Genomic DNA, 144,179 nt, shown 5'->3' with positions numbered 1-144,179 from the left:
TGTTGCCACGCAGGTGCCCGCCCAGCTGGTTGGGCTGGCAGCTGCATGTGAACGGCGGTGGGAGCTTGGTTGGTGTGGGCTTGGCGGTGGTCTTGCTGGCGTCTTTGGCGAGGGCCTTGCCGGGTGGCCTGGCAAGGGTCTCGCCATGGCGTGTTGTCGTCCCCGGCAAGGATCTTGCCGGGAGTCTGGTGGCCTTCCTTGGCAGGGATCTTGTCGAGGATCGTCATCTTTTAATCTGATCTTGAATATGTCTTCACAAAGATCCGTATGCCACCACAGGAGTGCCTTCTCGAGCCCTGGCCCTATGTTGATGATGGCACAGGGGGCCGTGGGCTCAAGGGTGGCTCGCTCTGTAGGCGTGGGGCGAGCTGTCCCGGCAAGAGTTTTGCTGGGGCCGCTGAGGCCACCCGACAACTGTCTTGCCGGGGGAACCTGCTTCGTCCCTCTGCTCTTTGTGGTCTTGGCCTTGGCGTTACTTTGATTGTCTTGGGCTTCGATCTTACCTTGGCTCACCTCCCTCGTTCTGCTTGGTGTGGCCGTGGGCGCGACTCTGACTGCCCGTGCACAGGGAAAGGGGTACAAACATGCGCCCCTATTTTTGTACACCGACAGGAGCCCCTGGACCTAGGCCACACATAAGCGCAACACGTTGTTGAGCCAGGCCCAAAACGGTGCGTGGGCAGGTGGGGCGGTTTTTACCGTGGTAAGTTTCTTCGCGCGCTTTGCCTCCCACGACCCGTGCGCGTGGCGCGGCGTGGGGGTGTGCGTGACGCGGGCGGCATGTGTGGGACGGTTTCCGCATGCATGTGTCACGCTGCAGTAAAGAGGCGGCTCGCGTCTTCCCCGTAAAAAGAAGGAGGCATGGAGGCGCGGCTCATTTACTGAGCGGGGTCGGGGCGCGGTCTTCAAGGCGTCCACTCCCCATGATCATGGGGAGTGGAGAGGTCGCCTCACCCGTCCCTTCAGTTCTGCACGTCTGCCACGCGTTCTTGTGGTGGCAAACGGTGGAGGTGAGAAATCGGGCCGCCGCTGGTTGGGCGGCGGGTCGGTCCTGATTCCCCGTGCCTCCGGTGTCTGGACCGAGCGGGGCGGCCGAGTGGGGCGGCCGAGCCTCAACCCTGTTCCTTTATAAAGAGGAGGAAGGGGGAAACGACACCCCGCATTCTTCCATCTTCCATCTCTTCTCTGCTTCTGCTCCTTCCTCTCACCTGCTATGGAGAAAGGGAATCCTGGCCCTTCGACGGTGGCGGCGAGGGTCGCCGCTCGACAGCGCGTCCCCCCCCCCTCCTGAACTCGTGGTGGCGGAACCGACCACGAGGGGAAGGAGGAGGGGGCGAGGCCATGGGCGAGGACGAGGCAGAGGCCGTAGCGCTCGGGGAAGAGGAGGACGGGGCGGCGCGCCAGCCCCGCCCCTGCCAATGATGCCCTTCCCGATGGAGGGCCACGTTGAAGACCAGCCTTTTGAGTTCTTCATCAGGCTCCGCCGGCCCCCGCGTCGTCGTCTTCGTCTCCCCACTCCGTTCGCTCTGGTGATGGAGCGTGCCCCGCCCAAACCATCAGGTTGCACATGAGGGGCTGCGGGAACGGGGGCACGTGGGTCGACGTCGACTTCCTGGCTCCTCGAGTCATGTATCTCCACCATGGATGGAAGACGTTCGCCCGCATCCACAGCCTGACGGCGGGGCTCGTCCTCTACTTCAAGTTAATGGAGGACGGCCTGCTCTCCGTCAAGGTCTTCGGAGATCTTGGAACTCGTCTGAAATGATGCGTGGAGAGCTCCTCTGATGGATATTCTGACGATGGGAGCTCGTCCTCGAGCGAGAGCGACGAGGAGGATAGCGGGGCGGACAGCGGGGACGAGTCCGACTAGGCGTCGGACGACCCGCGCCTGGGCGGGTGCGGCAGCAGCAGCATCTGCACCTGGCCGCTCCTCCGACAAAAGCTGGCCGGGGGCAGGGCCAGCTCCTTGAACCTTGCGGGGCTGTCTTGGACGGCTGGCGTCGGGAGGCTGCGGAAGAGGAAGAGGGCGGGCGGCAAGGCCGTCAACTCGGAGTACACGGGCACCGACGCCTTCGTCGCGTATTGCCGGTCCTGCCGCCTCGTCTTCTAGCTCCTTTCCCGACACCGTCATCACCGGCCCGCCCGTGGGTGGTCACCGAGATGTTCTCTTGGTGCTTTCTGCTGCTCGTAGCTCGCCTAGGCGCCCCTTTTGCCCTTTCGCCTCCTTGACCTGCCTCCTGAGGAGAGGGACAAGAAAGGGATTACGGGCATCTTTATCTTTTTTTAGTTTGTAAGCCTGCGGGCTTTGTTAATTTTGAAACTTGTAATCCCCTTGCTCATGTTTTTCATCTCGCATGGACTGTACCTGTATGGGATGTTTTAATGAAAAAGGGATGCTTGTCGGGTTTTTCGTTCGCGGGTAAATCCCGCGACAAGGAGCGATCCTTGTTATTGTTTTAAGATAAACATTTTCCGCCCGGCAACAGGCCTTGCCGTCCCCCACTCCACTCGACCGTTCTCGCGCTCTTGGCGGAGGCAGGGATGAAGTGGGCTTTAGGCTCCTCGTCCCACCTCCTTGCCGCCGTGGCTACAACCAAATCCGGACCCAGGAAATAATCCCTAGGTATAGGAAAAAGGGGAGCACGACAGCCTAGAGATAAAAGCGAGGTTTCACATGCCCCAGTCCGGTTCTGAATTGCATGACAGAGGATAAAAGACTCATCTGGACCCGCAGCCTTGGCAATCTCATCTTGCCGCGGTTGGATCCTTGTGCTTGCAGCCCCCGGCAACTCTGGCTTGCCGGGGTCGGGACGCCGGTCCGTTTCCTTCTTTTCGAGTAGCTCAACAGAAGTGCTCATGTGCCCTGCGAACCAAAGGAGGACAGAAAAGGAACAGACAGACGCGCACTTGACCTCTAGGCTAGGGGTTAGTCGCTGCTAAGCACTATCAACCCTAACCAAGGAAGAGACTCGACCTAGCATGCATGCTATAACTTAGGGCGCCAGCGCTTCATTTATTCTCGCTCAGGGTCTGCGCCTGGCTTTGTACAAAGGGTCACATGCCTCGTCGGCAAAGCTTGTACAAAAGGTGGCTTGCCGGGAGGCCTTGCAAGCCGCGCCTTATGGGTAAAACTTGCGAAGATGCTCGATGTTCTAGGAGTTGCTCACTGGGACGGCATCTTCGGTCTCCAGGCAGACTGTGCCAGGCCTGGTGACTCGTATTACCCGATAAGGGTCTTTCCACTTTGGCGTCAACTTGTTGGAATTCTTGGCCGACTGAAGGCGCCGAAGAACAAGGTCGCCTTCCTCAAGGCTTCGGGCATGAACCTTGCGGCTATGATAGCGGCACAAGGCTTGCTGGTAGCGTGCCACTCTCACAGCCGCCCGAAGACGATCTTCCTCAAGGAGTGTCGCGTCATCTTGGCGCAACGGCTCTTGCTCAAGCTCATCATAAGTGAGCACTCGAGGTGACCCATATATGAGTTCCGTGGGGAGAACTGCTTCTGCCCCGTATACCAGGGCAAAAGGTGTCTGGCCAGTGGCTCGATTTGGCGTCGTCCTGATCGACCAAAGAACCGTCAGCAACTCATCAATCTAGCGCCTTCCACTCTTGTGGAGCTTGTCAAAGGTCTTCATTCTCAAGCCTCGCAACACTTCAGCATTTGCCCTCTCCGCTTGGCCGTTGCTCCGTGGATGTACCACGGAAGCAAAACAGACCTTGCTGTCGAGGTCCTGGATGTACTGCATGAAGGTGTGGCTTGTGAACTGCGTGCCGTTGTCGGTGATGACTCTGTTTGGCACACCAAAATGGCAGACCAATCCTTTGAAGAACTTGACGACTGACTGAGCAGTCACCTTCCTCACTACGTCCACTTCCGGTCACTTTGTAAACTTGTCGATTGCAACATACAAGTACTCAAAGCCCCCGACACCGCAGGGGAAAGGGCCCAGTATATCGAGCCCCCAGACCGAGAATGGCCAGGAGAGAGGGATTGTTTGAAGGGCTTGAGCCGGCTGATGAAGCTTCTTTGAATGGACCTGGCACGCTTCACACTTGGTTACTAGTGCCGTCGCATCGTGAAGGGCAGTGGGCCAGAAGAAACCTTGCCGGAACGCCTTCCCGGCAAGGGCCCTTAACCCTATGTGGGAGCCACAGATGCCTCCATGTATCTCCGCCAACAGCTCCAGTCCTTCCTCCCTGGGAATGCACTTGAGTTTCACACCGTTTGGCCTCCTCCGGTACAGGGCGTCATCGACGAAATGGTACAGGGTGGACCGACAGGCTACTTTCTCTGCTGCTTCCTGCTCCTCAGGAAGCTCCCCTGTTTGGAGGAAGTGGACGGTAGGCTGCGCTCATGCTGGAGCCTGGGGCTCGATGGTAAGGACCAAAGGCATTTCTTCCGCCATGAGAGCAGCTGTCTCTACAGCAGGGCGTCCTGTCGGAGCCAGTCGCTCTTGGGCAGGCTCAGCGTCTGCGGCAGCACCCTTGTCGGCAGCCCCAGGGGGCTCGGTAGGAAAGTACTTGCCGGGACCTGATTTCCTCTGTGATGAACTCCTGCCTTTCCAGAGCCTACTTTCTGACCTTCTGCTTGATGGGCCGCGCGTGGGGACAAACAGCTAGGTAGTGCTCAATCACCTCCCTGGGAACACCGGGGATGTCAAACGCTTTCCATGCAAACACGTCGACACTTGCCCGCAGGAAGGTGATGAGTGTGCCTTCCTATTTGCTGTCGAGGGTGGAGCATATGATGAAGGCCCCTCCCGTGCCATCCTCCCCGACGGGCACCTTCTTGGTCTGTGGCGGCTCGGCTCTGGATCTCTTGCTCTTGTCGGTAGAGCTCTCTGGCACGTCCTCAACGGTAGTACAACACTCCGAGGAGGTGCGCTTGCCGGAGTGGGTGCGAGAGGTCTCGCCGGGCTCCTTTTTCCCTCCCGGGATGTCAGCGGCAGGAGCAGGTGCCTTGACGGCAGCTGCCGCAACTGCCTCTCGGTAGAGCTGGTCGGCGCAGATCAGCGCGTCCTTCTTGTCGGAGGGACAGAGATGATGGTCAACGGCCCGGACATCTTTAGCATGTTGTAGGCGTAGTGTGACGCCACCATGAACTTAGCCAATGTCGGGCGGCCGAGGATCCCGTTGTAGGGCAAGGGGATCTCGGCCACGTCGAAGACGATTTTCTCCGTCCTGTAGTTCATCTCTCCTCCAAATGTCACGGGCAGTGTGACCTTTCCCTTCGGCTGGCTCCTCCCCGGATTGACCCCTTGAAACGTGCCCGTTTCCTCGAGGTCTCCATCAGGGATTTCCAACCTTTTGATCACGACAGGCGAGATCAGGTTCAGGCCGGCCCTGCCGTCAACCAACATCTTGTTCACCCAATAGTCAAAAAAAACACCTTGTTCACCCTGAGGTTGCGTATTGTTGGGGAGACCAACAATGGCAAACAACCGACCGCGGTAATGTGGTCAGGGTGGTCCTCGGTGTCAAAGATGAGGGGCGTGCTGGACCACTTCAGTGGCTTCTGAGCGTCGAACGACGGCTCTGCTGCTGTAATCTCTCGCGCCCACTGCTTGAGCTGGCAGCGAGAGGTATGCAGCGAGGCGCCGCCATTGACGCACATGGCCTCCGTAGCCTTTTGGAACCCTTGCTCACCAGACTCGTCGTCCTCGTCGTGATCGTCGTCTTCTTGTTTCTTGTTGCCGCCCCGGGCGGGCTTCTCTTGCTGGTTGTCCTTGCCGGGGCGGCCTCCTTGGCCGCCATGCTTCTTGCCGAATCTCTCAGCACCGTCCTGGTCCTTCTCCTTGTCCCGCCTTTCGTACTCAGCCTTTTGCTTCTCAGTAAGCAGCTCAACTTGTCGGCAGCACTAGAGGTCATGGCCCTTGGTGCGGTGGATCTTGCAGTATTGCTTGTTCGGGAACGTAGCAGAATTTTAAAATTTTCTACGCATCACCAAGATCAATCTATGCAGTCATCTAACAACGAGGGAGAGAGGAGTGCATCTACATACCCTTGTAGATCGCGCACGGAAGCGTTCAAGAGAACGGGGTTGATGGAGTCGTACTCGTCATGATCCAAATCACCGATGACCAAGTGCCGAACGGACAACACCTCCGCGTTCAACACACGTACGGTTGGGAAGACATCTCCTCCTTCTTGATCCACTAAGGGGGAAGGAGAGGTTGATGAAGATCCAGCAGCACGACAGCGTGGTGGTGGATGCAGCAGGATCCCGGCAGGGCTTCGCCAAGCGCAAGCGGGGAGGAGAGGTCTTACGGAGGGAGAGGGAGGTGCCAAGAGCAAGGGTGCGGCTGCCCTCCATCCCCCCTCTTTATATAGGGGCCTTGGGGGGCGCCAGCCCTAGGAGATGCAATCTCCAAGGGGGCGGCGGCCAAGGGGTGGCTTCCCCCCCAAGCCAAGTGGGGGGCGCCCCCACCCCTAGGGTTTCTCAACCCTAGGCGCAGGGGAGGCCCAAGGGGGGGCGCACCAGCCCACCAGGGGCTGGTTCCCCCCCACTTCAGCCCATGGGGCCCTCCGGGATAGGTGGCCCACCCGGTGGACCCCCGGGACCCTTCCAGTGGTCCCGGTACAATACCGGCGACCCCCGAAACCTTCCCGATGGCCGAAACTGAACTTCCTATATATAAATCTTTACCTCCGGACCATTCCGGAACTCCTCGTGACGTCAGGGATCTCATCCGGGACTCCGAACAACTTTTGGGTTACTGCATACTAATATCTCTACAACCCTAGCGTCACCGAACCTTAAGTGTGAACACCCTACGGGTTCGGGAGACATGCAGACATGACCGAGACGCCTCTCCGGTCAATAACCAACAGCGGGATCTGGACACCCATGTTGGGTCCCACATGCTCCTCGATGATCTCATCGGATGAACCACGATGTCGAGGATTCAATCAATCCGTATACAATTCCCTTTGTCAATCGGTACGTTACTTGCCCGAGACTCGATCGTCGGTATCCCAATACCTCGTTCAATCTCGTTACCGGCAAGTCACTTTACTCGTACCGTAATGCATGATCCCGTGATCAACCACTTGGTCACATTGAGCTCATTATGATGATGCATTACCGAGTGGGCCCAGAGATACCTCTCCGTCATACGGAGTGACAAATCCAGTCTCGATTCGTGCCAACCCAACAGACACTTTCGGAGATACCTGTAGTGTACCTTTATAGTCACCCAATTATGTTGTGACGTTTGGCACACCCAAAGCACTCTTATGGTATCCGGGAGTTGCACAATCTCATGGTCTAAGGAAATGATACTTGACATTCGGAAAAGCTACAACAAACGAACTACACGATCTTTGAGCTATGCTTAGGATTGGGTCTTGTCCATCACATCATTCTCCTAATGATGTGATCCCGTTATCAATGACATCCAATGTCCATAGTCAGGGAACCATGACTATCTTTTGATCAACGAGCTAGTCAACTAGAGGCTCACTAGGGACGTGTTGTGGTCTATGTATTCACACATGTATTACGATTTCCGGATAACACAATTATAGCATGAACAATAGACAATTATCATGAACAAAGAAATATAATAATAACTATTTTATTATTGCCTCTAGGGCATATTTCCAACATTGCTTACCGGAGCTTCCTGGCTTGTCGGTAGCCGCCAGGGCATGGCAGGCGGCGCACCCGGCAATCTCCTTACCGGGGGCGTCTGCCTTGACCTTCTTGTCGGCATCGGTGTCGTCAGATCCCTCAACGGCAAGCACGGCCTTGCCTTTGTGTTTCCTGTTGCGACGTCGGCTCTTCTTCGTCGGAGTGGCGGCGTCTTCATCAGTAGAGTCGGTTTCCATGCCGGCGTCTTTGCCGGGGTACTTCCTTCCCTCTTCAGGCCGGGCGCACCTATCGGCCAGAACGTAGAGCTCGGCCACATCCTTAACCTTGGTCATCGCCAGCTCCTCGCGCATCTTGCGATTGCATACGTTCTGGTGGAACGCGCTAATCATAGCGGCGGGATGAACGTCGGGGATGTTGTATTGCACCCGGCTGAATCTCTGGATGTACTTGCGCAGGGTCTCCCCTTCCTTCTAGGGAATGATATGCATATCACTGGCCTGGCCATGAGCTTGGTGGCCCCATGTGAAGGTGCCAACAAAATCATGGCACAGATCTGACCAGGAAGAAATGGAATCCACCGGCAAGTGCATCAACCAAGACATCACATTGGGCTTGAGCGCCAGCGGGAAATAGTTGGCAAGCACCTTGTCGTCGCGAGCCCCAGCGGCCTGCATCGCGATGGTGTAGATGCTGAGGAACTCAGACGGATGGCTCTTGCCGGTGTACTTCTCACAGACGTCAGGCTTGAACGTGCGGTGGGACGGCCACTGGAACTGCCTCAGCTCACGGGTAAAAGCCGGGCAGCCCACCTCGTAAGGTAGGCCGCCGGGGCCCCCCGGTGCCGGGTTGTCCATAGCGGGTCCCGCCCGCTTGTTTGACTGGCGGCGCGTTTCACGCCAGCGGTCAACGGTGGCTCGAGCGTCTTCGTGAGCTCGCTCCCGAAGGACCTGGCGCTGGTCGCGGAGGGTCCGCGGGTCCGACAACGCTATGGAGATGTTATCACAAGCGTCGTCGCGACGGGCCGACGTCCGCGGGGGCTGGCGAGGAGGAGGAGAGTGCACGGTGGCCGCAGCTCCCCGGCCCTCCCAGCGCCAGCATGTGGTGGCTCGGTGGAGCGCCGGCCCGAGGGCCCCGTCGATCATGGTTTGTCTTTGTTTGCGACGGCGACAAGGCTCCAGATGGTGGCCCTCCACTCGTCGAGCTTCTCTTCAGCAGGAGGGAAGTCGAGGAGCAGCCGTGCGCGTGCCAAAGCTTCCGCTGGCATGGGCGGCGGTGACAGCTACGTGGATCGCGGTGCGCTTCGACTTCTAACTACGTTAGAAGGAGCTCTGTCATGACCCGGCGGCTGCGTGCCATTTTTGCCAGCGCTTTGGCGAGCGTGCTGACCCTCCTCATTTTGTCGGTGACGCACAGGGCTCTTCCCACGGCAGTGCCCAAGGTCACCTTTGTGGTGACGCTGTTCGGCGCGCACACCATGGGAAGAACGTGCGGTGGTCGCCGATGTAGGCATCCCGGAGGTCGCCGCACCGCCCGGAGTCGGCACAGCGACGCCCCTGGAGGGCCCCGCACCGCCTGCTGGGGCCCAGCTCCGTCCTTGGATCCGGCGATGTGTAGCCGGTCGTCTGGCGCGTGAACAATGACGCTCGCCAGGCTCCGACTGCCTGGGTGATGCTGGTGCTCGCGGGCCGCGGCCCGGGTCCTGTCTGCGACCGGTCCGTTGCTCGTCCGCACCGGCACAGGTCGCTCGGCTCCCAACGAATCGACCGACGTGACCGTCTTCTTCTTAGGGGCCATGGCAACGAAGAATTGCTAGGCTAACTACTAGACCAGATTCTCACAATTACGCCCCCTACCTGGCGCGCCAAAGATGTCGGTGTGAAACGACACCTATGGGATCACAAGAATCCCTACTACGGTTGCCGGGGCGCGGGGTTGCGAGGAGAGCAGGGCTAGTAGACAGTACGAGGATCGTTTACCCAGGTTCGGGCCGCAAGGATGCGTAAAACCCTAGTCCTGCTTTGGTGGGTGTATTTCCGAGAGTTCTTGAGCTCTCGAACTAGCTGTGATCAGCGTGTGGTTTCAAAGAGCCGAATCCCTCTCCTTGTCGCCTTGGGCCTCCTTTTATAGGAAAAAGGGGTTGCCACGGTGGCACACAGGAGGTGTAAAGGTCTACAGTGGCATGAGGTTATCCCTCGTATTACAGGACAAAGTGCATTTAATGCACCGCTTAGGTGTCCTCTTGCTTTATCGGGGACGGGGGTGAGGCCCGTCCCGTCTGTCGTCGCTTCTCCTCGCTTCGACACGCGCCTCGGCCAGGGATGCGTGCGGTGCCATGTAGGCAGGCAGGCAGCTGAGTTGGCGCGGTGGTGGATCCTTCACGAAGATCTGCATGCCACCACACAGCCACTTGAAGAGTTGGCCTGGGAGCAGCATGTTGCCACGCAGGTGCCCGCCCAGCTGGTTGGGCTGGCAGCTGCATGTGAACAGCGGTGGGAGCTTGGTTGACATGGGCTTGGCAGCGGTCTTGCCGGTGTCTTTGGCGAGGGCCTTGCCGGGTGGCCTGGCAAGGGTCTCACCATGGCGTTTTGTCGTCCCCGGCAAGGATCTTGCCGGGGGTCTGGTGGCCTTCCTTGGCAGGGATCTTGTCGAGGATCGTCGTCTTCTAATCTGATCTTGAATATGTCTTCACAAAGATCCGTATGCCACCACAGGGGTGCCTTCCCGAGCCCTGGCCCTATGCTGATGACGGCACTGGGGGCTGTGGGCTCAAGGGTGGCTCACTCTGTTGGCGTGGGGAGAGCTGTCCCGGCAAGAGTATTGCCGGGGCCGCTGAGGACACCCGGCAAGGGTCTTGCTGGGGGAACCTGCTTCGTCCCTCTGCTCTTTGTGGTCTTGGCCTTGGCGTTGCTTTGATTGTCTTGGGCTTCGATCTTACCTTGGCTCACCTCCCTCGTTCTGCTTGGTGTGGCCGTGGGCGCGGCTCTGACTGCCCGTGCACAGGGAAAGGGGTACAAAAATGCGCCCCTATTTTTGTACACCGACAATCTAGAACATAAAGAAAGCTTTCCCCTTATTTACCTATCAAAAAAAAAGGAAATTTAACCACTTAATTTGGGTGAAGCTATGGTGCAAATGAGGTGAGGAGGAGGAGGTAGCCGAGACCAAGCTTGGTAGAGGTGGAGAGAATGAAGTGGGAAAAGTGAGTGTGGTAGGTGGGTGTCAAAAATATCTAGCTGCTCTCAGGTTACCAATGGCGCACCTCCTAAGAATGCGCCATTGGTAACCAGGGTTACTAATGACGCACCTGGTGTGTGGTGCGACATTACTAGTTTTGAAAAAAAATTGTTAGTAGTGGTGCACCGTGGGTGTGGTGCGCCATTACTAGTTAAAACTAGAAATGGCGCACCAAACCACGGTGCGCCACTGGTAAGTCTGGGGAGGGGGGTGTGCCCAGGAGAAACTTAGCGGTGACGCACCATACACAAGGTGCGTCATTAGTAATATGGCCACTAATGGCGCACCTATATCTGGTGCACCACTGCTATATAGTAGTGGTGCACCACATACATGGTGCGCCATTAGTGTCCATATTAGCTATAGCCGTTTCTCTAGTAGTGATTCGAGCATACAATCTTCCATTGATGAAGCCAAATGCTTGCCCCCTAAAAACATAGATCGTTGCACACTGCCCATAAGCTCCAATTGGAAGCAATACAGGCCATGCCAATTAAAGATTTCTTATTATGTCTACACCATAAGTCTGATAAATCAGTTGTATTTTCAAGGGAAGTAAACTTGAATGTTTCGGCAACAATCTCCCACAAGTTTTGGGCAACAATGCAACCAAACAATAAGTGATCAATAGATTCCAGCTCATTGCAAAAGAGGCTAGTTATATCACCTAGATGTATTCTTTTGCTTAAGTTATCTCTTGTCAATATTTTATTGATAACTTCCAACCAAACAAAAAGTAGATATCTATGTGGATAGGATTTTCTAGAAACTGTCCCAAATAGGAGTAGACCCCCCCCCCCCCCCCCCCCGCGCCCTAACTTAATTTTAAAATAAAAGGATCCAGTGGGATAAACCCTGGAAGCTTGAACATTCCAAACAGGCTTATTAGCTGAATAAGTAGGGTAAAGCAATGAAGGACATTCAAAAGATCATTCCATTTATCCAAAAAGATAGGATCCACACATCTTCTAAAGGCAACTTTAAGAACTTGACCATCCCACACCAGGGCAACAGTATAGTTTTGTCGTTGACAAAGTTCAAACACATCCCAAAATTAGGTTTTGAAAGAGTTATCTCTTGCCTAGAAATCAGGCCAAAAGTATATATGTTTACCATTACCCAGAACCCACTTATAGAAAGGTCTAACACCAGTATTGGACCAAGTAACAGCTTTCCATAAAGGCGATCCATGTTCATTCTGGACCAAAGAATTTTAGGTTTATTTGTTTAAAAATTATAATCCACCAAGGATAAGCAATTTTTGTCCCCTCCAGCAAAGTATCTTTTAGCCCAAGTAGCTAGGAAGGACTTTGGAATACCCAGCCTACCCAAAGTTTTCTTTTCTGGGAGAGAAGTGCCCATGAATGATATTTATGTATATCACCCATATTACCCTAGAGAATATGAGCCATGTGGGAAGTAATAGCCTTCGATTTCCCCTTAGGAAATTTGATTATAGACATAAGGTACATTGGAATACTAGCATGCAAGTATACGAAATAAAAAAAAGCTTATCCTCATAACTAAGTAGTTTACCCCTCCAACCATATATCCTTTGAATAATTTTATCAATAGTAAGTTGGAGGTCACCTCTATGAAGTTCAACAAAATGCAAAGGAACCCCTAAGTATTTTAGAGGGAAATAATGTTTTTACAACAAAAAATTGGGCTAACAACATAGTAACCTCATTTTCCACATTGATAGTAAGCAAACCACATTTTATAAAAATGGTCCTCATACTAGGTAAGTTGTCAAAACAGGAAAGTAGGCATTTCACATTTGTAGCATTATCCAAGTTGGGATTAAGAAAGAGCAATGTAAAATTATCAATATATTGTAATATAATAATGCCATCGAGGACAATATTAGGAAGAACACCAAAAATAATGTTAGCAATATCAGCTTTAACAAGCATCGGAAAAAATCATCGACAACCAAGTTAAACAAAGATGGAGAAAGGGGATTGACACGCCCATTTCGCATCATGTTTTTATGTTGATATTTATTGCATTATGGACTGTTATTTCACTTTATGATACAATTCTTATGTCTTTTCTCTCTTATGATAAAGGGGGAGATTGCGGGCAGCTGGAATTTTAGACCAGAAAGGGCTATATCGAAGGCATTTTTCCAAATATTTCCAAATGAGCTGAAAATTGACACCGAATTATTTTGTAATATATTAAAATTATGGGCGAAATAAGCACCAGAGGGGGGCCCACCAGGCAGCCACAAACCTGGGAGGCGCGCCCCTGAGCTTCTGGTAGCCCTGGCAGGCCTCTCGGGCCCATCTTCACCTATATGATGCCATTTTCCCTAGAAAAAATCTGAAGAAATCTTTTGGGACAAAGCACCGCCGTCTCGACGCGGAACCTGTGCAAGAGCACTTTTGCTCCCCGGCGGAGCGATTCCACCAGGGAAACTTCCCTTCGGGAGGGGGAAATCGAAGCCATCGTCATCACCAACAATCTTCTCATCGTGGGAGGACCAATCTTCATCAACATCTTCACCAGAACCATCTCATCTCAAACCATAGTTTATCTTTTGTATTCAATCTTTGTCTCAAAACCTCAGATTGGTACATGTGGGTTAGTAGTAGTGTTGATTACTTCTTGTAGTTGATGCTTGTTGGATTATTTGGTGGAAGATCATATGTTCAGATACATTATGTTATTCAGTACCCCTCTGATCTTGAACATGAATATGTTTTGTGAGTAGTTACGTTTGTTCTTAAGGACATGAGAGAAGTCTTGTCATAAGTGGTCATGTGAATTTGGTACTCGTTCGATGTTTTATTGATATGTATGTTGTTGCTTCCCTTAGTGGTGTTATGTGAACGTCGACTACATGACACTTCACCATATTTGGGCCTAAGGTAAAGCATTGTGGAGTAGTTATTAGATAATGGTTTGCTAGAGTGAAAGAAGCTTAAACCCTAGTTTATGCACTATTTCGTAAGGGGCTGATTTCGATCCATATATGATACATCTCTGTCATATCTACTTTTCTAAACACTTTTGCTCTTGTTTTGGACTCTAATTTGCATGATTTGAATGAAACTAATCCGATCTGACACTGTTTTCAGCAGAACTACCATGGTGTTGTTTTGTGCAGAAATAGAAGTTCTCGGAATTGGAAAAAAAAATTGGAGAATTATTTTGGAATAAATAAAAATACTGGAGTGAAGACCCACTAGAGGGGAGGGGGCATGCTGTCCACTAGGCACCAGGGCACGCCGCGCCCCTCTGGCGTGCCCTGGTGGGTAGTGGGGCCCATGAGGCTCCACTGACCCTAATTCCAACTCTATAAATTCCTATTTTTGGAGAAAAAATAGGAGAGGAAGTTTCATCGCATTTTACGATACGGAGCCGCCACCATCTCCTGTTCTTCATCAGGAGGCCAGATCTAGAGTAGGTTCTGGGCTCCGGAGAGGGGGATTCATCATCATCGTCATCACCAACCATCCAACATCACCAATTTCATGATGCTCATCGCCGGGAGCGAGTAATCTCTTCGTAGGTTTCAGGACGGTGATGCGTTGGATGAGATTCATAATGTAATCGAGTTAGTTTTGTTAGGGCTTGATCCCTAGTATCCAATATGTTCTGAGATTGATATTGCTATGACTTTGCTATGCTTGATGCTTGTCACTAGGGCCCGAGTGCCATGATTTTAGATCTGAACCATTTATGTTTTCACCAATATACGTGTGTTCTAGATCCGATCTTGCAATTTATATGCACCTGTGTCATATCCCAAGGTGACAACAATTGGGATTCTTTCCGGTGATGACCGTAGTTTGAGGATTTCATGTATTCACTATGTGTTAATGCTTTGTTCTGGTTCTCTATGAAAAGGAGGCCTTAATATCCCTTAGTTTCTTTTGGACCCCACTGCCACGAGAGGGTAGGTCAAAAGATGTCATGCAAGTTCTTTTCCATAAGCACGTATGACTATTTACGGAATACATGCCTACATTATATTGACGAATTGGAGCTAGTTCTGTGTCGCCCTAGGTTATGATTGTTATATAATGAATATTATCCAATGTTATCACCGATCCAATGCCTACGAGCTTTTCACATATTGATCTTTGCTAAGTTTCTACTGTTGTTGTTATTATTACAACTGCTACAAATCACCGCTACTACTTTTACCGTTACTACTGCTGTTGCCACTATTGCTATTACTATCAAACTATCATATTACTGTGCTACTGATCACTTTACTGTAGATATTTAAGTCTCAAGGTGTGGTTGAATTAACAACTCAACTGGTAATATTTACAAATATTCTTTGGCTCCCCTTGTATCGAATCAATAAACTTAGTTTGAATACTCTATCCTCAAAAACTATTGCGATCCCCTATGCTTGTGGGTTGTCAATAATATGTTTCATGTTATGGTTAGATTTATCTTAATTCTTCTTTCGTAGATGCGGATGCTTGTGAGAGGGGGTAATCATTAGTGGGAGGCTTGTTCAAGTAAGAACATCACCCAAGCACCGGTCCACACTCACATATCAAATTATGAAAATAACGAACGCGAATCAAACAAAATTGATGAAAAGTGACTAGATGAAATTCCCGTGTGTCCTCAAGAACGCCTTGCTTATCATAAAAGACCGTCCCGGCCTATCCTTTGCTACAAAAAGGATTGGGCTACCTTATTGCACCTTTGTTACCGTTACTATTACTTGCCAATTACAAATTGCCTTGTTATAAAACTATCTGTTACCGACAATTTCAGTGCCTCTAGAAAATACTTTGTTGAAAACCGCTTTGTCATTTCCTTATGCTCCTTATTGGGTTCGACACTCTTACTTATCGACCTCTGGGTGGCCCATGTGCGGTCGGGAAACCGCCTATTTTTTTTATTCTTTTCCTTTTGTTTCTTTTCTCTTTTTCAATAATTCGGGATATTAAAAGGTTCCAATTTCAGGAAAAGTTGATAATTCTGAATAAAAGAATCATGATTTCAAAAAATATATTCTTGATTTCAAATGCTCGGGAATTCAAAAAATATTCACAAATTTGTAAAAAAATGTTCACAAATTAAAAAAAATATTCATGAAGTTTAAAAAATGTTTATGATTGAAAAAATGTTTGTGAATTCAAAAAATGTTCACAAATTTGTAAAGTTTTCATGATTTCATAAACTTGTCTTAAATTTGAAAAAAAATGATTCAAAAAATGTTCATGATTTCAAAAAATGTTTGTTTGTTCGAAAAATGTTTATAAATTTGTAAATAAAATTATTTTGAAAAGTTGTCTTGAATTTAAAATATGTTCATGAGTTCAATAAAATGTTCACAAATTTGAAAACATGTTCATGATTTAAGCGAATGCTCATAAATTTCTAAAAAATGTTCATGATTGAGAAAAAATGTTTTTGAGTTTCAAAAAAATGTTCACGGTTTCAAAAAATGTACACGATTTAAGAGAATGTTCATGAATTTGTAAATCAAAAACCATGATTTCCCAAAAATGTTCATCATTTGAAACATATTCACAATTTTTGAAAAAAGTTGCGAATATGTAAGATTTTCGCAAATTGAAAAACAAGAATAAAAATGAAAACAGAAAAATAGAACAAAAAACAAAAAACAAAAAGAAAACAGAAAAAGATCAAAAAGATAAAAATAAAAACAAAAAAATAAATAAATAAGAAAAAACCACTTTTGGGAAGAACCTTCCCAAAACCTGTTGGGGCTGAAACTCCGAAATGGGCCGGCCCATTGAAACAATAGCTATCGCGGGGGATATGCGCTGTGTCGCTTGCGAGTAACCTACGCGCTATATAGGAAGCGCCGAGAAGGAGGAGTCCTCCTCCTCCAACTCTCTTGCGCCCCATAGTTTGTCCAATAAGCTAAAAGGGGCCCACATCCCTACATGGGCCTTCAAGATCCATTAGCTCTTCATTAATAGGGTTTAAAAAAAAGGCTCTTCATTAATAGGTGAATTGATATTTCCCTTGGCCCATTGACACTAAATAAATTCTAGGGACCCCTACATCATTATCTAAGTTCTCTATTTTTTATATTAGTTCCCTGGAAACAATATTCTTGTATATATCATTTTTCTGGTATTACCCGGTACTCTCCGAAAGATTTTCGGTAACCTCGAAACACTTTCGGTTTCTCTCGAAACTATTTATTTTATTCCTGAAACTATTCTGAGGATATTTTCTCATATTCCTCACACCACTAATACAGATCTAAATTCCCTTAAGCGTGTGACCCTGCAGGTTCGGTAAGACATAGACATGAAGAAACCTCCTTTTTGTTTAATGATCAATACCGGAATCGTGGACATCCATATTAACCTTTATGATTAAATGAATGATATTCGAGTGAACCTTTCCTTATCATATGATATTCCCTTTGCTTCACTATATGTTACAAAACCCGAGGTGGGATATATCGGTATCCTCTTAAGTCATTCTCATGCTCATTATACCTGTCTCCTCGTTACCGGTTCTATTCTTCTTTCTCGTTGACATGTCTCGGCATCCCTGACCTAGTCACCTGTGTCTGGCCAGACGATTATGGATGCCATCACACCGAGAGGGCCTAAGAATATCTCTCAATCATCAGAGGAGCAAATCCCACTTTTGAGCTATCTAGCCCTTTTCACACTTTCTGATAAACATGTAAGTTGTTGTTATGGTCACCGTGTTACACATGACATTGGAGCAACCCCAAAGTGTATTGTCTAGTATGAAGGGACTATGATACTCTCATGGTCTAAGGGACCAATGTGTACATTAACTCTTTGTGTTATGACTTATAGACTTGTGACGATAGAATATCAAAGTATAACATACAAGTTGGGTCTATTCAATATGATTGTTCTACTAACATCATACTCTTCATATTGTTTGGCATCCTCATTACACTTAACCAAATGCTCATGATCAGGAAAACATGATCATCACACAACACTTGAGCTAGTCTTAGAGTCTAGACTAGGAATTAGGTGTTAACATTTATCATTCTACACGTGCTTATGAGTTTTCCCCTGAATCACATATTCAACTATCGTAGTAGTTATAGCATAGAATATAAACTCTTAATTAAATATGGAAATAAGCCTCTAGGATATATTTTCAACACCACTGTGCCGCCTTGGATGGACAGATCAACCACCACACCGTTGCGAATGGGAGGATCAACCACCGCGTCGCCTTGGATGGGGTGATTAGCCACCTTGCCACCACGGATGGGCAAATAAGCCACCACGCCGGCGCGGATGGGGGGATCAGCCATCTCACCGCCGTGGATGGGCGGTGCGCCGCCTTGGAAGGGTGGACATGCAACTAGGTCATTGGTGCTAGGGTTTGGCCGTAGAATGTGGAAGGGCAAGGGAAATTGGAAGGAAAATATAGTCCCAAGACTGCGCCCCCGTGGTACTGACCAGACCCAGATGGTTGCAACATACAAATCACATGGGATGATGAGAAATTAGAGGCGGTTACAAAATAGTATCCGCCTCTAATGTTTCCTACAGGTGGTTTTACTGTTCTGACTACCTTCGGAGCTGTCTATAGTAATATTAACCATGTGTGCTTGGTATATTACTGGTGGCTTTGATCAGTTTGATCACAACCGCCTCTGCTGGCTGCTCATAGTGTTCGCTTTTCTACTAGTGATCCTTATTGTTGCCTTTGAGTTCACCCAAATGATGCTTTCATGTTTGTCTTGTTGAACTTAAGCCTATCTGGACTATTATGCTACTGTTGTTGCTAAATTTGGAACTATGTGTTGTTGTAATTGTTGAGAATTAAGAACATGAAATTTTTACTATGCGTGGTTGTTGTCGTTGCAAAGAATTTGTGATGTATTGTCCTAAGGGAATTATTATTGTTAATCTGGTTGTTGTTGCGTGGACATTATTTTTTATGCATTTTTGGAATATTTGCAATTTTTATTGCAACATGCAATAATTTAATCACAGCCACACATTGTATAATTTTTTGTTTTGATGCACGAAGAGCAAAGTATTATCTTCATACCACGTTATTGTGAAAATTCAAAGTTTGGGATCCAAACTGGATTTGATATTGAAAACTCACTGGGATTCCATGAACCAATTCAGTAAAGCATCCAAACAGACCAGTTCGTATTCACGTACACTCTAGCTTTCTTATACAAACGGAATTTGGTATTCACAACCGATTCAACACGAAGCCTCCGAATACAGACGTTTGAACAGAGCCAAAATGATGGGATGCGAAGACCATTCCACGGGCTGCGTGGATCGATCGAGCGATGGCCGAATGACACACAGCTGTAAAAACACATGCACAGTACTAGTAATTACACTAAACCAGCACTGTGCGTACGGGGCTAGAGGCCACGTCCCTAGCCACTAGCGCCTAGGCCAGAGGAACCGAAAAAGAAGTCCGAAATTGGTGGGACGAAGGCAAGAAAACGGCCGCATAAAACAAGAACTCACAAAAGCAGCAGTAAACGTAAAAAGGCAGAGACGGTGCTGGTACCCTACTTGTACCGCGGTGGTGCCACGCGACCGACCGGCGTCGACGACGACCACGAGGCGACGGAGCCACTCTGCCACCGTGCTATTATTAATCTCGTCGTCTCCGGAGCGTCCCGTGGCTCAAATTGCATGCAAACCACGGCTGAAAAAGAGAGAGATCCATGGAGATTTTGACAGTAGTATGCGTTGGAGTTCCTTCATATAGGACGTACGGCGAGGGTGGGAAAGATCACATGCCGGATTGCCCGATGAGCACGGAGATTTAACTCCGGATCGAGGCCGGGGCCTTGTCCGCTATACCCGAGTTGGGCAGCGGGAGGTTCAGTCAGAGGAGAAACGGGAAACGGGGCGATTTCTCATTGAATCCGGCTGGTGCGCACGCAGCAGGTAGGCGGAGTTGATTGCTCCCTTTTCCTCGGAGAAGAAAGGCCAGCAGCACCATGCCACCATCAACTCTATCACCAGCATTTTTTTTTCTCATGCAGTGCATTTTGGAACCGAGATCAGGTTGCTGGCACTGTAGATGATGAGAGGGAAACCGTTATTGGCTGCAAAACAAGGTGTTCACATGGCCTGAGCTGACGCGGACATCATGCTAGGTTAATCATGCCCTATCCTGATCAGCAGTCCAGTCCGAGTAGTACTACGCCGAGTGGTAACAAACAAGCGCTTACGGCATCTCCAGCCGTTGGCCCTCCAGAACGCATAAAAATCGCTTCTTAAGGGCGAGCCGGCGATACAATCGGCGCTGGGGGCGGTTTTTCGTCCAGTCGTCGCTCCCAACTCGTCCTAGGCGTCGAAATTGGCCCACTTTGCAGCCCAATTTCGACGAATAAAGGGCCCATATGAGCGAGAATAGGTCCATATTCGGCGTGGTTTCGCCGTGTCTCGGCGTTCAATTATCAACACAATTATTTCTGATCACATATTTCATCACAGAAAAATCAAATACTTCAACAAAATAGTACAATAACAAATAGTTCAATACAAATTATATAGTTCAACAAATAAAAACTCGTATTTCATCACACGGCGTCTCCCTTGAGCCTCCATAGATGCTCAATCAGATCTTTCTGCAGTTGATGATGCACCTGTGGGTCTCGGATCTCCTGACGCATACTTAGATAGGCAGTCCAAGTTGCTGGTAGATGGTGATGAACTTCGGCTAGAGGACCCTGCCTGTAGTATGGTTCAGTGTCAAACACTGGGTCTTCTTGCTCGCTCTCGATGATCATGTGGTGCAAGATGACACAGCAAGTCATAATCTCCCACATTTGATCTTTGGACCAGGTCTGAGCGGGGTACCGAACAACAGCGAATCGAGATTGGAGCACACCAAATGCCCGCTCGACATCCTTCCTGCAATCCTCCTGAACTTTCGCAAACCAGGCGTTCTTGCCTCCTGCCGCAGGGTTTGAGATCGTCTTCACAAATGTCGACCATCTCGGATAGATGCCATCTGCTAGGTAGTACCCCTTGTTGTATTGGTGTCCATTGATCTCGAAGTTCACCGGAGGAGAATGGCCCTCAACGAGCTTGGCAAAAACAAGAGAGCACTGCAGCACGTTGATGTCATTGTGAGTTTCTGGCACCAAAGTAGGAGTGCCAAATCCAGAGGTCCTGTGTGGCTACCGCCTCAAGCACCACACTGCAACCGCCTTTGGCGCCTTTGTACATCCCCTGCCAACCAAATGGGCAATTCTTTCATTTCCAATGCATGCAGTCGATGCTTCCAAGCATCCCAGGAAATCCTCTTACTGCATTCTGGGCTAGGATCCGAGCAGTGTCTTCCGCATTAGGTATTCTCAAGTATTGTGGCCCAAACACTGCCACCACTACCCGACAGAACTTGTAGAAACACTCTATGCTGGTGGACTCGGCCATGCGCCCATAGTCGTCGAGTGAATCACTGGGAGCTCCATATGCAAGCATCCTCATCGCTGTCGTGCACTTCTGGATGGAGGTGAATCCAAGAGCGCCAGTGCAATCCATCCTGCACTTGAATTAGTTATCGAACTCCCGGATGGAATTCACAATCCTGAGGAAGAGCTTTCGGCTCATCCGATAACGGCGCCGAAATGTTTTCTCGCCGTGAAGTGGAGCATCGGCGAAGTAGTCGGAGTAGAGCATGCAGTAGCCTTCAAGACGAAGCTGGTTCTTTGCTTTCAACCGCCCCGGCGCCGAGCCACCTCGCCGCGGCTTTTCATGGCTCGCCAGCAGCTGGGCGAGGGTGGCGAGCACCACGAGATGCTCTTCTTCCTGGACGTCGGTCGCGGCTTCCTCCTCCAGCAGCGCGGCGAGCTCTTCCTCGTCATCCGAGCCCATCGCCGAGACAGGCAAAACGCCGAACACCTTGCGCTCAGTGGGCGTGTATCCACCACTAAACCGCGCCTCCGCGGCCGGAAACGGCGGCCGGAAACGCCCAGCTGCTGTGGGAGGGGCTGCCGCGGCGAAGCGCTGCTATTTTCCGGCGGGGAATGGCTATCTAGCGGAGTAGGGCGGCGGCCGTCGCCGGAATATAGCTAGTGGTGGCCGAGGGCGCGGGGGTGCGAGGCGAGTCGGGGGAAGAAAACTTGACTTTTCCCCTGTCGGTGTGAGCCAGGCGTGCTTTTCCCTAGCGCCAGAGCCCCAAACTGCTTCCCAGCGCGCCGGGTTCGGTCTGTGACCGGCGGGCGGAAAAAAGGTCCGAATCGATAATTTTCGGCATCCTGAGGACGTGACTGGGCCGTTTTTTGGGCGCCTGTTGAGAGCGAGGCTGGAGATGCTCTTAATTTGCAGGAACCACTCTACGTCCAGGTAGAGTCCGCGCCCTGGCTCCTCGGCATTACTCATGAGGCGATTTTTGCAGGAACACCCGGGGGTTTATGGGAGTTGCGGAGCAGTCCCCGACACTTGGACCGTGACGCCCAGCCAGGTGTTCCTTTGACCACCGTAGCCGTATGTCCCCTTGACGCCATTAGCCACCCACAAGAAGATGGTCTACTAGTCCAGCCCCTCCCACTCGGCCTCTCGCTATATATAGACACGGCGGCCATCCATCGACTGCTCACTCCAATTTAGAGAACATCACTCTCCTTCTCCCTCTCCCTGCGAGCACTACCAACATCTGTACATACATACGGGATACGGCTGAGCTCGATCTCCTCTCTGTCGAGAGAATTGCTGGGCGTGGCCGAGAGAGAGAGAGAGAGAGAGCTCAAGGAGGAGGGAATTGGGGGGCGGCGGAAGGGAAGGGAGGATGGGGATGCGGCCTGGGTGGGTGGGGGGCCTGGTGGAGGAGACCTTCTTCGTGGCGTGCTCGGCGCACGAGAGCCGCAAGAAGAACGAGAAGAACATCTTCTGCCTCGCCTGCCGCACCAGCATCTGCCCGCACTGCGCCCCCGCCCACCGCCACCACCCGCTCATCCAGGTGATTCTTCATCCCCTCCCCTCTCTCTCCCTCTCACCCGGCCTTCAAATCGAGACTTGCGCCGACAAATTCATCTACTAGTGGTTTGTCGTAATTCTTCGCCGGCGGCAGGAGCATATCACGTGCTGCATGCATGCCTGTGGTTTCGGGCTCTTGATTCGCCCATTTTGACCATAGTTGGCGTACTAGCGAATTCTCTCTGATTTTGGTCCCCGGCGTGCGTGTGCAAAGCGCGCGGCCGTGCGTTTGTTGCCATGGTTCCCTGCTTTGCTTAGATTCCGGTAGTATTAAGTGGCACCCACACAGAGATAGAGATAGGGAAGAGGAACTTCTCCTTTTTACTAGTACGTGTTTGGCCTAATTAATCGGATGGTTAGCCTTTCGGAGTAGAGCTGTTCTCTCTGGAGCAATTTAGGACGACTGGCTAAACACGGGGAGGTTCAACACCAGTATCTTAATTTGCCACTAGGAGTGTGCGGGAGAGAAGCTGTCCTTATCTACTCGACAGAGCTAGTACGTACTAGTAAACGAGCCACGAGCCCTTCTCGGGCATAGATGGGCCTTAATTAACTAGCATATGCCAATTAGTACGTGCACAGTAGAGGGAGATTTGGTGTGGTTGGGGCTTAATTGCGGCGTGTCCGAGTTCCCAAGTCGCGTAGCGTGCGCTCCCTTTTCGGAGCCCGCGCTCGTCTTTCGGCTTCTGCTTGTCGTTTCTCCAGGCCAAGCCCAAGGCCATGGTTCGTCGTGCTTTGTGCCCTGCCCCCTCCCCCTCCCCCTCCCCCTCGTTTAATTAACATTGTAAGTAGTAGTACTAAACCCCTCCCATGTTCCACCACAATTTTACCGCAGCTAGCCTGCTTGCCCAATTTCACCTCTCCTAGCTAATTCACCCTACTACGTAGGAGTAGATGTTCTTGCTCTTGCTCCATCAGGGAGTGTACTATAGTTATGTGGATAAAGGGTAAAAAGGTTTTACGATTGGGACAGAGGAAAAAAGAGGTCTAGTGGAAGAGAAAGAGAGAGATATGTGAGCAGTCCGTTTACTTTTCACCGCGGATTGGCTTGGCTTGGCGCCACCCCCGAAATAAGCATAGTCTTATAATTACTCTGCACGGTTGCAATTGCTGCATGCGAGCCGCGCACCCATTCCTGTCCCTGTGGCTGCCCCTCCCTCCGCCCACTCGCCAGCCACCTGCAAAAAGTTACTGCGACCCACCCTCCCATCTCTCCCACTCTCTATAGACTAGGCGCATCTTCTCGGACACCTTTCCCCTCCATTTCCCTCTCTCGCCAACACGGGCTGCATGTATAGTGCTAGTCGTGTACACACACAAAGCCTGAGAACCCTGGCCGGCCTGCATTTTAACGGTGGTAACAGTGGTTCCACTGTGGCGGTCTCGTCACTTCCGTTGCTCCCCCTTCGAGCCATGCGGCGCAGAGGTTGGTCTCACGTCTCATCCACCCAAACCCAAATCGCCCTACAAATGGGCTGGGTTATCCGGATTGTTTTGCCATGCATAGCAAAGCAAAACACCCTTTCCACCCGGTGATCTACCCTGCTGCTGCCTGCTGGTGAATAAATGGACGGCCGGCCGGCCGGCCGGCCGGCCGGCCGTCCAGTCCACTCTGCACCCGCCGTCTGTGCAGCGGTGGTGGTGCCTTGCAGGCAGCTGCTGCTGGAGTACATCATCTTGTTAAGCGTCGCAGCAGGGGTAGAAGAGCAGCGGGCACGGCGGAGGCAGTTTTACCATATGTGTGCATGGTAAAAGGGCCTGCCCTGTTGCCAAACTAGGCCCTTGACACTGTTGCCTCCTGCCTGCGCGCTACCGTCCAAACGCATGGTTCCGCCCTCGACGACGACGCTGTTCACTCGCTCAGGGACGCCACAGTGACGACGACGCCGGGCGGCCGCTTCGAACGGTGGCCGGCGATTCGCTTTTTACCGCTCCCCCGGAGTAGAGTAGCTTGGGGCAGGGGGTGGTATGGTCATTTCTTTGGTGTTGGTGTTTTTGGCCGCTGCATGCTGCACGATGGAACGCACGTACGTACGCCTGCCCTTGGTCTCCCACGATGGGGATGACGACGAGCCGCCGGTCAAACGCCCGGCAATTATTACCACTGGTGGCTGGCTCGCTCGCTCACCGGTCACCACTCACGAGCCTGCCTGCCTTTGGCATCCAGACGGAAGGCCATTATTACATCATCACATGGAGCAGTAAATTCACACTCACGCACCCGAACGACACTCTTTTCACTACTCAGCTTTTGGAAGATTCTCCACTAAGTTACTTTGCTCATGCTGCATTTTGTGTAACACGGGAGGTTTGAAATGTGTACAGGTGCGGAGGTACGTGTACAACGACGTGGTGCGCCTGGGCGATCTTGAGAAGCTCATCGACTGCTCCTTTGTTCAGGTGATTCCATCGATCACACGCCTTTTAATTAGAAGAAAAGCACACCTGGTTGTTCGTTTTAGAGAACAAACATCAACACATGAGCGCCTAGTGGAAGGTTGTGGCGTAATCTTCTACTTTCATGCTTTGCTCTGCATGCAGCCCTACACCATCAACAGTGCAAAAGTGATCTTTCTCAAGCCTAGGCCTCAGTCCAGGCCCTTCAAGGGCTCCGGCAACGTCTGCTTGACCTGCGACAGGATTCTTCAGGAGCCTTTCCACTTCTGCTGCCTCTCTTGCAAGGTACGTACTCTATCCATTCCCGACACGCTGCATGGCGCCTCACTTGCAAATGGACGCGAGGTTGCTAAGAACAAAATAATCTATCTGCTGAGTAGTGATGCATATCGGTGCATGCATGCAGGTGGATCATGTCATGATGCAGGGCGGCGACCTGTCCAACATCCTCTACATGTCGGGCGAGCCCGACGTGGCCTGCTTCCCAAGGTTCGAGAACCTCCGCGTCGGCAGCGGGTCGGCGGACCTCCTGGACGACGGGTGCGCCACCGGCGGGCAGATCACCCCGAACTCCATCCTCGAGGACCCGATGCACCACTACGGCGGCGGCAGCTTCAGCGGCGGCTCCAGCTACCGCAGCGGCGGCAGCAGCCGGAACGCGCGCGGCTTCGACGCGCCAGCCAGCGTCGACGTCGACGTCCCCGTCCCCGTCCAGAGGAAGAAGAAATCAGGGGGCTTCTTCCCCCAGATCGTCATGTCCCTCAACAACAGGAGGAAGGGGGCGCCCCACAGGTCTCCGTTCGCCTGATCAACGCATGCATGGATCGTGCGTGCGTGGATCGCTACCTAGTACAGTTCGAGCATCCCCCCTATATATGTGTGTTGATTACTATTAGCTAGTACTATTAGTAGTACGTTAATTGTAATCCTATGATTAGCCATGTAGAGAGAGAAACAGAGAGGTGTTGGTTGGTGGGTGGGTGAGAGAGGGAGAGGGAGATGGTCTTTGCTGCTAGGGCCATCATCTTAGGGCAGTGTTTTGAGGAGACTTGAGAGTGAGAGGAGAGAGAGAGAGAGAGAGAGAGAGAGAGAGAGAGAGAGAGAGCAGAGAGAAGAAGCTAATTAGCCTGCTTGCAACTCCCCCCTGTTACAGGACCAGGTGGGCACGCACACGGCCTGGTGGGGCGCCCGATTCAGGGTGTGCCAGAAGGTCTACGTGGCCACCAATTTTGTACTTGATGTAACGGGGTCACGGTTGCTCGCACACATGCAGGTGCAGCTTACACTTCCATGACCATATATATTTGTCCCCACATATATGTAACAATCAATAATAGTGCTGTGTTGTGAACTTGCGACGCGTTCATGTGGATAGTGATTGTGCTGCTTCCGTTGCGTGTCTATTATGAATCATTTCGAGTCGGTCTACACTGCATATCCATGCAATGCATGCATGCATGGGTTGGGTCGGTCTACACTGCATATCCATGCAAGCTTCCTGTTTGTGCGTGTCCTTTGGCCGGCCAGGGAGCCTCCCCGGGAAGTAGGGACTGAGATCCAGTGACTTGTCTTCAGCAAGTCACGTTGTAACTGGCCCCCAATCATCTGCCGTTGAAACCACATCCAAGGGATAGCAATGAAGGAAAGCAAAAAAGGCTCACACTTATGTCCAGGCACCCATCCAGCACGGGTTTGTGACGGGGAAAAGGAGGACAAGGACGGCTTTGGCACGAAGAGCCGGCTCGGAGCAGCCGAGCGCCGTCGCCGCGGAGGGTAGGCAGCGCCGCGCGGCCGTGAGGGCCAGGGAGGAGTGCCCCGACAGGTCGGGAAGCTGCTGCTGCAAGCGCCGCGCGGGCCGGGAAGGAGGAGCGTCGTAGATCGAGGAGGAGCGCCGCCGCAGATTGAGGAGGAGTGCCGCCCGCGCAGGCCAGGGAGGAGCGCCGCCGTAGACCAGCTGCGCCGGCCGACCTCCTCGCTCGGACCCGCCCGCCCCTCCCCGACGCCGGCCCTCTAGCTACCAGGTGAGTGAGGCGACCCTACCCCAATCCCATCTCCTCCCACCAGCAATTCCCCGACAGCGTGGTTCTTCTGGAGCGCCACCGATTGTGCAGATAGTGGATTTGAGTAGATTCCCTTAAATTGAACTGTACTAAGAATTTTTTTCATTGAAATTCAGTACTGTGCTTGTTATCTCTTAATATAAGATCTGAATAAAACTGTACAGTGAAAGCATGTAAATATTGTTTGATGCTTCTCTGCAATGACAAGTAGTTTTTGAATTATACTGATGGAAATTGACATGTACTGTGTATTGTTTTGAATTTCAATGACAAGTACCGTGAAAGCATGGAAATTGACATTGGCAAGTAGCATATCTAAATTATGTATTGATGGAAATTTACAAGTAGCAATGTGAAGTAGCTTTTAAATTTCTCCGATGAAAATTGACATGTATTCTGCATAACAACCAAATCCTGTATATGTACTGTGAATAACAACCATTTTTTTTGCACATGTGGTTGTCTTCTGCATTGTTTAGTCACCAGATCGGTCCGCCACTAATTGTACATGTATTCTTGAATTTTGGCAGAATTTGGTTTGTGCAATGACAGAAATTAGCAAAAGGACACCTCAAGTTGGTATGAGATTCAGAGATTCACATGAGGCTTGGGTGTTTTGGCTAGAATATGGGGGTCACATAGGTTTTGGTGTGAGGAAAAGATGCACCAACAAAAGCAAATTTGATGGAAAGGCGACTTCATGCAGATTTGTTTGTTCCAATGAGGGCATTAGACGGAAAGGGCAAACTGATCGTGAGCCAAAACGTTTCAGAGCTGAAACAAGAACTAACTGTAGAGTTCAGATGGTTATTAGATTGGATCGAGCTGCAGAAAATTATGAAGTTACCGACGTAGAGCTGGAACACAACCACTACCTTCAATTGCCACAAACCCGCCACTTGTTGGCATCACAAAGGAAGATTTCAGAACAACAAGCCTTCGAGATAGAAACAGCTGATGATTCTGGAATTATGCCAAAAGCTTCACATGAGTTTGCTTGTCGTAAAGTTGGTGGGCCGCTGAACCTTGGTTACACTTGCCGTGACCAAAAGAATCATTTGCGAAGCAAGCGGCAGAGAGAGTTGGCTTATGGGCAAGCCGGTAGTATGTTGAAGTTTTTCCATGACAAAATAGCCGAGAATCCATCATTCCAATATGCTTTGCAGTTGGATTGTGAGGAGAATATAGCCAACATATTCTGGGTTGATGCTAAAATGCTACTTGACTATGCACACTTTGGTGATGTTGTCACATTTGACACCACATTTGGCACAAACAAAGAGTATAGGCCATTTGGTATTTTTCTTAGGCTCAACCAGTTTAGAGAAACAACCATTTTTGGTGCTGCATTGATGTTTGATGAAACACGTGACTCATTTATATGGCTCTTCGAGACATTTCTAGCCGCGCACAATGGAAGGCAACCTAAGACTATTTATACAGATCAAGATATAGCAATGGGGAAAGCCATAGAGAGAGTCTTCACGGAATCATATCATGGATTGTGCACCTTCCACATAATGCAAAATGCTTGCAAACATTTATCTCGAGTGAAGGGCGAAGAGGAAGATGAAGTTGAAGAGAGAGATGAAGTGGAAGAAGAAGAAGAAGAGTCTCATATTCTCACTGATTTTAGTGCTTGTATGTATGGCTATGAGGACAAGGCAGCGTTTCAAGAAGCGTTTGACAATATGAGGCTAAAAGTGCATAAGCAAACTTGGTTGGATAGTATCTACAAGGTGAAAGAAAAATGGGCTGAATGTTATATGAGAGATGTATTTAGTTTGGGAGTGAGAAGTACACAATTAAGTGAGAGCTTCAACAATGCGTTGAAGAATCATTTGAAATCAGATTTTCATATTGTTCGATTCTTGATGCATTTTGAGAGGACAGTGGAAGTCGAAAGAACAAAGGAATTGGATTCGGAATTTGAGGCGAGGAAGAAGTTGCCAAGAATTAAGATGTGCACCCCTATGTTGGTGCAAGCAAGCAAAGTGTACACTCCAATTATTTTTGAAGCTTTCCAAGGTGAGTATGAAAGATCCATGGCTGCATGTTGTAGAGTATTGGATGGAAATAACAAATTTGCTGTTGCCATTGGGAGTTTGCACGGTGATTTAGAGTTTGAGGAGGAGCGCATAGTTGTAGGTGATCCTTTGACTCAAACGGTTTCTTGTAGTTGTGCAATGTTCAATAGGACAGTGATATTGTGTGGACATGGTCTAAAAGTTCTTGACTTGATGAATATAAAGACGTTGCCAAAGCATTATATTCTAAAGAGATGGACTAGAGAAGCGCGCAATGAAAGTATACAAGATAGGCAAGGAAGGAACGTGATAGAAAATCCAAAATTGGAAGCTCAACTTCGATACAAGGACCTGTCTTATAAGTTTCACAATATGGCACATAAATCAGCCAACTCTCCGGAATGTTGTATGCTACTGGAAAGTGCACTTGATGGTGTTGCTCCACACATAGAGGATTTACTCAATGCAGCCACTAGTGCTATGAGTGAACCATATAAAGACAAAGAAAATGTTGACCCAAAAGTGCAGAAAATACTTAGTTCTGCACGGCTGAAGAAAAAAGAGGTTCAATCATCAAACTTAAGGAGAAAACAAACTTGGCTCGATAAGTTACTCAAGAGGAAGCACAAATCAAGTAAAGCTACTGCACCAACAACAAAAGGAGCAAAGGTATGTTGCCAACGGTACATGCTATGTTGTGTTGTTCATTTGTAAACTAATTAGTATACTTTTCATTGGCAGCAACAAAAGAAAAAGGATGGTGTCCAACAAAAGAAAAAGGAAGGAGAAGCTCCAAATAAAAAGGATGGTGTGCAGCCTCAAGTACAAGTGAAGAGGTATGAAAACAACAAAGGAACAGATTTGGAGCTTCAAGAATGGAATGGCATCATCAGTTTCACCCAGCAGGTCTTGTCGGCTACACCTTGTGATGATGCTGATATGTTCTAGCATGCAAGTTCGTTAGATCGTATTTTGGACATGGTTAACTATATTATTTTGGGGCTAACCATAGTATTTTGTGGCCTAATTGTACAAGTGAAATGGCCAATTTCTACCCTTGGATCATTGTTTCAGTGGTACCACTTGGTTCCGAAATTGTACAAGATCTTATGAATTTCAATGACAAGTGGCTTGTTGTCTATTAAGACATCTGAAGAAAGGTGTGTTGTATGGAAGGATGGCAATATTGCTTACTATTGCTCTTCAATTTTCTGCAAAAAATGTAGCTTATCTATGCTAATTTCTGGACAGTAGTCACATATTGTTTATCTCTGCTAAGCTTCGTTAATTTCTGTACTATGTGAGAGTGAGAAGTACACTAGGTGAAAGAAAAACTGTAGGTTATCTTTGCTAATTTCTGTACTGTGTGGGAGTGAGAAGTACACAAGGTGAAAGCTGTAGCTTATCTCTTCTTATTTCTGTACTAACATATTCTCTCTTCTAAGTAGATTCATTCTCTGAAAAAAGCTGTAGTTTATTTCTACAAAAACTGTAGCTTATCTCTACTAACTTTCTGATTCATTCTCTGCAAAAAAGGAACTGTAGCTTATCTCTGAAAAAAAACTGTTATCTTATCTTTGCCATATTCTTTTATTCAGTACATATATAAGCTGTTAGTACTGTTACATTCGTATTGTTAGCTGAATGAAAACTGTTGATTGTATTATCTAATGACTGAATGACCAAGGCTGAAGCATTTTCTTTGTTTAGCTGTGTTGGATGGATGTCCAGGCCTCTTTTGCTTCGGGTCACTGCTGTCCGTTAGATGTTGTTTGAAGGGCTGATAAGAGGGAGCCAGTTACAACGTGACTTGCTAGATAAGAGGCAAGTCACTGGATCTCAGTCCCAGGAAGTAGTAGTCCCAATCGTGCTACGTACGTTGGAGAAAAGAGGCCCCCCCGCCCTGGAAGCGCCCGGGTCCTTGACGATGGAGACAAAGATATCACAGAGCGGGAGAGATGGACTTGTACTGTGTGGTTGATTTTATGTGTCCAGGATGCGTTGTGAGGTCGCATACGTTGAGCTGCTCGTAGCGTACAGTGGAGCACATGCTACATACATTGGGCAGCTCCTCCAAGGTTGCCAGCTGTTGTATCACCTTTCTGACTGGCCGAAAGCAGTGCTTCCTGGGGACTAGAGAAGTGTCGGTTTCCCAGATCCATCTCTCGCCTCTCATCCCTCCCCTCCGTACCATGCCTCTCCAGTGCAAACCCATGCCAACGAGCAGAAAACTTTCGCCGGGCTCAAACAGCTACTCTACTGCTACCGCCATCCTGGTTTCTTAATCCCCGTGAATTTTGGAGGTAATATTTTGACCATAATTTTAATTAATAAAGTATAAGTTGTATGTAAAAATAATAACATACTTGAACAGTACATTCAAATACGAATCCAACAATGTAATATTTGGTGACATGCACCAACATTTTGCATAAATATGAAATATGTGGCCAAACTTTGACCCAAAATACAATGAAGATTAATAAACACAGATGGAGGTACTAGTGCTCATTTTCTATTCCTGGGAAAACTCCATTGCCAACAACGATAATTGATGGCAGGCCCCAAGCTAATACCCTTCCGAGTAAATTCTAAAAAATCCAAGTAAAATATAGTGATCTTCAAATTTTGGTATCAAGGAAGCCCAAATTTTCTAGGTGCGTTTAAAATTTCATGGTGATAAGAGAACATCAGGGGAGTTCAGGACAAAAGGGAAAAAAACTTGAAGCTCCAAAATCTGAATTCCTAGCCTTTTTCAAAGCTCCGATATTTCATACCACCAACGAAGTCATATCACCACGAAATGGTAGAGTTGGAAACTGACAAAAAGAAGTTTGAGCTGATGGTCAATATATAGCAAAAAAAAGTAGAGGAATTAATTCAGAGAATTGAGCAAAGGGAAGTCAGAGATCCACTGAATTAGTAGATTCAGTGGATGAGGATATGGAAATGGACAATAGCCAAAATAAAGGTAAAGACAGTGATTCTTATGTGGAACATGTGGACTACAATGGACAATGGTAATCAGGCTCTTTTGGAACTAAAATGCTCAAAGTTGGAAGCAGTCAGGGTGGCGAAGTTTCATGAAAGGAAGTTGGAGGGCCTCCTAGAAGATGTCCAAGGCTTAAGGATGCGGATGATGTCAGAATTGAAGATTTGGCTAAAAAGAGAGCTGTTGATAAGAATGATAGTGCCAACCTTTCTAGTAACCCTCCTAATAATGATAAATCTTCTCTTTTACATATGTGTGATATGGTGGGTATTTGACCTTGGTTGTTCAACTGAAATGGTTGATTATAATCTGGAAATTATTGAGAAAATGGAGCTAGTCGGGAAAGATTTTTATATCCAAAATATAGTTAATGAGAAACATATTCAAGAACCCAACTCTCGTGCTCCCATTGACTCTGGAGATGCTGATATTTCTGAGCTATGTTCTGACAATTATCATTCAGATGCCGGAATTGAAGAAGATAACTACAAACATTCTAGAAAATCTAGTGAAAGTAAAAAAGGAGGGTAGCTCACTAGCCATTGGCTGTGTGAAGCACACTCTCCCCATTGGTGAAGTTAAAGAGAAAAAAGAGCTAATAATATTTTTAATATTGAAAATGGTAGGCGTGTTTTGGAATGTAAGGGGGATTGGGCAAGACATTATAAGACGGTTTGCCAGAGAGTTGATTTTGTAAAAAAGAGAGGATTTTATTGGTTTGCAGGAAACTAATAAACCTAATTATACTAATAATGAACTACATAATTTGTGAGGAGGTAGAAAAATTGTTTTGAATTGTTCTCCTCCGAGAGGCAAATCGGGAGGAATTCTAGTGGGGGTGAATGGCGACAACTTTATCGTGACTCAAGTTGAAATTGGTATGTATTTTGATGAGAAAAGTCCACATTACAACTTTGAGGTTGCCACTTGGTTTAAGAATCAACCCCAAGCTACAAAACCATTCGAAACACAACCCAAACTAACAATCGGCTCAGGAATCAATCCTGGACTCACTTTTGACCATCTAAGGCGGTTGTTACCGCCTCTATCTTGTTCCCCACATTTCTCTCGCACCACCGCACCCCCATCGCGGTGCCATAACATGATGCCACACACCACCAGAATGACCGATGGCGCGAAGCTGCACTCCTCCCACCACCGACCGTGAATCACGTGGCCACTCACCAGCCCAAATTGTGCGAATTCACATGTTCCCCACCTCTCCTGACTGAGGGAGACGTGTCGCCGACTGCCAGAAAGCCTAGCATCAACGGTGATCTTGCCGCTGCTGACATCTAGACCATCCCATAAACCTCCTCTCTCTCCCCCTCCCCCAGGTTGGTTCACTGTCTGAGCACACTAGGGAAGGCGATGCCTGTTCTGCAATGGCTCGCGTCCTGCAGGTCACCATCGCTACGCAATTTTTTCTACCCACCCTCGGCTCTGTGTCGTCCGCTTCTCCTTTTACCCCCTTCTCTGATAATCTGCACCCTTAATGAGCAGTTGCCACCCGCCCTGCTTCGTCTCCCAATTGCACATGGGGTTCGCCCCCAACCCTTACGTTGCATCAGCATGGGATCCATCCATCCCATTCCCACATGGCTCGACGGGGATGGATGGGGGAACTCGAGCCTACAGGATCCAGACTGGGATGAGGAGATGAGCTGCACTTGTAGACTAAGTAGTTCGCTGGAGTTGTGGGCTCATGGACAAGGAGAGCTCGGGTTGTGGCTGTGGTGGAAAGGGCTCGGGTTCGGGCATGGTAGGGATGCACCGCCGACGTTCATCAGTCATAGTTGGAGTTGGGAGCGGTGATTCCAGGGTTGATTCATGAGCTAGGTCATTAGTTTGTGGTGTGTTTCAACTAGGTTTGTACTTTGGGGTTGGTTCTTAAACCGAATGACAACTTCAGGGTTAAAGTGTGAACTTTTTTATTTTGATAAGGTTCTTATTTTGACGAGATTGCTAAATTTTATGGGAATCTAATTTCTCTTTATGCAGATGCTTACTTAGATGGTAAAGTTGCTTCCCTAGCAGGCTTATCAAGAATATACCAAGACAATCCCCTGCCATGTGTGGCGGGTCTTGATTCTAATATCATTAGAAAATGCTCTGAGAAAAACCAATGAAACCGATCATTGGAGTTTTATTTTTAGTTTATAATTGAACATCCTCGCTTGAAAGTATCTCTAAATGGTAGAAAATTCACTTGGCTAATAACCTCATTGATCCTACTTAGTTAGATGTAGTGTTGACTTGCCCTGAATTGGAAGGTTATTACCCATTGTCTTTCCTACAGGCTCCAGAGAGGGAGGTGGATGATTACACTCCCCAGATTTTATACACTGGATCTCATCGTATCTCTCATCCCATTTTTAGATTTGAGAACTCTTGGATTTTAAGGGATGTCTTTAAAGATCCTGGCACTAACATCTGGACTAATAATTAGGAAGGATATAATATAGAGAAGTGGTAACAAACGTTAATAGTTTTGAGAAGAAAAGTAAGAGGTTGGAACAAAAATGCAGATGTGTGGTACAAAAAAAATGAAATTCTTGCCAAGTAAGATGTTATTGATAAAAATGCAAAAATTAATGGCTTAACTACTCAAGATAGAACTGAGCAAAAAGATCTTAGAGATCAGTTTGGTATGATCCAGAACCAAGAAAAATTGAAGTGGCTGCAGAGATACAAGGAAGAGGAGATTAAAGAGGGAGATAATAACACTAGATCGATAGCATCATGCCAAAGTTAATGGCAGGAGAAGAAAAATAGAATTGTTTCTTTGGAACAAGAGGAAGGGGTGATTGAGGGTTAAAGTGATGTACTCAATTGCATTGCTAATTTTTACAAGAAGCTTTTTGGACGTGCCGGCGAGTCAAAATTTTCTTTAAATATTCAGGAAGCTAAGAAAATTTCCAATGGAGATGCTGATAAATAACTAGAACGTTTCACCGTGGAAGAATTGCAGACTGTGGTCTCCCAAATGGAAAAGAATAGGAGCCCAATACCTGATGGTTTACCTCTAGATTTCTATCAACATTTTGGGGATGTTATTAAATGGGATTTAAAGGGTCTGTTATATGATTTCCACAGAGGGGTTCTGGATATTTCAACTATGGTATAGTCACTTTTTTCCTAAGACCAAACATGTTAAGCAAACCCAGAAATTTTGACTAATATGTCTGCTTAATATGAGCTTTAAAATTACTACTAAAGTTCAGATGAACAAACTTAGTAAAGTGGTTCATCCCATCCTTTCCCAAACTCAAACTTCTTTCATTAAGGGTAGGGACATCATGGAGGGTGTTGTGGTCTTGCATGAAGACCTGGACTCTATCCATCATCAGAAACAAAGTGCCCTGCGTTTTAAAATAGATTTTCAGAAGGAATATGAAAAAAAACAAATGGAATTTTTGTAAGGGCATATTTATCCCTTAGTAGTTTTGGTGATTGATGACAATGCGTTTGTGGACTAATCATGTGCATTGAGCATTTTCAGATATATCATGTCTAGGCACAAGACGATTTGGTGCCCCTCGAAGACTATTGAAGACAGTGTTTCTCTACGTTTCTTTTTGGTGGATTTGAGTCGTAGGAAAGCCGTACTATTAAGAGGGGGTCCGCGTTGGAAAGGTTTAGGTGGAATCAACACGTACACGTCTATTCCTTTTGCACCACCTTTCCTTTGGCTCTTTGGAGCATCCTCCGTTTATCTGTATCTCTACAAAATGAAGGACTTCTAGTGTTGCTGAACTGGGCATGCGGTAGTACTGCTCCTCAGAGCGGTAGTCCCGCAGGCCCCTGCGGTAGTACCGGCCTTGGGCGCGGTAGTACCGTAGGTGCTCACGGTAGTACCGCTTCTTGGACGCGGTAGTACCGTGGCCTCAGACCAGGCTCAGCAGCATGAGCAGAAGTAGGGGCGGATGTAATTTTTTACATCCGCGCCCTACGCGATAGTACCGCTCCTGGCTTGCGGTAGTACCGTGTTGGATTTTTGCATAGATCGAAACTCAGCGGAAGTTTCCATGAATGTATTTTATATGTCCGTGCCTTCCCAATCTAGACCATCCCTGCCTTGCGGTAGTACCGCAAGGGGGAGCGGTAGTACCACGCCAGCGGTTCTACCGCCCTTTGCTTCAACGCATCAGGGCTGGTTGAGCTATTGTTGCGCCAGTGGTAGTACCGCAGTGCCTTGCGGTAGTACTGCGGACCCTGGTGGTAGTACCACGTCTCTGGTGCGGTAGTATCGTGCGTCGCAGGCTGAGTTGGTGGATAACGGTTGGATTTGTTCTTCAGCTATAAAAGGGGAGTCTTCTTCTCCGAGTTGACCACCTCTTTCACCCCCAAGCTCCATTGTTGCTCTAAGGTCCATTTTCGCCCGATCTCTCTCCCTAGACAATCAAACTTGTTGATTTCTTAGGGATTGGTTGAGAAGGACCCGATCTTCACATCCACCAAGAGAAATTTGATTCCCCCACTAATCCCTCACGAATCATGTTACTCTTGGGTGTTTGAGCACCCTAGACGGTTGAGGTCATCGCGGAGCCATACTCCATTGTGGTGAAGCTTCGTGGTGTTGTTGGGAGCCTCCAATTAAATTGTGGAGATTGCCCCAACCTTGTTTGTAAATCTTCGGTCGCCGCCTTCAAGGGCACCAATAGTGGAATCACGGCATCTCGCATTGTGTGAGGGCGTGAGGAGAATACGGCGGCCCTAGTGGCTTCTTGGGGAGCATTGTGCCTCCACACCGCTCCAACGAAGACGTACTTCCTCTCAAAGGGAAGGAACTTCGGTAACACATCCTCGTCTTCACCGGCTCCACTCTTGGTTATCTCATCCCTTTACTCATGCAAGCTTATCTTGTGTTACATCCCTTGCTTGCTTGTGTACTTATTGTTGTTGCATCATATAGGTTGCTCACCTAGTTGCATATCTAGACAACCTACTTTAAAGTTTAAATTGGTAAATAAATGCTAAAAATTGTTAGTTGCATATTCACCTTCCCCTCTAGTCAACTATATCGATCCTTTCAATTGGTATCAGAGCCTCGTCTCTTTATTAAGGACTTTGCCGTCCGAAGAGTATGATTGACACCGTAGACGGTGAGGAGGAGCACCCCGGTGTGATTCCATCCTCGTCTACGACCGATGGGGGAACCCCGGTCTCACATGAGGAGTTCAATGTGGCTTTGGACACATTGAAAACCTCCATGACGGCCGAGGTCAAAGGCATGCACAAGAACTTTCTTGATGGTCTCAAATTATCCACCACACCGTTGGAAGTGGTTGATCCCACTAACAAGGTGACGGATGCTAACTCCGACAAGGGGGAAGCTACTAGTGATAAAGTTCCTTCTTCTAGTCGTAGAATTGGTAGTGGCATCTTTGCCATGTGGAACCTCCACTTACCTATGGAGGACCGATTCCCTCCACTCATTTAAATCATGTCGGTTCTCCTCCTAAGATTGTGAAAAATGAGGATTTTGACGCTTGGGTCTATCGCTTTAAACGTCATTTAAATCATGTTAATACTAGCCTTTGGAGAATCATTGAGCAACGTTTCTATCCGCATGACTCAAGCAACTTCACCCCTAGAGAAGTCGGGATCATCAATTCAACGAGAATGCTCTCTTCATCATCCAAGATGAAATCCCTCCCGAAGATATTGCGCATCTCCGACCATTCACCGTGGCAAAGGAAGCATGGCACCATGTTGCTTCCCTTTACAAGGGAAGCGCAAGCATTCAAAGCTCCAACTATTAAGTGGTGCAAGATGAAACCGATGAATTTGCTATGAATGAAGGTGAAGAACCTCGTGAGATCTACCGGAGACTAACCACACTCGCGGTCTCACTCCGAGATCATGGGAGCAAGGATACCAATGACAATTGGATCGAGCGGAAGTTTCTCAAAGCCATGATGCCTTACCATAAGGCCATGTCCTCCGTCATCTGTCAAAGGCTGGACTTCCACACCTTGTCCTCAAGTGAAGTGTTGGATGAGTTTGTGGCAATTAGTATCTTGGACAAGACCACCGACAATGCGGAGCAAAGAACCCCAACCTTGCATTGAGAGCCAAGGCTAGTGTAGAAGAAGAGGAGGAAGAGGAAGAAGAGGAGAGCAACCCCGAGGATACAAAATATGATTATCATGAGCACATGGCTCTCTCTTCAAGACAATTTTGGAGCAAGAAGAACTCAAGGCCCAACTTGAACAAGAGCAACTCAAGTGACGCCAAGAGCAGGCAACGTGTGAGGACTTGCTATAATTGTGGCAATGTGAGCCACTTTGTTGCGGAGTGCCCCAATGAGAAGAGGGAATACAATGCTGGCAAGCTCATCCGGAAGGACGAGGCCAAGTCTTTCACCAACAAGAACAACTTCACCAAGAAGACTCCTCCCAAGGGATTGGTGGCACAAGAAGAGTACAATGAGGATGAAGACGGTGAGCCGGTTGCCATGGCCTCCGTGCCCATCGCGACAAATCCACGGGTGTCCCTCTTCGACTCACCCAATGAGAACATCACCGCCAAGTGCCTCATGGCTAAAGCCACCAACAAGGTAACCCCCAACATCAAAACTACCATCATTACTCATCCTTCTTTGACGGATTGCATTGATGAAAGTGCGGGGTCTAATGTCGAGGAGAATGAATTTGAGTCCTTTATGAGTAAGCTCAAGGGTAAATGCAAGAAGCACTTCATTGCTCTCTTGGAACTACTTGGTGAAGCCAATGACATGATCGAGGCTCACGAAGACACCATCTCTAAGATGGAGGGGCATAGTTGTGACTATGCCGATGAGATATTGGATCTCTCTGATGCTCTTGAGGAAGAGCGAGGTAGTCGTTTGGCTCTTGATGAGTCACACAACGATCACCATGCTAAATTGAAGAAAGATCTTGATCATGCTCTTGTTGTATCTCGTGTGCTAAATTCCGAGAAAGCCAAACTTGGGGTTGATCTTGCTAGACTCAAGGAGGAGTTTGATATACTTGACAAGGCTCACAAGGCCTTGAAGGGTACTCATGCTAGTATTAAAGAGTCTCATGATCAACTCCAAGTGAAGCTAACCAAGGAGAAAGCCACTTTTCCTCATATGCTCTTAATTGATAATGCAAATGCTACTAACCCTTGTTGTGAGCATGTGCATCTTATTGAGGAGAATGCAAAGTTGAAGGAGAAACTTGAGAAATGCCTTGTATCGTGCATACAAGGTGAGAAGAACCTCAACGACCTTTTGAGCAATCAAAAGGAAGTTGTGGCCAAGGAAGGGATTGGGTTCGCACACAAGTCCAAGAACAAGAAGAAGAATGACAAGGCCAAATGACCTCCTCCTCTCATGCAAACTTTTGTCAAAGAGGGAGAGGGTGCCTCTAAGGAGAAGAAGAACAATGTGAAGGATGGTGGTGTCAAGAGCAATGCCACCCCTTCCAACAAAGCCGGCGACTTTAACCCTTCCTATGTGCTATGCTGTGCTAGTGATGGGCATGTTTATGCTAAATTTGTTGGTTCTCCTTATGAGTACATTGAATGGTCTATTTGGGTTCCCAAGACCCTTATCACTAACATCAAAGGACCCATTACAAAATGGGTACCTAAAACCAAGCATTGATCTCTTGTAGGTGTTTGCTTCCGGTGGGGGATCATGGTTGCTCGATAGTGGAGCTACTAATCATATGACCGGAAGCAAGGACTTGGTGGTGGACGTGTACAAGAGTCCATCTATGCCCACCAATGTCGAGTGGGGTGATGCCTCATCCTCTAAGGTATTGGGACTTGGCAAGGTTGTCATTTCTCATGATCTCATGATCGAGAAGGTCATGCTTGTTAAGTCCCTTGCATACAATTTACTTTCCGTTCGTCAACTTGCAATCATGGGCTTTGCCACTTTCTTTGATATTGATACTGTGGCCCTCTTGTGGGGCAAGACTCTTAAAGTAGCCTTTGTTGGGCATGTCGAGAACGGTCGCTGTGTGATTAACTTTTCGGAGCGACCCACTAAGACCGTGACATGCCTAATGGCTAAAGTTGACATGGGATGGCTTTGGCATCACCGTTTAGCCCATGTCAATATGAGATCTTTGCAAAGTCTTCTCAATGGGGACCATGCCCGTGGACTAACAAATGTTAGTTTTGCCAAAGATCGTGCTTGCAGTGCTTGCATTGAAGGAAAGCTACATGAGAAGGCTCACCCTCCCACGACTATCATTTACTCAAAGAGGCCTTTGGAGCTCCTTCAATTGGATCTCTTTGGGCCTCCATCCTTTGATAGCCTTGGGGGTAGAAAGTATTGCTTGGTGATTGTGGATGAGTATTCAAGATACACTTGGGTGTACTTCTTCAAGAGGAAGAGTGAGACCCAACAAACGGTCATTGACCTTGCAAATGAAGCTCAAAGTCAACACAATGCAAAGATCTTGACAATAAGAAGTGACAACGACACCGAGTTCAAGAACTACACCTTGGATGAGTTTCTTAGTGATGAGGGGATCAAGCATCAATATTCCGCACCTTACACCCCTCAACAAAATGGTGTAGCGGAGAGGAAGAACCGGACGTTGATGGATGCGGCAAGGACCATGATGGCGGAGTTCAAGTCTCCATACAACTTTTGGGCTGAAGCCATCAACACTACGTGTCATGCATCCAATCGGCTCTTTCTCCGCAAAGGCTTGAACAAGACTCCATATGAGATACTCACCGGTAACAAGCCCAACCTCAAGTACTTCCAGGTGTTCGGGTGTAAGTGTTTCATTCTCAAGAAAGGTGTTCGCTTGTCTAAATTTGAGGCTAGAGCTTATGAGGGCATATTTGTTGGTTATGCTACAAACTCTCATGCTTACCGTGTCCTCAATAAGTCCACGGGACTTATTGAGGAGACGTGTAACATGGAGTTGGATGAGAATAACGGCTCCCAAAGGGAGCAAAGTGGCACTTGTGATGTAGGTGATGAAATTCCTCCCCAAGCCATAAGAAGAATGGGTGTTGGTTTTATCCTACCCATTGAGGAACCCCTTGTGGCCGAAGGAGAAGGACAATGTTCCACCCAAGTGGAACCATCAGCAACCCAAGGCCCACACGCTTCCGAAGAACAGAGTGAAGGCCCTCAACCTCATGAACAAGACCAAGGGCAAGATCAACCTCAAGATGGTGTTGAACCACCAAGTGATGCCTAAGGTCAAGTTCTTGAAGGAAATATGCCCTAGAGGCAATAATAATGTTATTATTTTATTTCCTTATATCATGATAAATGTTTATTATTCATGCTAGAATTGTATTATCCGGAAACATAATACTTGTGTGAATACATAGACAAACCAAACGTCACTAGTATGCCTCTACTTGACTAGCTTGTTAATCGAAGATGGTTTTGTTTCCTAACCATAGACATGTGTTGTCATTTGATTAATGGGATCACATCATTAGGAGAATGATGTGATTGACATGACACATTCCATTAGCTTAGCATCCGATCGTTTAGTATGTTGGTATTGCTTTCTTCATGACTTATACATGTTCCTATGACTATGAGATTATGCAACTCCCGTTTGCCGGAGGAACACTTTGTGTGCTACCAAACGTCACAACGTAACTGGGTGATTATAAAGGAGCTCTACAGGTGTCTCCAAAGGTACATGTTGGGTTGGCGAATTTCGAGATTAGGATTTGTCACTCCGATTGTCGGAGAGGTATCTCTGGGCCCTCTCGGTAATGCACATCACATAAGCCTTGCAAGCATTACAACTAATGAGTTAGTTGCAAGATGATGTATTACGAAACGAGTAAAGAGACTTGCCGGTAACGAGATTGAACTAGGTATTGAGATACCGATGATCGAATCTCGGGCAAGTAACATATCGATGACAAAGGGAACAACGTATGTTGTTATGCGGTCTGACCGATAAAGATCTTCGTAGAATATGTGGGAGCCAATATGAGCATCCAGGTTCCGCTATTGGTTATTGACCGGAGATGTGTCTCGGTCATGTCTACATTGTTCTTGAACCCGTAGGGTCCGCACGCTTAAGGTTTTGATGACAGTTATATTATGAGTTTATGCATTTTGATGTACCGAAGTTTGTTCGGAGTCCCGGATATGATCACGGACATGACGAGGAGTCTCGAAATGGTCGAGACATAAAGATTGATATATTGGACGCCTATATTTGGATATCAGAAGTGTTCCGGGTGAAATCGGGATTTTACCGGAGTACCGGGAGGTTACCGGAACCCCCCGGGAGGTATATGGGCCTTAGTGGGCTTTAGTTGAAGAGATGAGAGGTGGCCAGGGCTGGGCCACGCGCCCCTCCCCCCTAGTCCGAATAGGACAAGGAGAGGGGGGCGGCGCCCCCCTTCCTTCTCTCTCTCCTCTTTCCCCCTCCCGAATCCTATTCCAACTAGGAAAGGGGGGAATCCTACTCCCGGTGGGAGTACGACTCCTCCTGGCGCGCCCTCCTCCTGGCCGGCCGCACCTCCCCCTGCTCCTTTATATACGGGGGCAGGGGGCACCCCTAGACACACAAGTTGATCCACGTGATCATATTCTTAGCCGTGTGCGGTGCCCCCTTCCACCATAATCCTCGATAATATTGTAGCGATGCTTAGGCGAAGCCCTGCGACGGTAGTACATCAAGATCGTCACCACACCGTCGTGCTGACGGAACTCTACCCCGACACTTTGCTGGATCGGAGTCTGGGGATCGTCATCGAGCTGAACGTGTGCTAAAACTCGGAGGTGCCGTAGTTTCAGTGCTTGATCGGTCAGACCGTGAAGACGTACGACTACATCAACCGCGTTGTGCTAACGCTTCCGCTGTTGGTCTACAAGGGGACGTAGATCACACTTTTCTCTCGTTGCTATGCATCACCATGATCTTGCGTGTGCGTAGGAAATTTTTTGAAATTACTACGTTCCCCAATAGTGGCATCAGAGCCTAGGTTTTATGTGTTGATGTTATATGCACGAGTAGAACACAAGTGAGTTGTGGGAGATATAAGTCATACTGCTTACTAGCATGTCATACTTTGGTTCAGCGGTATTGTTGGACGAAGCGGCCCGGACCGACATTACGCGTACGCTTACGCGAGACCGGTTCTCCCGATGTGCTTTGCACAAAGGTGGCTAGCGGGTGACAGTTTCTCCAACTTTAGTTAAACCGAGTGTGGCTACGCCCGGTCCTTGCGAAGGTTAAAACAGCACCAACTTGACAAACTATCGTTGTGGTTTTGATGCGTAGGTAAGATTGGTTCTTGCTTAAGCCCGTAGCAGCCACGTAAAACTTGCAACAACAAAGTAGAGGACGTCTAACTTGTTTTTGCAGGGCATGTTGTGATGTGATATGGTCAAGACATGATGCTAAATTTTATTGTATGAGATGATCATGTTTTGTAACTGAGTTATCGGCAACTGGCAGGAGCCATATGGTTGTCGCTTTATTGTATGCAATGCAATCGCGCTGTAATGCTTTACTTTATCACTAAGCGGTAGCAATAGTCGTGGAAGCATAAGATTGGCGAGACGACAACGATGCTACGATGGAGATCAAGGTGTCGCGCCGGTGACGATGGTGATCACGATGGTGCTTCGAAGATGGAGATCACAAGCACAAGATGATGATGGCCATATCATATCACTTATATTGATTGCATGTGATGTTTATCTTTTATGCATCTTATCTTGCTTTGATTGACGGTAGCATTATAAGATGATCTCTCACTAATTATCAAGAAGTGTTCTTCCTAAGTATGCACCGTTGCGAAAGTTCTTCGTGCTGAGACACCACGTAATGATCGGGTGTGATAGGCTCTACGTTCAAATACAATGGGTGCAAAATAGTTGCACACGCGGAATACTCAGGTTATACTTGACGAGCCAAGCATATACAGATATGGCCTCGGAACACGGAGACTGAAAGGTCGAGCGTGAATCATATAGTAGATATGATCAACATAGTGATGTTCACCAATGAAACTACTCCATCTCACGTGATGATCGGGCATGGTTTAGTTGATTTGGATCACGTAATCACTTAGAGGATTAGAGGGATGTCTATCTAAGTGGGAGTTCTTTAAGTAATATGATTAATTGAACCTAAATTTATCATGAAACTTAGTACCTGATAGTATCTTGCTTGTTTATGTTTGATTGTAGATAGATGGCCCGTGCTGTTGTTCCGTTGAATTTTAATGCGTTCCTTGAGAAAGCAAAGTTGAAAGATGATGGTAGCAATTACACGGACTGGGTCCGTAACTTGAGGATTATCCTCATTGCTGCACAGAAGAATTACGTCCTGGAAGCACCGCTGGGTGCCAGGCCTGCTGCTGGAGCAACACCAGATGTTATGAACGTCTGGCAGAGCAAAGCTGATGACTACTTGATAGTTCAGTGTGCGATGCTTTACGGCTTAGAATCGGGACTTCAACGACGTTTTGAACGTCATGGAGCATATAAGATGTTCCAGGAGTTGAAGTTAATATTTCAAGCAAATGCCCGGATTGAGAGATATGAAGTCTCCAATAAGTTCTATAGTTGCAAGATGGAGGAGAACAGTTCTGTCAGTGAGCATATACTCAAAATGTCTGGGTATAATAATCACTTGATTCAATTGGGAGTTAATCTTCCATATGATTGCGTCATCGATAGAATTCTCCAATCACTGCCACCAAGCTACAAGAGCTTCGTGATGAACTATAATATGCAAGGGATGAATAAGACTATTCCCGAGCTCTTCGCAATGCTGAAAGCTGCGGAGGTAGAAATCAAGAAGGAGCATCAAGTGTTGATGGTCAACAAGACCACTAGTTTCAAGAAAAAGGGCAAAGGGAAGAAGAAGGGGAACTTCAAAAAGAACAGCAAGCAAGTTGCTACTCAAGAGAAGAAACCCAAACCTGGACCTAAGCCTGAAACTGAGTGCTTCTACTGCAAGCAGACTGGTCACTGGAAGCGGAACTGCCCCAAGTATTTGGCAGATAAGAAGGATGGCAAGGTGAACAATGGTATATGTGATATACATGTTATTGATGTGTACCTTACTAATGCTCGCAGTAGCCCCTGGGTATTTGATACTGGTTCTGTTGCTAATATTTGCAACTCGAAACAGGGACTACGGATTAAGCGAAGATTGGCTAAGGACGAGGTGACGATGCGCGTGGGAAATGGTTCCAAAGTCGATGTGATCGCGGTCGGCACGCTACCTCTACATCTACCTTCGGGATTAGTATTAGACCTAAATAATTGTTATTTGGTGCCAGCGTTAAGCATGAACATTATATCTGGATCTTGTTTGATGCGAGACGGTTATTCATTTAAATCGGAGAATAATGGTTGTTCTAATTACATGAGTAATATCTTTTATGGTCATGCACCCTTAAAGAGTGGTCTATTCTTATTAAATCTCGATAGTAGTGACACACATATTCATAGTGTTGAAGCCAAAAGATGCAGAGTTGATAATGATAGTGCAACTTATTTGTGGCACTGCCGTTTGGGTCATATCGGTATAAAGCGCATGAAGAAACTCCATACTGATGGGCTTTTGGAACCACTTTATTATGAATCACTTGGTACTTGCGAACCGTGCCTTATGGGTAAGATGACAAAAACACCGTTCTCCGGTACTATGGAGAGAGCAACAGATTTATTGGAAATCATACATACAGATGTATGTGGTCCGATGAATGTTGAGGCTCGTGGCGGATATCGTTATTTTCTCACCTTCACAGATGACTTAAGCAGATATGGGTATATCTACTTAATGAAACATAAGTCTGAAACATTTGAAAAGTTCAAAGAATTTCAGAGTGAAGTTGAAAATCATCGTAACAAGAAAATAAAATTCCTACGATCTGATCGTGGAGGAGAATATTTGAGTTACGAGTTTGGTGTACATTTAAAACAATGTGGAATAGTTTCGCAACTCACGCCACCTGGAACACCACAACGCAATGGTGTGTCCGAACGTCGTAATTGTACTTTACTAGATATGGTGCGATCTATGATGTCTCTTACTGATTTACCGTTGTCGTTTTGGGGATATGCTCTAGAGACGGCCGCATTCACGTTAAATAGGGCACCATCAAAATCCGTTGAGATGACACCATATGAACTGTGGTTTGGCAAGAAACCAAAGTTGTTGTTTCTGAAAGTTTGGGGCTGCGATGCTTATGTGAAAAAACTTCAACCTGATAAGCTCGAACCCAAATCGAAGAAATGTGTCTTCATAGGATATCCAAAGGAAACTATTGCATACACCTTCTATCACAGATCCGAAGGCAAGACTTTTGTTGCTAAATTCGGAAACTTCCTAGAGAAGGAGTTTCTCTCGAAAGAAGTGAGTGGGAGGAAAGTAGAACTTGACGAGGTAACTGTACCTGCTCCCTTATTGGAAAGTAGTACATCACAGAAACCAGTTTCTGTGACACCTACACCAATTAGTGAGGAAGCTAATGATAATGATCATGAAACTTCAGAACAAGATACAATTGAACCTCATAGATCAACCAGAGTAAGATCCGCGCCAGAGTGGTACGGTAATCCTGTTCTGGAATTCATGCTACTAGATCATGATGAACCTACGAACTATGAAGAAGCGATGGTGAGCCCAGATTCCGCAAAATGGCTTGAAGCCATGAAATCTGAGATGGGATCCATGTATGAGAACAAAGTATGGACTTTGGTTGACTTGCCCAATGATCGGCAAGCAATTGAGAATAAATGGATCTTCAAGAAGAAGACTGACGCTAACGGTAATATTACTGTCTACAAAGCTCGACTTGTTGCAAAAGGTTTTCGGCAAGTTCAAGGGATAGACTACGATGAGACCTTCTCACCCGTAGCGATGCTTAAGTCTGTCCGAATCATGTTAGCAATTGCCGCATTTTATGATTATGAAATTTGGCAAATGGATGTCAAAACAGCATTCCTGAATGGATTTCTGCAAGAAGAGTTGTATATGATGCAGCCGGAAGGTTTTGTCGATCCAAAGGGAGCTAACAAAGTGTGCAAGCTCCAGCGATCCATTTATGGACTGGTGCAAGCCTCTCGGAGTTGGAATAAACGCTTTGATAATGTGATCAAAGCATTTGGTTTTGTACAGACTTGTGGAGAAGCCTGTATTTACAAGAAAGTGAGTGGGAGCTCTGTAGCATTTCTGATATTATATGTAGATGACATATTGCTAATCGAAAATGATATAGAATTTCTGGATAGCATAAAAGGATACTTGAATAAGAGTTTTTCAATGAAAGACCTCGGTGAAGCTGCTTACATATTGGGCATTAAGATCTATAGAGATAGATCAAGACGCTTAATTGGACTTTCACAAAGCACATACCTTGACAAAGTTTTGAAGAAGTTCAAAATGGATCAAGCAAAGAAAGGATTCTTGCCTGTGTTACAAGGTGTGAAATTGAGTAAGACTCAATCCCCGACCAATGCAGAAGATAGAGAGAAAATGAAAGATGTTCCCTATGCTTCAGCCATAGGCTCTATCATGTATGCAATGCTGTGTACCAGACCTGATGTGTGTCTTGCTATAAGTCTAGCAGGGAGGTACCAAAGTAATCCAGGAGTAGATCACTGGACAACGGTCAAGAACATCCTGAAATACCTGAAAAGGACTAAGGATATGTTTCTCATATATGGAGGTGACAAAGAGCTCATCGTAAATGGTTACGTTGATGCAAGCTTTGACACTGATCCGGACGATTCTAAATCGCAAACCGGATACGTGTTTACATTAAACGGTGGAGCTGTCAGTTGGTGCAGTTCTAAACAAAGCGTTGTGGTGGGATCTACATGTGAAGCGGAGTACATAGCTGCTTCGGAAGCAACAAAGGAAGAAGTGTGGATGAAGGAGTTCATATCCGATCTAGGTGTCATACCTAGTGCATCGGGTCCAATGAAAATCTTTTGTGACAATACTGGTGCAATTGCCTTGGCAAAGGAATCCAGATTTCACAAGAGAACCAAGCACATCAAGAGACGCTTCAATTCCATCCGGGATCTAGTCCAGGTGGGAGACATAGAGATTTGCAAGATACATACGGATCTGAATATAGCAGACCCGTTGACTAAGCCTCTTCCACGAGCAAAACATGATCAGCACCAAAGCTCCATGGGTGTTAGAATCATTACTGTGTAATCTAGATTATTGACTCTAGTGCAAGTGGGAGAATGAAGGAAATATGCCCTAGAGGCAATAATAATGTTATTATTTTATTTCCTTATATCATGATAAATGTTTATTATTCATGCTAGAATTGTATTATCCGGAAACATAATACTTGTGTGAATACATAGACAAACCAAACGTCACTAGTATGCCTCTACTTGACTAGCTCGTTAATCGAAGATGGTTATGTTTCCTAACCATAGACATGTGTTGTCATTTGATTAATGGGATCACATCATTAGGAGAATGATGTGATTGACATGACCCATTCCATTAGCTTAGCACCCGATCGTTTAGTATGTTGCTATTGCTTTCTTCATGACTTATACATGTTCCTATGACTATGAGATTATGCAACTCCCGTTTGCCGGAGGAACACTTTGTGTGCTACCAAACGTCACAACGTAACTGGGTGATTATAAAGGAGCTCTACAGGTGTCTCCAAAGGTACATGTTGGGTTGGCGTATTTCGAGATTAGGATTTTTCACTCCGATTGTCGGAGAGGTATCTCTGGGCCCTCTCGGTAATGCACATCACATAAGCCTTGCAAGCATTACAACTAATGAGTTAGTTGGAAGATGATGTATTATGAAACGAGTAAAGAGACTTGCCGGTAACGAGATTGAACTAGGTATTGAGATACCGACGATCGAATCTCGGGCAAGTAACATACCGATGACAAAGGGAACAATGTATGTTGTTATGCGGTCTGACCGATAAAGATCTTCGTAGAATATGTGGGAGCCAATATGAGCATCCAGGTTCCGCTATTGGTTATTGACCGGAGATGTCTCTCGGTCATGTCTACATTGTTCTTGAACCCGTAGGGTCCGCACGCTTAAGGTTTTGATGACAGTTATATTATGAGTTTATGCATTTTGATGTACCGAAGTTTGTTCGGAGTCCCGGATGTGATCACGGACATGACGAGGAGTCTCGAAATGGTCGAGACATAAAGATTGATATATCGGAAGCCTATATTTGAATATCGGAAGTGTTCCGGGTGAAATCGGGATTTTACCGGAGTACCGGGAGGTTACCGGAACCCCCTGGGAGGTATATGGGCCTTAGTGGGCTTTAGTGGAAGAGAGGAGAGGTGGCCAGGGCTGGGCCGCGCGCCCCTCCCCCTAGTCTGAATAGGACAAGGAGAGGGGGGCGGCGCCCCCCCTTCCTTCTCTCTCTCCTCTTTCCCCCTCCCGAATCCTATTCCAACTAGGAAAGGGGGGGAATCCTATTCCCGGTGGGAGTAGGACTCCTCCTGGCCGGCCGCACCTCCCCCTGCTCCTTTATATACGGGGGCAGGGGGCACCCCTAGACACACAAGTTGATCCACGTGATCATATTCTTAGCCGTGTGCGGTGGCCCCTTCCACCATAATCCTCGATAATATTGTAGCGGTGCTTAGGCGAAGCCCTGCGACAGTAGTACATCAAGATCGTCACCACGCCGTCGTGCTGACGGAACTCTACCCCGACACTTTGCTGGATCGGAGTCCGGGGATCGTCATCGAGCTGAACGTGTGCTAAAACTCGGAGGTGTCGTAGTTTTGGTGCTTGATCGGTCGGACCGTGAAGACGTACGACTACATCAACCGCGTTGTGCTAACGCTTCTGCTGTCGGTCTACAAGGGTACGTAGATCACACTCTTCTCTCGTTGCTATGCATCACCATGATCTTGCGTGTGCGTAGGAATTTTTTTAAATTACTACGTTCCCCAACAGTTCTCTCCTCCGAGCAAGTTCAAGGTCAAGAGCAAGCTCAAGATCAAGAACAATCTCAAGACGACGCTCAAGATGATCAAGTAACCGCTCCTCAACTCACTCCTGAGGAGGAATTGGAGCATCGTGCCGCCAAGATCGCATCCAAGCTCTCCACCAAGGGTCATCTCATGAAAAATGTGCTTGGAAGCATTTGAAAGGGGGTAAGCTAAAAATTGGTAAAGAAAAGCTAAAAATTGTTAGTTGCCTATTCACCCCCCTCTAGTCAACTATATCGATCCTTTCACTTTTATTTATCAAATGCTGAAATTAAAAATAAACCTCACAGTTGGTGTTTACTAGATCATGCACATTATGGGGGCATGTTGGTGGGGGGGGGGGGTCAAAGTTAATGACCGAGTTGGGACATATTTCAAGAGACACGACGGACTTAGACAAAGGCCTTAGTTGATCTTGTATACATAGAAAAAACAAGAAGTGTTTTATGGAATATTAGGGGGTCTGGTGGGGATATTAAAAAAGTTCCTTAACTTTTAATGGATATGAAGGTGGATTTTTTGGTCTTGCAAGAAACTATGAGACGGTCTTTCTCTAGGAATGACTTGCAAAACATCTGCACTAGGAGAGATTTCCATTGGCACCATACCCCTGCTAGGGGAAAATCTTATGAGGATGGGGATTACGACACTTTTGATGTGATTTCGCAAGAGGATGGGGATTACTAAATTAAAATGGCTGTGTGGGATGTTAGAAACAAATTCATATGAGATTTGGTGCTGGTATGGGATCCTCGGCTTGAAGGAAAAGCTTACTTTCTAGCTGAACTTTCTAGGGTGTTGCAGGATACTATGAATCCCATCATAATTTTTTGGGGGGCGTGGACTTTAATATTATAAGGAAAGCTCTAGAAAAAAGCCAGGTACTCCTGGTCACTGGAGTTGCCTGAACAGGAAGGGTTGAGGGAGTTAGATTTACATGGGAGACAGTTCACCTAGGGGAAAAATTTGCCAAATCCCACTTATGAAAAATTGGATAGGATTCTTTGTTGTGTTGATTGGGTGGGAAATCATCCTCTTTCTACATTGAAGGCTAGACAGAAATCTGATCATACTCCTCTTGTTTTGAATACTAGTGATGTTTAGAAATCTGACCTATTTTCAGAGGTGAAAATTCATGGATTTTAAGGCAAGGCGCAGATAAAATTTCCACTAGTGTGTGGAATGACCCCAATATTAAGGGTTCTAATATTGAAAAATGGCAAATGGCAGAAGAGATTTAGGGTACTTAGATCTAAATTGAAAGGCTGGAGTAGAAATATGGATGCTTGGTACACACATATTAAAAAAAGAGATTTTGGGTAAGTTAGATGCACTAGATAAACATTGTGGGGTTTATGGGCATACTTCTGCAGATAGACATGATCAGTTTGATCTTAGGGCTCAACTTGATTGGCTTCTAAAACAGGAAGAGATCAAATGGAGGTAGAGGACAAAAACTGATGAGCTGTTAGAGGGAGATTGCAATGTTAGATATTTTCATGCCAAAGCAACTCACAAGAGAAGGAAAAACATAATTGCCCGCTTAGAGCAGGAAGATGGCAAGATTAAAGAGGATAAGAATGTTATTGATTATAGTACTAATTATTATAGAGGAGCAATTTTAATATTGTCCCTCTTACCTCCTTTTTTCACATGAGAGGTAAGAGTATAAAATAGATCCGAGCAGTTGATCTCATTAACTACTAGCCTGATTAACTCTTACCTTCTTACCTTACATGTAAAACAAGGGGGTAAGAGGGGGCATGTTAAAATTTTCCATTATAGCAATCTTTTTGGACATCCAGAAAGGTCATCTATATCCCTTTATATTGAAAATCCTAGGACTATACCTAGTGAAAGGGCATTTCCCATCTTAAGCGTTTTGGTCATGATGACAATGCAAATTGCGGACTAACCGTGTGACTAAGCTACCCAGGTATACTTTATATGGCACAAGAAAGTTGGGCACCTCTCCGGATGGAAAAGAGCAAAGACGGATTTTCCAATGCGTTTTCTTTCTTTGGTCATAGGAAATCCATACTATTAAGAGGAGGTCTGCATCGAATGGTATGGGTGGAATCAATCACATACACAAATACATATTGAACCCATGATATTGCCTTCGACATCGAGTAGAGAGCCCCTCATCTAATCCATGAAGGAAAACTTGCCTAGAGCGGTTGTACCGCAGGTGATCGCGGTTGTAAGGCTCCCTTCTGGAGTGGACAACACAGTTACTACCTCGGCGGTTGTACCACGGGCAATGGCTGTTGTACCACTCCTTATGGAAGCGGTACTACGAGCCCCTGCACCGACACAACTACCGCATGGGGGGTGATTCCCATGGGTTTGGCAGCAGTGCTCCATCGGTTGCCTCATGGTAGTTCCAGTTTATCTTGTATTAACTGGTACTACTAGGGTCCAAGGAAGTTGTACCGCCCCAGACATAATGGCAACAGGAGGATGCAATCTGGGCGGTTGGACCATGCCATGTACCTCTCAAACCATGACTGCAAGGGTGATTCCTTTCGAGTGATCAGTGGTACAAGGGTGGTTGTTAAACGGTTGTTTCGATAAATTCAAAATTTACCATTATTACCAAAGGCCTGACGGTTATACCGCTCCGGTGTTGCAAACGTGTAGATTGGCCTTGGCATTTGTACCGCCCATGTGCTTTTCTGCACATAACTATTGGATTTGGGAGAGCACTATATAGGGAAGCGGTTCTTCCATCTCCCACCTACCTATTGCCTCTCTCTCTCCTCCATTAATGTCTGAAGCTCTTTCTTGCCCGATCTCCTTTTCTGGCAAACCCAACTTGTTGATTTGCTAGGGATTGAGGGAAGAGACCTAGATCTACACTTCCACCAAAGGAATTTAATTCGCACATACATTTCTTGTGGATCTTGTTACTCTTGGGTGTTTGGGCATCCTAGATGGAAGAGGTCACCTCGGAGCCACATTCCATTATAGTGAAGCTCTGTGGTGGTGCCAGGATCCTCCAATTAAGTTGTGGAGAGAGCCCGAAGTTTGTTTAAAACGTTCCCGATTGCCGCCTTCAAGGGCACTAATAGTGGATTCACAACACCTTGCATTGTGTGAGGGCATGAGGAGAACATGGTGTGTCCTTGGGACGCTTGGAGTCCATCGTGCCGCCCCCCAATGGAGACGTACCTTCCCCGAATGAGGGATCTTCGGGGAACACTTCCTCGTCTCCATATACTCCACATGCGGTTATTTCGGTCCTTTACTTTGTGCAAATTTATATGTTGTGTTTAATTTTGCTTGTACTTGCTACTTAGGGCATCTCCAGCCGCGCCCCCAGGAAGGCCTCCCCAGGCGTTTTTTTGCGCCGGCGCTGAAAAATCGGCCCAGTCGCGCCCCCAGGAGCCTGATTTTCGCCGGCTTGGGCCGAAAACAGCGCCGGCGGACCCAGGCCAAACCCGGCGCGCTGGGGGGCATCCGGGGGCGCCGGGGCGAACTGTTTTGGCGCAAAACAGCCATGGGCCCGCCGCGTCAGCGACTCTACCCTCTTCTCGGCCCTTCGTCGTCCTCATCGCCTCGTTTCCCGTGGCGAATCAATGCCAAAGCTGCCGCGCCGGTCAGCCTGCGCCATTGATGCCTCACGGGCGGCGCAGTGAAGACCGGATGACGGGCGTCCCTCGCCCGCCAGGCGTACTCACGGTGGCTCACGCACGGGCGGCGCCTCGGCCTATATAAGACGCACCCCAGAGCACTCGGCGACTCGTACTCTCTCGCCGTCGTCGTTCCTCCCTCGCCTCTTTCTCACCGTCGTCGTTCCTCCTTCTCCTCTCTCTCGCCGTCTCCAGCACCCATGGCCGAGCGCTTCCTAGGCGACGGCGCGGCGGCGAACGGATTCGGCCGCCGCCATCTTCACGAGAGCGAGGCTCGCCTCCTTTTCGAGGCCGAGTACCCGGTCCCGCCGGACATGCGGGTACCCGGGGCGTGGAGGATCAGCGCCGGCGGCGTGCCGGTGCCCCCGATACCCACCGGCGCGGCGCGGCATGCGGAGATCGCACGCATCCGCTTGTCCCTGCCGCATGCGGCGAGGAAGGGGCCACGGTACGTCCCCGACAGCCCACTCTGGGAGCCCTACTTCCTCCGCCGTCACGCCGAGCAGCTCGAGGCCACCAACCGCGTCGAGCCCTCCGGCAGGCTCAACGCCGTCGGCCGGCGTCGGTGGTGGGGCTTGCCCGGGCGCACGTTGGAGGCCGTCCTCGAGTACATCAAGGGCGGCAACACGCCGCGCCTCGAGTACCCCCCCTTCCTTCTCACGCCGCCGGGGAAGCTCCTGGACCCCGAGGCGCATGGAGACCGGGGGGTCCTCCTCCTCGTCCGGTGGCTCGCCCTGCCTCCGCCCCGTCAAGCCGGAGCCCTAGGGCATGCCGGTCAGCGCGCGCACCCGCAGCTCCGGCGTCCGCATCGGTGCCAACGCCTCCCCACCCACCGGCCGCTTCGTCCTCGTCGAGCCCAAGCCGGAGCCCGGCCTCCCCGCGGAGTACGAGGAGATAGCCCGGCGCGGCTTCTCCGACGAGGACGCCCTGCAGTGGGCGCGGGACGACTACCTCCGCGACGAGATGGTCCGGCAGCGCCGGGCCTTGGAGGAGATCGCCGCCCGCAAGCGTGGGCGCAAGGACAAGCACGGCGTCGTGGTCCTCGACAGCGACGACGACGACGACGCCCCCGGACCGTCCAACCCGGCACGCCAACCGGGGGAGGGATGCAGCAGGGACGGTGGAGGCGTAGGCGGGGGCGGCGGCGACGACGACGACGACGGTGACTACACGCGGTTCTACAGCCTCCTCGGCATGTAGAACCGCGTGGGAGGGCGGCGAGCCAGGCGGCGAGGGAGACGGCGGGGGTAGCCCGCGGTAGTTTTTTCCTTTTTTGTAAAAATATGTTTAAGTTTGAACGAACTCGCCGATGTTTGCGTTAAATTTGAGTCGTTTCTGCGTCGTATTTGACTTTTTTGACTAACCGTGGGCGCCGCGACTGGGGGGCATCATGCCCCCAGTGCGCGGTTTAGCACCGGTGCACCCCCAGGGGGCGATTTTTTGCCCCTCCTGGGGGGCCAACGGCTGGAGATGCCCTTATGTTGCTTGTTATATAGCTTGTCCATCTAGTTGCATATTGATACGTCCATTTTGCATCATGCTTTTATATCAATATTTATTGCATTATGGGCTGCTATTACACATTATGTCACAATACTTATGCCTTTTCTATCTTAATTTACAAGGTTTACATGAAGAGGGAGAATGCCGACAGCTCGAATTCTAGGCTGGAAAAGGAGAAAATATTAGAGACCTATTCTGCACAACTCCAAAAGTCTTGAAACTCCAGGAAAGTCAGTTTTGGATTATATTAAAAATATTGGGCGAAGAAAGCACCAGAGGGGGCCACCCACCGTCCACGAGGGTGGGGCGCGCCCCCCTTGCATCATGGGCCACCTGGCAGGCCCCCGATGCCCATCTTCTGGTATAAGGTGTCTTTTGCCGTGGAAAAATCCGAAGGAAGCTTTCAGGACGAAGCACCACTGTCTCAAGGCGGAACCTTGGCGGAACCAATCTAGGTCTCCGGCGGAGCTGTTCTGCCGGGGAAACATCCCTCCGGGAGGGGGAAATCGTCACCATCGTCATCACCATCGATCCTCTCACCGGGAGGGGGTCAATCTCTATCAACATCTTCACCAGCACCATCCCCTCTTAGACCCTAGTTCATCTCTTGTATCCGATCTTTGTCTCAAAACCTCAGATTGGTACCTGTGGATTGCTAGTAGTGTTGATTACTCCTTGTAGTTGATGCTAGTTGGTTTATTCGGTGGAAGATCATATGTTCAGATTCTTTATGAATATTAATACCCCTCTGATTATGAACATGAATATGATTTGTGAGTAGTCACGTTTGTTCCTGAGGACATGCGGGAAGTCTTTCTATAAGTAGTCATGTGAATTTGGTATTCGTTTGATATTTTGATGAGATGTATGTTTTCTTTCCTCTAGTGGTGTTATGTGAATGTCGACTACATGACACTTCACCATTGTTTGGGCCTAGGGGAAGGCATTGGGAAGTAATAAGTAGATGATGGGTTGCTAGAGTGACAAAAGCTTAAACCCTAGTTTATGCGTTGCTTCGTAAGGGGCTGATTTGGATCCTTATGTTTCATGCTATGGTTAGCTTTACCTTAATTCTTCTTTCATAGTTGCGGATGCTTGCGAGGGTTGTTAATCATAAGTGGGATGCTTATCCATGGAAGGGAAATACCCAAGCACCGGTCCACCCACATATCAAATTATCAAAGTAACGAACGTGAATCATATGAGCGTGATGAAAACTAGCTTAACGATAATTTCCATGTGTCCTCGGGAGCGCTTTCCTTTACATAAGAGTTTGTAGAGGCTTGTACTTTGCTACAAAAAGGATTGGGCCACCTTGCTGCACCTTGTTTACTTTTGTTACTTGTTATTCGTTACGAATTAACTTATCACAACACTATCTGCTACCGATAATTTCAGTGCTGGCAGAGAATACCTTACTGAAAAACGCTTGTCATTTCCTTCTACTCCTCGTTGAATTCGACACTCTTACTTATCGAAAGGACTATGTTATATCCCATATACTTGTGGGTCATCAATACTTTTTTCTGGCGCCGCTGCCGGGGAGTGAAGCGCCTTTGGTAGGTGGAATTTGGTAAGGAAAAATTTATATAGTGTGCTGAAATTTACTGTCACTTGTTACTATGGAAAACAATCCTTTGAGGGGCTTGCTCGGGGTATCTTCACCCCAACCAGTAGAGCAAAGAGTTGCTCCTCAACCTACTGAACCTACTGAAAATGTTTACTTTAAAATTCCTTCGGGTATGATAGAGAAACTGCTAGCTAATCCTTTTACAGGAGATGGAACTTTACATTCCGATATGCACCTAATCTATGTGGATGAAGTTTGTGGATTATTTAAGCTTGCAGGTATGCCCGAGGATGTTTTCAAGAAGAAGGTGTTCCCTTTTTCTTTAAAGGGAAAGGCATTGACATGGTTTAGGCTATATGATGATATTGGATCATGGAACTACAACTGATTGAAATTGGAATTTCATCAGAAGTTTTATCCTATGCATCTGGTTCATCATGATGGTAATTATATATATAATTTTTGGCCTCGCGAAGGAGAAAGTATCTCTCAAGATTGGGGAAGGCTTAAGTCAATGTTATATTCATGCCCCAATCATGAGCTCTCAAGAGAAATTATTATTCAAAACTTTTATGCTCAGCTTTCTCTCAATAATCGCGCATGCTCGATACTTCTTCTGCTGGTTCTTTTATGATGAAGACTATCGAATTCAGATGGGATTCATTCGAAAGAATTAAACGCAACTATGAAGATTGGGAACTCGACGAAGGTAAGGAGTCAGGTATAACACCTAAGTTTGATTGTGTTAAATCTTTTATGGATACCGATGCTTTTCATGAATTTAGCACTAAATATGGACTTGACTCTGAGATAGTAGCTTCTTTCTGTGAATCATTTGCTACTCATGTTGATCTCCCTAAGGAGAAGTGGTTTAAATATCATCCTCCCATTGAAGTAAAAGTAGTTGGACCTATTAAAGTTGAAGAAAAGACTATCACTTATAATGTTGATCCTATTGTTCCTACCGCTTATATTGAGAAACCACCTTTCCCTGTTAGAATAAAGGATCATGTTAAAGCTTCAACTGTAGTTCGTAAGAGTAATGCTAGAACACCTACACCCCCTGAGAAAATTAAAGTTGAACCTAGTATTGCTATGGTTAAAGATCTCTTGGTCTATAATATTGATGGGCATGTTATTTACTTCTGTGATGAAACTGCTAGAATTGCTAGACCCTATACTAAAAATAAACATAGACCTATTGTAGGCGTGCCTATTGTTTCTGTTAAAATAGGAGATCATTGCTATCATGGCTTATGTGACATGGGTGCTAGTGCGAGTGCAATACCTAATTCCTTATACAATGAAATTATGCATGATATTGCATCTGCTGAGATAGAAGATATTGATGTTACTATTAAGCTTGCCAATAGAGATACTATTTCACCAGTTGGGATTGTTAGAGATGTTGAAGTCTTGTGTGGGAAAGTTAAATATCCTACTGATTTTCTTGTTCTTGGTTCCCCACAAGATGACTTTTGTCCCATCATATTTGGTAGACCCTTCTTGAGTACTGTAAATGCTAAGATAGACTGCAAAAAGGATATTGTTACTGTTTATTTAGGGGTTATGTCTGATGACTTTAATTTTACCAAATTTCGTAGACAACCCCATGTGATAAAGAATTGCCTATTAAAGATGAAATTATTGGTCTTGCTTCTATTTCCATGCCTCCTAATGATCCTTTAGAACAATATCTGCTAGACCATGAAAATGATATGTTTATGAATGAAAGAAGGGAAATAGATGAAGTATTGTTTAAACAGGGACCTATTTTGAAACACAACTTGCCTATTGAAATTCTAGGGGATCCTCCTCCACCCAAGGGTGATCCCGTGTTTGAGCTTAAAGAATTACCTGGTACTCTTAAATATGCTTAGCTTGATGAAAAGAAGATATATCCTGTTATTATTAGTGCTAACCTTTCATAGGAGGAAGAAGAGAAATTATTGAAAACTCTGAAGAAGCACCGTGCCGCTATTGGATATACTCTTGATGATCTTAAGGGCATTAGTCCCACTCTATGCCAGCACAACATAAAGCTGGAGAAAGACGCTAAACCAGTTGTTCATCACCAACGACGGTTAAATCCTAAGATGAAAGAAGTGGTAAGAAAAGAAATACTAATGCTTCTGGAGGCAGGTATGATTTATCCCGTTGCTGATAGTCAGTGGAGAAGTCCTGTCCATTGTGTCCCTAAGAAGGGAGATATTACTGTTGTTCCTAATGATAAAGATGAATTGATCCCACAAAGAATTGTTACACACTATAGAATGGTAATTGATTTCCGCAAATTGAATAAAGCTACTAAAAAGGATCATTAACTTTTACCATTTATTGATCAAATGCTAGAAAGATTATCCAAACATACACATTTTTGCTTTCTAGACGGGTATTCTGGTTTCTCTCAAATACCTATGTCGAAAGAGGATCAGGAGAAGACTACTTTTACTTGCCCTTTTGGTACCTTTTCTTATAAATGTATGCCTTTTGGTTTATGTAATGCACCTGCTACCTTTCAAAGATGCATGACTGCTATATTCTTTAACTTCTGTGAAAAGATTGTTGAAGTTTTCATGGATGATTTCTCCATGTATGGAACTTCTTTTGATGATTGTTTAAGCAACCTTGAACGAGTTTTGCAGAGATGTGAAGAAACTAATCTTGTCATGAATTGGGAGAAGTGCCACTTTATGGTTAATGAAGGTATTGTCTTCGGGCATAAAATTTCTGAAAGAGGTATTGAAGTTGATAAAGCTAAAGTTGATGCTATTGAAAAGATGCCGTGTCCTAAGGACATTACAGGTATAAGAAGTTTCCTTGGTCATGCCGGTTTTTATAGGAGGTTCACTAAAGACTTCTCAAAAATTTCTAGGCCTCTAACTAATCTCTTACAAATATGTTCCTTTTGTCTTTGATGATGATTGTGTAGAAGCATTTGAAATACTTAAGAAAGCCTTGATTTCTGCACCTATTGTTCAACCACCTGAATGGAATTTACCCTTTGAAATTATGCGTGATGCTAGTGATTATGCTGTAGGTGCTGTTTTAGGACAAAGAGTTGATAAGAAATTAAATGTTATCCAATATGCTGGTAAAACTCTAGACAGCGCCCAGAGAAATTATGCTACTAGTAGAAAAGAATTTTTTGCAGTTGTATTTGCTTGTGATAAGTTCAGACCTTATATTGTTGATTCTAAAGTAAATGTTCACACTCATCATGCTTCTACTAAATACCTTATGGAAAAGAAAGATGCTAAACCTAGGCTTATTAGATGGGTTCTCTTGCTACAAGAATTTGATTTGCATATTGTTGATAGAAAGGGAGCTAAGAACCCCGTTGCAGACAACTTGTCTAGGTTAGAGAATGTTCTTGATGACCCACTACCTATAGATGATAGCTTTCCTGATGAACAATTATCTATCATAAATGCTTCTCGTACTGCTCCATAGTATGCTGATTATGCTAATTACATTGTTGCTAAATTTATACCCTCTAGTTTCACATACCAGCAAAAGAAAAAGTTTTTCTATGATTTAAGACATTACTTCTGGGTTGACCCACACCTTTATAAAGAAGGAGTAGATGGTGTTATTAGACGTTGTGTACATGAGCATGAACAGGAACAGATCCTACGCAAGTGTCACTCCGAGGCTTATGGAGGAGACCACGCTGGAGATAGAATTGCACATAAGGTATTGCAATCTGGTTTTTATTTGCCTACTCCTTTCAAAGATGCCCGTAAGTTTGTCTTGTCTTGTGATTAATGTCAAAGAATTGGTAATATTAGTAGACGTCAAGAAATGTCTATGAACTATTCACTTGTTATTGAACCATTTGATGTTTGGGGCTTTGATTATATGGAACCGTTTCCTTCCTCTAATGGGTATACACATATTTTAGTTGCTGTTGATTTTGTTACTAAGTGGGTAGAAGCTATTCCAACTAGTAGTGCTAATCATAACACCTCTATTAAGATTCTTAAAGAAGTTATTTTTCCGAGGTTTGGAGTCCCTAGATATTTAATGACTGATGGTGGTTCACATTTTATTCATGGTGCTTTCCGTAAAATGCTTGCTAAGTATGATGTTAATCATAGAATTATGTCTCCATAGCACCCACAGTCTAGTGGTCAAGCAGAACTGAGTAATAGAGAGCTTAAATTAATTTTGCAGAAGACTGTTAATAGATCTAGAAATAATTGGTCCAAGAAACTTGATGATGCATTATGGGCCTATAGAACTGCATATAAAAATCCTATGGGTATGTTTCCGTATAAAATAGTTTATGGAAAAGCACGCCACTTACCTCTCGAACTAGAACATAAGGCATATTGGGCCATTAAAGAGCTCAATTATGATTTCAAACTTGCCGGTGAGAAGAGACTATTTGACATTAGCTCACTTGATGAGTGGAGAACCCAGGCCTATGAGAATGCCAAACTATTTAAAGAAAAGGTTAAAAGATGGCATGACAAAATGATGCAAAAGCGTGAGTTTAATGTAGGTGATTATGTTCTGTTATACAACTCTTGTTTAAGATTTTTTGCAGGAAAAACTCCTCTCTAAATGGGAAGGCCCTTACGTTATCGAGGAGGTCTATCGTTCTGGTGCCATAAAAATCAACAACTTCGAAGGCACAAATCCGAAGGTGGTGAACGGTCAAAGAATCAAACATTATATCTTAGGTAATCCCATAAATGTTGAAACTAATGTCATTGATACCGTAACCCCGGAGGAGTACATAAGAGACACTTTCCAGAATGTTTCAGACTCCGAAAAGGAATAGGTGTGTGGTATGGTAAGTAAACCGACTCCAAAACAGTTCTAATAGCAATTTTTCTCCGTTTTAGAAGAACTAAGAAAAATAGGAAAATAAGAAGTAGTCTGGAAAGTACACGAGGCATCCACAAGGGTGGAGGGCGCGCCCCCTGCCTCGTGGGCACCTCGTGTGCCCTCCGGACTCTGTTTTCTTGTACGATACATCTTTTGGTCGGTAAAAATTCATTATATAATCTCCCGAAGGTTTTGACCAACGTACCATGACACAATCCTCTGCTTTTGTTTTGAGCTGTCTTTTGCCAGAGTTTCCAAGGCCAGGCATCATGTCGTCCGCCTCCTCCAACAACGCGGGCGACGATGCTTGGCTAATGAAGATAGAGATGAAGAGAGAAGAACTTGGGGAGATAAACAAGGGTGATAAGATCAAGAAGGCCACGGAGGATCAAGCTCCGACAGCAGAAGAAGAAGACATCCTTCAAGCTTACTATAACCATCTTACCCCTACTGAAATAGAAGCTTTCAGGATGATTGAAATAGTTCGGGTGCAAAACAAGTATCTCACTCATGAAAATATTTTGTTGCAAGAATACATCACCACACTCAAGGGCATTATTCGCAAATTGGAGAATCTCCTACGCTCGATGTGTGACACGCTTCATGAACAACTCCATCATCACCACCTCCGAAGAAAGAGACATAAATACATGGATATGGGCACTCCCCTTGGCAACTTCCAAGCTTGGGGGAGGTGACCCGGTATCGTATCACCATCACACTTCTATCTTTATCGTTTTTCTTAGTTCGATCCTTTTGGTTATATCTTGATCTAGTAGAACAAAGTTTTGTATGATCTAGCGTTGAGTTTTGTGTTGACCCTTATCTATGTAATTGAGTTCGTGAGCTATATATCATAAAGATTAGTCTTGAGTCGAGGGCTTGGTTATCTTGCTATGATATTGAGGGAATAAAAGAAAAAATATAGGGAAAGAATAAAAATAAATAAAGACATCATATTGATCTTATGGAGAGTAATGACTTCACATATAAAGAGTATGATGGATAAAAGTTGTTGAGAGTTGACAAACATAGTTTTGGTCATCGTTGCAATTAATAGGAAGTAATAAAGAAAGAGAGGTTTTCACATATAAATATACTATATTGGACATCTTTTTATGATTGTGAGCACTCATTAAAACATGACATGCTAAAAAGTTGATATTGGACAAGGAAGACAACGTAATGGGTTATGCTTTCTTATATCCAAAACAAATTATATTGTCATGGATCATCCAACATGTTGAGCTTGCCTTTCCCCCTCATGCTAGCCAAATTCTTTGCACCAAGTAGAGATACTACTTGTGCTTCCAAATATCCTTAAACCCAGTTTTGCCATGAGAGTCCACCATATCTACCTATGGATTGAATAAGATCCTTCAAGTAAGTTGTCATTATTGCAAGCAATAAAAATTGCTCTCTCAATATGTATGATCTATTAGTGTGGAGAAAATAAGCTTTATACGAGCTTGTGATATGGAAGAAATAAAAGCGACAGACTGCATAATAAAGGTCCCTATCACAAGTGGTAATATAAAGTGACGTTCTTTTGCATTAAGATTTTGTGCATCCAACCATAAAAGCACATGACAACCTCTGCTTCCCTCTGCGAGGGCCTATCTTTTATTTTTGTCTTATACTTTATAAAAGAGTCATGGTGATCTTCACCTTTCCTTTTTACACTTTATCCTTTGGCAAGCACTATGTGTTGGAAAGATCCTGATATATATATATATATATATATAATTGGATGTGGGTTTTCATAAAGCATTATTGGTGACATTACCCTTGAGGTAAAAGGTTGGGAGGAAAAACTATACGCCCCTATCTTTCTCTGTGTCCGATTAAAACTTCATACCCATAAGTATTGCGTGAGTGTTAGCAATTGTGAAAGACTTTATGATAGTTGAGTATGTGGACTTGTTGAAAAGCTCTTATATTGACTCTTTTTGATGTTATGGTAAATTGCAATTGCTTCAATGACTGAGATTATAGTTTGCTAGTTTTCAATGAAGTTTCTGATTCATACTTTACATTGTGAATAGATTGTTACTTTAGCATAGGAAATCATATGACTGTATATATGTTGCTATTCTAAGAATGATCATGGTACCCTCATGTTCGTATTTTATTTAATCGACACCTCTATCTCTAAACATGTGGACATATTTTTCGATAACGGCTTCCGCTTGAGGACAAGCGAGGTCTAAGCTTGGGGGAGTTGATACGTCCATTTTGCATCATGCTTTTATATCGATATTTATTGCATTATGGGCTGTTATTACACATTATGTCACACTACTTATGCCTTTTCTCTCTTAATTTACAAGGTTTACATGAAGAGGGAGAATGCCGGCTGCTGGAATTCTGGGCTGGAAAAGGAGAAAATATTAGAGATCTATTCAGCACAACTTCAAAAGTCCTGAAACTCCACGAAAGTCAGTTTTGGATTATATTAAAAATATTAGGCGAAGAAAGCACCAGAGGGGGCCATCCATTGTACACGAGGGTGGGAGGCGCGCTCCCTGCCTCGTGGGCCACCTGGTATAAGGTGTCTTTTGCCCTGGAAAAAATCAGAAGGAAGCTTTCGGGATGAAGAGCCGCCATCTCGAGGCGGAACCTTGGCGGTACCAATCTAGGGCTTCGGCGGAGCTGTTCTGCTGGGGAAACATCCCTCCGGGAGGGGGAAATCGTCACCATCGTCATCACCATCGATCCTCTCACCGGGAGGGGGTAAATCTCCATCAACATCTTCATCAGCACCATCCCCTATCAAACCCTAGTTCATCTCTTGTATCCGATCTTTGTCTCAGAACCTCAGATTGGTATGTGGGTTGCTAGTAGTGTTGATTACTCCTTATAGTTGATGCTAGTTGGTTTATTCGATGGAATATCATATGTGCATATCCTTTCTGCATATTAATACCCCTCTGATTATGAACACTAATATGATTTGTGAGTATTCACTTTTGTTCCTGAGGACATGGGAGAAGTCTTGCTATAATTAGTCATGTGAATTTGGTATTCGTTCGATATTTTGATGAGATGTATGTTGTCTTTTCCTCTAGTGGTGTTATGTGAACGTCGACTACATGAAACTTCACCATTGTTTGGACCTAGGGGAAGGCATTGGGAAGTAATAAGTAGATGATGGGTTGCTAGAGTGACAGAAGCTTAAACCTTAGTTTATGCGTTACTTCGTAAGGGGCTGATTTGGATCCATATGTTTCATGCTATGGTTAGGTTTACCTTAATTCTTCTTTCATAGTTGCGGATGCTTGCAAGGGGGGTTAATCATAAGTGGGATGCTTGTCCAACTAAGGGCAGTAACCAAGCACCGGTCCACCCACATATCAAATTATCAAAGTAATGAACACGAATCATATGAGCATGATAAAAACTAGCTTGACGATAATTCCCATGTGTCCTCGGGAGCGCTTTCCTTTATATAAGAGTTTGTCGAGGCTTGTCCTTTGCTACAAAAAGGATTGGGCCACCTTGCTACACCTTGTTTACTTTTGTTACTTGTTACTCGTTACGAATTAACTTATCACAAAACTATCTGTTACCGATAATTTCAATGCTTGCAAAGAATACCTTACTGAAAACCACTTGTCATTTCTTTCTGCTCCTCGTTGGGTTCGACACACTTATTTATTAAAAGGACTACGATAGATCCCCTATACTTGTGGGTCATCACATATCTAGACAACCTACTATATTGTCAAGCCTAAAATTTGTGAAAGTGATTAAAATTTTGTTAGTCATCTAATGACCCCTCCCCTCTAGTCAACCATATCAATCCTTTCACCTAGGGATGCTGCTAATAAACTATCAAATGTTTTTTCTCCAGAGGAATTAAAATTGCAGTATTTGGGCTCATAACAAGTCACTATGTCCTGATGATTTTACTATCGAGTTGTACTAACATTTTTGGGATCTTGTGAAAGTGGACCTTAAAGCCCTATTTGATGATTTTCACAATGGGACTTTAGATATATCTACACTTAACGATGAAATTATTACTTTGGTCTGAAAAATTAAAGATGCAAATCAAATTCAGAAGTTCATGCCCATCTGTTTGCTGAACGTAAGTTTTTTTATCAAAGTTCTTATGAACAAGTTAGATGGGTTTGTTGGGGTGGTGATATCTCCAATACAAACTGGTTTTATAAAAGGCAGGTAAATTATGGAGGGGATTCTGATTTTACATGAAGCCATGAATGGTACACAACATAAAAAAGAGTGATACGCTCTTCAAAGTTGATTTTGAAAAAGCTTATGATCAATTCAAGTGGCCCTTTGTCCTGCAAATGTTTACAACAAAGGGATTTCCTGATAAAATGGGTTGATTTGGTTGTGCATACCATTAGAGGGGGTAATGTTTGTATTAAAGTCAAGGAGAAATTGGTACCTTTTTTCCTACTCATAAAGGGTTAATGCAATGGTATTCTCGATCTCCCATCATTTTTTATCTTGCACATGATGCTTTAGCCATGATGTTGGATAATGCAAGAAAAATGATTCAATTAAAGTAGTCCTAGGGGATAATGTAGGAAATGGAATTAATATGTTGCAATATGCAAATGACACAATCTTCCTATTGCGGGATAGTTATGATAGTGCATAATTTGAAGCTTGTGCTTTGTCTTTTTGAACAAATGTCTGGATTAATGATTATTTTTTACAAAAGTGGATTGTTTTGGGGGTGATGGTTAATTTTTACAAAATGTCTGGATTGGTTTTGAACAAATGTCTGGATTAATGGTTAATAAAGCAGAATTTTTTACTAAAATATTTACTTGCCCTGTGGGTTCTCTTCCTATGAGATATCTTGGATAGTCTGTAGATGGAAAAGAATTCGGAACAAAGGTTGGAAACCCCGTGAAGATAAGATGGAAAAAGTGTAGCAATTAGCAAGGCAGGTTGCTTGCGAGTGCTGGGACGATAACTCTTGTTTAAACATCTTTGACTGGCATCCCTTATTTTATGATGCCATTATTGGCCTTCCTGTTAAGGTGAACAGGAGGATATATTTAATAAGGGGATTCACAATTTTGGTATGAACCGGTTAAACATCAACAAAATTCCTGTCCTTGTGCAGCTTTGAGGTGGGGGGGGGGGGGGTCGAAAAATATGAGATTTTGGGAAGAATTGTCGGTTGGAAATAAATCTCTCAAGGAAAATTTTTCTAGGCTCTATAATATGTGTTTTGATAAGAAATTTGTCAGTGAGTTGCTTGGAGAAGGACTAGATTGTGTTCAGTTTAGAGGAACATTGTATGGGGATTCTTTGGACCTTTGGAATCATTTTAAGGATGTGTGTGGTGGGGTGGTGTTAACTGATCAGAAAGATATAGTTCGTTAGACTTTGACTACAAATGGAATTTATACTATAAAATGTACTATAGATATTTCATTGAAAATGGGATGAAATACCCGCATATATTTTTATGGAAAATCAAAATGCCTCACAGAGTTAAAGTGTTCCTTTGGCTGGTGCTGTGAAATAGCCTCCTCGCTAAATATAATCTGCTTAGAAGGGGATGTAATGGGGATAAAAGTTGTCAATTTTGTGGAAGAGATGAGAGTATAAACCATTTAATGTTTTAGATGCTCCGTGGCCAAAATGCTCTGGAACATTATGAAATGTGCTTTTGACCTACATAATATACCTGATAATGTTTAGGATATGTTTAGTGTGTGGACCAAAAACTTTAGTAAGGATGAAAGAAATATGGCAGTCACTGGTATTTCTGCTACCTTTTTGGTAATTTGGAAGTTGTGAAATGGTGTTATTTTCGAGAATAACAAGGTTATTGTTCCTTGTGTACGGTTAACCTGATTGTTAAAATGCTTCATGATTGGCTTATTTTGCAGACAAATCCAGAAAAACAAGGGGTGCTGAAGCGTGGCGTAAGAAAGGTTGAGACGACCGCTCAGAATTTTTCAGGGCCACTCTTGGATGGAGACCTTCGCTTCGGCTAACGGCAGGATGATGGAGACTCTCCTTTCCCTGATGGATCGTGTGTTAACTTCTTACAGTCTTTTGCAAACTTATTAGTAGGATGTATGGCTCCGAAGTTCTTTTATCTTGCTCCGTTAAAAATTATCATCCTGGAGATTCCGGCTTGTGGCTTCCCAGGATGATGATGTCTGTAAATCTGCTTGAAATTTCTCTATGTAATCAGCAAGTTTGCTGATTTAGCCTCCTTGTGGTTTGGATGGCCAGCTGGGGACCATCTTGATCATGCACCATTTAGTTTCCTTTTGTTTGTTTCGTGCCGCCACTAGTAATTTGTTTTAGAAAGACGATATGGTTCCCTATAATGGAAAAACTGACATGGAGTTATCATAAAAAAAGCGTACTTTTGTTGCCAATCTCTAAGAAGATAAAGATTTTCAACATTTTTGCAACTTTTGATTGGCTTATCAAATATTGACATCAAACCAATCTCGAAGAAAGTAGTTCACTAGTGTTTCGTTAAAGCAAATCGCATCGATCGTCCCAAATTCAAATTACAACCCAAAAAGAAGAGATCAGCGTGCCACTCCAGCTCGGGGCGTTCGGGGACCCGGGCCATGTCGGCTGGCGTGGGGGAAAGCCGAAACGGGCGCCGCCGCCAAGAAGATCGATGTATCTGGCCCTTCGGGTCGCTTGCGAGCTGTTCTCGACAGAGATGTGATGGCACCGACCTCGTTTGCAAATTACATCGCCGTCGATCATCTAGCTATATTAATTAGCTACTCCCCGGTTAAGACCCTAGCTCCCATGTGTTAATTTGTCACGCCGCTTAATCTGGCTTTCTTTAGGACGAAAGAGACGGGGAACGAACGAACGCCATGCGTTAGCACATGGCGGCACAATACACAAACTGATCGCCGGATTAACCAAATGATTTGACATAAAGTCCTGCCATTCGGATCTTTGTAGGGCGCCCGTAAGCTGTTCAGGGACAGCGCACTAACGTAACAACAGTAGGATGATCCAATGTTTCAGTAGGAGCATATAGGGGATTAGTTGGAGGCGCTCTTTTTGGGTGGGGGTCAACGGGACAAAAGCGTAACGGAGGAGCAGTCCTCTACTCCCTCCGTCCATGTGTGTTGGGCGCCTAAGGAAGGGCAGCGTAATCTAGGCGCGAGGGGAGTGGGCGAAGGGAAAATTTAAACCAGGAAAATAGCCAATTAGCGAGCAAGTTTAGCCCTTAATTCTCGCTCGTAAATCTCGCTAGACACGCCAATTTATTGCCTGACCTTTCCCTTCGTCAACTAGCTGCGCATGCATGCAACAATACTCGTGCTAGCTAATTGCCTTCCGATTTTTTCGCTCGGGCTGACCAAATCTCCGCCGGCGACGTACCACGGAGGCTACGGCAGTTTCCGACAAGTGCTCCAGAGCGGCCAGTAGCCGGCCGCCAACCACCCCTGCTGCATCAAGGTGATCATCACGGTCTCTTTGACACCACGACTGCAAGGTGTTCGACACTTTGCTCACAAAGGTATGGATAGTGGAGATGAATTTTTTTTCCACCACTTCATTTATTCATCGGACGATTCGTCGTCGGATGATGATGCTCTTGTGGTGGCTGCACTGGTCGTTCACGACCACATTGAACGACAGCTTCCTCGGTACTTGGGGTCACTCCCTGGCCGTGCTCCCAACCTGAACCGCAACAGGGAGAGAGGCCACGCGCTGCTCTATGCCGATTACTTTGCGAACACCCCGCTCTTCAAGCCGGATAAATTTCGTCGCCGTTTTCGTATGGCAAGGCATGTGTTCAATCATATCCGAGAGGGAGTGGTTGCTCATGACCCATACTTCGAGTGCAAGACGGATGCCCTTGTCAAGTTTGGATTCTCCTCTTACCAGAAGTGCACCGCGGCTATCCGCATGCTTGCATATGGAATTCCAGGCGATCTGGTGGATGAGTATGTGCGTATGAGTGAGTCCACATGTCTGCTGTCACTATACAAGTTCTGCAAGGCCGTGGTGGCAGCGTTTGGCCCTGAGTACTTGAGGCAGCCAACTGCCGCTGATACAGAGAGATTGTTGGCGACTAACACAACTAGGGGCTTTCCAGGCATGCTTGGCACCATCGATTGTATGCACTAGGAGTGGAAGAACTGTTCATTTACTTGGCAGGGCCAGTACAAGGGGCATGTCAAAGCGTGCACTGTCATATTAGAAGCGGTGGCTTCGCAGGATCTTTGGATATGGCATTCTTTCTTCTGCATGGCAGGTTCTCAAAATGATATCAACGTGTTGCAGCGTTCTCCAGTCTTCGCAAGGCTTGCAGAAGCCCACTCCCCACCTGTCAACTTTGAGATCAACGGCCACCAGTACAACAAGGTATACTATCTAGTTGATGGTATATATCCTCAGTGGTCAACTTTTGTGAAGACAATCTCGAACCCCCAAGGTGAGAAGAGAAAGAGATTTGCCCAAATGCAAAAGAGAGCTAGAAAGGATGTGGAACGTGCTTTTGTGTGCTTCAATTTCGATGGGGTATCGTTCGAAACCCTGCACTGACATGGGATGAAGGGAAGCTTTTGGGAGGTGATGACTGCTTGTGTGATCATGCACAACATGATCGTCGAGGACGAGCGTGATGACAGAATCTTCGACTAAGGATTTGATTATCAAGGTGAAAATGTTGAGCCCTTGCACCAAGAATTGGCCACGTTTGAATAGTTTGTCCAATTTCATCGTGAACTGGGTGATTGGCACACTCATTTGGATCTTCAAAATGACTTGGTTGAGCACGTGCGGAGTCACATTGGCAACCAATAGATGTATTGGTTCATCATGTTCATTCAAGACAATTTTGATTTGGTTGTAAAACTATTTTATTAGAGACAATTTCGATTGGGTTGTAAAACTATTTTTATTTTCAGACAAATAATATTTGGACGCGTAAACTTGTTTTGATATGCATATATGAGCATTTTTGGCCATGGCGGACAGGATGGGGCCAAAGCATGCGGCCGCGCGCTGGGCGCACGGCCACCGCTCCCAGGACAGGCCCGAACATGACCCCATTGCCCTACCAAAACGGACCGAATCCGGACAAAGCGGACGTCCGTTTGGGATCGTGCGGTAGAGTCGGCCTTATGTGTAGTGTAGCCCATGTGTCGTGTCATTGCTGGCCCGCCGGTATCTGTTTTTTTTCAGTTTTAGAAGAAAAATTAATGACGCAGAAGACAGTCATGGGATAATGAGGCCCTAGGGATGCTTTCTGTGCTAGAAAAAACAAGTTACCATGTCATCTATAGCCAATGTAATAGTCAACATGCATAATAATGGACTACAAAAAATTACAACTTTTTAAATCACGTGACCCATCATACACTCTCACATACCTTCTTAAAGCCCGTGCTACAGCCGACTGTAAATCTACAGTCCGCTTCTCTTCTCTCCCGGTCCATATGCTTCCGAGCGAACGACCCTACCCATCGGTGGACACGTGGAAGCGCGAACCTCCAAGCAAGCAACCCACTTCTTCTTCCCCACTCATCCATCATCGATTCCATGTGTTGCAGCCCCTTGTCATACTCGTAGCGGCTCTTCCCGCTCCTTGTTTCTGGTGTGAATCACCCTCACAGGTTGTCCTGACGATGACGAAAAGTTCACCGGCGACCTCGTGGAGTTGGTGAGAAACATGCTAACGGCATTAATTAAACAGAATTGCTCCTTGCGGGCGCTGCCGGATCTGAGCTAGGCGGACGGATTGCCAGCGGGAGCGCATTGGTCAATGGAGGGCTCCCCCTACTCCCGGCGCCGGCTCGACGGAGTAGCTGCTCCGTTGGCTCCATATCCTCATATGCCCCTTGTGATACCAGTTGTGTGACGGTCGTCCACCTACTAGCTCGCCGGACAGGGGCGCTGTCGGGTGGTAGGTGCGAAATATGCCAACGGGTGGCTTATCATTGTGGGAGCCAATAAGACGTCACCAGTGCCTGGAAGCGGGATGAGGCGAAGACATGCACGCCGGCGAATCTTACCCAGCTTCGGGGCTCTCCGTGGAGATAACACCCCTACTGCTGCTCTGCAGGGTCTCCGCATGATCACTAGATGAACAAGTAGCTACACGATGCTCCGTGAGCTGTTTGGCGAGAGGAGGAAGAAGGGCACTGCTCGCTCTCTTCTCCTCCCTATGTGGTGTCTAAAACTAGCAGGGATCAACCCTTTGCATGGGTGTCCCGGGGGGTTTATATAGGCCTACCCCCGGGGGTACAATGGTAATCCGGCTGGGCGTGGGGCCCAGCCGTCTGTGTCTACACTCGCCGACTTCTGCGCCGGCTGCTGGGGCCCGCCGGCTGGTGGGTCCCGCCGGCTGCCGGCTCCTTGGTTGACAGGCAGGCCCCATTGTCCAGGGCCTTGTCGGCGGCTGGTTACTGTTGCTCAATCCTGATGACAAGGGCTTTGCCGAGGTGGGCGTGGCTACAATGCCGCCGTCCGACAGGTGATCGCGGTAGCCTCACCGCGTCTTGTCTCCTTAATGGGGTGTCTCCTTCGAGGGAGGTGGCAAGCCGGTTGTGGGGAGCCGGCTCTGTCTTGGGCCGACTGGGGGAGGCCTGGCCGCCTTCGGGTGTCTCTCTGCCCGAAGGGGCCCACCGCCCGTGGGCCGCGCTGGCAGCCCGTCGTGGATGACATCAGGGTCAACGTGGCAACAGTGCCGCGCCGGACGGGTCATGGCCACCCGTACGGCGCACTGTGCCAGGCGTGCTCCGGGATTCGGGGGTGGCAGGCTTTACTGTAGCCACGCCCCGTCACATCGCCGTTATGTGGATGCAGACTTTGAGGGTACGATCTTGACCGCTTTGTGGGAGCCGGCTTCTTGGAGTCGGCCTTCTCGCTGCCGGCTTCTCAGAGCCGGCCCTCCCACGGCTTTCTTCATGAGGGCTAAAGTCGGGTTGCCTTCCGATAGCCGGCCTGGGAGACAACCGGCAAGGGGAAGGCGGCCCCATGTCTTGGATTCTTGAGGGCCGGATCGGCTCGTAATTTTTTCAGAAGGGCCAGGGGGAGCCGGCTAGGCTACCCATGGTTATTTACTCCGACAGTAGTCCCCGAAGCTGATCAAGCTTCGAGGCTGACAAAAGGACGAAAAGCTCGGTCAGCTTCCTATCCTGAGGGGCCGGCTATGCTTGTGCGCGTCGTCTTCGGGAAGCCCCGTTTCTCGTTGGCGGGAACGCGGGTCGGCCTGCGAGCTGACCGCACGCCATCCTGCGGGCCACGTGGCAAGGAGATCCTGACAGTGCACGCGCGCGATGGGACGCCGCCGCAGGCCCGGGCCCGCCACTCCTAGGCCTCGGCCCGAGCGCGGATCTTCTGCGGCCCACGCGGACCGCTTGCCTTCCCACAGCGGTTTTATTACGCCATCAGGGCGCAATAATCGCGGGACGTGGGGGAGTGGGCGCAGTTGATCCCCACGTTCCCCCACGCCACGCCTCCTCGGCTCCGCCGCGCGGGTCTATAAGTAGGGGGAGGAGGGGAACGGCAGAGGCTCGCACGCTCTCCCTCACTCCGCCACTTCTCGCCTTCCTTCTTCTTCTTTCCGCCGCCGCAGCAACCCTTTGCCGCGCCATTCCACCGTCGGACCTCTCGGGTCCTTTGGTCCCGCCGTAGCGGGGTCGTGCGCGCCTTCACCATCGCATCATCTCGCTCCTCGCCGTGTCGCTCCCATGGCGCTGTCGAGCTCGTGGGACGGCTCGAACGTCCACGAGGACCACGTCGAGTTCCTCCGCCGGACGCGGCGCCTGCCGGGCGAGAACTTTGTGCGGGTTCGTCAAGCGCCGGCGAGGGAGATTTTGCCGGCACCGGAGGAGGGCGAGCGGGTGATCTTCCGCTCGCACTGCCTGCGCGGCTTCGGCCTCCCGGCAAGCGAATTCCTTCGAGCCTTCCTTGAATTCTACCACCTCCAGCCGCATCACCTCACGCCCAACGCGGTGATGCTGCTGTCGGCTTTCGTCACCCTGTGCGAGGGCTTTCTTGGGGTTCTCCCCATGCTCGAGCTCTGGGGGGGATTCTTCCAGAGCAAGCTCGGCACCATCGTCGCGGGCCTGCCCGCCCCCTCCGGAGCCTTTATTGCCATGAGGCGGACGGGCGAGAACAATCCGTTCCCGCCCATCCCGCTGATCCAGTCGGTGAAGCTCTGGCAGAAGTCCTACTTTTACGTGAAGAACGTCACCCAGCAAGGCGACTACGTCAACCTGCCGGCTTACGTAGCCGGCCCGCCGGCTAGGAGGCAACCTTCGTGGAGCTACCGGGCCAGGTCGTTGTCCCAGGCCGGGAACGCAGCCGTCTCCCGGCTTCGGGTGATGATCCAGTCGGAGGGCCTGACCAGAGCCGACTTGGTGGCTGCCTTCGTGGAGCGCCGGGTACTTCCGCTCCAAGGCCGGCCTCACATGATTTGCCAGATGAGCGGCCGCTTCGACCCGTGCCGGCTAAGCACCAGGGAGATGCCTCATGCAGAGGTGTCTTACATGGTGAACTACATCTCCAACTGCAAGCTCGCCGAGGATTGGCGATACGGCAAGGAGCCGTATTCCCGCGCCAACCCTCCGCCTGCCGTAAGTTTTTTTTTCTTTTCTTCCTTTTTGTAGCCGGCCTCATGATAGCCGACCTTTGATCAGTTGGTTTGCCTTTAGAAGAACCCTCTTCTTCCGCCGACGGCCGGGGCCGCAGGGGTAGAGCGCCGACTCCTCCCCGACCGCACGGTGGACGACGCCAACGATCCAGACCTGGGAGCGGCCGCCATGGAAGAAGCCATCGTGGGGGAAGGCGACGAGGCCGGAGGCGCGGGGCTCGGGTCCGGCTTCGAAGACTGGCCGGACGACGACGAGGTCGAAGCCATCCCGCACCGCCAGCCGGCGCTTGATCATCAAGGCACGGGCGCGTCTGCCGCGTCGGCTGCCCGTGGCGACGTGCAGAAGCGCCGGGCCGCATCGACCTTCTTCGGCAGTCGGCCGAAGAAATCCAAGGCTTCTACAGCGGCGACCAAGCGGGATGAGGCGGCCGTGAAGGCGGCACGCTTTCGCAAGGCGGTGAAACAGCCGCAGGCGATCTCGGCGTAAGTCGTCGAATGTCTTGCATATATTTTTTTGTTTTCTTTTTCGACCGAACCTCTTCTAAACCTTTCTTTATTCGCCGGACAGGGCACCGCTTTCCCTTGAGCGGGGTCCTGGCGGCTCCGTAATCGGGCCGACTAGAGGGTCTTCAGGCTCCCGTCGCGTGGATCCCCGGGTCAACCTTAGGGAGTCCATGGAGCGGAACGCACGGGAGGCGCGGGAGGAGCGGGAGGCGGCGGAACGAAGGACCGCCCAGGCGACGAAGGAGCAGGCTGACGCGACGGCCAAGGCCCGGGCGGAGGCGGCAACCATGGAGACGGAGGCGGAGGCCTCGCACAACCAGCCTCTGTTGCTCGTCGTTCCCCTCTGCGCCATGGCCCCCGACATTCCCGTGCCCCCGTCGGAGGAGGTCGACCAAGGCCCGCCGGTGATGGAGAGGAGGGAGGACCACGTGATCTTCGTGGAGGGGGCGCCACAGACGGCGCCGACTGGAGCGGGCCAAAGCGGCCAATCAGCTGCGGCGCCAGAGCAGCCGTCCGGGGGCGAGCCGGAGGCAGGGGCCGGCCTCGAGGTGCAGCCGGCATTGCGCCGGCGCGCAGGGGGTGGCGCCTCCGCGCCGGAACCGCACCGAGCTGCGGGCGCTAGCCAGACGGCGGAGGCCCTGGAGGCGGCCAGCGCAAGCACGTCCGAGTGGACTCCCAGCGGGGGGACGGGCGAGCTGAACGCGGCGGCCCAGGAGGTCCGGAACCGGCTTCAAGCTCAGGTCGCCTCGCTGCAGCGATACACCCAAGAGTTCCTCGCAACGCGGGCCGTCATCCGGGTGAGTCTTCTGGCCTTGGTTATTTTGCTATTTTGATTTCTTCCGTGGGGGCGCTTCAGCGCACCCACTGGGTGTAGTCCCCGAGTTCCGAGTCGGCTGCTGTGCAGGCGGCTTGGAACTTACTAGGTCCTGACAACTTAACTTATCCTCGCCTCCTGTATAATCTTCCAGGAATATCGCGCAGCCGCCTTCAACTCCCAGGCTCAGGAGCTGGGCCGGAGAACCGAGGACCTGACCAGCAGCCGGAGTGTGTGCTTTGTCTCGTTCATCTCCTGTGGGGGCGCGTCAGCGCACCCACTGGGTGTAGTTCCCGAGATTCGGGCCGACTGCTGAGCAGCCGGTTCGGATCTTCCTTGATGACTTCTTCCTTATTAATTTTTCCTTTGTCTTCATGCTTGCAGGAGCCATTGCCGACTTGAGGGGGCAGCTCAGCGGGGCCCAGGCCGCCCTTCGCGCCAAGGAAGCCGAGTACAACGCCTTGGTCCTGGAGCGTGACCGCCTGGCCAAGAAGTTGGCCGACCAGGAGGAGAGCCACAAGGCGGCCCTGAAGAAGGCGCAGGACAGCGAGGACGCCCTGAAAGCCGAGTTCGAGACCGAAGCGGCGGGCTGGGCTGAAGTGAAGCAGGCACTGAGCGAGGGATTCAGTCGTATCGAGGATCTGATCGATGGTAAGCCGCCTTCTTCACTCCTTGCCTGCCCCTTGATCCCTGATTTGTGTTCTGACTTGTGCTGCTTCTTGTTCTCTGTGCAGACTACTTTCCCGGCTACTCCGTCTTCGCCACCCAAACCATCGAGGCCCATCGCGAGGCGCGCCGGCAGGCGGGGGCTGAAATCGCGCCGGACGTGAGCCGGACGCTTGAGGAGCAACTCTTGGCGGTCCAAGCCCAGCTGCAGCCGGCTCACCGTATGCTCCGCCGCCTCCAGCGCGCCAGGGCGCAGGTGTTGGCCGCCCTCTGGCCAAGCGAGACGATTCCCCGCACCCCGAGTCGGACTGCCGACTGGCTGGAGGTTGCGGTTGGCCGCTTCGAGGCCTGGAAGGCATCGGCAGCCCGGCTTGGAGCTGGGCGGGCGCTGGAGTTCGTCCGAGCCTGGTATCCGGGGCTGAACCTGCACCAGCTGCGCACCTGGCGGTTGGAGGCCGACGAAGAGAAGGAGGAGGTGCGGCCGGCTATCGCTCAGCGCGCTTTGACGATCGCCGAGTGTACTGACATCAGCGTCTTCGCTCCTGAAATTAATGATGACGGCGTTGCCCAGCCGGAGGAGTGGTTCGGGCTGGACCCGGCGGCGGGTGAAGACTCGGCAGAGGAGATCGCCTCCAGCAATGAAGGCGAAGACGACGAAGGAGAGGAAGGCGAAAACGTTGAGCCGACCGGTGAAGCGGCCAGCCAGCCTCAGCCTGATCGTGCCTCCAGCAACGAGGCGCGTGCTAGCGCGCCCTCTGCTGGAGGCGGTGATCATGCCGAGGTTCGCCAGCCGGCCACTCCTCCAGCCGGCACTGCCGTCTCCACCGACCTGCCCGACTCGCCAGTCGCTCCCTTGGCTTAACCTGCCGTCCTTGTTTTTTCCTGCTTGTTGCCTTTTGAACAATTTTATTAAACTTGCGCAGTTCCACCCACTGGGGGTGTATTCGAACTATGTTGAATGCTGGCCTTTTGAAGGTCTTTTATGTAAATATTATTGTGTGCGTGTTTGGTTTCCATTCGTGTATGCTTTTTATCCTTAGGTTGTTTCCTTTGCCGCCTTCCCCTTTTGGAAAGGCAAGTACTCGAGCTTTCTTAGATTGAAGCGAGGTGAATGGAAGCCGGCCGGCCGGCTACTCTGGTAGTCGGTCGGTGGTGGGAGAAAAACCGGCTTTTGTTATATTAGTTCATTAGTCCCTAGCCGTTTTTCGTGTGGGCGTCCTTTCCTGCCTTTAACTCTTGCCAGCCGGACAGCCGGTTCTTCGATCTGCGACTTTTGGCAAGAGAAGGCTTGGGAGCCGGCACACTACTTGTCTGACTGCGGGTAGGACTTCTAATATAACTCCAGGCGGCCAGTCCTCGGGCCGACTAGTCGAACCCGGTGCCGGACGGAAAAATGAATGTAATGACAAGGTCATAAGCATGATACTCTTCATCCATAGATAAAAGATGGAAGTCCCCGAGCTCTCCTCGGGGGGCCTATTGTCTCGTACTTAGTACAAAAGTTAGCGTGATACATACTGCATTTGAACTGTAAAATCTTCGGAGGAGGTTGGCGTTCCATGGTCGTTCCGACTCCTTGCCGGAGTCGTCTCTCTTTCGTGCCTTCGGCTTCTGCGCGTCGATCAGGTAGTAGGAGTCGTTGCCTAAAGCTCTGCTGACGACGAAGGGGCCCTCCCAAGGGGCCGAGAGCTTGTGCTGGCCGGCTGTTCGCTGGATCAGCCGGAGCACAAGATCGCCCTCTTGGAAGGATCTTGGCTTGACCTTCCGGCTGTGGTAGGGGCGCAGGCCCTGCTGATAGATGGCGGACCGGCTGAGGGCTAACAGCCGGCCTTCTTCCAGTAGGTCGACGCCGTCTTCCCATGCTTCCTTGGCCTCCGCTTCCGTGTACATGGTTACCCGAGGCGAGTCGAACTCGACGTCAGTTGGGATGGCCGCCTTGGCACCATACACGAGGAAGAAAGGAGTGAAGCCGGTTGACTTGTTTGGGGTAGTGCGCAGACTCCAGAGGACGGCCGGCAGCTCATCGAGCCAACAGCCGGCTGAACGCTCCAGTGGTATGACCAGTCGGGGCTTGATGCCAGAAAGGATGAGGCCGTTGGCTCGCTCGACCAGGCCGTTTGACTGCGGGTGGGCAACGGATGCTAAGTCCAACCAGATGCCTTGCGTCGCGCAGAAACGTGCCAAGGCTCCCTTGGCGAAATTCGTGCCATTGTCGGTGATGATGCTGTGTGGCACGCCGTACCGAGTTGTTATATCTGCGATAAATGTCACGGCAGTCGTCCCATTCAGCTTCTTGATCGGCTTTGCCTCAATCCATTTGGTGAATTTGTCCACGGCGACAAGCAGATGTGTCATGCCGCCGCGCGCCGTCTTGAATGGGCCCACCATGTCCAGTCCCCAAACGGCGAAGGGCCAAGTGAGGGGAATGGTCTTGAGTGCTGAAGCCGGCATGTGTTGCTTGGAGCTGAAGAGTTGGCATCCTTTGCAATGTTTAACTAACCCCTTGGCGTCATCGAAAGCAGTCGGCCAAAAGAAACCATGGCGGAAGGCTTTGGCGACGAGTGATCTTGAGGCCGCATGGTGGCCGCATTCTCCTTGGTGGATGTCTCTGAGGATTGCAATGCCCTTATCTTGCTCGACGCATCGCTGGAGGACTCCAGTGACACTGCGCTTGACGAGCTCTCTGTTGACGATTGTGTATGCTCCGGCTCGGCGTTGGACTTGTCTTGCCTCTGTTTCGTCAGCCGGCAGATCTTGGTTTATTAGGAAGTTGAGGATGGACTGAGTCCATGATGGAGCTGCGACTTCTTCTATTGCCAATGCGGCTACTGCGACCAGGGCGGGCGGGCTGGGTGGTGAAATGTTGGAGTCGGCCGCCGCCTATTGTGTTGGTGCAGTCTCCGGGCCGACTACCGCAGTCCCCGAGCCGGGTGTGGCAGTCCCCGGGTCGAGCGTAACTACGGAAGTCCCCGAGCCACCTGCTGATATCCCCTGGCCGACTATCGAAGTCCCCGGGTCACCTTCTTGGTTCTTCGAGCCGGGCCCGGCTGTATCGGGGTCAGGCGGTACGAAGATGGAATCGGACTCTGGAGACGGCTTGATAGACGGCTTGAGGAGGCGTTGTAGAGAGACACCGGTTGGTATTGCTTGCCGAGTGGAGTCTATTCGAGCCAGGGCATCAGCTGGCTCGTTGTCGGCTCGTGGTACGTGGAGGAACTCGCATCCTTCAAAATACCCACTGATCTGCTGAACGAGGAAGCGGTAGCTTGCCATATTTGCGTCCTTGGCATCCCAGTCGCCGGATGATTGCTGGACCACCAAGTCCGAGTCGCCATAACATAGGATCCGGCGAATGCCGAGCTCTTTGGCAAGCCGGAGCCCGTGTATGAGCGCCTCGTACTCGGCCACGTTGTTGGAGGCGGCAAAGTGAATTTGCAGCGTGTATCTGAGCTTGTCGCCTTTGGGAGAGGTAACGATGACGCCGGCTCCCAAGCTGGTGCGCATCTTGGACCCATCGAAGTGCATGCGCCAATGAGTGGAGTCGGGAGCTGGCGGCAGGTACTGGGTCTCGGCCCAGTCGACGAGGAAGTCGGCCAATGCTTGGGACTTGATGGCGGTGCGAGGCTGGTAGAAGATCGTGTAAGGGGCCAGCTCGATGGCCCATTTCGCCACCCGGCCGGATGCATCCCGGCTGCCTATGATCTCGGCCAGCGGGGCGGTGCATACGACCGTGATGGGATGCTCTTGGAAGTAGGGCTTCAGCTTCTTGGCGGCGAAGTACACGCCATAGCACATCTTCTGGTAGTGTGGGTAGTTCTGCTTCGAGGTAGACAGCACCTCGCTCAAATAGTGCACCGGCCTCTAGACCGGCTGGGCTCGGTCCTCTTCTGGGCGTTGGACTACGATGACGGTGCTGACCACCCGGCTGGTTGCGGCAATGTAGAGGAGCATGGGCTCTTTCTCAGTCGGCGCCGCCAGGACAGGCGGCGTGGCCAGCATCTTCTTCAGCTCGTGAAAAGCTTGGTCGGCTTGGTCATTCCACTCGAAGTGAGTAGTCTTCTTCATGAGGCGGTATAGGGGGAGAGCTTTCTCTCCGAGCCGGCTGATGAAGCGGTTCAGGGAGGCCAAGGATCCGGTGAACTTCTGGACGTCTCGAAGTTTGGTGGGAATCGCCATTCTCTCAATGGCCTTGATCTTTACTGGGTTGCATTCGATGCCGCGTTCGGAGACCAGGAAGCCTAGGAGCTGGCCGGCTGGCACTCCGAACACGCATTTCTCGGGGTTGAGCTTGATTTGGAACTGGCGTAGGTTCTCAAATGTTTCCTTGAGGTCTTCCAGCAAGGTGCCGCGCTTCTCCGTCTTCACCACAATGTCGTCTACGTAGACGTGGGCGTTTCTGCCGAGCTGCTTGAGGAGGCACTTCTGCATGCAACGCTGAAAAGTGGCACCGGCATTTCTCAAGCCGAATGTCATAGTCAGGTAGCAAAAGGCTCCGAATGGCATGATGAAGGCGGTCTTCAGGCGGTCTGCCGGATCTAGCTTTATCTGGTGGTACCCTGAGTAAGCATCCAAGAAACTCAACAGCTCGCATCCGGCCGTGGAGTCTATCACTTGATCAATCCTTGGCAGGGCAAAGGGATCTTTGGGGCAGGCCTTGTTGAGGCTCATGTAGTCTATGCACATGCGCCACTTGTTATTCTTCTTTAACACGAGGACCGGGTTAGCGAGCCATTCTGGAAAGAAAACTTCCATAATGAAGCCGGCCGCCAGAAGCCGGGCTATCTCTTCTCCTACAATCCTTCTCTTCTCCTCCGACAGTCGGCGGAGGGGTTTTTTGACTGGTTTTGCGTCTTCTCGGATGTGTAGTTTGTGCTCGGCGAATTCCTTCGGAACACCCGGCATGTCCTTGGGGGACCATGCAAAGATGTCCCGATTCTCACGGAGGAAATCGGCGAGCTCGCCTTCCTATTTGCTGTTTAGGTTCGCCCCGATGACGGCAAACCTCTCTGGGTGCTCGGGGTCAAGAGGTATCTTCTTCGTCTCCTTGGCCGGCTGGAAAGATCCTTGAGCATCATACTCCTTGGGATCGGGGACAAGGCCGACTGTTTGCCGGCCATGGCCACGACTCGGTCCAACATCTTCTTTTCTTCCGCAATCACAAGGGACTCGGCCAGACGGCTGCTGGCTGCTGCGCACTCAGAAGATTTCTTGTAATCGCCGGCTATGGTGATGACGCCCTTGGTGCTCGGCATCTTCATCTTGAGGTAAGCATAGTGGGGAACTGCCATGAACCTGGCCAAGGCAGGTCGTCCAAGCAATGCATGGTAGGGGCTCTCCAGGTCCACCACTTCAAACCAGATAGCTTCTCGGCTGAAATGCTCCTTGTCCCCAAAGAGTACATCAATCTTGATCTTGCCAATGGGGGCGCATGACAGGCCGGGTACAATGACATGGAACACAGTCCGAGTAGGCATGAGTTGCTTTGCCTTGACGTTCAGCTTCTCCAGGGTGTCACGGTATAGGATGTTGATGTTGCTCCCGCCGTCTGTCAGCACGCGGGAGAAACGGGCGGCGCGTCTGTCCGTTGCAAGGGTGGCATCCAGAACCAACGCATAGAGCCGGGAGATGGCATCATCTCTGGGTGGTCGGCCCGGCTCCAGCTGATAGGTTTTTCTGACCAGTGCATGTGCTCGGCGGGGTTGGCAGCGACCATGCTGACTTCCTGGTGCTCTCAGCGTTTGCTGCGCCGGTCTTCGGGCTGGCTTGTAAAAATGACATAGGCGGCATGCTCGTCGGGGAACTCATCGTGCACGGCTCCGACTGCGGGCCGAGCGGTCGGCGGCTGCGGAGCCGGAGGCGGCGCAAGCCCTTCGCCTTTGGAGATTCGGGTGAGCCTGTGGCACTTCCGGGTCGTGTGGTTGGACGGCTTCGCGCCGCTGTGGAACTTGCACGCGGCGTCGAGAATTTGCTCGTATGAGAAGGCCGGCTGCCAAGCTGGCCTGCCGCCCTTGGGTTTCTTGGGCGTGGGCCGCCCTTCGGGCCGCTCGTCTTTGACTGTGGCCACCTGCCGACTGGCGGAAGGCGGCACGGGGCCCTTGCGCTTGTGGTTGTTCTGGTGTGGGCGTCGGCGGAGTCCCCAGCCGGCGTCTTGGGCGCCGGGTTGAGTACCTTCCCGGACGCGTCTACCCGGAGTTCGGTCTTCATTGAGGAGTCGGCGGTGGCGTACTTGTCCGCTATGACCAGAAGCTCATCGAGGGTAGTCGGCTCATCGCAGAGGAGCTTGTGCTTGAGGACGGTGCCTTCTCGGCACCCGGCAGTGAAGTATTCTATGGCTTGCACCTCGTGCACCCCTTCGCAAGAGTTGCGGAGCTCGGCCCAACGCGTGAGGTAGTCACGAGTAGACTCGGCGAGGCCTTGCACGCACAAGGAGAGCTGTCTGGGCTTGGGAGCCCCCTTTTAGGTGCTGGTGAAGTTGCGGACGAAGGCTTCTGTGAAATCTAGCCAGCTGTTGATGCTGTATGGCTTGAGGCTGTTGAGCCAGGTCCGCGCCGTGCCTTGCAGCATGAGGGGCACGTACTTCACGGCAACGCGCCTGTTGCCGTTTGCTATGCTAACCGCCGTGGAGTAGTCGATTAACCAATCTTCCGGCTTCATAGAGCCGTTGTACTTGGGCGTGTCTCTTGGGAGCGAGAACCCTTTGGGGAAAGGCTCGTCGCGGATGCGAGGTCCGAAGCAAGGCGGGCCGACATCGTCTTCTTCTTCCAGCGTCAGGGATCGCACCAGGCGGTCGATCCGATGGAGGGCGTCGTTCTCGCTGACTCCTTCGCGGCGACCTAGCCGGCCGCTGAGAGTCGGATGCGCAACAGGCGGTGGGGTGGGATATCTCTCTCCACGGGGCCGAGGCGGAGGCGGGTTGCCCCGCCACTCCACGGCCCGGGGGTGGCCTTCTGCGTCTCGCTCGATGGAGATTCGGGTTCGGCTTCGGCTGGCAGCCGGCTCTTTCTCGCGCCGCGCACGGGTTTTATCCGTAGTCGGCGTCCGGGACGTCGCGCCGTGATCTCGGCGCGGGGGAGGGCTTTCCGCGCGGGCGTCGGGTTCGTGCCGCTGCGCGGCTGCATCGATTAGCTGCTGGATGCGTCGGGTCATGTGGGGGAGTTCTTCGGCCCCCAGTCCGTCTAGCTTGTCTACGGCCGCCTGGGCGGCACGCAGGTTCTCGAGTGGAGTGGCGTAGACTGGGCGGTCGACTCCTAACGTGTCGGCGACGACAGCGCCGCGCTGTCTGACAGCGCCGGCCCGGCTGGGCCCGCCTGGGGGCGGCGTGCCAAAGGCGGCGCGGTCGGCTTCGCGTCGGTGGGCCTCAGCGAGGCGTCTCATGGAAACCAACTTCCGGCCCTCCGCGAGGAGGGCGAGGCGGCGAGCCTCCAGTGCTTCAGCGTCGGCATCGGCCGGGAGGGGGATGGACAAGTCGTGGATCGCCGTGTGCGGGGCGTCGCGGGCGCTCTCGTCAGAAGCGCCGTCGTGGCCGATGACCATCACCTCGGTGGTGACAGCGTCGCCGCCATCGGCCCTGGGAAGCGGGTCGTTGTAGATCGTGACGTCGGTGGGGAAAGTGTCGAGTGAGGCCGTGTCGGAGTCGACAGGCATCGGGTCGATGGAGCCAACCGACTCCAAGTCCACAGCAGGCTCGTCGGAGACGTGGAGCTAGCCGAGGAGGTTCACGAGGTGGTCGGTGCCCGCGTCGGAGGCGAGTTCGTCGGAGATGAGGGTCTTGTCAAGGAGATCGGCGAGGCCGCTCGCTGCGCAGACGTTGGTGACGCCTTGCAGCGCGTCGTGGCAAGCGCCGTCCGGCGTGCCGGGCTGGCTACGCTCGCGGGGGAGGAAGAGGGTTCCTGTCCAGAACAGGTCTCCGGACGACGGTGCACCTGGCCCCACGGTGGGCGCCAAATGTCGGGTGGTAGGTGCGACATATGCCAACGGGTGGCTTATCATTGTGGGAGCCAATAAGACGTCGCCGGTGCCTGGAAGCGGGATGAGGCGAAGACATGCACGCCGGCGAATCTTACCCAGCTTCGGGGCTCTCCGTGGAGATAACACCCCTACTGCTGCTCTGCGGGGTCTCCGCTTGATCACTAGATGAACAAGTAGCTACACGATGCTCCGTGAGCTGTTTGGCGAGAGGAGGAAGAAGGGCACTGCTCGCTCTCTTCTCCTCCCTATGTGGTGTCTAAAACTAGCAGGGATCAACCCTTTGCATGGGTGTCCCGGGGGGTTTATATAGGCCTACCCCCGGGGGTACAATGGTAATCCGGCTGGGCGTGGGGCCCAGCCGTCTGTGTCTACACTCGCCGACTTCTGCGCCGGCTGCTGGGGCCCGCCGGCTGGTGGGTCCCGCCGGCTGCCGGCTCCTTGGTTGACAGGCAGGCCCCATTGTCCAGGGCCTTGTCGGCGGCTGGTTACTGTTGCTCAATCCTGATGACAAGGGCTTCGCCGAGGTGGGCGTGGCTCCAGTGCCGTCGTCCGGCGGGTGATCGCGGTAGCCTCACCGTGTCTTGTCTCCTTAATGGGGCGTCTCCTTCGAGGGAGGTGGCAAGCCGGCTGTGGGGAGCCGGCTCTGTCTTGGGCCGACTGGGGGAGGCCTGGCTGCCTTCGGGTGTCTCTTTTCCCGAAGGGGCCCACCGCCCGTGGGCCGCGCTGGCAGCCCGTCGTGGATGACATCAGGGTCAACGTGGCAACAGTGCCGCGCCGGACGGGTCATGGCCACCCATACGGCGCACTGTGCCAGGCGTGCTCCGGGATTCGGGGGTGGCAGGCTTTACTGTAGCCATGCCCCATCACATCGCCGTTATGTGGATGCAGACTTCGAGGGTACGATCTTGACCGCTTTGTGGGAGCCGGCTTCTTGAAGTCGGCCTTCTCGCGGCCGGCTTCTCGGAGTCGGCCCTCCCGCGGCTTTCTTCATGAGGGCTAAAGTCGGCTTGCCTTCCGATAGCCGGCCTGGGAGACAACCGGCAAGGGGAAGGCGGCCCCATGTCTTGGATTCTTGAGGGCCAGATCGGCTCGTAATTTTTTCAGAAGGGCCAGGGGGAGCCGGCTAGGCTACCCATGGTTATTTACTCCGACAGGCGCCATGATGGAGCAATAGACAAGCCAGCACCGGCGGTGGGCTAGGCAGTACAATTTGGAAAGGGATTAATTTCTTTTGGAAGTGAATTAATGGTAACGATGAATCACTGGATAGGCCGGTCGCTTGGAGATTGAGGAATACACGCGTCGCTCGATGGGTAGGGTCGTTCGCTCGGAGGCATGCGACTCGGTCGTATAAGATTTTCTTCCCTCTTCTGTCTCATCCAACTCGATAAAGATATAATATTTTAAGCCTTACAACCCGCTCACATCACCTTATTATACTTGCTTTAAGGGCATCAGAGCCAAGATTTGAGTATAGGGGAGCCAAACAAAGCTAGTATATAAAAATTAGTGCAAAAATAACTATCATAATATTATTATTATTTTGTGAGAAAAAGAAAATTAATTATCATTTTTAACACGGGACAGATGCAAGCGCACATATATACGCGCATATACTCACCCAGGGCCGGCCCTAGCATCTCAGAGGCCCTAGTGCGAACATGGTACAATGGGCCCTACGGTCACACCTTACATCCCCATGTTCGCTGCTGCACGTCGCAGCCGCAAGTCCGTTCAAACTATCCATATGACACAACAGTAATTTTAAACAAATATTTTATGATCTATCTAGAAGTAGCAATTTGAAATTTGAACAAAAACACAAACACCTTCCATACAAGAACAATAGAGAAATGTCACAAGATAAACCCCCAGCAACATCTAATCGTCATGTGGTAATGTGGTGATGCACTTGTGCAGAACCGGGCAATAGCACCGGTTCGTAAGGCCCTTTAGTGCCGGTTTGGTAACCGGCGCTAAAGTGTAGGCACTAAAGCCCCCCTCCCCTTTAGTACCGGTTCAGCACGAACCGGTGCCAAAGGGCAACCACGTGGCACGAGCCAGCTTCGGGGGCAGGGAGCCCTTTAGTACCGGTTGGTGTCACCAACCGGTATTAAAAGATTGGGGGGTTTTGGGTTTATGATTTTTTTCATTTAATTTTGTATTTTCCATTTAATTATTTTTCGTTTGCTGGTATTTTACGATACTACATATTGTACACGTTATGCATATATATAAATAGAATTTCTAGTAGAACCGATCATAATATATATATATATATATATATATATATATATATATATATATATATCATCGAATGTCTCACAACCACCATTAATTAATTCACACATATATACACACATGTATATATTCACACATATATACACACATGTATATATATATATATATAATTTCTCCTAATTTGTGCCTTTGGAGCCAGTGTTATTAGCCTAATTAGTGCCTTCGGAGCACGATAACAATTGAAAGTGGTTCATGGGGGCGGTAGCGGGTAATAGTATTCTCCTTTGGATCTATGACCTGGTCGAGCAAAGATCCCGCTATTTCCTCTTGAATTGCTTCTATGCGGTCATCTGTTAGGAGCTTCTCCCGCACCTCTTTGAACTGTTAAGAAGGAGATCAATATGCATGTGTATTAGTTATGTGACTAGATATCGATAATGGTGTAAAAATTGTGAATAGTGTTCTGACAAACGTACTCATTCCTGTCTTTGAGATCTGCTCCTTTCGGACGCTATCATGCGAATGTTCTCGCAAACGTAGTATGCACACAGATTATTCCTCGGCGCCTGCTTCAGGGCCTTTACGAGAATGGAATTTGATCAGAGAATAATTAATCAAGCATGATAATTAAAGAGATGGCAGCTAGCTAGTACTACTTAATTACTTACATGGGGTGGATACCATTTCAGATTTTGTTTCCATGGGCCTGGAGTGGCCCTATGAACTTTGCCCAAGCCCTGCCCGCCGACAAAGAAAATGAATAAATGGGTTATTAAATAGTTGTTATCAGGAAATGAAGAACTAATTAAATAGGCCGAGATATAGTTAATAATGATTGAAATTACCTGTTGAGTATCCCCTTCACGATGGTGTAGTCACTTGCTTTCTTAAGTAGTGAGTCTAGTACTTCAACTGTTCCTTCATCAACTTTAATGATTAACAAAATCCAGTGAAATCTGCATGCACACACGTTTGCATGTCTTAATTAAGCGGACATATGTAAGCAAAAACATGTAGCTAGCTAGTAGGCAAAAACAGAATTTGTAGTACAAGACAGTGTGACTCACTCAAAGTTGTAAGGAAGTAGTATATCTTCATTGTATTAGAGGCGCTTGAATAACTCTAGCATGCTTTTCTCTACACTTTTTTTCGTAATATGGATCTAATTTCCATGTGTATTCATTAATGGTATTTGGGTCGACGAACCCAATGCCATAGCGTCCACCTTTTTTCATTTCATAAAATCTTCATCCTGCAAAATACCATAGAAAAAAATATAGTGAGGATAATTACAGGTAATGATTGATCAAAATGATCACTACAGTTAGCTTGAGACTTAATTACAGAAAGAAATCACTTACAGACAATAGCAACTGACGATAGATTTGTCGAGTGCGTCTTGATTGTATAGCTGGAATAGTTCTGAATACTCAACGGTCACAGCTTTCTCATGGTAGTAATGATCCTTCTTGATATTCACCATGAGGGACTCTCGATTAGAAATCTTGGTAATGTCCATGTACCATTGATGCAATTCATACATTCTCGTTGGGAGGTTCTTGACCTCGTCTGGATCGACCAAAGGTTGGCCCCGGACGGGAAGAAGAACGAACCGACGGCGCTGTCTCACACAAAACAAAGCAATTAGGATTTATTGGCTGGCTCCACCGTCAATGGGCTGCGAGTGCTACCTTCCTCAGTTTATTTTTTTCCCTTCAAATGTATCAATACGTGTGCACATAGAGTGCATGGTGGGCCCCTAGACATGCTGGGCCCTAGGCGGCTGCACTCCTCGCCATGGCTTAGGGCCGGCCCTGTACTCACCTCTATGAACGCACATATGCACACCTGATACGTCTCCAATGTATCTATAATTTTTAATTGTTCCATGTTATTATATTATCTGTTTTGAATGTTTACATGCATTAATATGTTATTTTATATTATTTTTATGACTAACCTATTAACTTAGAGCCCAGTGCCAGTTTCTGTTTTTTATTTATTTATTGAGTTTTATAGAAAAAAAATATCAAACGGAGAATAAACAAAACAAAAATTTCGTGACAATTTTTTCTTAAACCAGAAGACATCCAGAAGACTTGGAGAGGAAGCCAGCAGACCTATGGGGTGGTCACAAGCCCTAAAGACGGGGGAGGGGGGGGGGGGGGGGGGCTGGCTTTGGTTTGCGGGAAAAAGTGCGTCCAAATCATGACCTGCGCTCGACCGATCTCACCGCAACTCTAACGAACGAACTGGCACCAGCCGATGAGACGGAACTGCATGGCGCCGCTCAGACCTTGACATGACACGCATAGCCGTTCGACCTGGCGATCGGCCAGGACAGGGCATGGCGTGGCATGGACGGGCAGGGTAAAGTAAGCCCCCGTCATGGATCGTGGTACTGCCATGTTTTGTTTGTCCGACAGAGAAAAGAAACACGAGGAGAGAGATAGCAGTTGAGTTGTGGTCGTAGGCTAGCGTTGGTGGGCGCAGATGCATGCAATAACGGGGTCCTGTTACGGTATGGGGATAACTGGGCAGGGCCCTCCATTATGCTCTTTGTCATGCCGCGTTGTCCGTCCACATGAAATCTCAGCCATGCACTGCAAATCCTACTCCTGTTTGTGCATGCAGGAGTATATAACAGTACGGTAATGCCTTGTGGCTGTAGCCTGTAGGATGTATGGCCAGATTGCACTACGTACGTTTCAATACGACATGCAACTAGTAAATCTCAAGGGCATGCGTGCGTGCATGCAAAAATCTGCCAGCATGCATGCTTAGCGTGCTCCTTTCATTGTGGAACTACTTCCATGTTTTGGTGCAAACGAGCAAGCAAACAAATTTATCGATGAAGTTGTGAATGCGGCGAAAAGTAGACGGGATAAAAGCTAGTGAATGGTACTCGCAAACGTAATAAACTAGATCAAGAAACAACCAGTCAAGGATAGAGACTGGTTTTTCTACCATGCACCCGAGATACCGTGCATGACATCATCATTAACTCAATTATGAGCATATGGGCTCCACCCTATCCCCTATAAAGATTCTATCTCTCTCCTCAATCCATCCATGGATTTAAGCTGTCTCTAATTTCAAACTTTCCTAGTTTTTAAACATAAAATTTGATTCATTATCTTCTTACATATTTGTGTTCTTGGCAATGAGATCTTTTCAACAAGACTAACCATGTATATTATTTGAACATTTCTTAAACATGAATTTTAGAACTTCATGAATCTACAAAAACTATGATTGTTAGACCTTTTTTTTGTGAATTTGCACAATTATTTTCCGTTGTTATTAATAAACTTACTAATGTGGGCAAGAAGAGAACATTCTTATATATCCACACGAAAACCATCATGTAATGTTATGTACATGCATGTTCCATTGTGTTTCGTAAACTCAAAATTCAACACATATTAAATATTGAACTTGTTTCGAAGATATCATCGAAAGAAAGACATGCGTTCAAACAGACCATTTACCCTGTATTTATTTTAGAGTACATGGTTATTTAAAGTTTAGATTCAAAATAAAATCCACATCACATACTAGTGTGTAGGAGAGAGAACTAGTAGGTGCAGCCTTGCTCCATAAAGTTGTCAGATGGATTTTAATATAAAAATAAAGAGTACATGGCATGAGTAAATCTCTAACAAGATTGACGGTTTAGCCATGCAGATATTCCGTGCATGGTAGAATCGCTTTTCTCGTCAAGGGTAGGCTAGACGGACGGATTGACGGGACTCGACCATGGCGCGATCTCTGAACCCACTCGTTGCCTCATCACCCACGAGGTCACATGCAGACCATGCATGCCTGGCTGTAAGTTCTATCCCATGTGCCCCGTCAGCCGGCGCCGCAGCTGATCGGCGGAGGAAGCAAAGGCGTGTACCACTACTGCTACCCCGTAGTGTAGCGTAGCGGCCATGCATGTCCCTGCCGGCTACCCTAGCCGGTAGCTGAGCTACATGGGATACGGGGATAGCATGGCAAACAGTCTCCATGGACGGACATGGCCCCTGCCCCTGCCTGTATCTATCTACGGTAGCTAGCCAGCCACTGTTGGGGTCACGCACTGTTTCGGACACGGCAAGTCTTGTCACGGCAGCAACCGGCCCCACAAGTTGGTTATTGAGACATGCCTGGTGGGCTGCTGCCGCGTGTCGTGCATGGGCTCCCTCTACTCGACTCTACGTGCCTTTTCCAGCGTAGAAACGTGGGGTTTCTGAGAGGTTTACTGTAGGGTTAAAAGCATCAGGAGTTCTACAACTTGCATCGAATGTGATGGTTTGATCCTAGAACTTGCATTTTGACCTTATCCAGTTCCAGAACTTGCATCAAATGTGCAAATTTGATCCTGACCAATGACAGAGCGCCATGTGGACGCGTGGGTGCCTACCCGGTCAGCGCGTGGCATTTTGCAAAGTGGCCCCTGCCTTTCGTTTGAATCTACCTGCAGGACACGAAAACTGAGTTCCTGAACCTGATGGCCTTCTGTGGTTTCCTGGTAGTTTTAGCGTTATAAGATAAGAAGTGTGATATTTGCATATTATGGCCGTACAAATATTGAAACACTGGAGATGTTTCACACATGTTCATTTGTACCCTATCCTCACACATTTTCCTGCATTTTCTGTTTCGTATTTGCTGCAGGTAATAGAACACTACTAGAGAGTATCTTTTGTGCCTGCTGGAATTACACTTATCTTTGTTGTAAGCATATATTTTGCTCGCCCCGGCACACGATTAACCGTTGTAATTTCTTTTCCTTCAAGGGTCTGATTCTATCTCTGTCCCGGCATGTTTGAGGCAGGAGAAGGAGATTGCTGCTCGGAGCAGGTGACGCTACTTCACTCTTACTCCATTCGTGTGCATACGCATAACCTTTAGCCTCTCTTTGTCGGAAGGCCTGATATAATTTTATTCTTTAGTTCAGCTAGGCTGCTGTCACGCCCTTCAGATGTGAAACCGGTACATACCATTACGGATCCATGCTGCAGCCATATTCAGTTATTCACCTGTTTCTGATGGTTGAGAGATTATTTTCATTTTCTCTGGTTTATTTCAGATAAATTACAGAAGAAGTATCGTTATACTTTAATCATGCGGCAGCAACACGAAATAACGATGAAGAAACCCACTTTGCAAGGAGGCCATAGACATCGCCAAAAGGCAAAAGAGTAGGCCATCCTTCATTCCCTTGGAAACTCACATGACAGGAGAAACAGATCCAGACCAGAGAGGCATCTGATTGGTGCTGACTTGAGCGTTACCACCGGGAGGAGCGTCACGAATACATGCCCAGCGCCCTGCTCAAAATCATTCCCTTGGAAACTCATGCCTAGGCTTTACACTCTTTTCTTTTCACCTCACTTTGAGCTGAGCTGAGAGCTCTTTGTAGCAGTACACTACTGCTGCTTGGCCTTTCTCTCTCTCTCTCTCTCTCCTCTTTACACCGCCTTTTTAAGCCTGGGAGGGGAAAGATCTCCTGAAAACCAAAATCTTTCCGATCCTAACTTACCAATCAGCTGTAATAATTGCACAATCACAAGAATCAAGTCCTGCCCCCTATTTAGCCACCACCACCACCAAAATCAGTGCTCAAGCTAATGAAAAAAAGTCTAAGGCTAGGGGGGTGACAGAAATCAGCAGCAGCTGGAGTGCGAGCTGAACTCTAGCCAAAACATCCATCCAGCTCCTCCCATTGCCTACTAGCGCTGAGGAAAATGCAGCCTTCTCCTCTTATTGTCCGCCGAGGTGGTGGCAATGGCATTATTGTCGTTGGCGGCCACAGCCATGGCGACGGAGGTGCCCGGGCTCCCGGCGGGGGCGGCGGCGGAGACGTCGGAGGAAGCCACCTCCTTGCTCGACTGCACGGACCTGTCCTCCTCTTGAATCATCACGCTGTAGCAGGAATACACATGCCCCTGTGCCACGGAGAAGAGCATTTACTCATCATTGCCCCTTTTCACCAACAGATTTCCAAAAAGGGAGGGGTTATTATGATGGGGGCTTACGGTGTGTAATTGCTGCCATGATGAGCCCAAGATCGCCTTGAGCTCCTCCTCTAGGTTCGGGCCCGTCGTCCCCTCACTGCCGCCGCGCGCGACCAGGATCGGCACCAGCGCCATGGTCGACGACTGGTACTCCACCGACCTCATCGTTGCACACACACGCACACGAGAGATCTTTTCATGATCCGATCCGATGGGATGATGGGGTGGAACGGGAGCAGGGGGTGGTCTGACCTTTGATGGAGGCGAAGATGCACTTGACGGCGCGCAGGACGATGGCCTTGCGCTCGTCGTGCCGGAACCTGGCTGCGAAGCAGCTCAGGTACGGGAACGGGGTGCCGGCGATCATCTGCCACTTGAGCGTGCCGAGGACGAGGACGGCTGGTGTTTTCGTGTCCTGTGGGTAGATTCAAACGAAAGGCAGGGGCCTCTTTGCAAAATGCCGCGCGCTGACCGGGTCGGCACCCACGTGCCCGCATGGCGCTCTATGATTGGTCAGGACCAAATTTGCACATTTGATACAAGTTCTGGGCCTGGGTAGGGTCAATTTGCAAGTTTTAGGACCAAACCATTACTTTATGCGCAAGTTGTAGGACTCTCAGTGCTTTTAACTCTTTACTGTACTGCGTGGTGGCCGGCCGGGGATCGACGGCCGGAGCATGCATGCATGTGTGCGAGAACGGCGCAGCGGCCATCTTCTTGTAACGTGCCTCTAGTCTAGTGCCCTATGATTTGTCACGTCGGAGGTGGTAGCACTAGTAGAAAACAGGGCTTTGGTCCAGGCAGGGTCAGCCCATTAGTCCCGGTTCAGTCCAGAACCGGGACCAATGTGGGCATTGGTCCCGGTTCGTGAGCTCAGGGGGCCGGCCGGGCCATGTGGGCCATTGGTCCCGGTTCATCTGGACCTTTTGGTCCCGATTGGTGGGATGAACCGGGACCAATCGGCCTCGCTCCTGGCCCACCACCATTGATCCCGGTTGGTGGCTTGAACCGGGACCAAAGGCTCCCCTTTAGTCCCGGCTCATGTCACCAACCGGGACCAATGAGGTGCCTATATATACCCCTCGCTCGCGAGCAGAGCACCCCAGTGCTCTGTTTTTCTTTGGCCGAGGGGGAGAGGGCTTGGTGGTGCTCTAGCTCACCTCCTATGCACACAAGGTGTTTGATGGAATGCCCGAGCCACACTACTTAAGCTTTCTCCTCTCCAAGCTCGACCTCCAAGCTCCATTTTCCATAATATTTGTCTAGGTTTAGCGGTCCGTCACGCCTCGTCCCCGTCTTCACCGCCGTCGATCACCCGCGCCGAGCTCATCACCGGCACCACCGTGGTGAGCCTCTTGTTTTATCTTCTTTCTGAAAGGAAAAATATTCTTACTTGTATGTTTACATAGATACTTGTATTATTTTCTTACTTTTATTATTGCATCTTATATAGTGCGATGGTTTTGGTATCCGCCCCCGTCGGCCCTCGTCCTGTCTATGATTCGGATGTGGTATATATATTATCTTTATAACTATTGGTTTATTTATTGTTTATGAAAATTATGCCGACCAACGTGACATAGATTTTATTTATGTAGGATGTATGTGAATCGGAAATGCCAACCGACCCTATTGTCGAGAGCTTAAATTTAGTTGAAGAAGAAAACAATTTTTTGAAGGAAAAAATAAAAAAAATTGAGGAGGAGAAGATGATATTGGAGTTGCATGTTGCGGATGTCGTCGATGATCACAAGATCAAGATGGATGCAATGCGCTTGAAGATTAGAAAGATTAGAAAATATGCCATTCATACCGAGGCTTGGTATCATTATGTCATTGGATCAATTGTTACCTTGGTTGCGATTATGATCGCATTTGTTTTCGCATTGAAATGTTTTACATAGTTTCAATGTATGGTTTAATTAATTAGATGCTCTGGAGAGCTATATGTTGTTAGATGAGAACTATGTATGCACTTTGGTTTTAATGTGATGATGAACTTCTATTAATTTGGACACTTAATTATATATAATGCACGCAGATGAACCGGCAATGGATGTACGGTGACAGACACACCCGCGAGTACATTAAGGGCGTGCATGAGTTTCTCGATGCGGCTGAGGCAAACAAGCAGAATGGTTTTATGTGTTGTCCATGCACTAAATATGGGAATACGAGGTCTTACTCTAACCGGAAAATCCTTCACTCCCACCTGCTTTACAAGGGTTTCATGCCACACCATAATGTTTGGACGAGGCACGGAGAAATAGGGGTTATGATGGAAGACGGCGAAGAAGAAGAGTACGATAACAACTATGTGCCCCCTGAATACGGTGATGCTGCAACGGGGGGAGCTGGTGAAGATCAAGAGGAACCAGACGATGTGCCCAATGATGCTGCAACGGGTGAAGCTGCTGAAGATCAAGAGGAACCAGACGATGTGCCCGATGATGATGATCTCCGCCGGGTCATTGTCGATGCAAGGACGCAATGCGAAAGTCAAAAGGAGAAGCTGAAGTTCGATCGCATGTTAGAGGATCACAAAAAAGGGTTATACCCCAATTGCGAAGATGGCAACACAAAGCTCGGTACCGTACTGGAATTGCTGCAGTGGAAGGCAGAGAATGCTGTGGCTGACAAAGGATTTGAGAAGCTACTGAAAATATTGAAGAAGAAGCTTCCAAAGGATAACGAATTGCCCGACAGTACATACGCAGCAAAGAAGGTCGTATGCCCTCTAGGATTGGAGGTGGAGAAGATACATGCATGCCCTAATGACTGCATCCTCTACCGCGGTGCATACAAGGATCTGAACGCATGCCCGATATGCGGTGCATTGCGGTATAAGATCAGACGAGATGACCCTGGTGATGTTGGCGGCGAGCCCCCTAGGAAGAGGGTTCCTGCGAAGGTGATGTGGTATGCTCCTATAATACCACGGTTGAAACGTCTATTCAGAAACAAAGAGCATGCCAAGTTGATGTGATGACACTGTGAGAACCGAAAGAAAGATGGGAAGTTGAGAGCACCCGCTGACGGGTCGCAGTGGAGAAAAATCGAGAGAAAGTACTGGGATGAGTTTGCAAAGGACCCAAGGAATGTATGGTTTGCTTTAAGCCCGGATGGCATTAATCCTTTCGGGGAGCAGAGCAGCAATCACAGCACCTGGCCCGTGACTCTATGTATGTATAACCTTCCTCCTTGGATGTGCATGAAGCGGAAGTTCATTATGATGCCAGTTCTCATCCAAGGCCCTAAGCAACCCGGCAACGAAATTGATGTGTACCTAAGGCCATTAGTTGAAGAACTTTTACAGCTGTGGAATGAAAACGGTGTACGTACGTGGGATGAGCACAGACAGGAGGAATTTAACCTTAAGGCGTTGCTGTTCGTGACCATCAACGATTGGCCCGCTCACAGTAACCTTTCAGGACAGACAAACAAAGGATACCACACATGCACGCACTGTTTAGATGACACTGAAAGTATATACCTGGACAAATGCAGGAAGAATGTGTACCTGGGCCATCGTCGATTTCTTCCGACCAACCATCAATGTCGAAAGACAGGCAAGCATTTCAAAGGCGAGGCAGATCATCGGAAGAAGCCCGCCATGCGCACCGGTGATCACGTGCTTGCTATGGTCAATGATTTACACTGCGTAATCTTTGGAGAGGGTCCCGGTGGACTAGCTGTCCGAATGACGCTGAGGGACACGCACCCATGTGGAAGAAGAAATCTATATTTTGGGACCTACCCTACTGGAAAGACCTAGAGGTCCGCTCCTCAATCAACGTGATGCACGTGACGAAGAACCTTTGCGTGAACCTGCTAGGCTTCTTGGGCGTGTATGGGAAGACAAAAGATACACCTGAGGCACGGGAGAACATGCAACATTTGCACGAAAAAGATGGCATGCCTCCGAAGCAGTATAAAGGTCCTGCCAGCTACGCTCTTACGAAAGAAGAGAAAGAAATCTTCTTTGATTGCCTGCTCAGTATGAAGGTCACGACTGGCTTCTCGTCGAATATAAAGGGAATAATAAATATACCAAAGAAAAAGTTTCAGAACTTAAAGTCTCATGACTGCCATGTGATTATGACGCAACTACTTCCGGTTGCATTGAGGGGGCTTCTACCGGAAAACGTCCGATTAGCCATTGTGAAGCTATGTGCATTCCTCAATGCAATCTCTCAGAAGGTGATCGATCCAGAAATCGTACCAAGGCTAAGGAGTGATGTGGCGTAATGTCTTGTCAGTTTCGAGCTGGTGTTCCCACCATCCTTCTTCAATATCATGACGCACGTCCTAATTCATCTAGTCGATGAGATTGTCATCCTGGGGCCCGTATTTCTACACAATATGTTCCCCTTTGAGAGGTTCATGGGAGTCCTAAAGAAATATGTCCGTAGCCGCGCTAGGCCCGAAGGAAGCATCTCCATGGGCCATCAAACAGAGGATGTTATCGGGTTTTGTGTTGACTTCATTCCTGGCCTTAAGAAGATAGGTCTCCCTAAATCGCGGTATGAGGGGAGACTGACTGGAAAAGGCACTCTTGGAAGAGACTCAATAATATGCAGGGACGGATATTCTTGGTCTCAAACAAACTACACAGTTCTACAGAACTCTACCTTGGTGACCCCGTATGTCGATGAACACAAGAACAATCTGCGCTCCAAACACCCAGAACAGTGCGACGACTAGATTACATGTGAACACATCAGGACTTTCAGCAGTTGGTTGGAAACACGTCTCAGAGATGACAACACTGTTTGTGATGAGTTGTACTTGTTGTCCAGGGGACCATCTTTGACTGTATTGACTTATAAAGGATACGAGATAAATGGGAATACATTTTACACGATCGCCCAAGATCAAAAGAGCACCAACCAAAACAGCGTTGTCCGCTTTGATGCAGCAACCGAGAGCGGAAAGGACACATATTATGGTTACATAGTGGACATATGAGAACTTGACTACGGACCTGATTTTAAGGTCCCTTTGTTTAAGTGCAAATGGGTCAATCTGTTAGGCGGCGGGGTACAGGTAGACCCACAGTACGGAATGACAACAGTGGATCTGAAAAATCTTGGGTACACTGACGAACCGTTCGTCCTAGCCAATGATGTGGCACAGGTTATCTATGTGAAGGACGTGTCTACCAAACCGAGAAAAAGAAAAGATAAGGAAGCGAATACATCATACGATGAGCCAAAGCGCCACATAGTTCTTTCAGGAAAAAGGGACATCCTGGGAGTGGACGGCAAGACAGACATATCTGAAGATTATGAAAAGTTTCATGAAATTCCTCCCTTTAATGTCAAGGCTGACCCAAGCATCCTGATAAACAATGAAGATTATCCATGGTTACGGCGCAATAAGCAAATGACACAAGCGAAGAAAAAGTGAAGACTTTCTCCCGGAACTATTATGATGATACCATGCCAACTTTGTAACACACGAACATGCTACCATTGTCCGTTTTGTACATGCACATGCTATGTAGGTGAAATTATGATACCATGCCAACTTTGAACTTTTTTCAGAGTTCATTTGAAATGCTTTCATGTCTTATGGTTCGGCCCTCGTAATACCATGACCATTAGTCCCTGGCCCATGCCAACTTTCAACTTTCTAAAACTAATGGCACTAACAGAAAGTTTATAATTTTGCTCCTCGCCCCTGGCCCATGACCATTAGTCCCGGTTTGTGCCACAAACCGGGACTAAAGAGTTGGTCCTCGTTGCAAACAGAGTTTGGTCCCACCTCGCCAACCGAAGGGGGCTCACACCGGTTTATAAGCCCTTCCCGCTCTGCCTTGTTGAGCTCCTCTCAAAGTGAAAATAGATGCCCTAATAGAGAAAAGTTTAACCAAAATTCATAGTGAATTTCTCTGAAATTCATAGAAATTTACTAGGAATTTAGGTTGTATTTTCTCTATAAGCGCATCTATTCTCATTTTTTAGTAAGTTAATCATAAACTTGTGATTCAAACAATTTTCAAAGAATTCAAATTTTAACTATTCAAATTTGAAAACTAATGGCACTAACAGCAAGTTTATAATTTTTCTAAAACTAATGGCACTAACAGAAAGTTTATAATTTTGCTAACCTAAAAGCAAACCGAATTAAAAATTAAAGCAAAAAACAAAAGAAAATAAATAATGCAAAAAACAAATCAAAAAAACAGGAAAAAATATTTTTATAGTAAAGTTAATCACAAAATAAAATAAATAAAGCAACAAAGAAAACAAAAAAACTAAAAAAGTGTTTTCAAATTTGAAAACTAATGGCACTAACAAAAAGTTTATAATTTTTCTAAAACTAAAAGCAAAAAGAATAAAAAAATAAACCAAAAAACAAAAGAAAATAAATAATGCAGAAAACAAAACAAAAAAACTGGAAAAAAAAATAGCAACAATAAGTATTTTGTTGTAAGTAGAAACAAAATAAAATAAATAAAGCAACAAAGAAAACAAAAAACAAAAAAAGTGTTTTCAAATTTGAAAACTAATGGCATTAACAAAGAGTTTATAATTTTTCTAAAACTAAAAGCATAACGAATTAAAAAATAAAGCAAAAAACAAAAGAAATAAATAAAGCAACAAAAAAACAAAAAATGCCACCTACTGGGCCCCCACGGCCTGAATACGACTAGAAACCCATCCAAGGGCCAGGATTCAGGCCCGCAGGAGGCCCAGTAGGCCCACAGGCATAGCAGTGACAATTAGGCCCGTAAGCCTGCAATGGAGAGGAGCTCGAGAGGGGTGCGGCAGTGGGGCTTATAAACCACTGCGCACCCCTCTCAACTAGCGAGGTGGGACTAAACTTTCGACACAGCAGCCGCACAAGGCCTTTGGTTCCGGTTGGTGGCACCAACCGGGACTAAAGGGGGGCATTGGTCACGGTTCGTGGCACAAACCGTGACCAATGACCCCTTTAGTCCCGGTTGGTGCCACCAACCGAGACCATAGGCCGCCGCTTCCCGCCCTTTGGACAGCTGAAAAGAGGCCTTTGTTCTTGGTTGGTGGCACCAACCGGGACTAATGCCCACCTTTAGTCCCGGTTGCTGCCACGAACCGGGACTAAAGGCTCTGCTATATAAGTCCACACTTTGGAAATTTTCGCCAACTGCTCCATTCCCCATCGCCGACACCGCCAGGCTGCTCGTCCTCCTCGTCGCCGTCGCCGCGCCCTGCCCCATCCCCGCGTGCTTGCCGTCGCTGCGCCCTGCCCCGTCGCCGTCGCCGCGCCCTGTCGCTGTCGTCGTCGTCGCGCCCTCCTGCCCGTCGCCGGTCGCCCTGCCCTGAGCTCGTTGCCGTCCGCCCTGCCCCGAGCCCCGCCTCCTCGTCCCCGTCGCCGTGTGCCGCCCCGAGCCCGCGGCCGTCCCCGTCGCCGTGTGCCACCCCGAGCCCGTCGTCCCCGTCACCGCGTGCCGCCCCGCGCACGCCGTCCCCGTCGCCGGCATCCCCGAGCCTGCCGTCCTCCTTCCCGTCGCTGGCCTCCTCTCCCCGTCGCCGCCCGCCCCCAGTGAGCTCCCCCCTTTCCCATCCCCGTCGCCGACGACGCCACCCATTGCCGCCGCTGCTCTCTGTTTATGGATATGGCTATATATGCATGTATTTTCTCTGTGTATATATGTTCATATATGCAAAAGTTACATTTTTAGAAAATCATCTATATATGTTCAGAAAAGTTCTATATGAATGTGGCTATATGTATGTTCATGGAAAATAATTTTGCTCGATGATCTTTTTGTTCACGATGTACATATAATTTTTTCATGTATGTATAAATGTCGATATGAATTGTACCTATGATGTTTTTTTTATTCATAGATGAATATGTATGTGGCTATGTATGTGTATGTGGCTATGTGAATATGCAAAGAAGAGGAGATGAAGAAGATGATATATTTTCTTATTCGTGGGTGTGTCGAGAGGGTCATTGGTAACTTTAGTGAATTTTAGGTTATTTTTCATTTTAGGTCGTGGGTGTGTCGAGAGGGCGGCCAAGGGGTCGAGGGTCGTCGAACATGAGAGGGGGGATGATAGATGATGATGAGGGGGGGAGGGGGGACGTCGGACATTCATGAGAGAGGCGGGGAAGAAGGGGAAGAAGAGGGAGAAGAAGAGGGGGTCGAGAGGGGGTCTAGGGTCGCCGAGGGGTCGAGGGTCGTCGAACATGAGAGGAAGAAGAGGATAAAAAAAAGAAGAGGAATAAGAAGAAAAAAAAAGAGGAGAAGAAAGAATAGAGGAGAAGATCCTCTATTCTTTCTTCTCCTCTTTTTTTTTCTTCTTCCTCTTTTTTTTATCGGGAACGAGGGTCGTCGAGGGTCGCCGAGCGGTAGAGGAAGAAGAGGATAAAAAAGAAGAGGAAGAAAAAAAGAGAGGGATCGATGGTCGCCTAGGGGTCGAGGGTCGAGAGGGGGTCTAGGGTCGCCGAGAGGGGATAGGAAGAAGAGGAGAAATAAATAAGAAAAAGAAAAAAGAAGGAAAAGAAGAGGAGAAGAAGAAAGGTCTCCTCTAGCTATTCCTTTCTTCGAGGGTTCTATAGGGTCGAGGGATCGAGGGTCGAGGGTTCCAGGGTCGTCTAGGGGTCGAGGGTTCCAGGGACGTTGAGGGTTCGAGGGGTCGAGGATCGCTGAGGGGTCGAGAGAGGTTTCCTAGTGTCAAAGTATTAAAGAAATCCATGGCTTCATCATTAGCCGGAAGTAACCAGGGCATGACGAAGTCCTCCAAAGTTATTTTGGAATGATGTCCCGGATAGGATAATTTGTCTTTTTGTATGAATTTCAGCAAAGGCCTTCCAAATAACGATATTTGGAAGGTTCTTGCTGAACTTTGTACCAAAAAGCGAATTATCTTATCTGGGACTCCGTTCCAAAATAACTTTGGAGAGCTTCGTACCATCATGCACCTGTTACTTTCGCCTAATGATGAAGACATGGTTTTGTTGAATCCTTTGACACTAGGCAACCTCCCGACCCCTCGGCGATCCTCTCGAACATGAGAGGAAGAAGAGGATAAAAAAAGAAGAGGAAGAAGAAGAAAAAAACAGGAGAAGAAAGAATAGAGGAGTTCTTCTCCTCTTTTTTTCTTCTTCTTCTGTTCTTCTCTTTTTTTTCCTCTTTATTTTATCGGGAACGAGGGTCGTCGAGGGTCAGGGTCGCCGAGCGGTAGAGGAGAAACCCTAAATAGAAAGTATCGTCGGTGTGAGATACATGTACCGTCGGTGTCGGACACTACATCCACGTCCCACAAGTGGCTCGGGCTTCGACGCCCACGTCACTTGTGGGACGTGGATGTAGTGTCCGACACCGACGGCCACATGTATCTCACACCCACGATACTTGCTATTTAGGGTTTCCTCTACCGTTCGGCGACCCTGACCCTCGTTCCCGATAAAAAAAGAGGAGAAGAAAGAATAGAGGATAACTCCTCTATTCTTTCTTCTCCTCTTTTTTTTTCTTCTTCCTCTTCTTTTTTTATCCTTGAAGCGTTGTCGAGGCCACCCCCAAACCCTAGAGAAGCAGGGTCGAGGCCACCCCAAACCCTAGAGAAGCAGCGTCGAGGCCACTAATTAATATTAGTTCTACGTTTTTGCCACTAATATATCCATCTGTCATGTTTGAATAATAATTGCCATGTTGTCAATATTTGTAGAAACTATGGACACCGCCCGAGACGAAGTACAAGAAGAGTTGTTGGGGGACATAATCGCACGAGGAAGTGATGCCATCTGCTCGTTGTTTCTCAACGAGACCGATGGTCTGGAAGCAGCTGATTATGATGGCTCCGGTGACCTAATGCCAGTGCAAGAAGGAGACCGTGAGGACGGCTCCGGTGACCCAATGCCGGTGCAAGAAGGAGACCGTGATGACGTCTCCGGTGACCGAACCGAGTCCGGCCAGGTATATATATTAGTTAAGCTTCTGGTGACTAGCTAATTGATGCATTCATTGTTTTAGTATGTACACATATTAGTTAAGTCTTTGTTCTTTTTTCTAGCCCTCCGGATCGAGCACAACTTCGGTAAAGAGACGAGGCCCGAAGAAAAAGTTGAGCTCGGATGAAAAGTTTGAGATCATAGCAATCGCGCCCGACGGCCAACCAATTGAACCCTCCGGACAAAGAGCACATTTGTTGCTCAGTGCGGGGTTTTGGTTAGGGACAAGATCCCGATCAGCATCCAGCAATGGTTTAATCCGGCTACAGAAGACCCTGAGGTGTCTTATGTCAATGATATGCAGAAAAATGATCTTTGGACTGAGCTAAAGTCAAATTTCACCCTACCGCCAGAGGATAATCCAGAGAAGCCAGTTAAAGAGCAATTAATCCAGTCTTTTGCTCTTAAGAGGATGGCAAAACTATTCGGGAGGTGGAAGAAAGAGCTAAATAAGTTTGTTAAAAATAATGAGACACCAGAATTCAAGGACAGATATGAGAAGATCAGATATCACTGGCCCGCATTTGTGGCCCACAAGACATCGGAAAAGAGTAAGAAGATGTCGGCGACAAACAAGCAAAATGCTGCAAAGAAGAAGCATCACCATCGCACGGGGTCAGGTGGCTACCTCGTAGCCCGGCCTAAGTGGGCCAAGACTGAGAATGATCTGGTTGATAAAGGGATCGAACCAGAGACAATTAACTGGCCAGACCGTTGCCGGACTTGGTTCTTCGGGGGTTGGCGGAACCTTGGACCCTGTAACAGGGAAGTGCATTTGGATGAACGATCAAATGGACATACCAGTCAGGAAGCTTCAGCACTATATCGAAGCAGCGCAGCAAGGGACGTTCTTTCCAGACAGAGAGAACGACGAGCTCACAATGGCCCTCGGGAATCCTGAGCACCCTGGACGGACACGAGGCACGCCAGGCTCCAATCCGTGGAAGGTTGGGTTTCCGAACGCAGGCGGTTACAAATCCCATGAGAGGAGGAAAAAAGTGCAGCAGACCCAAATGCAGGCGCTGCAAGCAAGGGTACAAGCGATAGAGGAATGAGAAGCAAATCGCAGCAAACGTACTGCCGAAGCTTCCCCCGAAGCTACCCCGCCATCTCAGTGGAGAAGCAGCGTGGCTTCCACCGAGCTGCTTCAGCCGGAGCATGCCTTGACGGCTCCTGCCAGCTATCACGGAGTCTCAAAATTACCACCTTATGACGCAATGGATGAATTTGAAGGTCAAGGCGACTGTTGGCTCTGTTTATCCTACTGAACCCGGCGCAACTTTTCACTGCCGGTCGATTCCAGAAGGATGTGCTAGGGTGATGGTGGATGAAATAACGGAGGGATTTGAGAACCTCCAGCTTGACCACCCTACCGGTGAAGGGGAGACTAGGCTGGGGTCTGCTCTGAAGACTCCATGCCTATGGCGGAAGGAGCTCATCAACATTCCGAACTGGACGCCTCCGCCTCCTCCTCCTCCTCCTCCGGCAAGTCAGGGCACTCCGCCTCCTCCACCGCCTCCTCCTCCGGCGAGTCAGGGCACTCCGCCTCCTCCACCGCCTCCTCCTCCGGCGAGTGACGATCAGGGCACTCAACCGGATCCTTCTCCAGCGCGTGGCGGCACTCCGCCTCCTTCTCTGCCTGCGCCGACGCGCCCGAGCAGCCAGCCTCCTCCTTCTCCGCCTCATCAGCAAGGGCGGAAGAGACCTGCCGCCGCTCCGGCTGCTCCGGCGCATCGTAGTCCTTCTCCTTTGCCTCGTAAGCAAGTAAAGAAGACAACCGCTCCGTCTGCTCGGCCGGCGTCTAGCAGTACAGCAAGAGGCAGGAGGACATACAGATTCGGTCCTTCTCTGAAGACTCCAGAGAAGTTAGCATACGAGAGGACCCCGGAGGAGAACGCCGAGATCGCACGAACCGAAGTGGATGACTGGTTTCAAGGGTTGAAAGCAAAGAGACATCCACTCCCAGAGGAGAAGGTAGATCCGGTGAAAGCGAAGCGCACTCTGGCTGCCCTGACAAAACCACCCAAGTCTCCGCCGAAAGGAAACTATGAGCGCATTGTTGGAAAGGAATTTGCCGAAGCGGAGCGGTCGGGAAGTACTGTCAGTGATCAAAGGCTGAAAGAACGACGAGCTGGGAAACAAATTGCCCAGCTCGGCGAACAAGTGAAGCAATCGTGCCCCCCGCTCAAGGTGCCTAGCCACAACGTCGCTAATGATCCGAGGATGGTGCCCGGTTATAGCAATCTTGCAGATTACCTGCCCGACGATGTACATTATGAACCCATGGAGGTGCAGATACAAAGATACGAGTACGGGAAGCCTCTCGTCAAAGATGAAAGATCTCTATCAACGATGATGCGAAGATTGCATGATTGGTACTTGAAAATCTGCAGAGACTCTGGGGGGAGGAGTACTTTGTATGTGAAAGTTAAAAAGGAGCATGTCCTCGTTGGAATTGAACTGTTGCATGTTCCATTTGAGGAGTTCTATCAGTTTTTCAATCAATTGGCCCTCGATAAAACAACGGTCGCCTGCTACTGTCTGTAAGTAGTACTACTTCTGTCATTAAGTCTCTCTATATAGCTCAGCTCTTTCATTGCATGTATTTATAATCATCCTCACTATATTATGCAGATTGAAGATCGCCGAATTGAAGAAAAGACAAGTCGGTGATATTGGGTTCATTAACACATATCTCATAGATGCAACTCAGGTTAAATTTCATGCCGCAGCTATCGAGGCCAACTTGCTACGATCGTTGGTAATAAATGAAAACAAAGATATAATACTCTTTCCTTACAACTTCAAGTGAGTGTTACTGTCTTGTGCATATTCGGTTTCCCTTATATATTAGTCAAGGTTATAGTAATGTAATTGATGAGTTATGCATGCATGTGCAGTTTCCACTATATTCTCCTAGAGATTAAGCTTGAGCAGGGAATAGTAATCGTCTTAGACTCAAGACGAAAAGATCCCCAGGACTATGCAGACATGACTCAAATACTCGAGAAGTAAGTTAAATCGATCATTATCCACCATATCAGCAACTTTGTTCATTTTCTGATATATCAAGTAATTGTTTTTTTTGTCCGGCAGGGTTTGCAGAAAATTCACCAGAAAAGCTCCGGGACTGCCGAAGGAGCTGCAATTTAGACACCCGAAAGTAAGTACTATAGTAGCATGTTCCGCGCATCTACTAGTCATTCAAGCGCTAGTTTCATCAATACCATTTGGCATTCTTGCTTATCAGTTTGATTGACCTCTATTTCTTGTAAAGTGGTTGTGGCAGGAACAAGGGAATGATTTCTGTGGATACTACGTTTGCGAGTCCATCCGCCACACGACCTGTGAGCGGGGCTACACTGACGAACAATATGAAGTACGTAAATAACAACATTCACAATTTTATTTTATTACCATCATTTGTGTTGAGTTTCATTCATTCATATATATATATTGACCCCCTTCTTTAAATTAGATGTTTCGGAAGCGGGATGAACTCCTAGCACCAGCGCGCATGCGAGCAATTCAAGAGGAATTGGCGGCATTCTTTCTTGACCACGTGATCCCTGAAGACGGAGAATACTATGTGGACCCTGAGTCCGTATGATTATATTTGTAAGAGATAATTATTGTATATATGTAGCCGGTAGTGTCGGATAGATATACGAGAACTTGTTGTTCGACCAATCTCTCGGAGAAGGAGAGGTGGTCGATATCACTTCTCTCTGTATGCATATATGTTCATGACGATCTTCTGTTTCCTTCTTTGCTTACTAGCTAGCTAGCTTGTCTAGTCCCCTCTATACGTATGTATAGTACGTAGCGTCGACCAAGCACGGACATAAGAGAGGACACTTCTCTCTATTAATTATAGCTAGCTAACACAATATATGAAACACCTAAATTAACCCCCAACCCCCCCCCTCTTTAAAAAAAAACAAAAACCCTAACCACAGAAATGCTGACGCGTGGATGCCTATTGGTCCCGGTTGGTGGACCAAAGAGTCTCCGGCCTGGGCTCTGCGCACAGGCCACGTGGAGGCCCATCTGTCGAACCGAGACTAAAGGGACAGTGCATTAGTACCGATCCTGGAACCGAGACAAAAGGCCCTTACGAACCGGGACAACATGCCCTTTTTCCACCAGTGTAGTAGGTTTTCATCGCATGCAGAGGCAGGACAGGAGGGATCCCGCCTGGATCCAGTCAATCTTTTCACCCCACGTGATCGCCCACGCCGTCTCATTTTGGGTGAAAAAGGCTAGACCCACCGAGCAGAAAGCTGTCACGTCGTGGTAAATAAAGTAGCCAGAGTACTGCTGGTAGTAATAATAATTAACAAGAAAATACCCGCCATTGTGCCCGAGCTCACGTGTTGGTCAGATCGGTCCGCTGCGAAAAATGAGAAATCTGATCAATGACCAATCTACTTCTAGCCACAACACAATTGCTGTGTCCAAGGCTATCCTACCACCAGTACCACCGGCCGCCGCCCGAACGGATCGAGAAATCTGAATTGTACTGTGCTGTGTCACAGCTCGCTCGCTGTTACGGGCATCATACAGTAGGGCTCGTCAAACGACTGTTCCGCAATCGATCAATCTAGCAAGCAAGCAGCAGTGCCGGTCGATGATGGTTAGTTAACGGGCCAACAGGCGACATTGTTGGGCAACAGGACGAGGTTGGGGGCCGTGCCTATGCACCGAGACCGACCTCACCCAGCAGCCACGCAGACGCAGGCCGTTCCAATTATTCTCGGCCAGTTAAAGCTCCCTACCTACGTCGCTGAATCACCATCTCTGTGTTGTGCGGCGCCCTTGGCTGCTTAGCAGTGGCAGGACAGTTGCGATGATGAGCGTAAGAAACCAAAGAGGCGGCCGGGCGTGGTGACCACCGGCATGGGGGGTGGGCGCGGGCGAGCAGAGCGCGTGGCGCTGCATTGGGAACTATCGCCCGTTTGTTTGACCGTAGTCGCGCCAATGATGCAGGGTCATGCACGCATGGGTGATTGATGGACCACGGACCAGGATGCTACCTGGAGCCATTGCCACATTGGCCAGGGCGTCGGGCCGCCGAACCGTACATGGTCCCGTGGACGCGGAGAACGTCGTGAAGCAACGCATGCAACCAAACGACGGCGACACAAACTTCACAAACTTTTCTTCTTTCGAGAAAAGACACCCAACGTTTACAATCTTACGTGTGAAAAAGGGAGGCGACGAACGATACACCGACACAGTGATCCTAGAACTGCGTCGACAAAGGCAACTACCGTTGTGGCCCAACAACATCTGCCCATGCTCGACATTGCACCACGTTTCATTCTCTGATGATGAAACCCCCGTGCCTTCTGGGCCGTCCGTTACCATCACACACACATACACCGACACACGTGCTGGCAGGGCGCACACATGGCCGTCAGATTGATTGGGGGGAACGCACGCAGCAACACCATGACCCAAAAAGCAGTGTAGGATTATAGTTTCATAAAAGTTGCAAACCGTGTCCACAGTGGATTACCAGGGCCGCCTAGCTGACAAGCGATGCACACTTGGCCGGACTGCTGGCTTTGGATCCCCGCGCTTGTCGTGGTTCTTGCCGATCTTGGATGGGCAGCTGCAACGAACAACAAGTTTTTTACTGAACACAACATGGACGTTGATACCACCTATGACCAGAAGGATGATCTTGCCGCAACTTGGCCTGAAAACCCAGAGCTCCATAGCTGTTGCCTGTCTCAGCTGCAAGTATTTTAGTGCAGGATAGAAACAGAACACTGCTCTTGTTTTTGTCGTCTCTCTCTCTCTCTCTCTCTGACCCCAGGCTTTCTCAACCCACTGAGGAGAGGACCACGGCTGGCTGCAGGTCGACGGTGGGTGCGGTGTGGCGAGCAGAGCGACGAAATAATGGAGTCATGGCGGGAGAGACTGATGAGTGATTGACGAGCGAATCCCCGACCGGATCCGTCTTGGTCTCGGGCCATGGGTGGTGGCAGTTTGTGGATGGCGGCCATGTCTCCCCTGCCATGCACACGTACCCGCCCATCCCGAAGCTCGTGATCTTGGAACGGAATTCCGCCGCTCCAATCGATCGCGCCCTCGACCGTGCGATGCATGATTCACACAGGAGCAGGCAGCCTGGGCGGCAAGGATGAGGACACGCCACTACCCCATCTGGCCCTCTCCGCTTGTTTTCGATCATGCAAGAACGGGGAAGCATACTACTCACGTCGTTCTGAACATCACGTGTACGTACGTGAGTGTAAATAAATCCGGGTCGTGGACATGGAGGGAGACGAGACGACGTTGGACTGCCATGCCGTGGCTCAAGAGAGGCCCGATGACGATGGACAGGCGGCCGAGGAGGAGAGGAGACACAAGGAAGTGGTCCAATGGGCTTGCCGTCTCTCCTGCATGGTCTTTCTTGTCTTGCAGGGGAAAGGGGGACAGGCGCCACGGCCCACTTGGTGTATACTCAGATCCGTTTTAACAGCATTTCTCCATCGTCTTGACCGTTGGTCCCTCCCCGTACCATTGACCGCCATCCATGATAAACCCATGGGGTTATTAGGGCATCTTCGAGACTTCAACGTTAACCCGAAAACCTTCCGCGGTCCTACGGACCACGAAACCATTCCATGTGATCCTGTATTAGTCTGTAGCACCGTTCAGACACAATTTCTTTCATAAACAGGAGACATAAGTGGTGGAGGTTTGCGGCAATCTGGACCGATCTCAGACCCGCTTCTGACCGCCCCGACACACCAGAACCCCACCCCCTCCCGCATGTTTTCGGTTAGCGCTTCTCCATAGCATCAACACCCGCATTCATATCTGGCCAGAGCGAACACGACAGCTCACAGACTGCCGCGTGTTCAAAGGACACGAGGGGCACCATCTGTCCATCTGTCGCCCGCATTGGTGGCACACTTTTGCTGAGGCGTCTCCTCCGGCGCCACCCGCCCGTCCCTCTGCTGCCCACTGGTGCTATATAAAACCGCTGCATCGGTGCCCCGACCATAGCCACAGTCATCCCTCTCCGCACCACCGCCCGCCATGGATCCTTCCGCCGCCAAATCTCTCTAGGACGGGCTGACATCGGAGCAGAAGAAGGCCATAGCCGCCATTGCTGCCGACTGGTAGGCCGACAAGCAGCCGGAGGACGTGCAAATGGAGGACGCCTCCTCCGACGAGGTAGCCCTACCCTCCTCCTCCGCTCCATCCTCGCCGGTGCATTGCACCATGACCATCGGCGAGGCCCGTGCCCATTATATGGACATGGCGCTGGAGGAGCGGGAGGAGTAGTTCCAGGAGGCACAAAGCCAACGCCAGCTACAACCACAACCTCCTCTAGGAGCATCTGCAGGCGGAGGAGCAGGTCGCCGCCGGCGGAGCAGGAGGCGCTGCTCGAGTCCTACTGCTGCGTCCACGAGATCTGCCTCGCCCGCTGGTACCACCAGCAAGGAGTGCGACTACGACGCCGGTGAGGCGGTGTTTGGCGAGACCGAGGAGGAAGAGGAGGAGGACAACGCTGAGGCCGCGCCCCGCCACCACCACGAAGTAGCCGACACATCTGTGGGCGCCGCCAACAGCGAGGAAGAGTAGTGCACGGTGGGTCACCGTTGCTCTGGTCCCAGGAAGGTCACCACTCCTTGCCTCCTGTCGACGCCAAGGTTGGTGGGTTGAGTATCTTCGGCTGATTAGTCGCTTTGCGACGATGTGGAGGCGGACAGCTTCACTTCCTGGGCCTCCGGAGAAGGAGGTTACAAAGGCGGAGCTGGAGACGGTGAAGCTTTAGTTCTCTGGGTTCATGGCCGGACACGAGGAACGGGCGTCAGCGACCATTTAAACCTAGATGGACAAGTTCTGTTTAGTTGATATAAATGTAATGAAATCCGTCTTGTTTAAATGAAATTTATCATGTTTATATGAAATCTGGCCATGTTTATATGAAATCTGGTCATGTTTGATCGAATTTCGTTCGATTAGTTTGATTTTGTTGTGAAAATGTATGAGGCTAGCGTTGTATGGCGTCCTCCCATATCCGTTTTCATGGACTGATCCCCTTTTTCTGCAGACAGATGTGGGAGGAAATTTACGAGTTGCCGTTGAAGATGCACCTCACGTGTGTGTGATATTAGTGCAACCACATGGAGTACTCGTTTTGCAGCTAGGTGGTGATGTACTCCACTCGTGGTGTCTCTGAGGGGGTGTTTGGTTCAGGGACTTTTTAATCCCAGAGACTAGAAAAAGTCTTAAAAAGTCCGTAAAACCAAATGGGAGAGACTTTTTCTACAGGGACTAAGACTTCTAAACTAAACACCCTCTAAAGTATGTGCTAGTGAGAGCATCTCGAGCCGTCCCAGGAAGGCCCCCAGGAGCAGGGGGGCTTAATTCACCGTTTTGCATGCGCTGACCCACCTGCCAGTGTCTCTCTCCTCTCTTGTCCCTTTCCCTCCCTGGCCCACCCACGTGCTCCCCTCCACACACCCATCCTCTCTCTCTCGAGGCCGGGCTGCAACTTCTCTCTCTTCTCCTTCTCTCGCCTCGCCTCGCCGCGCAAAGGTCCGGGGCAGCACGCGGAGAAGGGGGGCGGCAGGATGAAGGAGCTCCGGGGCCGGCTGGCGGACTACGCGCGCCACCACCGGAAGCATGGCAACGACGCGCTCCTCCTGCAGCTAGGCCGGACGCGCCGGTGCGACCAGGAGATGGCGCCCATGCCGCCCGCGGCCTGCTCTTCCTGCTCGTCGCTGCCGCTCCTCCACGCTGGTGTGGCGCCGACACGGGCGAGCTCGCGGTGCGCGTGCGCAGCGCAGGCACGGGCCTGCCCGAACGGGTCGGTCGGCGGGGACGACGCCGGCGCCTCAGATGATGCCGGCCTCGTCGGCCGGCGGGGACGAGCTCCAGGGTTGGGTCGGCCGCGTGCTGCAGGGGCGGGCTCGAGGGACCGGGCTCGGGGCGGCTCGACGTCGGCCTCCAGCCGCCCGCTGCAGGCCATCTACGCACTGAGCTGCGGCAGCCTACGGTTCCGCGGCCATGCGCGCGGTCGGCGCGGACAGGGACAAGGGGATCCCCGGCGGGGTCCAGGGCGAGATGGCTGGGCGAGGCGTTGGACGAGATGAGGCGCGCGCGCGGACAAGCTCCTCCTCGGCCCTGCCGCGGGGCGGACGCGACGGCGGCTCGAGCAGCGGCGGGCGAGCTCCTCGCGGGCCCTGGCGCGGGGCGAACGCGGTGGTCGGCACGAAGGCGGCCAGGCGGGGGAGCGAGTGAGGCAAGGCCTGGGGCTTAAACTACTGGGAAAATTCCCGCCCCCAGAGCAAAATTAGGGTTGGCAAGTCTTTATCTGGCGCAAAAATCGTTTCTGAAGGACACAACGGCTGGAGATGCTTTGAATCAATCATGGTTTCGCCCCGAGGCGCCCATGCTTAAAATCGGGAGGTCAGGGAGGGGGACGAGACCGGCAAATTGTATCGTCGCCATGATGCAGGGCACGACGAACGAGACTCAACAGGCAAACTACCGGGCATGTTTTTCCTCTATTCAGTGCAGCACTTTGGAAGATCTCAGCTTCATATAGCGTGGCACCGGAGCTCAACTTGCTCAGATTCAGAATATCACATAGATTCACATATCCTGCTAAATTGTCCAGGTTTTCTTTCTAGTTTAACTGGAGGATCCAAATGCGCTATAATCTATCTGTCGATGCCCACCACACATCATCAGCGACAGGTAGAACCTGGGGCGCGTCGGAACAATAAAAGAAATTACATCAAAAAATGACACCAACAACATTACATGCATCGAGAAATCAGAAAGAAAAAACCCTGCATTTTACCACAGCAGTCGGTTCCTTCTCAAGATGAAGCAATCAATACACTGCGTGCAACCTCCTACGATAGCGCGTTCTTAGGGCATCTCCAGCGCCGATCCTAGAAACTCCCGAACCTGTCCGAACCGTGGAAGCTATGAAAGGCGGACTTGTATATCGGTCTGCGGCGTGTTTCGAACGCGATTTCTCTCATATTTAGACTAGATATGAAGGGTGACGATCAGTCCAAGCGTTTGATGCGTCCAGCTGGATCAAAATTTCGTAACCAGTCACTAAGTGGCCCACCCGAACGTTTAAGAAGGGTTTAGGATGCCCGGCTGTAGATGCTCTAACAGTGGTTCCACTGTTGTGGTCTCGTCACTTCGGTTGCTCCTCCTTCCCAGCCGCCGTTTTCATGCAAATCACCCTACAAATGGGGTGGGTTATCCGGATTGTTTTGCCATGCATGGCAATTCAAAGCACCCTTTCGGCCCGCTGATCCACCCTGCTGCCCAGGCCAGCTGCTGGTGAGTAAATGGATGGCCGGCCGGCCATCCAGTCCGATCTGCACGCGCCGTCTGTGCGGTGGTGGTGTCTTGCAGGCAGCTGTGGTTGTACATCGTCATCTTGTTAAGTGCCGCAGCAGTCACTGCGTGCAGGTGCAGCAGGGGTAGAAGAGCAGCGAGCACGGCGGAGACAGTTTTACCATATGTGTGCATGGTAAAAGGGCCTGCCCTGTTGCCAAACAAGGCCCTCGACACTGTTGCTCCCCTTTGCCACCTTGTGGGCGTACACACGCACACATGTAATCCTGCGTGCGTGCTACCGTCCAAGCGCATGGTTCCGCCCTCGACGACGACGCTGTTCACACGTTCAGGGATGCCACAGTGACGACGACGCCGGGCGCCGTGGTGCATGCATGGCTTGGCCCCTTCGATCGGTGGCCGGCGATTTGCGATTTACCACGCCCCGGACGTGGGTAGATTTTGCCTTCTACTACGTACCTTTCCTTGCCATCGGGTGCTTGCAAAATGCTTTGGCCATTGCATGCTGTACGATGGAACGCACGTACGTACGCCCTTGGTCTCCCACGATGGGGATGACGACGACGAGCCCCCGGTCAAACGCCCGCAATTTTTTTTTGAACCAGGCATAACCCCTTTTCATTACTGCGACATAACGGAAATACAACAAGTTCACAGAATGAGACGGGAAAGGAGAGAGCGAGTTCAAGCATCGCCGGAAAACCTACTGTGAGCACTCGCCATCAAGATAACTCACTGTAGGGCAAAAACCCGGCGACACCAAATCATTAAGGAATTCAGATGGGGCAACCCCCCCCCCCCCCCCCCCAAACAGCTCACAGGCGAGCATCAAAACGACGATCCCACACACGGGAGAGACTCCAGGAACGAACACATAAACCAATGCAAAAGACAGCCATCAGAAGCACGCCTCTAACTTCGATGACGCACCACCACTTTGCTTCAGCAATTCTCCAGCGGGGCTTCTCAGTCTTTGTTCGCAGCGCAGATACGCATCAGCCTCGTCGCACTGTTCTTCAGCATGTCCACTCCTGTTCGCAGATCAGCCGCATCCTCTTGCTTCAGCAGTCCTGCCCAATAACCAAGGAAAGCACACATGGAGAAGCAGCATTCAAAATGTGTTTTCAAACGTTTAGACTCGAACATAACACCATTGCGACATGTCCAAATAGCCCAGCAAAGCGCAGCAATGCCAACTGTGTAGTAAATCTCCCCATTTGGGAAGTAAACATAACACCAGGAGTAAGCCTGCCACAGGCTGTTGGGGCACAGATCAGTGACGAGCATGCAGGCAACACTTCTCCAAGTCACCTTAGCTACAGGGCAGGCAAAGAAGAGATGTTGGGAAGTCTCATTCTCCCCACAGAAAGAACACTTCGGGTTTCCTTTCCACCCCCTTTTTTTCATCACATCCCGAGTAAGGATAGCATCCTGGAACAGCTGCCACATAAAGATTTTGATTTTTAAAGGAATGCCAGCTCTCCAAACCCACGCAAAATTACACCCTGTGATGTTTCTTTCCAAGAAAGAATAGACCGATTTGGTCGTAAATACCTTTTTATGACCCAGGCCCCACTTAATGCCATCTGATTCATCGGATATACAACTTTCTTTAGCAGCATCAACCACCTGTTGCCATTGCTCCATGAGCTCATTGTTTAATTAATCTCCTCCGACAGAAAGATAAAGGATCCGCCTTCCAACATTTTTTCACAGTGCATTCAGTGGAGTTGCAGATCGAGAATAACTGAGGAAACTGGTCCTTAAATGGCTTCCGATCACCTATAGGATCGATCCATATCCTTGCTATATCCCCAGATCGAATAACGATTTTTCTACCAGCCATATAAAGGTCTTTCACCTTCATAATAGCCTTCCAGCAAGGTGAGTCATTCACCTTTGTTTTGACAGAAGCTACCGTGTCTCTACCAAGGTATTTAGCTTTAATAATCTCCTGCCAAAGGCCAGTATTAGTCGCCAATTTCCACCACCACTTAGTAAGGAGGCTTAAGTTTTGCTTATGCAAATCCTTCACACCCAAACCACCTTTCTCCTTCGATCTACAGATACGAGCCCAACGCACTAGATAGTAGCGCTTTCTCTTTTTGGACACTTGCCAAAAAAAACTTTCTCCGATGTTTGTCCAACCTGTCTATAATGGTCTTCGACAGGAGGAACATAGACATGTAATAATAAGCTATACTGGATATATTGGCATTAAGCAGCGTCGGTCTACCCCCCGAGGAGGCATTACTGCCTAATCCAGAATCACATCTACGTATATATTTATCTTCCAGAAAATCCCAATCAACCCCTCGAATGGATGAATAACTGACTGGAACCCCCAAATATTTCATAGGAAAGTGGCCAATCTGACAGTTGAAAATGTCAGCATAGGTTTGCAAGATATTGTCATCCCCCCCAACACAAAGAATCTCACTTTTCTGGTAGTTAATTTTCAAACCTGACATGAGTTCGAACATATAAAGAAGAAGCTTAAGATTCACAGCTTTATCTGGATCGTGCTCAATACAAAGGACGGTATCGTCTGCATATTGCAGAATTGCTACCCCATTCTCCACCAGATCCGCAGCCAACCCAACAAAGAGATTGTTTTTTTGTGCTTGCAGCACCATTTTGCATAAGCACTCAGCTGCTATGTTAAACAGGAACGGGGATATAGGATTTCCCTGTCTGACCCCTTTATAGCTTTGGAAGTATGGGCCCATAGTATTGTTTAACTTGACACAAACTGTGCCATTATGTAGAATCTTTCTCATCCACTCGCACCAAGTTTTCCCAAACCCTCTATTATCAAGGCACTTCAAAAGAAAATCCCAGTTAACCTTGTCATACGCTTTCTCGAAGTCGAGTTTAATGACAATCCCACATTTTTTCTTAACATAAGTATGATGAAAAATTTCGTGCAAAGATAAAACTCCATCCATGATATTCCTGTTTTTGATAATCAAACGCCCGCAATTATTACTACTCCTGGTGACTCACTCGCTCACCACTCACCAGCCTGCCTGCCTTTACCATGCAGAGTGCCATTATTACCTCACCACATGGGGCAGTAATTTCACACTCACACACCCGATCGACACTTTCGTTTTACCACTCAGCTTTTAGAAGATTCTCCACTACGTTATTTGCTCATGCCATTTGATAGGAGTTGTACAGTGTTAGGGGTACTCCCTGCATATTTTATGTGGTGATTAAAGGTGTAATGAGAGGTTTGAAATGTGTACAAGTGCGGAGGTACGTGTACAACGACGTGGTACGCCTGGACGATCTTGAGAAGCTCATCGACTGCTCCTCTTTTCAGGTGAATGACAAGCCCTTGCCAAAAATGCACCTAGTGTTCTTCGTTTTACTAGTAGAGAACATCATCAACGCATGAGCACCTAGTCTAAAGTTGTGGCCTAATACCCTGCAAAAGAGAAGTTTTGGCCTAATATTTCTAGGGATCTTCTATGTGCATGCAGCCCTACACCATCAACAACGCAAAGGTGATCTTTCTTCCTTCATGGGCGCCGGCAACGTCTGACTTGCAACAGGATCCTCCAGGAGCCCTTCCACTTAGGCTAGTCATAGTTGAAGTAACTTAGCTAGTAACATAATACACTTTGAGAAAATTCTGCTTATGTGGCAAGTAATTAATAAGAGGTAGTAACATAATATGTTACTGTAACATAGCGTTTTCCAAGACAAGATGAGTCTACGAGCTAATAAATGAAGTCATCTATGATACTACTATTATATTACTTTGCATTATGAAGATAGTAACTTAGACTAGTGTCATATGCATGACACTAGTCTAAGTTAGAGGGTGCTTGGATACGTTTTAGTCTCATGACTAAAAGTAGTGGGACTAAAACTTGCTAGCCTCATCCATGCTTGGATTCAAATACTAAAGAGACTAAAATCAAGTTATTGAGCATTTATTATCCTCCAAACCCTCCAATCCAGAACTCGCATGTATTAAATGAGAGGAATTAAATGAGGAGAGAGAGGGCTAATACATATTTTAGTAGGTTTTCTATGACTAAAAAATTTTAGCCTCAAGACTAGTCCTAGCCTCTCTTTAGTCAGGCGTGCTTGGAACTTTAGCCTCTAAAAGAGACTATTTTTAGCCAGACTAAAAATAGTCCCTTGGATCCAAGCACCCTCTTACTCCCCACTATGACCAGCCTTATGATGCCTCTCCTGCAAGGTACGCTCCCCACTCACACTCAATCCATTCCCGACACGTACACTGCATGCATGCATGACGCCTCGCTTGCAGATGTATTGATCGGTAAGAACAATCTAATCTATCTTCCCTGCTGAGTAGTGCATGTATGCAGGTGGATCATGTCATGATGCAGGGTGGCGGCCTATCCAACATCCTAGACATGTCGGGCGAGCCCGACGTGGCCTGCTTCCCGAGGTTCGAGAACCTCCGCTTCGGCGGTGGGTCGTCGGACCTCCTGGACGACGTGGATGCCACCGGCGGCCTGGTCACCCCAAACTCGATCCTCGAGGACCCGCTGCATCACTACGGCAGCAGCTTCAGCGGCGGCTCCAGCAACCGCAGCGGTGGCAGACTGAACGCGCGGGGCTTCGATGCGGCAGCCAGCGTCAACGTCCCCATCCCGAGAAGAAGAAGTCAGGGGGCTTCTTCCTCAGATCGTCATGTCGCTCAACAACAGGAGGAAGCTAAATTTCGTATTTTGACCCTTTTCTGATATTTATTCGAGATCTGACCCTAATCTGATAAAATTTCGAGATCTGACCCTTTTGCTACCGTCATCTGACGGTAGGGTTTCATGTCTTACCGTAAAATTCTCCTAAGTGTTGAACACAGTGCGTGCTCATGCCTACCGTCAAGCACCTTGGCGGTAGGGTTGTACAGGCTACCGCTAGTGTGTTTGGCGGTAGGGATGTTTTCTACCGCCAAGGTCCCCGGCGGTAGGCTGTTACACCCTACCGCCATGGACCCTGGCAGTAGCAAAAGGGTCAGATCTCGATTTTTTTTAAAACTTGGATTAGATCTCGAATAGGTTTCAGAAAATGGTCAAAACACAAATTTTGCCACAGGAGGAAGGGGGCGCCCCACAGGTCTCCGTTCGCATGATCAACGTAACGCATGTACCGTGCGTGCATGGATCGGTACTATGGTACTTTTCTATAATAGTGTAAATATAGAAAATGCCTTGCAAGGTTTCTATATTTACCATCTCCTTTGGAATTTGAATGGCTAGTCTAATATGTGTTTTCTCTTTGCAGGTAACGTCATTTATCTTAAGAGACAAACATTCTCGTTTGCAACCTATGAAGCTATTGGGATATAAAGTACTTTCATAAGTCTTGCAAAAAATGGTACTTTTGTAAGGTTTGTTCTGCTTAATGATAAACATGTCGTGTTACTATTGCATGAAGTATCTTTTGTTGGCATTTATGTTAGAGACAAATATTCTCATTTGCCACATGTGAAATATTGGGATATAAAGTCTTTTGTGAGGTTTATTCAGTTTAAGGGTAAACTTGTCGTGTTACTACTGGATGAAGTAACGTTTTATACGGATGAGAAGTGTTAGCTATTTGTATGACTGTGTAAACGTGTCTGTGAGTTTTCCATAGATGGATGCCCCCAGTTAGTTTTTGTCCTCGGTCCGCTCTTGCTACTACCTAGTACTATTTGATCTTCTCCCCTATATATGTTTTTTTTGAAACGAGGTAAAAGACTTGTCATTTTCATTAATTAAGAAGGAGTAAGAATTACCCGGTTAATTGACGGAAAATCAGGCTAAAACTGATACAATCCAACCCATATAAAATGGGTATCACCGGTCAACCTGGCCACCGACATGGGATCACAAAGCTACAAAGAGGAAAAGACATCTGCCGAGTAGTCGCAAGCGTCATCGTCATCACCGGCTACCTCGAACGAGCGACTCCAACTTCACCGTAGACCTTCATCGCCGAAGCCAACCCGCAAACAGCTATACAGAAACCATGACGGCACATGCCAACAGAAGGCCACACGCGCAAACAATCGACAACTCCGACTCTGACGACGATCATCACAAGAGAAATATGCATGAATTGCGCCGACCGTGCCCTAAATAGCACCTCGGACACGCCGGGAAGATCCGACTACCGAAGCCCGAGCCACAACCAAAGTTCCTCTCGATGCCATCATCGTTGCCAAATAGAAATCAGCGCCCCTGAAAAGGCCGCCTCAGCAAACTACGCGGCGAAGATGCCGCAAACCACGCGGCGAAGATGCCGCAACCCACACGGCGAAGATGCCGCCATCCACCGGTCTCCCAGTCGTAGCCGGCTACAAGACGATGCCCCCAAGGAGGAGAAAGACGCGAAGACGCCTCCATCGTCCGATCCAGCGGATCTGAGGTTTCCCTCCGGAGCCAAAGCCGTGGGGAGAAGCAGGAGAACCTCCACGATGACGCTTTCAAGAAAGATCGCGGCACCCGCGGGCGCCGCCGTCACCGGCTCCGATGGGGATCGGAGCAAGGATTTCTCCAGGAGTTGCGCCGACCACCAGCCGCCACCGACCATCGCCTACCAACCACCACCCCTGCTGAGAGCAACATCACTCCGACCGCGGGATCCCTCGATCCACCGCAACCAGACACGCATCACCTCCCCGGCCGTAGCCGCCGCCCACCACCGCAGCACCACCGCGACCACCACCACCGCAGCAACCGCGCCACATCGCGAGAGGAAGCAACAAGAACAGAGACACGCCGATCCAGATCGAAGCCACTCTCCCGAAGCAGCAGGGGCACCCGCAGCACACCACACGCTCCGGAGAAGCCGCCCGCCAAGCCCTTTGAGTCGCCGCACCCAGCTTGCACGAGCCGTCGCCGCACCCAACCGTCGATCCGCGCCCTGTGCACGCATCCAGGCGCCGAGCGCCACCGTGACCAACCGCACACGCAGTCCATGGCCAGGCCACGCCGATAGCTCGGACCGAGGCCTCCGCCCCGGCGTCCCAACCGCCGCCCACAACCGACGCCACCGACGGCCAGATCTGGCCACGCCAGATCAAGCCCCCAAGGCAGCCATGGGGGAGCCTCGCGTAGCCCACCACACTAAAGGAAATATGCCCTAGAGGCAATAATAAAGTTATTATATATTTCCTTATATCATGATAAATGTTTATTATTCATGCTAGAATTGTATTAACTGGAAACATAATACATGTGTGAATACGTAGACAAACAGTATGTCACTGGTATGCCTCTTCTTGACTAGCTCGTTGATCAAATATGGTTATGTTTCCTAGCCATAGACAAAGAGTTTTCATTTGATTAACGGGATCACATCATTAGGAGAATGATGTGATTGACTTGACCCATTCTGTTAGCTTAGCACTTGATCGTTTAGTTTGTTTCTATTGCTTTCTTCATAACTTATACATGTTCCTATGACTATGAGATTATGCAACTCCCGTTTACCGGAGGAACACTTTGTGTGCCACCAAACGTCACAACGTAACTGGGTGATTATAAAGGTGCTCTACAGGTGTCTCCGAAGGTACTTGTTGGGTTGACGTATTTCGAGATTATGATTTGTCATTCCGATTGTCGGAGAGGTATCTCTGGGCCCACTCGATAATGCACATCACTTAAGCCTTGCAAGCATTGCAACTAATGAGTTAGTTGCGGAATGATGTATTACGGAACGAGTAAAGAGACTTGCCGGTAAAGAGATTGAACTAGGTATTGGAATACCGACGATCGAATCTCGGGCAAGTAACATACCGATGACAAAGGGAACAACGTATGTTGTTATACGGTTTGACCGATAAAGATCTTCATAGAATATGTAGGAACCAATATGAGCATCCAGGTTCCGCTATTGGTTATTGACCGGATACGTGTCTCGGTCATGTCTACATAGTTCTCGAACCCGTAGGGTCCGCACGCTTAAAGTTCGGTGACGATCGTAATTAGGGTTTTTGTGTTTTGATGTACCGAAGGTTGTTCGGAGTCCCGGATGTGATCACGGACATGACGAGGAGTCTCAAAATGGTCGAGACATAAAGATTGATATATTGGAAGCCTATATTTGGATATCAAAATCGTTCCGGGTGAAATCGGGATTTTATCGGAACCCTCCCGGGGGTTAATGGGCCTACATGGGCCCTAAGGGAGAAGAGGAGGGCAGGCCGCGCGCCCCTCCCCCTAGTCCGAATAGGACAAGGAAGGGGGGGCGCGCCCCCCTTTCCTCTTTCCCCTTCCCCTTTCCTTCTTCAACAAGGCAAGAGGGGGGAGTCCTACTCGGGAGTCCCTAGGGGCCGACCGCACCTCCCCTCCCTCCTTTATATACAGGGGCAGGGGGGCACCCCATGACACACAAGTTGATCTTCGTGATTGTTCCTTAGTCGTGTGCGGTGCCCCGTTCCACCATATTCCACCTCGGTCATATCGTAGCGGTGCTTAGGTGAAGCCCCGCGTCAGTAGAACATCATCACCGTCATCACGCCGTCATGCTGACGAAACTCTCCCTCAACAATCGGCTGGATCGGAGCTCGAGGGACGTCACCGAGTTGAACGTGTGCAGAACTCGGAGGTGTCGTGCGTTCGCTACTTGATCGGTCGGATCGTGAAGACGTATGACTACATCAACCGCGTTGTGCTAACGCTTACGCTTCCGGTCTACGAGGGTATGTAGACATCACTCTCCCCTCTCGTTGCTATGCATCACCATGATCTTGCGTGTGCGTAGAATTTTTTTGAAATTACTACGTTCCCCAACAGTGGCATTCGAGCCAGGTTTTATGTGTTGATGTTATTTGCACGAGTAGAACACAAGTGAGTTGTGGGCGATATAAGTCATACTGCTTACCAGCATGTCATACTTTGGTTCGGCGGTATTGTTGGATGAAGCGGCCCGGACCGACATTACGCGTACGCTTACGCGAGACTGGTTCTACCGACGTGCTTTGCACACAGGTGGCTGGTGGGTGTCAGTTTCTCCAACTTTAGTTGAACCGAGTGTGGCTACGCCCGGTCCTTGCGAAGGTTAAAACATCACCAACTTGACAAACTATCGTTGTGGTTTTTGATGCGTAGGTAAGAACGGTTCTTTCTAAGCCCGTAGCAGCCACGTAAAACTTGCAACAACAAAGTAGAGGACGTCTAACTTGTTTTTGCAGGGCATGTTGTGATGTGATATGGTCAAGACGTGATGAGATATAAGTTGTTGTATGAGATGATCATGTTTTGTTGAAATTATCGAAAACTGGCAAAAGCCTTACGGTTGTCTCTCTATTGCATAAGATGCAAGCGCCAAATAATTGCTTTACTTTATCGCTATGCGATAGCAATAGTTGCAAGAGCAATTGTTGGCGAGACAACCATGTGACGACACATTGATATAGATCAAGATGATGGAGATCATGGTGTCACGCCGGTGACGATAGAGATCATGATGGTACTTTGGAGATGGAGATCAAAGGCTCAAGATGATCATGGCCATATCATGTCACATATTTTGATTACATGTGATGTTTATCTTTTATACATCTTATTTTGCTTAGTTCGACGGTAGCTTTATAAGATGATCTCTCACTAAATTTCAAGATAAAAGTGTTCTCCCGGAGTATGAACCGTTGCCAAAGTTCGTTGTGCCCAGACACCACGTGATGATCGGGTGTGATAAGCTCTACGTCCATCTACAACGGGTGCAAGCCAGTTTTGCACACGCAGAATACTCAGTTTAAACTTGACGAGCCTAGCATATGCAGATTTGGCCTCGGAACACCGGAGACCGAAAGGTCGAGCGTGAATTATATAGTAGATATGATCAACATAATGATGTTCACCATTGAAAACTACTCCATTTCACGTGATGATCGGTTATGGTTTAGTTGATATGGATCACGTGATCACTTAGATGATTAGAGGGATGTCTATCTAAGTGGGAGTTCTTTAGTAATATGATTAATTGAACTTTAATTTATCATGAACTTAGTCCTGGTAGTATTTGCATATCTATGTTGTAGATCAATAGCTCGAGTTATTGCTTCCCTATGTTTTATATGTGTTCCTAGAGAAAACTAAGTTGAAAGATGATAGTAGCAATGATGCGGACTGGGTCCGTGATCTGAGTTTTATCCTCATTGCTGCACAGAAGAATTATGTCCTTGATGCACCGCTAGGTGACTGGCCTATTGCAGGAGCAGATGCAGACGTTATGAACGTTTGGCTAGCTCAATATGATGACTACTTGATAGTTTAGTGCACCATGCTTAACAGCTTAGAATCGGGATTTCAAAGATGTTTTGAACGTCATGGACCATATGAGATGTTCCAGAAGTTGAAATTAATATTTCAAGCAAATACCCGAGTTGAGAGATATGAAGTCTCCAACAAGTTCTATAGCTAAAAGATGGAGGAGAATAGCTCAAGCAGTGAGCATGTGCTCAGATTGTCTGGGTACTACAATCGCTTAAATCAAGTGGGATTTAATCTTCCAGATAAAATAGTGATTGACAGAATTCTCTAGTCACCATCACCAAGTTAGTAGAACTTCGTGATGAGCTATAATATGCAAGGGATAACGGAAACGATTCCCAACCTCTTCGTGATGCTGAAATCGACGAAGGTAGAAATCAAGAAAAGCATCAAGTGCTGATGGTATACAAAACCACTAGTTTCAAGTAAAGGGACAAAGGGAAGAAAGGGGAACTTCAAGAAGAACGGCAAGCAAGTTGCTTCTCAAGTGAAAAAACCCAAGTTTGGACCTAAACCTGAAACTGAGTGCTTCTACCGCAAAGGGACTGGTCACTGGAAGCGGAACTACCCCAAGTAATTGGCGGATAAGAAGGATGGCAAAGTGAACATAGGTATATTTGATATACATGTTATTGATGTGTACTTTACTAGTGTTTATAGCAACCCCTAAGTATTTGATACTAGTTCAGTTGCTAAGAATAGTAACTCGAAACAGGAGTTGCAGAATGAACAGCGACTAGTTAAGGGTGAAGTGACGATGTGTATTGGAAATGGTTCCAAGATCGATATGATCATCATCGCACACTCTTTATACTTTCGGGATTAGTGTTAAACCTAAAATAAATGTTATTTAGTGTTTGCGTTGAGCATGAATATGATTGTTATTCATGTAAGTTAGAGAATAATTGTTGTTCTGTTTACATGAATAAAACCTTCTATGGTCATACACCCAATGAAAATGGTTTGTTGGATCTCGATCGTGGTGATACACATTTTCATAATATTGAAGCCAAAAAGATGCAAAGTTAATAATGATAGTGCAACTTATTTGTGGCACTGCCGTTTAGGTTATATTGGTGTAAAGCGCACGAAGAAAATCCATGCTGATGGGCTTTTGGAATCTCTTGATTATGAATCAGTTGATGCTTGCGAACCTTGCCTCATGGGCAAGATGACTAAGACTCCGTTCTCCGGAACAATGGAGCGAGCAACAGATTTGTTGGAAATCATACATACTGATGTATGTGGTCCGATGAATATTGAGGCTCGCGACAGGTATCATTATTTTCTGATCTTCACAGATGATTTGAGCAGATATGAATATATCTACTTGATGAAAGACAAGTCTGAAACATTTGAAAAGTTCAAAGAATTTCAGAGTGAAGTGGGGAATCATCGTAACAGAAATAAAAGTTTCTACGATATGATCGTAGAAGTAAAATATTTGAGTTACCACTTTGGCCTTCAGTTAAAATAATGTGAAATAGTTTCACTACTCACGCCACCTGGAACACCCCAGTGTAATGGTGTGTCCGAACATCGTAATCGTACTTTATTAGATAATGGTGCGATCTATGATGTCTCTTACCGATTTACCACTATCGTTTTGGGGTTATGCATTAGAGACATCTACATTCACATTAAATAGGGCACCATCTAAATCCGTTGAGACGACACCGTATGAACTATGGTTTGGCAAGAAACCTAAGTTGTCCTTTCTTAAAGTTTGAGGTTGCAATGCTTATGTGAAAAAGTTTCAACCTGATAAGTTCAAACACAAATCTGAGAAGTGCGTCTTCATAGGATACCCAAAAGAAAATGTTGGGTACACCTTCTATCACAGATCTGAAGGCAAGATATTCATTGCTGAGAATGGATCCTTTCTAGAGAAGGAGTTTCTCTCGAAAGAAGTAGAACTTGATGAGGTAACTGTACCTGCTCCCTTATTGGAAAGTAGTTCATCACAGAAATCTGTTCATGTGACTACTACACCAATTAGTGAGGAAGCTAATGCTGATGATCATGTAACTTCAGATCAAGTTACTACCGAACCTCGTAGGTAAACCAGAGTGATATCCACACCAGAGTGGTACAATAATCCTGTTCTGGAGGTCATGTTACTTGACCATGACGAGCCTACGAACTATGCGGAAGCGATGATGAGCCCAAATTCCGCGAAATGGCTTGAGGCCATGAAATCTGAGATGAGATCCATGTATGAGAACAAAGTATGGACTTTGATTGACTTGCCCAATGACGGCGAGCCATTGAGATTAAATGGATCTTCAAGAGGAAGACGGACGCTGATAGTAGTGTTACTATCTACAAAGCTAGAATTGTCGCAAAAAGGTTTTCGACAAGTTCAAGGTGTTGACTACGATGAGAGTTTCTCACTCGTATCTATGCTTAAGTCTGTCCAAATCATGTTAGCAATTGCCGCATTTTATGAAATCTGGCAAATGGATAAACAAAACTACATTCTTTAATGGATTTATTAAAGAAGAGTTGTATATGATGCAACCAGAAGGTTTTGTCAATCCTAAAGGTACTAACAAAATATGCAAGCTCGAGCGATCCATTTATGGACTGGTGCAAGCATCTCGGAGTTGGAATATACGCTTTGATAAGTTGATCAAAGCATATAGTTTTATAAAGACTTGCGGTGAAGCATGTATTTACAAGAAAGTGAGTGGGAGCACTACAACATTTCTGATAAGTATATGTGAATGACATATTGTTGATCGGAGATAATGTAGAATTATTCGGCAAAGCATAAAGGAATGTTTGAAAGGAGTTTTGCAAAGAAAGACCTCGGTGAAGCTGCTTACATATTGAGCATCAAGATCTATAGAGATAGATCAAGACGCTTGATAAGTTTTTCAATGAGTACATACCTTGACAAGATTTTGAAATAGTTCAAAATGGAACAGTCAAAGAAGGAGTTCTTGCCTGTGTTACAAGGTGTGAAGTTGAGTAAGACTCAAAACCCGACCACGACAGAAAATAGAGAGATAATGAAAGTCATTCCCTATGCCTCAGCCATAGGTTCTATAAAGTATGCCATGCTGTGTACCAGACCTATTGTATACCCTGCCCTGAGTTTGGCAAGGGAGTACAATAGTGATCTAGGAGTAGATCACTAGACATTGGTCAAAATTATCCTTAGTGGAATAAGGATATGTTTCTCGATTATGGAGGTGACAAAAGGTTCATCGTAAAGGGTTACGTCGATGCAAGTTTTGACACTGATCCAGATGACTCTAAATCTCAATCTGGATACATATTGAAAGTGTGAGCAATTAGTTAGAGTAGCTCCGTGCAGAGCATTGTTAACATAGAAATTTGCAAAATACTTACGGATCTGAATGTGGAAGACACGTTGACTAAACTTCTCTCACAAGCAAAACATGATCACACCTTAGTACTCTTTGGGTATTAATCACATAGAGATGTGAACTAGATTATTGACTCTAGTAAACTCTTTGGGTGTTGGTCACATGATGATGTGAATTATGGGTGTTAATCACATGGTGATGTGAACTATTGATGTTAAATCACATGGCGATGTGAACTAGATTATTGACTCTAGTGCAAGTGGGAGACTGAAGGAAATACGCCCTAGAGGCAATAATAAAGTTATTATTTATTTCCTTATATCATGATAAATGTTTATTATTCATCCTAGAATTGTATTAACCAGAAACATAATACATGTGTGAATACATAGACAAACAATATGTCACTAGTATGCCTCTACTTGACTAGCTCGTTGATCAAAGATGGTTATGTTTCCTAGCCATAGACAAAGAGTTGTCATTTGATTAACGGGATCACATCATTAGGAGAATGATGTGATTGACTTGACCCATTCCGTTAGCTTAGCACTTGATCGTTTAGTTTGTTGCTATTGCTTTCTTCATAACTTATACATGTTCCTATGACTATGAGATTATGCAACTCCCGTTTACCGGAGGAACACTTTGTGTGCCACCAAACATCACAACGTAACTGGATGATTATAAAGGTGCTCTATAGGTGTCTCCGAAGGTACTTGTTGGGTTGGCGTATTTCGATTTGTCACTCCGATTGTCGGAGAGGTATCTCTGGGCCCACTCGGTAATGCACATCACTTAAGCCTTGCAAGCATTGCAACTAATGAGTTAGTTGTGGAATGATGTATTACGGAACGAGTAAAGAGACTAGCCGGTAACGAGATTGAACTAGGTATTGGAATACCGACGATCGAATCTCGGGCAAGTAACATACCGATAACAAAGGGAACAACGTATGTTGTTATGCGGTTTGACCGATAAAGATCTTCGTAGAATATGTAGGAACCAATATGAGCATCCAGGTTCCGCTATTAGTTATTGACCGGAGACATGTCTCGGTCATGTCTACATAGTTCTCGAACCCGTAGGGTCCGCACGCTTAAAGTTCGGTGACGATCGTAATTAGGGTTTTTGTGTTTTTATGTACCGAAGGTTGTTCGGAGTCCCGGATGTGATCACGGACAAGACGAGGAGTCTCAAAATGGTCGAGACATAAAGATTGATATATTGGAAGCCTATATTTGGATATCGGAATCGTTCCGGGTGAAATCGGGATTTTACCGGAGTACCGGGGGGTTACCGGAACCCCCCCCCCCCGGGGGGGGGGGGGTTAATGGGCCTACATGGGCCCTAAGGGAGAAGAGGAGGGCCGGCCAGGGCAGGCCGCGCCCCCCTCCCCCGTAGCTCGAATAGGACAAGGAAGGGGGGGGCGGCGCCCCCCTTTCCTCTTTCCCCCTTCCCCTTTCCTTCTCCAACAAGGCAAGAGGGGGGAGTCCTACTCCCGGTGGGAGTAGGACTCCTCCAGGCGCACCCCTAGGGGCCGGCCGCACCTCCCCCCTCCCTCCTTTATATACAAGGGAAGGGGGGCACCCCATGACACACAAGTTGATCTTCGTGATCGTTCCTTAGTCGTGTGCGGTGCCCCCTTCCACCATATTCCACCTCAGTCATATCGTAGCGGTGTTTAGGCGAAGCCCTGCGTCGGTAGAACATCATCACCGTCATCACGCCGTCGTGCTAACGAAACTCTCCGTCAACACTCGGCTGGATCGGAGCTCGAGGACATCACCGAGTTGAACGTGTGCAGAACTCGGAGGTGCCGTGCGTTCGGTACTTGATCGGTCGGATCGTGAAGACGTACGACTACATGGACCGCGTTGTGCTAACGCTTCTGCTTCCGGTCTACGAGGGTACGTAGACATCACTTTCCCCTCTCGTTGCTATGCATTACCATGATCTTGCGTGTGCGTAGGAAATTTTTTGAAATTACTACGTTCCCCAACACACGCAGCCCCCAGGAGCAGCCGCGGCTACGCAGCACACACGAGCTCCCGCCGCTGCCATCTGTCGCCGCGCCCTGCCGTCAGCACGCCGCCGCCAGCTTGGATCAGCTGCCCGCGTGAGCCGCCACCAGCCAAGGGGAGAGGAATCCCTGCCGCCGCCGCCTACGCATGCCAGGCTTCGGCTAGCGGCGCGGCGGTGAGGAGGAGGGTGGAGGTAGGGGAGTGGGGGCGGCCGGGGATGGGGGCTCGCCTTCCGCCGCTCGCGGGAGCGACAGAGGCGAGAGTTACGACCCCCCTATATAGTATGTGTTACTATGTTGTTTATTGCAACTAGCTAATACTATTAGTACCTTAATTGTAATCCTATGCAGGGTAGGCATGTAGAGAGTGAAACAGAGAGGTGTTGGTTGGTTGGTTGGTTGATGGATGAGAGAGGGTGAGGTGGCCTTTCCTGCTAGGGCCATCTTAGGGTAGTGCTTTGAAGAGATTTGAGAGCAGAGAGAAACTGAACCTGCTTGCAACTCCCCCCGTTACAGGACTAGGTGGGCACAGCCCTGGCGGGGCACCTGGTTTAGGGTCCCAAAAGGTGTGTGGCCACCAATTTTGTACTTGATGTAACGGGGGCTACGGTTGCTCTCACGCATGCATGCAGGTGCAGCTTACAGGTTGCTCTCACGCATGCATGCAGGTGCAGCTTACACTCCCATGACCATATATATATATATATATATACATATATATATATATATATATATATATACATATATATATATATATATATATATATATGTAACAATTAAGAGGTGTTGTCTAGATGGTGACTTCAGACTGATTGATGTATTACTTTGTATGGTCTCTATATATAGTTAATACTCCCTCCTTTCCGGTTGATAGGGTTTATCTCAAAATTTTAGTTTTTTCATTTTATAAGGCTCAATTTGATTGTTCCCCATCACATGTTTAGACTTCAAAGTGCATTAAATCATTGCATGCAAGCATTAAGAGAAAACTGACCAATGCATGCACTTTATGCATGCATGCATTACAATTAATGCATTCGTAAACATAATTTTTTGAGAAAAACAAGAGTATTAATTGGGTGCTTTTGCAAACTACAAAAAATATTCCACCATTCATCATCTATCTTGGTTGGTGAGATTTTTGAATTGAGCCTTATAAACCGGAAATGAGGGAGTAAAATGGACGCATGCATCGTCCAGATGGAGTGGCCGGGGCTCTATTCTCCTTTTCAAAATAAATAAATAAGAATGTAACAATCAATAATAGTGTTGTGTTGTGATGTGTTCATATGTGTTATCTCCTCTCTCTCTCTCTTTCTTGGTATCCTCCTGTGCTGTGCTGTGCTGTTATCCATGAATAGTGTTGTGTTGATTGTACGTTCAGCCCCGAAAAAGAAAGATTGTACGTTCATCAAGTTGGACTCTATTCTATACTAGTACATGGATCACTTATCCTTGCATGCATGCATAGGTAGAAGTTGCATGCATGGATGCTTGGGAGGCTCTACAGTTCCACACTACATATCCATGCAAGCTTCCTATTTGTGCCTGTACTTTGAACGGGCCGGCCAGGGACCTCCCAAAGTCCCAATCGTGCTACGTTGGAGAGACGATGCCCCCCTCGAAGCGCCCGGCTTGGTGATCGAGACAAAGATATCACGAAGAGATGGGAGAGTACCCTTCTCAATGCTTCACTTTGTACATGCGCTAAGGCTGTTATGTAAACAAAAAATTTGATGTGACATGGTAATAAAGAAAAAAGATGTGAGTTTGATGACCTCAGGAAGAACCAATGCCAAACATGTGAACCTAGACAAAAGCAATTAAATGAAATAAACTCACCAATGCATAAAATAGATTAGCTAGTAAAACATTAAATAAGGAGAGCTTAGCACCAACGAGTGGCCCAGTACAGTAGAGAGCACATGCACCTCCAAGGCGTGGCGGGCTTCCTAGCTAGTAGGTCTCGCCAGCTGTTGTATCACCTTTCTGAGTGGCCGAAAGCAGTGTTTCATGGGAACTAGAGAAGTGTCGGTTTCCCAGATCATCTCTCGCCTCTCGTCCCTCCCCTCCGTACCATAGCCCTCCGGTGCAAACCAGCGGAAAACTCTCGTCGAATTCAAACAGCTTTCTACTTTCCCCTGCATAAGAGGCGCACACATTTTAAATTAAACTTTGACCATAAATTAGACCCATAAAATATGAGTTATATGTGAAAAAAACATCAATATTTGCAAAAAGAATTCATCCCGCGAGAGAAGTCATATTCTTGTTTTTACCCCCTCCGTCCAGTGAAGAGTGTCCATCTAACTTTAAAATTTGTCGACAAAAGAGTGTACTTCTATCTTTCCAATGCACTTTAAAATAGGAAAAAAATACTTTTCTCTCATCACACGGTAATCAAGACCAATAGCAATCTATATATGGTCTTCTTAATTTCTACATGCACTTAGCTCATTGGGGGTTGGGTAATTAAAGCGGAAGAGAGATGGTGGCTTGCACTTTTCCAATGCATCTTTTACTTAACTCCATAATTTATCCTAAAATTTCTAGATGTACACTCTTCACCGGACGGAGGGAGTATCTTTTTCTCTCCCAGGGAAAACTCCATTGCCCACAATGGTAATTGCTGGCTGACACCATGCTCGTCTCCTTGTGAATGAACAGTAAACTCTAAAATATGTGAGGAAAATTACACAAATCTGAATTTTTTTACATGAAGGATGCTCAAATTTTTTTAGGTGTGTTTAAAATTTTGTGGTGCAAAAAGACAAAAACAGTGCCCCCAAATCTGAATTTCAAACCTTTTTCAAAGCTTCAATTTATATAAATATTTCTGAGATCTACCGATGCAAATCCCACAAAATATTCCAATCACCATTTAAGCTTGAGCATCTTTGGTGCTAAATTTTTCAGATTTTAAGACTTTTTTTCATGTTGTTTTGAAAATTATTGTTCATCACCGGAGCAAATGAGCTCATGCTCATTAATAGGGACCAAGCCAGGAATCAATGGAAGGGAGTGTCAAACACTAATTGCCAAGCATTAGGGGAGTCAAAATGTTGGTTGTTTTACATGAAATTTTGAAGAGCGTATACACTGTTTTCTCAATCTTGGTGGGCGCCAAGCTAACAACAGAGCGCTAGCTTGGTTGCTAGAGCTTACGACTATAAATCCATCCATCCATGGGGTTTTATATGACTGAAATCCGTAGAAAGGTCTCATCTTCGACGGAGCTCATGCATAGAGAGGGGACCCACAATGACACCCCCAAGAGGGAAAGGACACACGCAGGCATAGCCGACGCGAGTAATGTAATGTAAAGCACTCGTGTTGGAATGTAATGTAATACTCATGTTGGGTAGTTGACGGCCGATGATCAGACCATGTCTTCTTTTGAGACACATGATATGGTGCCTTTGGATCAAAGGGCACCCAAATTAGCTTGGAATATATATCTATGTCTCAATTCGATAGAATTCTAAACATCCACGACCTCCTCTTAAGAATAAGTCACGCAGAATTTGTTGGGTTTCTTATGCTTTCGAATGTTCCATCCAAAGGACTAGTTCTGCAATTTTTCTGTGTTTCGTGATCGCCATTAGGCACTGCTATAACCTTGTCTTTCTGTGTTTTTTCTAGTCATGTATTTCACAACGCTATGGTCAAAAGATGCCCTAATATTTGTTTAAGGGATAAAGAGTTCCTAAGACGGAGTATGAATGTTTTCAATACATTTCTTCAGATTTTATGGGCCTTGACCCACTAAATCTTGTACCTCAGCCCGATATAATTTTCCGAAATCTAAAAGGCTCGTTTGACTTGCATGACACGCACACAAAATTAGTCACACATTTCCACCGTGTAGCACAAGAAAAGAGAGGAACAACGCGCACACTCACTCACTCACTGGACTAGCGACGCAACGCTTGCATCGTGTTTCATGAACCGAGCTTGAGCTCAAGCTCGAGCTAATGTTATGCAGCTAGTTGGGTGAACTAATTTTTCTCTTGGGTTCTATTGCAGACCTCTGATGTAATGAATTCTCGAACTCGTTGTGGACAGGTTCCCCGCCTCCGGAGATTTCTTCCAACACGTGGCAGTTGTGTTTTCCATGTGTCTCCACGCGTCTTCTCTATGTGAGGAAGATATGGATGATAGAGGCTACATAGAACAACAGTAGCAAATCCGGACATAACACTACACTTCCCAAATTCCTTGTGCTATGCTGCTTTCCGGCCACTGCGTACACAAATCGCACGATAGAGTAGGCCTTCAAACCACTCATTTGACAACCTGCACTGGGTGAGTGGCGATAAGGCTGTTGAGGAGCGTCTCGGTGCGTTTTGCCTCTAGTTGACTACTTCCTCGGCATAGAACTACTTCATCTACGGTGGATGGCCACCTCAGCATGATGGAAGACGCTGATTTGCTGAGGTTTTCGTCGAACTAGTATGTTCTTTGTGTCCGCGTGTAATTTTGGTCCCTACATAAATGTGTTAAATGTTTCTTTTCTGTGGTATGTGATTTGCTATGTCAGCACATTTATTATGTTGCTAGATTGAATTAAGCTTGAGTGAAAATTGTTAAAAAAACTTCAACACATTTTCCATAAAGGGTCTTTGACTCTGCATTAAAATTGTGTAAAACATTTTGAGGTTGACTGGTTTGATGCCACGGTTTGGCATGGAAATGTGTTGGCAAGTTCAAAAATCGTTACCTAATTGGTGGAGTACCAGCTTCTGTTGCCAATCTCTGAGGAAATTTCCAGCATTTGGCAACTTTTGTCTGGCTCGTCAAATATTGACATCAAACCAATTCTCGAAGAAAGTACTAGTGTACTCCTAGTAGTGCTGTGCTCCCTAGATTTCATTCAAGCAAATGGCATCGATCGTCGTCCCAAATTCAAAGTCTACAAGTTGTTCCAAAATAAAAACAGATCAACGTACTGCTCCAGCTGGGAGCGCTCGGAGGCGCGGGTCTTGTCGGCCGGCGTGGCCGAAAGCCGAAACGGACGGCGCTGCCGAAAAGGTCGATGTATCTGGCCCTTCGGGACAAAGATGTGATAGCACCGACCTCTTTTGCAAATTACTGCGCCGTCGATCATCGAACTATATCAGTTAGCTACTCCCCGGCTATGCTGCTAGCTAGCTCCCCTCTCTTAATTTGTTCTTAATCCATGTACTTACTCCGTCCGAAAAAATTTATCGCAAGTTTGTTTCTTAAATGGATATATCTAACACAAATTTGATGTTAGAGACAAACTTTTTCAGATGAAGGAAGTAGTAGCTTAGTCTTAGAGATCTTGTTGCTTCCCTCCCATGTCGTGCCACGCCGCTTAATCAGGCTTTCTTTCCTCGCGTCCCGTCCCTGTTCAGAACTGATAGCACATGGAGCAATACACAAACTGATTGCGGATTAACCAGGGTGATTTGATGCTTTCCCTGAAAAAAAAGCACTGCGGATGATTTGATGCTCCGGTTCGACACGCCGGCCCAGGCGTGCTGCCATTTAGATCTTTGTAGGGCGGGCGTAATCTGTTGAGGTACAGTGCACTAACATGACAGTAGGGATGATCCGATGTTTCAGTAGGAGTTATATGTGGGATTAATCAATGGTACGTGACATGAGGTGCTCTTCTGGGTGGCGGTCAACGGGACAAAAGCGTAACGGAGGAACAGCCCCCTAACAGCAAACATCTCATCGACGTGACTGCTAAGCTCCCGTGCATGATTAGCGCGTAGTAGCTGTGTAGGTCCAACAACGAAACTTAATCTGAAGTTTTGCCGCTGTTCTGTGAGACTAGTACGGCGCGTGTTAACTCCTCGATGCATACTGTGTGGCGGCCTTTCAACTGAAAGTGTTTAACATTGATGATCTGCCAAAACAAGCTAGTCACAGTGGTACCCCGGGTCTCTGATGACCAGAGGAAAGGCAGTTGACCAGAGACAGAGACGAGAGGGGCTTCTGTGTCCGTATAGTCTTATCTATGCCTGCGCAGGAACCTTGTTGTGTGCAGCTGTAGCCCATGTGCCGTGTCATTGCTATTTGCTGGCCCGCCGGCGAGCTTCAATTTAGAAGAAAAATACTGGTGCATTTAACAGGTGCACTTCATAATTACAGAAAAAACAAACCGCTCCCCATTCCATTACTGTAGAATCTAATAGCTCCTTTGTGGTTTCCTTTCTTACAAATGATATTCTTGACAGGTCCTTTTTTTTATCTTAAGAGGGAAGCACTAAGCATTATAAAGCTTGCAAATAATTTTAAGATCAATCGTCAAGTGAACACAACGGCTCATGAGATTGCTAAGTTTAGTTTTGACAATAGGTCAAACGGTTTTCTTTATTATTTGATTTTGACTCTACTAAAGACATCTTCAAAGGAAACCCTCAAAGCTCTGGTATATGTCCGGATTGTGGTGTTCGGACCTTTTGCGTCAATTTTTGTCATCCAATGAGGAACTAATCGGTCGGTGAAGTGATTCAGACGTTCATTTTCTGGGAAATCCGAGACAAACACAAGGGAGCTTGTGGGAGTCCAGACATGCACTTGACCAATATAGAGCCTCCCTGTGGTCCTTCTCTCTTTTCTCTCTCTTCACATGCATGGAACTCTTTGCTCTCTTTCTTCCCAACCGGGCACTATTGGGAAACGTTGCATGCAAAACAAAAACATTTCTACGCACACGCAATGATCTATCCATGGAGATGCATAGCAACGAGGGGGAGAGTGTGTCTACGTACCCTCATAGACCGTAAGCGGAAGCGTTTGACAACGCGGTTGATGTAGTCGAACTTCTTCTCGCTCCGACCGATCAAGTACCGAACGTATGACACCTCCGAGTTCTGCACACGTTCATCTCGGTGACGTCCCTCATCCTCTTGATCCAGCAAGATGTCGAGGAAGTAGATGAGTTCCGTCAGCACGACGGCATGGTGACGGTGATGGTGTAGTGAACCTCGCAGGGGTTCGCTTCAGCACCGCGAAAATATGACCGGGGGTATAAACTATGGAGGGGGGTGCCGCACACGGCTAACAATTGTTGTTGTGTGTTCTAGGCACCCCCTCCCCACATATATATAGGTGGGAAGGGAGGAGAGGCAGCCAGGGGGCGCCTAAGTAGGATCCGAATCCTACTTGGTGTTTCCCCAAGTGGTGCCCCCTTCCTTATATTATCAGAGAAGAAAGGGAAGGGGGGCTGAACCCCCCTTTTTCCTTCTCCAATTTGGCCACATGCCATAGGGGGGGGGCGCCACCCATTGTGGTCTGGTGTGCTCCCCTCTCATGGCCCATATGGCCCATATATTCCCCCGTCTGTTTCGGTAACCCCTCCAGTACTCTGATAAATACCCGATACACTCCGGAACACTTCAGGTGTCCGAATACTATTGTCCTATATATCAATCTTTACCTCTCAACCATTTTGAGACTCCTGTCGTGTCCGTGATCTAATCCAGAACACCGAACAACATTCGGTCACCAAATCACATAACTCATTTAATACGATATCGTCATCGAACGTTAAGCGTGCGGACCCTACGGGTTCGAGAACTATGTAGACATGACCGAGACACCTCTGTAGTCAATAACCAATAGCGGAACCTCGATGCTCATATTGGTTCCTACATATTCTACGAAGATCTTTATTGGTTGAACTGTTATGACAACATACGTTATTTCCATTGTCTATCGGCATGTTACTTTTCCGAGATTCGATTGTCGGTATCTGCATACCTAATTCAATCTCGTTACCGGCAAGTATCTTTACTCGTTTCATAATACATCACCTCGTGACCAACTCCTTAGTCGTTGCTTGCAAGCTTATGATGTGTATTACCGAGAGGGCCCAGAGATACCTCTCCAATACTCGGAGTGACAAATCCTAATCTCGATCTATGCCAACTCAACAAACATCTTCGGAGATACCTGTAGAGCATCTTTATGATCACCCAGTTACGTTGTGACATTTGATAGCACACAAGGCATTCCTCCGGTATTCGGGAGTTGCATAATCTCATAGTCGAAGGAATATGTATTTGACATGAAGAAATCAATAGCAACAAAAATGAACGATCATTATGCTAAGCTAATAGATGGGTCTTGTCCATCACATCATTCTCCTAATGATGTGATCCCGTTATCAAATGACAACTCATGTCCATGGTTAGGAAATCTTAACCATCTTTGATCAACGAGCTAGTCAAGTAGAGGCTCACTAGGGACATAGTGTTTGTCTATGTATTCACACATGTATTAAGGTTTCCGATCAATACAATTCTAGCATAAATTATAAACATTTATCAAGAATAAGGAAATATAAAATAACAACTTTGTCATTGCCTCTAGGGCATATTTACTTCAGTCTCCCACTTGCACTAGAGTCAATAATCTAGATTACACTAGTAGAATGCCCGTGCATTGCTACGAGCCTTTAATTTTATTTCTTTTAAGGATCCATACTTAATCATCACCGGTTTTGATATAAGATATACTCCAATGAGGCCCATGTATTTATTACTGAAGTGATAATGGTTTTGTAGCAGAAAATATATTAATAACCCAAACATGCAGTCGTCAGTCCTTCAAAGAGTGGATTCATGCCCATGTATGAGTCCAACACCTAGTTTCACACCAAGTGATCTCTTGTAATATGATGCTCTTTTGACCCACGTATGTGTATCTACTTGTTTAGACAACATATTTGGCCACTTATCATTGGAGGAACTTTACTAATGCATTTCTGCAACTTGAAGTACCTGTACAACCTATTTATCCCAGTTACTTTGTCTCCCCTATGCTGCCGCTTAGTATGGCCAGTGCAATCAGCCCCAAGGAGAAGCACTCCTTCGGTGGAAATCCACTTTTCTCAACTCCAACTCCGCGCCGTGATGGTCTGGCGATACTGTTTCACCTGTAATACTGCGATCGTACCATCATCATTAGAAATATACAGTGGCTGCACATTTATCTGAAGGGAACTTTCATGGAGACATTAGATTGATGAGGTTACATGGTTACAAGAATGTGTGTAATTTTTTGCGAAGAGCTCATTGAAGGGTCCTCCTCATCCAACTTCTTGTGGTGGATCGCAAAATCGGAGGGATCCCATTCTCCATTATCGGAGGCCACCACGTAGCCGTCGCTGTCGATGCTTAGCAACCTGAGCCTAGCCGTCGCTACCAGTGCATTGCCAAGGAATAAAGTAGATCAAACGTTCGTTCTTGAAAGGATCGATCCACCGAAAAGAAACGTAGAGAAACACTATCTTCAATAGTACGGCTTTTCTAAACCTTTCCATTGCGGACCCCCTCTTAATAGTACGGCTTTCCCACGACTCAAATCCACCGAAAAGAAATATAAAGAAACGCCATCTTCAATGATCTTCGAGGGGCACCAGATCGTCTTGTGCTTAGGCATGATATATCTGAAATGTTCAATGCACACGATTAGTCTGCAAAAGCATTGTCATCCATCACCAAAACTACTAAGGGATAAATATGCCCTTACAATCTCCTCCTTTTTGGTGAATTGATGACAATACGGGATTTGCACATAGGGATATAAAATGAAGCATATGCAAACCCAACATCTATAAAATATAGACGGGCTCCCCCTAGATGTGTGCACACTAGAGAAGTGCTTTGGACTGCACGACACACATACTAGGATCAACACTCCCCCTATATTTTATAGACAAGACATATGTTGCAATAAAATAACTAATACTAAGCAAGGAGGCAAGATAATAAACATAAGCAAAAGTAACTGGCACAAGATATCATAACCTCATGGGCTACTAAGCATGAAAGACAATACGATACGCTAGAGTGCATATGTCTTACACCATATGATGAGGAAATACGACTCACGAGCACAAGACAAACCAAAGAAAATGAGGTTCAAATGAACAAAAGCAAAGCGAGACAACACACGACACGACTTGCAAATCCTACAGTCTTTCCCCCTTTGGCATCGAGACACCAAAAAGGCAGAGAGAACCCCTACGACACATGTGGTGGCTCAAGCTGGAGCAATCACTCGTCACGCTCCTCGTCGGTCTCGATAGCGGGGATGGTATCCTCCTCAGACTCAGTCCACTGGTAGGCATGCTTCGCCATCCATTCTGCCTTTGGCGAGATGTGCTTCTCAGACCCGCTGGATATCTCCTCGCCAAACGTCCTCAAGATCCTCTTGTCGCGGCGGTGACTCTCCTTGGAAGCAACATGGGTCCTGTACTGCTCCTTGGCTTGCATATAGAACAAGGCCTTCATCTTGGCCTTCAGCTTCTTAGCCCACGAGGGCTCAGTAGAGGGAGGAGCATACCCAGCAGAGTTGTCCTCATCCGCTTCCTCCTCCTCAATCTCATCCTCATCCACGTCCATCTGAGCAGCCTCTGCCTCAACACGGGTAGTGGTGGTAGCCCACTGAGGCTTGATGGGCTTGTGACGGATCCAGTCAGGGGCAACAAACTCATCATTGGGATAGAGCTTCTCCCAAGTCTTCGAGATCAAGTGAAACAGGTAAGGTCCATAGATGGGTACCTTACGGTTGAACACCGCAAACCGTAGCTCACACCACATGATATGTGAGACATCAAGTGGTTGCGTCTGAGCACGACGCGCCTCCTCACAGATGAGCATCATATCCATGAGATAGGCATGTACCTTATCCTTGTCACCAATGTGTGGAAAGAGGGAGTTGCGGAAGATCCGACGCATGATGTCAAGGAATGGGTTCAACACCCACGCCTTCTTGCCACTGGGAAGCTGCTTCTCAACATAGTATTGCTGAAGCTTGTTCTTGCTGGCGGACTCGGGGTTGGCATAAGGGCGAACACCAACGGGTGAGTTGAGCCCCTCATCACGAACCAGTAGAAGATCCATGAACTCCTTCCACTTAGCGGTCATCCGTCGTCCATTGGTCATCCACGTCATGGTCCATGCCTCATCAATATGGAAAGTGGACCGAGGAAAAGAACTGAGCCACAATCTCAGGGTCAAAGTCCAAGTGGAAAGTAATCAAGTCCTCAATGCCAAACTACTCCATCAGGTCCAAACCCTCACCAAAATAAGCCCGGTGTTTATCCTGCCTCATATGAACCATGTCAATCCAGTGCACATCCACGTAGATGTTCTGCTTGGCCTTGATCACATCCAAAAAGATAAAATTCTGCTGCTTGGTCCAGAACAAATCATTCCCTTTGAAGTTTGCACGGGGATTCACATATGTGTTAATCTTCCTTCAAGTGACAAACTCGGCTAGTGGCATCTCATCCATCCCCAATGATGACTACCTGGTCTTGGTGGCGGTGGTCTTGGTTGTGCGTTGGGGGCATTGGAGCCCTCTGGAGCCTCATCTTGGTTGCGCAGGCGCTTTGAGCCCGTGTCACGGACGGGATTCGAACTACGGACATTGGAATCGGAGCCACCACCTTGTTCCATGGGAAGAGAGCATAGTGGGGAACGATCCCACCAGACGGAATGCGAGGAGAGCAGCCGGAGATGGAGATCCGGCGAGGTCCTCCGGCATTGTTCTTGGGCAGGAGAGAGAGAGAGAGAGACGACGTGGGGAAAATGAGTTGAATGGGTATGGGGGAGTTGGAACTCCCCCGCCCGCTCTTAACCCCCACGCGCTTGTGACTGCGTGGTAGTACCGCGGGTCGTCGCGATAGTACCGCCCGGGCGGAAGTACCGCACACGGGGCGATAGTACCGCTCTTCCAGCGGCAGTAAAAAATTACTATCGTGCTGGTTGCGGTAGTACTGTGCACAGCTCCTGCGGTAGTACCGTGGCAAGCCACGGTAGTACCGTAGACCCAATAAAATGCATGTTTTGCAAACAAGAGAGGAAAACAGCCTTTGCAATGCAACCTTCAAGCGAACAGACACACCAATGAGCTAACACACGAGGCAACTCAAACAAAAGCTCGACACGAAGAAAGAAAGGCAAAAGACAACAAGGTCCAAACACGCGACACAACCTCTCCATAGAGAGGGCGGTGGCCGGAGCCACCTACGTTTGAGTAAATTGGTATGGCACCGCGAAGGATTATCCTTGGGCCCATGACCAAAACTCATCTTTGAAGCACACATACCATCAGGAATGGCTAATGTGAAAGAGTTGATCAATTTATGCATAATGGGGGGAGGGAGAGTTCATTGAGAGAACAACACTCCCCCTATGTCTATGCCTACACCTAAACAAGATAACAAGTTGAGTATGGTGGGGTGTGCAAGGGTTCAAGCCACATTGCTCGAATCAATGATATTTAGCTCATGCCTTAACTCGCGAAATCTTCCTTCACCCAAAGGCTTCGTGAAGATATCTGCAAGGTTATCATGAGTGTTGACATAGTTGAGCTCGATCTCCCCTCGCCTAATATGATCCCGGATGAAGTGATACTGAATCTCAATATGCTTCGTCTTGAAGTGTTGCACCGGCTTGAGAAAGATCTTGATGGCACTTCCATTGGCACACCACAGTGGCACTTTGTCACAAATGACACCGTAATCCTTTAAAGTTTGCCTCATCCATAGAAGTCGTGCACAACAACTACCGGTGGCCACATACTCCGCTTCGGTGGACTAGAGAGACACACAACTTTGCTTCTTAGAAGACCAACTCACCAAAGAGCAACCAAGGAATTGGCACCCTCTGGAAGTTGACTTCCTATCCACTTTTTCTCCCTCCCAATCGGAGTCCGAATAGCCTACAAGGTTGAAGTTTGCTCCTCTTGGGTACCATAAGCCAAAGTCTGGGGTATGAGCCAAATATTGAAAGATTCGCTTGACCGCCGCAAAGTGGCTTTCCTTAGGTGCGGCTTGAAACCGTGCACAAATTCCCACACTCAACATGATATCCGGTCTAGATGCACAAAGGTAAAGCAAGGAGCCAATCATGGAGCGATATACCTTTTGATCCACCGCTTTACCATTGGGATCTATGTCAAGTTGGTGTTTGACGGGCATTGGAGTGGAAGCCGCCTTGACATCACTTATCTTGAATCTCTTGAGCATGTCTTGAGTGTATTTGACTTGGTTGATGAAGGTTCCTTCTCTTCGTTGCTTGACTTCGAACCAGAGAAAGAACTTAAACTTTCCCATCATGGACATGTTGAACTTTGAGGTCATGAGAGCGGCAAATTCCTCATTGAATGCTTTGTTAGGATAACCAAAGATAATATCATCAACATATAGTTGGCACACAAACAACTCTCCTTTGACCTTCGTCGTAAAAAGAGTGGGGTCGATTTTCCCAATTTCAAACCCACGATCTTGCAAAAACTCGGTAAGGTGGTCATACCACGCACGTGGGGCTTGTTTAAGGCCATAGAGTGCCTTATCGAGTTGGTACACATGATCAAGGAAATAGGGATCCTCGAACCCGGGGGGTTGTTTGACATACACCAACTCATTAATAGGACCATTAAGAAAAGCACTCTTCACATCCATTTGTTTCAACTTGAAGTTATGATGAGAAGCATAAGCAATCAACAAACGAATGGATTCAAGGCGAGCAACGGGGGCAAAGGTTTCACCATAGTCGATACCCTCGACTTGGGAGTAGCCTTGTGCTACCAAGCGAGCCTTGTTGCAGACAATAATTCCATGAGCATCTTACTTGTTCTTGAATATCCACTTGGTTTCAATGATATTATGGTTCCCCGTTGGCCTTGGCACCAATCTCCACACCTTATTGTGCTCGAATTTGTTGGGTTCTTCATGCATGGCATTAAGACAATCCAGATCTTCGAGCGCCTCATAGACCTTTTGGGGTTCAACACAAGAGAAAATCGTGTGATGTTCACAATAGTTTACCAATTGTCTACGAGTGCTTACCCCCTTTCGAATGCTTCCAAGCACATTTTTCATAAGATTACCGTTTGTAGAGAGCTTGGATGCAATCTTGGCGGCACGACGCTCTAGTTCCTCCTCAAGAGTGAGTTGAGGAGCGGTCACTTGATCATCTCGAGCGTCGTCTTGAGCTTGTTCTTGAACTTGAGCGTGCTCTTGATCTTGAACTTGCTCGGAGGAGAGAACTTGACCTTGATGTTCACTTGGTGGTTCAACACCATCTTGAGGTTGATCTTGTCCTTGGTCTTGTACATGAGGTTGAGGGCCTTCACTTTGTTCTTCGGAAGCGTGTGGGCCTTGGGTTTGTGATGGTTCCACTTGAGTGGAACATTGTCCTTCTCCTTCGGCCACAAGGGGATCCTCAATGGGTAGGATAAAACCAACTTCCATTCTTCTTATGGCTTGGGGAGGAATTTCATCACCTACATCACAAAGTGCCACTTTGCTCCACTTGGGAGCCGTTATTCTCATCAAACTCCATGTTACGCGTCTCCTCAATAAGTCCTGTGGACTTATTGAGGACACGTTAAGCATGAGAGTTTGTAGCATAACCAACAAATATGCCCTCTTGAGCTCTAGCCTCAAATTTAGACAAACGAACACCTTTCTTGAGAATGAAACACTTACACCTGAACACCCGCAAGTACTTGAGGTTGGGCTTGTTACCGGCTCAGCTTCTTCCCGCATTTTCCGCTGAGCATCTTCCCCCATTGTTGTATCATCGTATTCAGTGAACCCATGGCCAGGATAGCTATGGTCATCCTCTTCTTCTTCATTGTCTTCCATCATAACCCCTCTTTCTCCGTGCTTGGTCCAAACATTATAGTGGGCATGAAACCGGACTCAAACAGGTGGACGTGAATGGTTTTTAACTTAGAGTAATTCTGACCATTCTTATAGCCAGCACATGGACAAGGCATAAAACCATCCGCCCACTTGTTTGCCTCAGCCGCAAGCAGAAAAGTATGCACGCCATTAACGAACTGGGGAGAGCATCGATCATCGTACATCCATTGTCGGCTCATCTTCATTACACAACACCGAAAATACCAAATTAATACAAGTTCATACAACACTTATTCTTATAAAACAAACATACAAATAAATCTCTAACTAAAGTATTTAAATGCAACAACAAATGCGATCAAGATCGCAACTTAGGTAACAATTGATCCAACAACATAATGATACCAAGCCTCACTATCAATGGCATATTTTTTAATCTTTCCAATCTTTAAGAGCATTTTCTCCATCTTGATCTTGTGATCATCGTTGACATCGGCAACATGCAAATCCAATTCCATCTTCTCCCCCTCAATTCTTTTCAATTTTTTTTCAAATACTGGTTTTCTCTTTCAACTAAATTTAACCTCTCGACAATAGGGTCGGTTGGAATTTCCGGTTCACATACCTCCTATGTAAAAATATCTATGTCAACTTGATGGACATAATTTTTCATAAACACGAAATGCAACAAATAGTTATAAAAGAGAATATACAACATCTGAATCATAACCCAGACGAGGGCCGACGGGGACGGATATCAAAACCATGGCACTATGTATAACAAGCAGCGTACATGTAAGATAATTATACGAGTAAATATATATCTAAATCACACAAACATGATTTTTTTTATATAAAAAAGATAAGAATAAGAGGCTCACCACAAGGTGGTGCCGGCGATCAACGATGGTTACGACGGAGACGGGAAGGCACTAAGTAAATCACACCTACATATCCAAACTAAGAGTTATTTTGACCTCATATTGCATATAAATCAAATACTACCACATATAATTTCTGCCAAAATAAAACCCACAAATCACTATACTTATAGAGCATTGCAAGAGCTAATCTAGCAATGAGAGATGAAAGGACAGAGTTGCTAACCTTAGTGATCACTTGGATGGATGGAGTGCCTTCAAAT

General features: G+C 48.0%; 4 protein-coding genes and 2 pseudogenes across 5 annotated transcripts; 5 read left to right on the top strand and 1 right to left on the bottom strand.

Annotated features, from left to right (window-relative positions):
• Positions 1 to 22,308: 22,308 nt before the first annotated feature.
• Positions 22,309 to 26,500, top strand: LOC125521634 (protein RGF1 INDUCIBLE TRANSCRIPTION FACTOR 1). Its single transcript, XM_048686696.2, has 4 exons — positions 22,309 to 22,735; positions 25,078 to 25,152; positions 25,294 to 25,434; positions 25,556 to 26,500. Exons 1-4 carry the CDS (start codon positions 22,565 to 22,567, stop codon positions 25,955 to 25,957), a joined length of 789 nt encoding a protein of 262 aa, XP_048542653.1. The 5' UTR covers positions 22,309 to 22,564; the 3' UTR covers positions 25,958 to 26,500.
• A 1,254-nt stretch (positions 26,501 to 27,754) lies between these two features.
• LOC147961312 (protein FAR1-RELATED SEQUENCE 5-like) lies at positions 27,755 to 30,184 on the top strand. 2 transcript variants are annotated; one of them, XM_087536683.1, is made up of 3 exons: positions 27,755 to 29,905; positions 29,978 to 29,998; positions 30,053 to 30,184. In XM_087536683.1, the coding sequence occupies exons 1-3, from the start codon at positions 27,755 to 27,757 to the stop codon at positions 30,182 to 30,184; spliced, it is 2,304 nt and encodes a 767-aa protein (XP_087392809.1). The 2 variants fall into 2 exon arrangements, with proteins under 2 accessions (XP_087392809.1, XP_087392808.1); XM_087536682.1 differs by having other exon boundaries at positions 29,978 to 30,184.
• A 39,020-nt stretch (positions 30,185 to 69,204) lies between these two features.
• LOC147961311 (uncharacterized) lies at positions 69,205 to 91,163 on the top strand. Its single transcript, XM_087533756.1, has 4 exons — positions 69,205 to 69,805; positions 69,944 to 70,053; positions 90,952 to 90,999; positions 91,146 to 91,163. Exons 1-4 carry the CDS (start codon positions 69,205 to 69,207, stop codon positions 91,161 to 91,163), a joined length of 777 nt encoding a protein of 258 aa, XP_087389882.1.
• Positions 91,164 to 92,042: 879 nt separating this feature from the next.
• On the bottom strand, positions 92,043 to 99,692 carry LOC125519344 (cyclin-D5-3-like). Its single transcript, XM_048684185.2, has 4 exons — positions 99,621 to 99,692; positions 92,741 to 92,903; positions 92,510 to 92,655; positions 92,043 to 92,419 (listed from the first exon to the last, which is right to left on the bottom strand). Exons 1-4 carry the CDS (start codon positions 99,690 to 99,692, stop codon positions 92,204 to 92,206), a joined length of 597 nt encoding a protein of 198 aa, XP_048540142.2. The 3' UTR covers positions 92,043 to 92,203.
• A 9,060-nt stretch (positions 99,693 to 108,752) lies between these two features.
• Positions 108,753 to 117,908, top strand: LOC125532293 (uncharacterized; annotated as a pseudogene).
• On the top strand, positions 110,154 to 112,067 carry LOC147961310 (uncharacterized; annotated as a pseudogene).
• Positions 117,909 to 144,179: the final 26,271 nt, after the last annotated feature.

Source organism: Triticum urartu, chromosome 7A, assembly GCF_056163025.1.
Source record: "Triticum urartu cultivar PI428250 chromosome 7A, HENAU_Tu73, whole genome shotgun sequence".
In the NCBI taxonomy this organism is placed as follows: Eukaryota; Viridiplantae; Streptophyta; class Magnoliopsida; order Poales; family Poaceae; genus Triticum; species Triticum urartu.
Note: the sequence above shows the minus strand (reverse complement) of the source record. Positions and strands in the feature narration are given on the sequence as shown.

Bases quoted from the DNA above. Each gene is read 5' to 3' on its own strand.
- LOC125521634 (XM_048686696.2), top strand. From the start codon at position 22,565: ATGGGGATGCGGCCTGGGTGGGTGGGGGGCCTGGTGGAGGAGACCTTC. The intron at 22,736-25,077 runs GTGATTCTTCAT...AAATGTGTACAG, and splicing joins GCCACCACCCGCTCATCCAG to GTGCGGAGGTACGTGTACAA. The intron at 25,153-25,293 runs GTGATTCCATCG...CTCTGCATGCAG, and splicing joins TCGACTGCTCCTTTGTTCAG to CCCTACACCATCAACAGTGC.
- LOC147961311 (XM_087533756.1), top strand. From the start codon at position 69,205: ATGGATAGTGGAGATGAATTTTTTTTCCACCACTTCATTTATTCATCG. The intron at 69,806-69,943 runs GTATGCACTAGG...TCTGCATGGCAG, and splicing joins CATGCTTGGCACCATCGATT to GTTCTCAAAATGATATCAAC. The intron at 70,054-90,951 runs GTATACTATCTA...ATCTACCTGCAG, and splicing joins ACGGCCACCAGTACAACAAG to GACACGAAAACTGAGTTCCT.
- LOC147961312 (XM_087536682.1), top strand. From the start codon at position 27,755: ATGACAGAAATTAGCAAAAGGACACCTCAAGTTGGTATGAGATTCAGA. The intron at 29,906-29,977 runs GTATGTTGCCAA...TTTCATTGGCAG, and splicing joins CAACAACAAAAGGAGCAAAG to CAACAAAAGAAAAAGGATGG.
- LOC125519344 (XM_048684185.2), bottom strand. From the start codon at position 99,692: ATGGGGCAGGGCGCGGCGACGGCGACGAGGAGGACGAGCAGCCTGGCG. The intron at 92,904-99,620 runs GTTGGCGAAAAT...ATCTACCCACAG, and splicing joins CGGCGATGGGGAATGGAGCA to GACACGAAAACACCAGCCGT. The intron at 92,656-92,740 runs GTCAGACCACCC...GTGTGTGTGCAA, and splicing joins CATCTTCGCCTCCATCAAAG to CGATGAGGTCGGTGGAGTAC.